This window comes from Magallana gigas, chromosome 1, assembly GCF_963853765.1.
Source record: "Magallana gigas chromosome 1, xbMagGiga1.1, whole genome shotgun sequence".
NCBI lineage: Eukaryota > Metazoa > Mollusca > Bivalvia > Ostreida > Ostreidae > Magallana > Magallana gigas.
Genome location: NC_088853.1, coordinates 9,780,530 through 9,924,708, shown reverse-complemented (window position 1 = coordinate 9,924,708; position 144,179 = coordinate 9,780,530). Strand labels below are relative to the sequence as shown.

General features: G+C 31.9%; 1 protein-coding gene and 3 long non-coding RNA genes across 5 annotated transcripts in view; all 4 read left to right on the top strand.

Annotated features, from left to right (window-relative positions):
* The window catches only part of LOC117692270 (uncharacterized), a 13,037-nt gene extending 895 nt beyond the window's left edge, over nt 1–12,142 (top strand). The window contains exons 2-6 of one of the 2 annotated variants that reach the window (XR_010713232.1): nt 2,370–2,627; nt 2,718–2,856; nt 2,974–3,127; nt 3,547–3,611; nt 10,848–12,142. This is a non-coding gene — a long non-coding RNA (uncharacterized lncRNA). The remainder of the gene's footprint in view (nt 1–2,369; nt 2,628–2,717; nt 2,857–2,973; nt 3,128–3,546; nt 3,612–10,847) is intronic. The other variant, XR_010713230.1, reaches the window with a different exon arrangement.
* A 13,140-nt stretch (nt 12,143–25,282) lies between these two features.
* On the top strand, nt 25,283–26,683 carry LOC117688108 (uncharacterized). Its single transcript, XR_010713261.1, has 3 exons — nt 25,283–25,413; nt 25,832–25,943; nt 26,181–26,683. It is a non-coding gene; the product is annotated as an uncharacterized lncRNA (long non-coding RNA).
* Nucleotides 26,684–49,841: 23,158 nt separating this feature from the next.
* On the top strand, nt 49,842–138,094 carry LOC105331010 (receptor-type tyrosine-protein phosphatase epsilon). Its single transcript, XM_066085019.1, has 23 exons — nt 49,842–49,978; nt 51,814–51,954; nt 52,081–52,221; nt 52,762–52,893; nt 57,319–57,441; nt 57,588–57,720; nt 121,653–121,756; nt 121,948–122,084; nt 122,189–122,276; nt 122,391–122,464; nt 122,751–122,787; nt 122,886–122,983; nt 123,392–123,520; nt 132,973–133,121; nt 133,424–133,559; nt 134,703–134,864; nt 135,049–135,142; nt 135,316–135,386; nt 135,913–136,047; nt 136,162–136,281; nt 136,717–136,865; nt 137,548–137,683; nt 137,938–138,094. The coding sequence occupies exons 1-23, from the start codon at nt 49,852–49,854 to the stop codon at nt 138,007–138,009; spliced, it is 2,688 nt and encodes an 895-aa protein (XP_065941091.1). The 5' UTR covers nt 49,842–49,851; the 3' UTR covers nt 138,010–138,094.
* LOC117688126 (uncharacterized) lies at nt 57,782–58,319 on the top strand. The gene is made up of 2 exons (XR_010713254.1): nt 57,782–58,058; nt 58,136–58,319. It is a non-coding gene; the product is annotated as an uncharacterized lncRNA (long non-coding RNA).
* Nucleotides 138,095–144,179: the final 6,085 nt, after the last annotated feature.

The following is a 144,179-nucleotide window of genomic DNA, read 5'->3' as shown; positions in this document are numbered from 1 at the left end:
TTAAACAATATATATGTGCTTAATCATGATAATTGTTCACACCTTTGTGTGACTTTTATATTGTGTATATAATGAGTCAACCTCTCGAAGACTGCGGGCATGAGTAGCACGTGCCGAGAGTTCAACTGTGTATAAACAAAGTAGGCCTTACCCAGACTGATTTCAGAGACACCTGGTTTAGTTTTAATCGAGAGTTTTATTTTGAATCTACAGGAAAAAACTTGTAGATGTGTTCTATTATAAAAAGAAATCAGCTTTTTATTTCTACCCGACGATATTTTTTCCTCCTTTAATTACCCTTTGTACGGTTCTCATTTTACTTTAACCATGCGAAAACGATTTCTTGTTTATCGTAAGCACACGGTCAAAATGCATGACAGCATGTAATAATGATAGAAAGATGATTCAGTCTTAGCGATCGAAGTAAGAAATGTTAGAAGAAATAAATCTATTCACATTTAATTTGTTTATGATAAATTACTACAGTATATTGATAAAAATCCATATGATTTTTACACAGAAATTCAAGCAGTATTATAGTAAACACTCATGATTTTATTGGAGATTTGCATAAATTTGTGCAAAATTTCATATCAAATTTAAAAAAGAACATAAATAAGGTGAAGCGATGAATAGGGCGAGGTCCACGTGCCAGGAAAAAAAAGTATTGACCTGATTTCCGAAAAATACGGTACTTTTAATGGGCGATTTTTTGTATATAAAAGGCCATTGTTTTAAACATTTCATATTTTGAATTTTAAATGATGATTTTTTTTCTATCTAAACTTGTAATAATCTTAACTAATGAAATTCATGTTAATATGTAGATGTTTTAAAAAAAAGAAAATAAACATTAATTGTGAGAAATCAAATTCATAATTATTGGAAATGAACTATATGATCAATATGTTACTAGCACTGTATGATCATTTTTTTTTACATGATATGATATGCTTCCTGTATGATACATGTTAGCTGCAATGATGTAGCCCTCTCCCGATTTTTTTTTTTTTGGAGAGGGCTACAACTCCAAAGGATCTCCGTAATGGTGCAAGTGTGGGAGTGATTCACTCCCGCAACAATTTCGTCTCAAATCGTACATAAATGGAAATAACATAATTTGCATTTCTTACCAGAACTCAAACATTGTAGATGTCTATGGCATAAATTAATCCAAAAATATCAAGTATAGTCCATATATCGGTTTTTTTTCGTGTATGTCAACAACACAAGTTGAATTTGTCTGCCATGTTTACTGGCCTTGACCAGTTTTATTTTGGGACAGCCAATGAGAATTCAGGAGCGGATCTTTACCTGAATATAGGAATTCCCCTATTTTAAACATAATTAACGCGGTAAATATGAATTTTCCATTATATACCATTTCCTGAAACGATGTTTTAGTGATAGAACGAGGAAAGATCGATTATTTACTCTGTCATTCACGTTATCAAGCCCATCAAAACTCCAAGCGTAGATCCCATACAATCACGCTAGAACTGTCATGGCTGCTGAAAAAGATGACTGGTAAACATGCTTATGTGTTTTATCTGGTTTTGATTTATATACGGTTAGTTTGTTCAACCTGAATTAAAAAATCATTTTATCTAAAGGAAGTCAAATATAAAATCGAATTTTTTAGACCGAAGTCAGTTGCATTAAAAAATTAATGTAGCACCATTACGGAGATCCTGTGGAATTGTAGCCCTCTCCACCAGTAAACATCAGATATAAAAATCGGAGAGGGCTACATTATTGCAGCTAGATACATGTATAACACTTTTTCTATACACTTTTTCATACAGGAAGCATTATGATATCATATCATGTGAAAAAAGACAATACAGTGCGAGTAACATTTATCATATCGTACAAAAAGCAAACCGTGCTATGCTAGGAACGTATTGTAAAAACTGTATAGCGTGTGAGAAGCATGTGAGAAACATACAGCTGGTATAGTAGTGTGTTTCAGGTTTTTATTTGTATGAAGAAAAACAAATTATTACCTCCTCTCCCCCCCCCCCCCCCCGCCCACCAAGAGCGTGCATGGGGAAAGGAATATTTTGATCTAAAGAGGTTTTATGAAGATAAATATTTGTTATTTTCAATTACATGTATATTCTAAATAATGCACCCCCCCCCCCCCAAATATTTCATTTTGCGAGGGGATGCTCTGCTTTGCGGTGCCCTTGTATTTTTTAAAAATACATTGTGATTCATATACCGTTACCACTATATTGTGATATGTATTGTTGTTTCATAACGCATGCATTGTTCATATAACCATAATATTTCATCATATGAATGCTTATGTTTATATGTAACATTAGACTTTTTATCTAAGTATTGTTTTCATTATTATTTTACAGCATTGATGAGTATGAATCCTCTAAAAGCTTGAAAAGCACATTAATGATGTAACCTCAGACAAGCCCAAAAATAATGCTGTTATGATATTAATGTTGAATGAACAACTTCCCATGAAAGCTTTGACTCTTTGCAAGGAGGGATATTGATAGACAGTAGGAGATTAGATATGACTTTGGACTCTGTTGCAGCACTGTGATGCACGTTCCATAGATTCTTCTGACCACTGCACTGATTCAGCAGATGTCAGATATGAACAGGTATTTTTCATTAACTACATTACTTTTTTCAACACATGATTTACAAGCTTAACTCTAATTACAATGAAATCTTTTTTAAATTTATAACAGAGAGCATTCTAGAGAGGGACACAATGGTAACTCATGTAGATGTTCCACTAACTAGTTAAGATGGGCTCTTAACTGATACTACAGTCTACTCAGGACCATGCAACTTCACATGTTCAACAGCTTAGGCATTTTACTACAGGTATTACCTTTAGTTACTCTTTCTGAAATATAGGGGAACATTTCAGTAACTACAGTAGACCTGTAGTAACTAAGTAACTAAAATTTCATTGACAATTATTCTTTGCCTGTACTCTAGGGAGGAATTTGAAGGCAAATCCTGTTGAAGCACACCCAGATGTTCCACAGATTCTGCAGAACAGTGAAGCCATAATTACCATATATACTTGTTCTACAGATTCAACAGGTCATAAAGGACCATGTTGCCGAATATGTTCAACAGCCTTGCATAGGTATTTTTATTACACAAATACATGTATTCTGAATGATAGGGAATTTTTGTCAAGGCATGACTTCACTAGAATATCATTGTTCTTTGTATACTATAGGGAGCATTCGGAAGCGGCAGTTTTGCATATACCGCATAGTTTAGTGCTAGGTTCTTTTTAAAAGCACTCGATTGGCGCAACAATTTTTGAACTATTTTTATCTCCTTAATAAGAAGACCTATGTATAAAGATAGAGAAAAGTAATAAGATTTTAAAGCAAAAATATTTAGATTTTTTTCTTTTGTAAATGATAGTTTATAGCTAGACAAATCATATCAAAAAATTTAAAGAAGATCTGATGGTTAATTTATTAACCACCCAGCCTCCTTAAAGGATACTATCTGAGTATTAATTGATCACCAAATCATTTTATTTCTTTTCAGAATATTAGATAGAAGCTTGTAATGGTAGTAGCATCAGCATTGTCTTGAAGGAACTATCAGTGAAGGTAATACATGCAGATACATTATTTGAGGGTCCTCAACACCTGTTAAAAGTTCTGCATACAAGCCCATTCTCTTAATTAAAGATATTGATTTTTAGCATGTGTTTTGACTTAAAAATTACCCCCCCCCCCTATAATAAGTTTTTTAAGGGGGGACTTTAAATTTCATTAAAATTAATCATTAAATTAATTAAAATAAATGCTCCTTCAGTATTCACACTCAGAACCTGTGGGTTGGTAGACTGAAGGTAAACCCATAGCTGCACAGAGATATTTAAAACACCAATTATTGGCGATATAAACTGTTTCACATCGCGTTGAAATTGCCATGATGTGACGTATTGTCTTAAAAGTAGAAGTCACAGGATGTCGAGGATTCTTAATTTCGTTATTGTTTTAGTTATATTTTGTCACCACTTTTTAATCAGCCTTTATCCTTAACTTTGATAATGACAGCTTTTTCTCTGAAATGGAATTGTTTGTTCTGACATTTTCCCTGTAGATTGTTCATGATTTTTTTTGTCTCTTTGTGACATTGTGTATATGCAAACTTATAACTGTGTGATTGCTCATGGTTTTTGGGTCACTGTCAGATATATGTATTTGTGTCTGTTCATAGATTAAACGTGGGTCATTGTCATATATATATATGTTTGTGTCTGTTCATGGATTGTGGGTCATTGTCATATACATGTATATATAAATATATATATACCGGTATATGTTTGTGTCTGTTCATAGATTAAATGGGGGTCATTGTCATAAATACATGTTTGTGTCTGTTCATGGATTGTGGGTCATTTTCATATATGTGTCTGTTCATGGATTAAATGCAGGTCATTGTCACACATACATGTTTGTGTCTGCTCATGGATTGTAGGTCATTGCCATATATATATACCGGTACTATATATACCAGGGTTGTCCAAATAAGTTCGTGGACATCGCGTTTTTGTCATTTTAAATGGGTTAATTTATTCATATTGTATATCTAAATCTTTGTCATAAAATTTCAGATCAAACCAAAGTGGTTTTTATTGTTTTCTATAGAAATAAAGTAAAATTTTAACGTATCAAAGGCTCGCAGAAAGTATGCACGTCCCAGCGCAAAAATTGTCCAAACTTTGTAATTGAGTTTTTAGATATGAATATTTACTGTTTTCATAATCTTCTATTGTGATGTAGTCTAGCTGTATTGTGTACATTATTTTCATACATCATTTAAAAATATTTTCAAACCAGCAGAGGACTTTTAAAAGATATTACGGCAAGAATATGTCTTTAAAAACGCATGAAAAAGCAACTTCATCTGACCGCTGGCAATAAAAAAATTGTGTCAACTGAAGTAAAAAACTGAAATGAATGAAACGATTATGGAAACTTATCCACAAGTGGCACAAGTGATATGTTGATGGAATATGCGATTGTACCTTCTGACCAAAGGGTGAATGCGGCATATATTACTCTCAAATAAACCCAGGACTATGTCATTATAATTTAACGTCATACTGGGCTGTGCGGCCTGTATAGGCAATGTATATACATTCATAACTCCATTACAAAAATATACATTGCTCTGATTTTTATACATATACATTATTATGCTCTTTATTACAATATTATAATACTTTCCTGATAATGGCGCTTCTATTTTGAATAAAATTACATGTGTTCACAAACGTTTTGGACAACCCTCGTATATATACATGTATACGTTTGTGTCTGTTCATGGATTGTGATTCACTTTCATAGAGTTTTTGTTCTCAATTTTTCTGTGGATTGCTCATGGGTTTTTGTGTCTTTGAGTTTAGACATTTGTGCATATGCATGCATACATATTTAGTTTAGATATATATATATATGTGAATGCTCATGGTTTTTGGGTTGCTCTCATATCTACATGTTTGTGTCTGTTCATAGGATGTGGATCACTATCATGGATTGGTTGTTCTTACATTTTTCCTGTAGTTTGTTCACGCCTATTTTGTGTCTTTGAGTTTAGAAATTTGTTTAAGTGCAAATATATATGTGAATGCTAATGATTTTTGGGTTGCTGTCATATATACATGCTTTTGTCTGTTCATGGGATGTGGGTCATTGTAACAGATTGTTTGTTCATGAGGTTTTAGTGTCCTTGTACATAACGCCTCAACTACCTTATGTGGATGATGATGATACTTCAACATTAATTTACATGATGATACTTCAACATCACATGCTGAAACTTTCACATTACATGCTGATACTTTGTCTTTATATGATGATAGTTCTTTGTTACCTGCTGATACTTCTTCATTATATGATGGTACTTCACTCTGCGGTGATTCTAAAAATAGGGAAGGGTCATCTTGAGATTGAAATACACTAAAATTCAGAACTCATTGATGCCTGACAAGTTTTCAACACTGGGCTTTTTCTCTGTTTCGGAGATTGATCAGATATTACTAAGGTCCACTGAGACTAGTTTAGATCAAGATACTCAACAAATAATACCACTTGATTATGTGTTGTCCTTTAACAGAGTCATTTTATATTTAAAGAAAGCCTGCTTGGAAAAACCATTGGCGCTCCCCATCAGTGCATACAAATCAGGGGGTTCGAGGTACCCCAGGGGATTTTTTGTCCAAAAATGTGCATTCTGAAGTGAACCCAAGTTTATGGCGCTTGGTCAAAGTGGACCGCTAAAAGTGTTCATAGCACCTAAACAAAGACTTCTGTCATTTAGGTTACATCATATTTATGGGTGGGCTTTCCCTGGAGATCCACGTAAAGGAGTGGGCAATGTATTTTCAACAGTACAGTTACTGCTAAAATCAGTTTCAACAGCGCACGTAGTCCCTAGCATCTGACTTCATGTAAGATATTGCAATCTGAAGGACGCAATGCTCTATCCTTTGCATGTAGTTTTACAATAATTATATGAAACTGGAAATTCGATCATATGTAGATCAATAGATGAAATATTGTAAAATACGGGATCCCCCCCCCCATTTCCTATTTTATATTTACTTGTTGTGATTGAGGGGTAGGTCTGCCACCACCACCACCACCACCCCCCCTTAAATAAAAGATAGTTTGTGCAAAGCGCTGGGATCTAATGGATGATTGCTCAAGCTCTGATTTCCTTAAGAAAGAAAATAAAATCGCTATTTAATGGCGTAGAATGCCCAATCCAAAGAGGGTAAAAATAAATTTGAAGGCCTGCAGAATTAAAACAATCAACCTACAACATAAAACGTACTCATAAAATTGGCATCCAATTTGAAGGCGCCTAAACAAAGACGATCGAGTTCCAATAAGGGGACTATGGAGTTGTTTGACACACAGAGATTTCGGCGCAAGTTCCAACAAATATAATGAAAGTGATGGTGCCCCCATTCCCTCCAGCATCCAGTTTCAGCTGAATGGCACAATCCCTAGTATTGGGAATATAAGTTTTGATAATAACCAATGGGGTGTCCATATTTATATAAGGAAATAAGCATAAAAGAAGCTTGTTTAAATTGTTGGGTACAATGTAGCTTGAATTTAGTCTATTCTCTCCTTAGTAATATCCCTGAGTTTTACCGAATCACGATCCTGCTGCTTATAACGAATTTAGAATCACCGCATACTGTAATACCATCATTTTATGAAATATCAGCATGTATTAGTGAAAGCATATAGTGAATAGGTATCATCATATAATAAAACATTATCAGCATGTAATGTTATACTATCAGCATGTAATGATAATTGATAAATTATCATATAATGAAGAAGTATCAGCATGTAAAGTTCACTTGATGTATAAGCATGTAATGTTGATCGATGATCAGCATGTAATGTTGATCGATGATCAGCATGTAATGTTGATCGATGATCAGCATGAAATGTTGAACTATCAGCATATTATGGGCATTATCTACATAAGGCAGTTGAGGTGTTCCATATCTTTGAGTTTTATTTGTGTTTACATGTATATGTATATATATATATGAATGCTTATATATAGTTCTAAGGTTACTATAGTAATACATGTTTGTGTCTGTTCATGGTTTGTGGTTCACTGTCATATATACATGTTTGTGTCTGTTCATGGATTGTGGGTCACTATCCTAGGTTAATTGTTGTATTATTTCTCCTGTACCAGGTAGTTTGTTCATGACTTTTTTGTGTCTATGAGTTTAGACATTTGTATATATGCAAATATTTTAAAGGGGCACTGTCATGATTTTGGTCAAATTTTGTTTTTCTGTTTTCATTATTTACAATGCTTTAGGATATATTTCTAATGATCAAATGAAATTTGAGAGTCAGTCATTGAGTTACAAGCAAGATACAGAGCTCACAATTCTTTGTCATGTAAACCAGGCTTGTGCCCTATTTTTTATTTACATAGGTTCAATATACAAGTCTTTTTCAAGCTGATTTGTCTATCTTTTTATTCATTTTAAAAATAAATAAACAGTTCCTAACATTTAACACATTCATTTTAGGTCTATAACTGGAAGTTTTGCTTCAACATTCAAAATTTAAACAAAAGATTTGTTTACATACCAAAGTAATTTCTTATTTAATTTTGGTCTCAAGCATTTTGATTTTATAGTATGATAGAATGCTGGAGAAAATTGTATCTAATTTGTTTGATGAATTATTGAACTGTATAAACATGTTTGTGTCTGTTCATGGATTGTGGGTCATGTATATACATGTTTGTATCTGTTCATGGATTGTGGGTCATCGCCGTATATTTACATCTACAAACTTTAAGTATAATTTCCTCAATTTCTTACGGAAGGTTATAGTTAATTCATAGCTCTATAGAAACAGCCAGACTGAAATCTACACGCCCCATTTATCTATTGGTCGAAATCTACAGCAACTGAAAGTGACAGGACTGACCCGCTAACGCGGGTTATGTATTTTTCCTGCAATGTCGTTTCCTTCATATCCCGAATGAATCACTATAGAAAGCGTTTTATTGTTTAAATATGTTACATGTTGGCGTCGATCTGTTCATGGATTGTGGGTCATTGATGTAGATTTCTTATTTTAACATTTTTCAGTTGATTGTTCATGAGTTTTTATGTTTTTGAGTTTACTCAATAAATATTTGCTTTAACGGCGTATTGAACAACATGTAACTTCCAAATAAAATGACTTGCTTATGGAAAGGAACGATATGATTACCGGTAACATAATAGGATAAACAGAAAAACCGTGAAGTTAAATGATAAACTTTCTAGGATTAACACTTGGTACTACTGGATTTGTGCATGATGATAGATCTGTATGCTTGATCGATAGGTCTGATAAATGATATGATATGATAGTATAAGATTGTAAAATATATTGATGCGGGTACCATATATATATATGTTTGTATCTGTTCATAGATTGTGGGTCACTATCATATATTGTTTGTTTAAACATTGTTCATGTTATTTGTGTATGGGTTTTTTGTGTCTTCAAGTTTAGTCAATTGTGTATATGCATTAATACATATTGAGTTCAGACATTTGTAAATTCAAAGATATATATGTGAATGCTCATTGCTTTTGGAGTGCTGTCATATATAAATGTTTTTGTCTGTTCATGGGATGTGGGTCACTCTCCTAGAATGTTTGCTCAAACATTTTTCCTGTAGATTGTTCATTAGGTTTTTGTGTCTTTGAGTTTAGATATTTGTGTTTATGAGTACATATATATGTGAATACTCCTGGTTTTTTGGTCGCTGTCATAAATACATGTTAATATGTGTTAATGGATTGTGGGTCACCATTGTAGATTACTGGTATATGCTCAAAATTTTCCCTTTTAGTTTACCAGGTAGTTTGTTCACGCCTTTTTTGTGACTTTGAGTTAGATATGGCAGAGTTTGATAAAAAAAATGTATAAATAAAGATACTCGCAGAAATCTTTTTATTAACAATTGCCTAGTTGTTAATCCTAGCTGCTTCATCTAAAGGGTATACAAAAATGACTTATTGGCTTACATGATTAATAAATTATCTGTATTCTACATTTTTTTCATTACCGAACATCCCAGCCAATCACTACTAACATCTCATCCCAACATCGAATCCTGTGGAAAATAACAGGTTCAATAAAAATTCAACTGTCGTTTTTAATAAACATGTAAAATCCATACAATAACAAATTATATACAAATTACATGTAATGTTTACGCAGTTATAAACTCTAGTACATATGATTAAATGTAATACTATGAGCATTTAGTCTAGAAAAAAATGTTACTGTAACCATGTTCCTATAAAGATCTTCAATTGTTCACATTAATCTTTTATTTCCATTACTTAGTACATATATGATTAACATGTAATTTCTAATTTGATTTTTGTCACAAGAGTTTTGATATTAGTATGATAGAATGCTTGAGAAAATTTTACTTAATTTGTTTGATGAACTATTGTACTGTAAAAAAAATGTTGGTGTATGTTCATGGATTGTGGGTCATTGTCTTGTATATACATGTTTGGGTCTGTTTATGGATTGTGGGACATTCTCATGTATATGTATACCTGTTTGTGTCTGTTTATGGATTGTGGGTTATCATCATATATTTCTTATTCTAACATTTTTCAGTTGATTGTTCATGAGTTTTTGTGTCTTTGAGTTTACTTAATTGACATTTGTATACTGGATATATGCGTCCATACATATTGAGTTTGTACATATGTACAATGAAAGATATGTATGGGAATGCGTGTGGTTTTTGAATCTCTTTCATGTATAAATGTTTGTGTCTATTCATGAATTGTAGGTCACTGTCAGAGATTATTTGTTCCAATATTTTTCCTATAGTTTATTACTGTGTCTTTGAGTTTAGTTATCTGTTTATTTGCAAACATAATTACCAGGTACATGGGATGTTGGTCACTGTCATAGATTGTTTGCTCAAATATTTTTGCGGTGGGTTGTTTATGAGTTTTTTGTGTCTTTGAGGTCAGATATTTGACTGTTCATATGCGTACATATATATGTAGCAAGTTTAGACATATGTTTATATGCAAATATATACATTGATATGTGATCGCAAATAATTTTTTAGTTTTTAAACATTAAAGCATTATTACTTGAAAGATGTGGTCACAATTTACTGCAGCATAGTGTGTATACAAATTGAATACCAAGCACTAGCATGTTATGAAAATGTGTTGCGTACACTATTATTTTAACTTACATGTACAATTGTAGAATTTAATTCACTGAACCTTTCTTATATTTGATTCACAGATTCTATTGAAGAACACAAGGATTATGTCCCAAGTGGTATAGAATCAGTGGATAAACCATCATGCACCACATTACCATCAAAGAAAAAATGGACAATGGAATAGGACATTTGAATTTTATATGGACTTTAAAGATTAAAGTGTACCAAAAGAGGCAGAAGCACTGAAAGTAAAAAACAAATGCAAATTTCTTGCTGATAGAAGTATTCATCAGAAAAAGAGTAAAATGCAACATATGCTGAGACTTAATCAGCAGATACGAAAGCTGATTCCAATGAGCCCCCGTTAAACGTAATGGCGGAAGATGAGGATGCAAATTTAGGACGTTTGGTCTTGCAGTAACAAATGATTCTGTAATAAACCCTTTAAATTTAAACAGTAATTGGAAGATTATCTCCTTATGAAATACCCTGGACTTATTTATAAACAAGAGTCGTCTGTATGCTTCATGTTTTAGATCGAAGATTGAATGTGGTTGTGTTATATCTGTATTACTCTCTCTGCTTCCCATCTGCAACATGTGTACCTGTGGTGTAACCTCATGGTTTAGTTTTTATTCGTTTTAAAATCTTAATATCAACAATAAGATGTTGTAATTTCTTATGTGTTACTTTTATGTTTAAGGTCAAGTGAACATGATTGAAATATGTATTGCATATATTTTAAAAGTATATTACAATGTAATTTAGAATACTTAACGTTTTTAAAAAAGGACAATCATATTAATATCTAATATTTACATGTAGTGTATATTTCCCCTTATGTTTGCAGAGGACATCTGTGACGTTCAATTTCTCATGACACCTGTGGGTTTTAGCTCTGCTGGCCATAGACCAGAAGATCTGTTTGTGTAGCTTTCTGTTTGTCTCTCTGTGAACAATTTTCAAATGCTACTACTATTACAGCTATCAAGAATGTTCACATATATATACATGTCTTGTGTTTGAAATCATGCATGACACATTTTTCTAACTTTGAGAAATAAAATATATAATCTTTAACCGACAAAAGTGTTCCCTTATTAATGTTGTTTTACCTCTGCAAATAAAGGTATCATGGTATAAAGGATTTACCTTGTCTGTCTGTTAATCTGTGTCTACATTACAAGTGTTGAGGATGGATTGCTATGCCATAGCAATATTTTTGGTGGGGGTTATGCATTTGCTGCTGCCTTTATTTGACACAGAGATGGTCATGGTCATGTAGGGATTCGTCATGACCTAGACGTGGTAGTACATGGACAAGGTGACAAGGAAAATAATGATTTGGGGTATTACCCTAATACAACGTCACAAGGAAAAGCGTATAGGACATTTTGATGTGGCCTAAGCTATAACTGCGATAAGTTGTTCACACCTTAATTTTTACAAGTAGTTTCAAACCAATGGCATTTGACACTTTAGGCGTCAATGATTTTAGTGAAGAGGTTTTCTGGTCTGTTACCATATTCTCTTTGAAGATAATTATAGAAACCAAACTTAGTTAAACAATGTATTTGAAGACATTTTTTTTTTATCTTTTGACACCGGTTAAGGACAATGTTTTGATCTATGTTCATCTTATCAAAAGGGGTACACAGACCAAACTTCTTCCTGAGATGCATTAACATATACTAGTATATGATCATTTCAAAGCATGTTTTGCATGCTGCTTCTGACTTAAATTACATAAGTCTGTGATTCATAAGCACAGTATCTAAATCTTTTTATTTCAAGGGGTTTACAAAGTAAATTTCTTCAGTGCATCACTGGCTGCTCTGTTCAATGCATTACATGTAGTAAAAAAATCTGCCACCTTAATTATTCGGTTACTTTTATAAAACAAATTCCCTTAAAAAAGCCTATATATATAGTTCTGATAAAATGATATTTGTATTTTGTGCTCCTATACAAATCATATTCAGCTGTATGCTATATATCATTGTTTTAGCACCCATACATGGTTTGTGGGATATATCCCATAAAGAATCTATATATATATTGCCATGACGTGGTTTGTGGGTTCCTACCCACAAGTATGTTATATATATTATCTACTATATATCACTGTGGGTATGTATACCCACAATGTGGTGACCCACAACGTTATCTATAACTTTGAAACCAAATATGAGTAATCTTTATATTCATCTTATATTTGGCTTCTTCATCAAAAACTATTCCTAAAAATGCGTTTCCTTTTGTAATAAGCCTACCACAAATGCAGGGTCCCACAACCCATGTTTATGGATCATGACCCGCAAACCATGTCAAGTACCTATATATATATATATATATATATATATATATATATATATATATATATATATATATATATATATATATAACTATAACATATTATTTCTTGTTGTTTAAACAAAGCTCGTCCATAGTTTTATTTAAACATAATGTACTGATAAGAAATTACAATATCATTTTCATATCAAACCTTTATGAATAAATCAAGACAAGATCTAAATCAAATTTTTACCAACAGAGCACATGCAAAACGAAAACAAAGCATAAGTTCTTATTAGAAAACAAATATGTTTTTCACTGTCTTTCGTCTATTAATCAACGTCTTACATATTGTGGTAAACACTGGATGTGCCTACATAACTTTTCTTCGTTATCAGGATAAAATAGTAAAAATTAACACATCATATAAAAAAATCAATATGTACTATATGTACATGTCGTTACATGAACTACATTCCTTGTTTGAGTTTGAGAATAGCGCACTTACAAGTTTTATTTTCTCTTCGAAAAAATATTTGAGACGGTTATTTGCAGCTGATTGCAGTTAATAATACATCCGCCACGAATTTAATGTTCCAGTTAAGGTATCTTAACTTTTATTTTTTTTTAACAGGTTGCGCCAATCATAGTGTGTATGGGTATCAATGTAACAGTCCATGTCCTGCAAACTGCAAAGATAGCATCTGCAACATAGAGGATGGAACTTGCAATACATGTGAGCCCGGTTGGACAGGACAATTCTGTACTATAAGTAAGAACTTACAGAATAACCAAATAGTGTTATATTAGGTGACTGCAAAATTGATATGATATTTCACAAATGTTAAAATATTTATGAAATCGTTTAATTTAAAACTAATTGAAAGCGTTTGTAAACGATATTTCCTTTTTTCTTGATTTTTTTCTTACGTTCTGGGCATACAATTTTGGATTGAGCCATTGAGTAAGAAATAATTTCCCCTAACTAATAAAAACTTTAATCCCTTTTAGTTATACTAATGAAATATAACTTTCTCGGAAAGAATGCGCTGTAGGAAGATACGGGGTGGAATGTAAAAGGATGTGCAGTGGCCACTGTAAAGGAAACACTATATGTAACCACGTGACTGGCCAGTGTGATGGAGGATGTGTCGTTGGATGGAAAGGTTCTCTTTGTAACAAAGGTAAATTTATGGGCTGCTTCGGGTTTGGTGTCATTCTATCGCTATGGAAAAAAAGTTAATGGCACAGTAAGACGTGTCAACGTATACGGATATACGATTGTTTGCAGACATTAAAGTATTGTTTGACTAAAGCTGGTTCTGGGCCCGGGGCCAAAAATCTTAGACGAGCTTACTTTTGATCTATTAGGGTCACTTTTCCACTATAGGTTCCTTTTGTAAAAGTGAGACTTAGATCAAAAGTAAGCTCATCTTTCTAAAGAAAGTTCGGGTATATTGTTTTTACCCTGTTCCGTCCGTCCGTCCGTCCGTCTGTCACGTTTTACTTTCTCAAACTGCTCTTACATCTTATAAACCAGCAAACTGAACTCTTGGAGTTTGATTTGGGGTATCATGTTGTTTTGTAAAAATGTTTCAAAAATTCTCTGTTAGTCCTGGGGATCAAATAATTGGTAAAAAATGACGTTTTTTCACAAAAAACCTTCTTCCTCGAACTCCTCCTCCTACATTTTCAACAGTAGACAAATCATCTTTTGGAATATGTTTTAGGGTATCCTATAGATGCGCAATAAGGTTTCGGAATTTTCAATTTTGTCCTAGGGGTCATTTAAGGGCTGAAAAATGACTTCTTTTTTTTTTTTTTTTTTTTTTACAAAAAAACTAGTTTCAAAAACGTCTTTTTTTTTGGCAGTAGCCAAACGATCTTCTATAATAAAATTGGGGGTGTCATATTGAGGCGTGATCAGGTTCCAGAATTTTTTTTTATTAAGGGGATCAGTGGACAACAAAAAATGACGTTTTTTGGCCAAAAAAATATGGTTCCCAGAACTCCTCTTACAACTTTTTGAGTAGCTACGTCATCTCTTGGGATATAATTGGGGTTGTCCTATAGATGTGCAATAAGGTTTTAAAAATTTAAATTTCATCCAGGGAGTCAAAGTAACCGAAAATTGACGTTTATCACTAAAAAAAAACATAGATCATATAACTCCTTTTATGATTTAATGGATAGACAACCATATTTTGGGATATGATAGGGACTGTTCTATAGATGTGCAGTAGGGTTTTCAAAATTTAAATTTCATCCAGGGAGTCAAGAAATAGCAGAAAATTGACGTTTATCACTTGAAAAAAACATAGATCCTAGAACTCCTTTTATGATTTAATGGATAGACACATCATATCTTGGGATATGATAGGAACTGTTCCATAGATGTGCTTTACGGTTCGAAAAATTAAATTGAACCCTGAAGCCCATTACCTACCGGTACATACCTTTTGATGCCCTTTAAGGATCAAGAATATATATGGTTAAGGGGTGGGGATCTCAACCGTTTTCGAGATATTTGTGCACTTCCTGTTCAAGGGGGGTCATGACCAACCCCGGGGCCCATGACCTACATACCGTTTGATGCCCTTTGACACAAGGAACAAGAATATATATGGTTTAGTGGTGGGGATCTCATCTGTTTTGAAGATATTAAGGGACTTGCTGTTTGAGGGGGTCAGGACCACCCACAGGGCACATGACCTACATAACATTTGAAGCCCCTTGACATCAGAGACATGAATATATATGGTTTAGGGGTCATGATTATAAAAGTTTCTGAGATATATAGTAATTTCAAATTCCTGGGGGGTGGGGATGACCCCAGGGGTCAGATCTAATAAACCCTATATTGCCAGTAACAGCCTATATATGATTATGAAAACCCTATATTATTATCTTTGTCCGTTTTCAAGTTACCATTTACAATAGAGTCTACGATTCTTCCTACAAGGTTCAATGTTAGACCCCACACCCTTTTGACACCCCCCCTCCCCCGAAAAGTAGTTGTCTAACCCAAAATGAGAAAAACCAAACCAGGGTGCACAACTAGATATGCAGGCCTATCATATCCTGAAGTTTTGTACAATTCTGTTCAGCCATCTCTGAAAAACAAGTTCAGAGCAGGAAAGAAGAAAAAGAAGATGAAGATTAATGATACATGTATTAAGAACCATACAAAAACAATAAGTCTCCAAATTTCATTCGGGAGACTTAATAATAAAGATTAAATAGAGATAGGATCATCAAACATCAATAACTTTAAGATAATTGACAATTTCTGATTCTAAGGGGGTCAGGATGACCCCTTAGGGTCATGACTTACATGCCATAATGATCTGAGATGCGCCTGCATGACCTAAGGAGGAATAATATCTTTGGATTAAGGTGGGGATCTCAATGGTTTGAATGATATTTGATAATTTCAGGAAGAGCACTTGTGATCATGACCTACAAACCATCTTAAATGTCTTGAACAAAGAAACAATAATATAATATGTACATGATATATGATTCAATTTAAGAACCCAGATATAGATCAATCATCTGTTTTGTAATACTTCCTATGTATATATACATGTACATGTATTAGTTTGTGTTTTGTTCTATACTATTCATGTTCATGACTGTAGTATGGCTTAGTCTTATTTTAAATTACATTAAAAAATTGTCAAATATATGACCTGAAACCCCCACCCCCAAACAAACTCAAATATGAACTGTTTTTCCCATTGAGATATGATCAGAGGTCATATTTCTACCTTGGAATCAACGAGTAGTATTCATTGACAAGTTAAAGCTAGATGCTGTCATTAGACAGTAATACCCGCACCATGTGAGTGCCCCTAAATAACACTGTTTTGTACCAGTTTAATTAAAAATGAAAGCCACATGCAAACTCCGGTAATACATTTAAAAATTATAATTTTCATAATTGAAGGATGAGATCCCTTCCCATATGATAATACACGTGCAGCACTATATGTGCAATTTGGGGTTGAACTGTTTGCAGTGAATTTTCAGTTCATCAATAATCTTAACATTTCATGTCATAGAAAGTATAACGGTCTATATAATTATTACAAACAAAATTAAAAATTAAATTATGCCCCCTCCCCGTGGCGGTTGCCGGTTTTAGATTTGCTTTTGTGTGCATACATATGTACATCATCATGTGCACAGTTTTAGAGAAAGGGTGGGAGTGAGGGGTCCAGACCCCCCCCCCCCCCCCCCATGAAAATTCATTTATATCAATTGTAAAATTACCAAAATCACACATTGGACCCCAATGCTCTTACAGGCATGTAAACGCTCTAACCTACTGCGCTTCAATGTTAGGTAACATTATTTGGGGGGGGGGGGGGTAAATATTTAATTAATATTTAATGTACTTTATTGTTTATCTCAATAGGAAGTATACATCCCAAAATGCAGGTGTCCTGCACCACCTTAACGCTGTTATTTACCTAATAAAATAGTGCAAGTGGATTTGAAGAATAGGTCATAAAAATTCATGCATGTTACAAATAACTGATCTTTGTCTTAAGTTACGTACACAACACAGGTCTGCAGGTATCATTAGCGGGTACTAGTTTTACCCAGCTCTTCGAAGATGGGTTCACGTGTACACATACATGTCTGTGTTCTCCATATACAGAAAAGGATTAGTTAAGAACAGCTAAAGGAATTCATTAGTGTGTTTTAATTGGATTATCATTATGATGCTGACCAATATAGGTAAGCATAATACATGTAGTAGCAGTAGCACAATATAATGAGATGCCAGCATACATAAGTTCTACTTTCACTTTCTAAATGTGATCTCCCTTTGACAGCATACTATATCACCATCTTTTAATATTTAAATAAGCTTATCATCGTTACCTATCCTATCGCATTTGTAAAGTTTCTGTCATTTTAGTTGCAAAAGTTTTTTTTTTCATTTGTCAGACTTGCACTATTGAGTTGACCCCATCTTGACCCTGTATAAACAATTTCTTATTAAATTTGTGTATTACATGTAAGTAAGTGTACTAGACACTTAAATATCATTTTTATATGAGTTATAATAGGAAGGAAGGAGTATTTCTTTCTTAATGTTTTATAATGCATCAAATACAATGTAGGTCATGACCTTATGGAACTATATAGCTGTTCTGACCCCACGAAACAGGAAAATACAAAATATCTTCTAATGTCATTATGATGCATCAAATGGTGTAAAGTACATTAATGACCCCCAGGTGTTGTCTTTAACTCGCTTTGCCCGAGTAAGTGCATAGGACAGTTGATTAAAATCAACTTCCAATAAAGTATTTTATCTTATTCATATGTTACAATAGTGTTTGATCGATGTGGGTAATTCCTAGCCTAATGATGTCACTGCTTTGTTTAGGAGACTTTACAGTTGCCCCAAATAGTGGAATTAACACATGCATATAACATTTTGTTTATAAATCTTAAAAATTGAATTAAGCAATTTCAAAATGTTAATGTGCATCAGGAGAGAAAAAGCAATCAAGAAATGATTTAAAATTTGCTACTGCACACATGTAAGAATGTATTAAGAAGACTGAATCTTAAGAACCAGGTTAGATTGGGGAGGGGGGGGGGGGTTGAATGTGGAGTATAAACATCTATAATTTGAATCATTTGTTGTTATTAATTTTAACTTGTCAATGAATACTAGCTATTGATCATAAGGTAGAAATATGACCTCTGATCATATTTCAATAGATCATTTGTCAATTATGCAAGGTGTAATGTAATTTTTTTTAAGAATAACATTTTTTACCAGTTTATAAAAGTTTTTAGACACCCAAATTATATTTTGATTTAATAGATCATTCGACAATTAAGGGGGGGGGGGGGGGGAGGGCCGGTTTATATTTGAGTTTGTTTGGGGGTGGGGGTTCCAAGTCATATATTTGACAATTTTTTAATGTAATTTAAAATAAGACTAAGCCATACTACAGTCATGAACATGAATAGTATAGAACAAAACACAAACTCTAAATACATGTATTAATACATAGGAAGTATTACAAAACATAGATGATTGATCTAAATCTGGGTTCTTATATTGAATCATATATCATGTACATATTATATTATTGTTTCTTTGTTCAAGGCATTTCAGATGGTATGTAGGTCATGATCCGAAGTGCTCTTCCTGAAGTTATCAAATATCATAAAAACCATTGAGATCCCCACCTTAATCCAAAGATATTATTCCTCCTTAGGTCATGGCGCATCAGATCATTATGGCATGTAAGTCATGACCCTAACGGGTGTCAAAAGAATGTGGGGTCTAACATTGAACCTTGTAGGAAGAATCGTAGACTCTATTTTAAATGGTAACTTGAAAACGGACAAAGATAATAATATAGGGTTTTCATAATCATATATTGACTGTTACTGGCAATATATAGGGTTTATTAGATCTGACCCCTGGGGTCATCCCCACCCCCCAGGAATTTGAAATTACCATATGTCTCAGAAACTGTTATAATCATGACCCCTAAACCATATATATTCATCCTTCTGATGTCAAGGGGCATCAAATGTTATGTAGGTCATGGGCCCTGTGGGTGGTCCTGACCCCCTCAAACAGCAAGTCCCTTAATATCTTCAAAACAGTTGAGATCCCCACCCTTAAACCATATATATTCTTGTTCCTTGTGTCAAGGGGCATCAAACGGTATGTAGGTCATGGGCCCCGGGGGTGGTCATTATCCCCCTCGAACAGGAAGTACACAAATATCTCGAAAACGGTTGAGATCCCCACCCCTTAACCATATATATTCTTGATCCTTAAAGGGCATCAACAGATATGTAGGTAATGGGCCTCAGGGTTAAATTTAATTTTTCAAAACCGTAATGCACATCTACATTGATCTATGGAACAGTTCCTATCATATCCCAAGATATGATGTGTCTATCCATTAAATCATAAAAGGAGTTCTAGGATCTATGTTTTTTTGAAGTGATAAACGTCAATTTTCTGCTACTTTTTGACTCCCTGGATGAAATTTAAATTTTTAAAACCTTACTGCACATCTATATAACAGTCCCTATCATATCCCAAGATATGATGTGTCTATCCATTAAATCAAAAGAGGAGTTCTGGGATCTATGGTTTTTTTTTAGTGATAAACGTCAATTTTCTGCTACTATTTGACTCCCTGGATGAAATTTAGATTTTTAAAATCTTATTGCACATCTTTAAGACAGCCCCAATTATATCCCAAGATATGATGTGTCTATCCATTAAATCATAAGAGGAGTTCTGGGAACTATACTTTTTTTGCCAAAAACCGTCATTTTTTGTTGCCCACTGATCCCCTTAATAAAAAAAAAAATTCTGGAACCTGATCACACTACAATATGACACCCCCAATCATATTCTAGAATATCATTTGGCTACTGCAAAAAGAAAACGACGTTTTTGAAACCAGTTTTTTTTGTTAAAAAAACGTTATTTTTTAACAAATAATTGACCCCCAGGACAAAATTGAAAATTCCGAAACCTTATTGCGCATCTATAGGATACCCTAAAACATATTCCAAGAGATGATTTGTCTACTGTTGAAAATGTAGGAGGAGTTCGAGGAAGAAGGTTTTTTGTGAAAAAACGTCATTTTTTACCAATTATTTGCCCCCCAGGACTACCAGAGAATTTTTGAAACCTTTTTACAAATCAACATGACACCCAAAATCAAACTCTAAGAGTTCAGATTGCTTGTTTATAAGATGTAAGAGCAGTTTGAAAAAGTAAAACGTGACAGACGGACGGACAGACAGACGGACGGACGGACGAAACAGAGTAACAACAATATACCCGAACTTTCTTTAGAAAGTGCGGGTATAATTAATAACAATAAATGATTAAAATTATAAATGTTTATATTCCACATTCACCCCCCCCCCACCTAACCTGGTATTAAGGGTTCAGTCTTCTTAATACTTTCTTACATGTGTACAGTAGCACATTTTAAATCATTTCTTGATTGCTTTTTCTCTCGTGAATCACATTAACATTTTGGAAATTGCTTAATTCAATTTTTAAGATTTATAAACAAAATGTTATATGTATCACTGCCATGTGTATTCGCCTATTTGGGGCAATTGTAAAGTCTCCTAAACAAAGCAGTGACATCAATAGGCTAGGAATTACCCACATGGATCAAAGACTACTGTATACCATATGAATAAGAAAATACATTATTATTTCTAGTTCTAAAATGTCAGGGTGTCTCAAAGGGGGCATAATCTATATACAATTTTATGCGCAATGACACAAAGAGCAAAAATAAATTATAAAGTTTAGGGATGAGGATCTCAGATCTCAGAAGTTAACAAAATATAGAGTGTATCATATCATTTCCTATTTCATAAAGGGGGGGGGAGGTTAATGACAACACCTGGGGGTCATAAATGTGGGGGTGGGGGGGGGGTTAAAGACAACACCTGGGGGTCATTAATGTACTTTACACCATTTGATTCATCAAAATGACAGTAGAAGATATTTTGTATTTTCCTGTTTCGTGGGGTCAGAAAAGTCCCATAAGGTCATGACCTATACATTGTATTTGATGCATCATAATACATTAAGAAAGAAATACTCCTTCATTCCTAGTATAACTCATATAAAAATGATAAGTGTTTACACTTACTTACATGTAATACACAAATTTAATAAGAAATTGTTTATACAGGGTCAATATGGGGTCAACTCAATAGTGCATGCAGTCTGACAATTGAAAAAAATAACTTTTGCAACTAAATTGACAGAAACTTTACAAATGCGATAGGATAGATAACGATGATAAGCTTGTATAAATATTAAAAGATGATGATACAGTATGCTGTCAAAAGGAGATCACATTTAGAAAGTGAAAGTAGAACTTATATATGTATGCTGGCATCTCATTATATTGTGCTACTGCTACTACATGTATTATGCTTACCTAAATTGGTCAACATCATAATGATAAACCAATTAAAACGCAATTATGAATTCCTTTAGCTGATCTTAACTAATCCTTTTCTGCATACGGAAAACACAGACATGTATGTAGGGGTGTTGCTAAAACGCAGAACGGGAAACGGAACGGAAAGCGAAACGGAATGGAAAACATAATGACGTTTATCGCTTAAAAAGGGGATAGACTGGCCCGAAACGATTTACTTTGTATCTTTTATTTATATCTAGTGAATGATTATCAACATGTTGCTATCTTATTAATATTCATATGAATGTCTATCAATTATAGCATTGTATTCATTCGGCTTTAGTTGAGTACAAAACGGAAAAATCAAATGTGTACGAATTGTGAAACATTAAGATGATTAAACGAGCAAATTAGCTATAACTTTTTACTTATTTTTCTTATATAGTATTGCTGGCATATCAGCGTAACGCACGCAGTTAGTGAAAGCGTTTTATGCGTGTTTTGAGTATTTTTATATTTCAAATATGATGTACAGTTGTACATGTATATACTTACATCAACATTGAATTTTCGGTGTTCTAGACGATCTTTTATCATACAGACGATACAGTATCATTGAGATGGAAGAAAAAAAAACGTAGGACTGACGACATTAAAAATTAAAATACAGTAAACATTAAAATACCCAGTAATTTGTGGAACTAGTAATTTGTGAAACTAGTATTTTTAGCAATGCAAATTTTGTTTACGTTTGCATTACTGAGCAGTTGTTTATTCCAGCAGCTATATACATATGATCCGAATAGAGAGCTCTAGACGTTGCCTGGTTTGATTTTCTGATTATATATTGGGACTATAGTCTGTCGATCCCAAAATATTCATGCAGCACATTTGGACGATTTATAATGGAAAATTTTGACATCTTTTCTCCATTTGGAAGTCACTCAGAAGACCTTGCACAATTTTTCAACACTATCATCCGGGTCTGTTGAAATGCAAAACCCCGTAGACTTCTTTATTTTTAGCCGTGTATTTATACCAGCTGATAAGCTAGAGCACCCCTGCGAATGTGTTCGGGATGTTTTCTTTATCGTTGCTAAGTATGTAATAAATCCAGAGGTGCCCGAATGAAAGTTCACGAGACTTCACCGAGATGTGCTCAGTTCCTGTGAAATTTCGAGCGGAAGTATGAGTGCTCGGATAATATTCTCAAAATACGTAAGTACTGGTCGTTTTTATATCATATCCTACTTGGATTTATGTTAAAACATGAAAACCTTTCAAGATGTATGTCTTATTTCACCATCTAGCGGTTATTTATATTAAACGCTAATATTCAGAACAGAGTTATCGTTCGTGTTCAACCACGTGTAAAGTGGTTGAAAGTATAAACATTAGGTTGCTTAATAAAATCATAGCCATGTTTGATGCTTGTGGTGTGCAATACCATGTTTTTAGAGAAATAATGGGTGTCTGTTCTGTATAAAAACTTAGTATATCGAGCCATTTTCAAGGAACATTCTGCATAAAATAGTATAGTCTGTTGCACTATTGATGCTATTACTAGGTCAGGCGCGGATCGAAAATTAATCATCAGGGGTGATCTCTACAAGCATGTTAATTGTTGCAAAAGCAGACAAGAACTATTTTTTGTATTGTCGCATTTATTTCTAGAACACATTTTATCCACCAATTATTAATGAAGATAAAGTTTAGAATCAATAAACCTCTAGATTTATATTTGACTACAAATACCTAGATTCTATGAAATAGACTATAAACACGAGGCATGATTTTTTCTGCGAAACTGAAAGGGTCAAATAAAATCACGTGGTCTAAAATTTAAATGACAATAACATTCGCAGGGGTGTAGAGAGGACGTTTTAAAGAAAGAATAATGAGAATGTTTAATGATTCTAAAAGAGAATCGCTTGAACCCTGAGGTATATATAAATATACAGCAAAAAGTGAATTGAGGATATTTTGGGACAGAATATAGTGGTCAATGCATGTACTGTTAATTTTGAGGAAATAAACATTCTTGAATAAATAATCTAATATTGCCAATCTTTCAAAAAAAATTAAAAAGGTACATAAAGTATATCGTTTTAGCATGATTAACAAATCTATGAGGTAAATAACATTAGATAAGATTTTCCGTTTCCCCTTCCGTTCCGCTTTCCGTTCCGTTTTCCGTTCCGCGTTTTAGCAGCACCCATGTGTGTATACACGTGAACCCATCTAATCGAAGAGCTGGGTAAAACTAGTACCCGCTATTGAGACATGCAGACCTGTGTTGTGTACTACGTAACTTCAGACAAAGATCAGTCATTTGTAACATGCATGTATTTTTATGACCTATTCTTCAAATCCATTTGCACTATTTTATTAGGTAAATAACAGCGTTAAGGTGGTGCAGGACAACTGCATATTGTGATGTACATGTATACTTCCTATTGAGATAAAAAAAAGTATATTAAATATTGATTAAATATTTACCCCCCAAATAATGTTACCTAACATTGAAGCGCAATGGGTTAGAGCGTTTACATGTCTGTAAGAGCATTGGGGTCCAAGGCTATTTTTACGATTGATATAAATGAATTTTCATTGGGGGGGGGGGGGGTCTGGACCCCTCACTCCCACCCCTTCTCTAAATCTGTGCACACGATGATGTTCATGTAGACACACAGAAGCAAATCTTAAATCGGCAACCGCCATGGGGAGGGGGCATAATTTAATTTTTAATTTTGTTTTGTAATAATCATATAGACCATTATACTTTCTATGACATAAAATGTTAAGATTATTGATTAACTGAAAATTCACTGCACACATTTCTACCCCAAATTGCACATAAAGTGCTGCTCATGTCACGATGTGTATTATCATATGGGAAGGGATCTCATCCTTCAGTTATGAAAATTATAAATTTTAATTGTATTACCGGAGCTTGCATGTAGCCTTCATTTTTAATTAAACTGGTACAAAACAGTGTTATTAAGGGGCAAACACATGGTGCGGGTATTACTGTCTAATGACAGCATCTAGTTATAAATTTTTATTGACTTATCACTACAGAACAGGTTTACTTTATCTGTGTCTCAAAATAAAAGGTATAAGTAAATACTAATTAAAATTTTCTTTTAATATGTTTTGAGATTTAAGCTTGTTAATTTGACCTGAATACCTAATAAATTACAACATTCCCATGCAAATGGTAACAAAAAAATGTCTTGATTTAATATAATAGAATGTTTTAAATCATATGGAGAGAACTGTCATTATCAATGCAGTCAACACTGTTACAACAGAAACTGTGACAGATATAACGGAAGTTGCCTAACTGGTTGTACCGACGGGTTTTATGGTGAAAGGTGCGATAAAGGTAAACATTAACTAAATTTTAAAAGGCTTGAAACATTCACAAATAAATATACATTGTCTTTGGTGATTACAAGTACGTACATATTTTAAGCAACATCTAACTGTTTACTTAAGTCTACCATATGTTGGCGTCGTTAGAGTCATAAATGACAAGTGGCAAGATGCAATTATTTCAAAATATTTGCCGAACTTGTTGGTGTTGTTACATCGAATAAAAATTAAAAACTTCACAAATTACGCTTTAATTTTATAATTCAGCCAGTGTTTGAATTATCTTTGGTCGTCGTACTTAAAGAAAGTCCATTTAGAGTATGAAGAATTTCATTGAACATTTATTGAACATAGGGAATTTTCTGAAATAACAAATTTAACTTACACAAAGACTTCTTATTGACAACGTTCTATTTATGTTGGGGCAGATATTCAAATGCTTAGAATAAATATGACGTCATCTGTCGGTTGGATCGTTGGGCTCTCAGTCTCTATTGCAGTTAACATCATTCTTATCATCAACATCGCTGTAATGTGCAGGTAAATGACTTATACCAAGAGCAATAAATATTTACGTAGGTGCTCACTACCTGCATAATGTATCATAGCGTGGTCTATTTTTTTGACAACCCAAATAATTATATCATTTTGTAATTCTATGTACATCTATAGATGCCAGATTGTTGGTTAGTTATACTTCTAAACTCAAATCTTAAAAAAATTGTTGTAACAAATTCGCCCCCATTGATCAGACAGCTTTTATTTAATTTATTTTAGGGAGAAATTTAGAAAGAAGGGATCTATTTTTAGTAACTTGTTATCATGTTGGAAGATTACTGAGTTTTACCAAGATACAAATGATTCGATTGATGAAACCTCAACCTATCAAGAACTCGCTGTACCTGTATCGAACCCGGAGCTTACATATCACAACACCACATTAAAATGATAAAAGAAAACATGACAATTTGTGTTTGTGATGCATAAAGGATTGGTAAATTGAATTGCTTACGACTTAATGTTTAGTGATGACATAACTTTAAAAAAGATACGTTTAAAATGTGATTTAATATTCTTTTTCCAAAAATTAATTTGTTTAAAAAATTATCTTTTGCATGCGTATCAAATATTAAACATAAAACTTCTGAAACATATTGTTGAATTATGTTATAGGTTTGTCCCTTGACAGCATGTTTAAAGGACTTGTTGTTATTAATCAAGTGTTACTGTTGTATCATGTAATATATGAACATGTGCTATTACTAAATTAGAGCCAAAAAATCAAGTGCATGATAAAAGTATGCATTTTTTTTAACGTACTTAAAAATGTATGTCATAGTATCATTTTAAATAAAAACAGATTATCGAAAAAAATGTTTTATGCTCAATATTGTTTTTCTGTAACATAACAAAAGTGTCTTCTTCACTTTTGTATTTTGTTAAACTTTTTAAACATCTAGTGTCTATTACTCAGGTATTAAGTATTATTATCTTTTCAAAGTGTAATTTGCCATTCTTGGTTTCATGGACAAAGAAGAGTAAGTGGGGTTAATGTTATACCTTCAAAACATATTTTGTGAAAGGTTTAATGACGAAAGAAACACACAAATGAATGTAAAAGACAAAATGCGGATAAAAATATGGATAACTATCCTTTACAATTGCAATGGGATTTAATCGGTAAAAATGAAAAATAGGATTTTCAAGAACCAAAAATATAAAAACAATTGTCTATTATATATGAGATCTTCAACATTAATAAACAATAATTTATCAATAACGACTTGTAAAATAACCAATAAAAAATGACAAATTAGTTTTCTTTTAATCGGTCAGATACAAAATCAATTCAATAAACCAATCAATTGACGCTTATAGTGGAGTGATTTTCCTTTTCCATACGTTTTAAACATATTGTAAAGTTAACGTATTAAACGAATTACGTTTATAAGGAAGCAAAATCGCTAGCACATCATTATTGGCGTCTTTAATTGTATAGAAGAAAAATCTTCTCTCAAATTAAAAGTAGTATGTGTAACGTTAAAGCAATACCTTTTTATTACATACATTGTATTAAATAAAAGGTATTGGTTGGGTGATGCTGCATTTTACGATACATGAAACAGAAACCAGGGCCGTTATAGTACCTTCGTGTACATTACTTATGAAGATGTGTAGAATTAATAGGGATCCGCACCACACCTTTTTTTTTTCTTTTTTTCGGTTCATTTTTAAGATAGGACGTGATTTTTTATATCTTACATTTGATTTGTTTGTATAATTGAGGCTTGTGTATAATCTTTAAATGCATATATTAACTTGATAATGGTTTCCGAAAGAGTAAGTCTAAATAACACTCCTTAAAATAACCTCTATTGATAAATCATTATTAAAACACACACTTAGATTTATAAAATCCAAAACTGTTTTTCTTGAAGGTCGTTTTTATTGATAAAAACAATTACAAACATAAACCAGGACATTCACTTTATGAAAGTTTAAAAACAAACAAACACACAAACAAACAAAATTTGCAAGGCCAAAAGATTATTTGAAAATCATTCATTTTGAACAATGAAAGTTAACTTAAATGTTTTGAAGCTTATGTTATTCGCTAATCATATTTTTACAATTTTGGTGGATATTACATACTGTTCAACCGTGTGCTTTGTTTTTTTTATCAGGCAATTTTGTTGAACAATTAATTAGTGTTTTCTGATATATGGCAAACCCATTGTACATTTTAATTCCTTTTCATTCATTTTTTTTGATAAATTTCCATGCGTCACAGTTATGTAGAAATTTACACGGATTCGTTTAAAGGGGCATGGTCACAATTTTGTCAAATTATATTTCTCTGTTTTCATTATTTACAATGCTTTATATATGTACATCTAATGATTAAATGAAATTTGAGAGTCAATCATTAGTTTATAAGCAAGATACAGAGTTAACAATTCTCTGTTATGTAAAGAAAGCTCGTGCCATGTTTTTGATTACATAGGTTCAGTAAACCGGTAAAATATTTAAAATACTGTCTTTCTTCTTATTCATCTTAAGCATAAACAAACAGTTCATAACGTTTAATAGACTCATTTAAGGTTTAAAATTGAACTTTTTACTTCAACGTTCAAAATATAAACAAAAGCATTGTTTACATAGTAAAGAATTGTGAGCTATGTAACTCGCTTATAACTCAACGAATGACACTCAAATCTTGGTTGCATATTGCAAATGCCTTACCGAAGCATTATAAACATTAAAATCGGATGGATAAATTTTGACCAAAATCGTGACCATGCCCCTTCAATTTTACTCAATAACAAATCCTTCCCTGCTTATTTTTTTAAGTTCGGGTAAAATCATAATGTTATACAAAAATTGGTTTAAATGAAACATGTATAAATGACTGACAATTACAAAGCTTGAATTCCTCTGCACAATAATAGGTCACCATCAGTTATTTTGATGTTATAAAATACCATACAGTCTTAATGTCTTTTTTTGGAGGAAAAATTCATTAAGAGTTTACAAAGTGTTTCCCTTTTTTTAGCCGTAAAAAATGATTGAACCGCTTGCTATGTTTACTCGCAGAAACATTTTGAGGAAAAGGCAGAACCTAAAGTTGAGAATGAAAATTTAAACACTAGATAATTAAGTCGTCAGTCAAATGAATTACTTTATAATGTTTGCATACAGTTTCTTTTTGCGACATTATCAAACACGATTTATGTTGCCGATTTTGGAGCAAAGGGTACAAATGATATAAATATTACATCGCGTTCAAGTACAAATGATAAAGGTAAATTAAGTTTATACAATAATGTTTGACGGAAATTCGATCTTGATGCAGCTTTTTTAATTCACAGCCTTAGTATGCTGTTTAAGAACTATGATGTACATGGCTTCCGTTTTTTATTTATGTTACAGTATCAAATTGAATCGTTTTATGATACAAACTGGACTGAAAAGTATGAATGTATTTCATTTCCCCCTCTGAGATTCACGAAAACTTTTAACGGAATGTTTCTATATGTTTGTTTTCTTTTCTTCATTTTTGGGGGGTTGATTTTAATCAGTTGGACTGGCATTGTCTGTGACAAACCGGAAGTGAAACCATGTTTGGACAATGTTTGGACGTCACCGCAAATCACCACCGCTGACAAGACTTAGTACTTAGTAAATGATTATATGAATTTGTTACAATACAGTACCGATCAGACCCAACCTAACACCAGAGTAAACCCCAATTAAACCATTGGTTTACTTTTTTAGTTTACTTGGGGTTTACTCTGGGTTTACTTTTTGAAAATTTGGGTCCACTCTGGGTTTTCTTTGGGTTTACTCTGGGTTTAGTTTGGGTTTACTTTGAAATTGCTTTTGAGGTCAACTGTATGCACTGAAGTGTGAAGCAGACTAGTGTTTTATCTTACCATCCTACTGCCTGCAATTCCTACCCTTTGTATATTCCGAATTCACAGTTAGCGTCTGCTTTCAGGGGTATACGTCTGACTGGGTTTACTCTCTGTGTCCACTCTGGGCTTACTTTGGGTTTACTCTGGGTTTACTCTGGGTCCACTCTAGTAAACCCGAAGTAAACCCAGAGTAAACCCAGAAAGTAAACCCAGGGTTTAGTTGGGGTTTACTTTCTGTTAGGTTGGGTCTGATCGGTACTGTATATTCAGAAGCGTTGTTTTTCTAGGAAACTTTTTATAAATGTTTTGAAAATTGTCATATTTTTAATGGCATGAACAATTTCAGATATTTTGTGGTCATATGTATTCCTACACCAGAGTTCAATATTGCTTAGATAAAATTATTTAGCAATATTCGATTACTGAACAAATACCTATCGTAGAGTTTGATGGCATTAATTCTATCTTTGTAAATTACACACTATGATTCATATGGTTTTTTTCTCTCGTTTATACATGTATCTCTGAAATCCTCCTGGAAAAAACTTAAAAATTTATAGTAGAAATATTGTGCGCAATATTATTCATATACATGTATAGCTAAGAAACTACTTGCCAAGCAAAATAACAATATTATTATTGATATCATAATGATTTTAGCATACAAATAAATCAATACAATCACCTCTTGTCAGTACTTCAGTACTCCGATTTTAAAAAGTAAGCATACCTCAACTGTCAAAAGTCAAATGTGTTGTCGGTAAAGGTTTAATTTGAATTTTAATGAATTTTAGGTTTCCATAAACAAGTAAAGAACTAAGTACTGTTTTGCGCCCAAAATAGAGATACCAGATAACACTTTTAACTTTTAACCTGGCCGCACATCCCAACAACTCTAGTGCCAGCTTTCTATTTGCAGAATCACCCATCCACCACTCCATCACTAAAACCGACCCAGCATCTGTACTGTTTTGCTTATACATCTCTGCTTTGAATCCTAGCACACAACAATCCTGGGATTTCATCACTGACGAGAATTTCATATCCACCTTTTGCGTCAGTGTGTTTCAAAGCATAGAAGAGGGCCACAAGAGTAAGTTTGCGCAATTCAATTTCATCATAAAAATGGGGAATCTGGAGTTACATTCTTCACATCCACTTTTGACCAACGCATTCCTCCTCTATCCAGTACCTTACATTCTACACGTTCCTGCGAAAAGAAGTGTCAGTAATCAATGACAAAAGTCGGACACTGTCCTACATTTAAGTTTAATCAATTCATTGCATGGGAAATACATAGTCACCAATGAATGGAATCTGTTGGTTTGACAAGGTCTTGGCCAAATACTGCCACTGTCTCAGACGTCCATTACATGCTTTGATTAACCATCGCAGATAGGGAGTGAAAAACCCATGTATAAAAATAATAATGCTACAATATTCAACAATCAGATTAGATAAATACCTGCCTTATAGTGTAATTACGTAATGTTTCGTCAAAAAATATCTATGCACCATAGTATCTTTGTTACTTCTTTTGATAAATTAAAATCTAGAGCTGCTTGTCAGCACGTTTGATGAATGCTGGCATTTTTAAATTTATCTTCATAAACCATATGGTCCACTAAAAACACATCTTCCTCTTAAAGCCAGTTCCTGAGTTTCGTCAGCATTATGGTAAACCATGTGCTTCAGAATGCTGGCGTCATTGTTCTTGCTGTCGGCTAGATAGGGGCCAAGAACTGACACTATGCATCAAGTCGTTGTAACCACCATCATGGGTTTCCGATAGGCCTGCGTTTGCGGATGATATAAGATATTCGCGCATAAGCAAAATTTGTCTTAAAAAGTCTTTAAACAATTAAATTATTCTTATTAACATTTACATGTTACATAAACGTTGTCTTTATCATCACTACAACAATCATTCTCGTCATCGTCAAAACCAATCAATAATTATTACTTATCATGCATCCTAATTTCATACAAATAGTTGATACTTTTATGAGACAAAGGATGGATGTCTTGTTGGGCTTATCACATTGTTTACCGTATTGTGCAATCAAGCAAGCTATTAAAAACTTTACAAGAATTCTTTATTTGAAAAGATATGAAAATTCATGAATTAACAAATTATATATGAATTGAATTACTTTCAGGGGCAATACATGTATCTGCTAAAATTGGGACTCGGAATCTTTCAGTATGAAAGATTGAAGAATCATTTAAGTGCATTGAATACACTGGAAAAGGTTTCAGGTTTCTTTCTTTTATGGTTTTTGAGGAGTAGCGTTGACAAGCATGTGATCAATAGGGCTAAAACTTTGTGATTATTCAAAGGTAGGAACTAAGGGACTATATTTTAAAATGTCTTGGGATATCTTACCACATCTATGAAAACAATTTTTTTCTTTATCATCCTTAACAAAAGAGATATTAAAAAATCATTTATTATCATCTTTTCAAATGACCTTCATCTTTGACAATACGAGGGTTGTTCGGAAATTATTGAGACAACTCGAATATTTTCTTTCCTAATTGACGAATTTTGGTAAAAATTGGCATAGACACTGAAGTTACGCCAACAAAAAATAAAACAAAGTGATATTAAAAGAATATCTAATATTTTGTTTACGACGATAGATAAACAAGTCGGTGGTCGGGGTACCCGGCGCAGCCATGAACTCGGAGATTTAATAACTTAAACATCTACTTTATAAGTGTCCGTAGAATTACAGTTAATGATAAAAGAAATCAAATTAAATATGTTCATTTTGCTATTCTTTGCGACTAACTTTTGATTAAGTTTCACTGATGTTTGAGTTGAAATACGGATATGGTACACATATATTTACCAAACAATAGAAATCTGACAACGACTTTACATTGAATTTTGACGTCAAGGCGGCGCATTAAAAACCGTCAAACTGGTGGAAATCTCGGAAGAAGACCTTTTAAGGTCAAGCAATTGCTTAAAAAAACTATACGATGACAAGACAAGGTATAGAGCTTCAGTTCATCATAATTTTTTCACTGATTGTTTAACTAGAATTAGGCCAAAGGGATTAATTATCAAGTACTTTTGACACACTAACTGTTATCAACAGTTCTAAAATATATAAAAAAAATAACTGCAGGAGACATTCGCAGTAATTAGAGTTTCGGGAAAAATAACTCGATTTCCCCCCTGAAAATAACAAGAATGACAGAAAATGTAAATGATGACATCTTGAAATGAAAACAAAAGATGATAAGTAAAGAATAATTCTTATTTCCGTTCGTTTGTAAGATGTTTAAAACACAGGAGCAATAAGAAGCGTTAAAATGACGTTGCGAAAAGTTTGCGGTTGCGCCGGGTCATTGGACGAAGGTAGGTTGGTCAGCTTACCAGGAATGATCTATTCATACCATGAACAAGAAACTTTTCACATTGATAGTCTCGATCCTGATTTACGTTTTGGTGAAATTTCAATGGTTTATCTTTTTTACTAAAAGAATAAGAGGAAATGTCTCAATAATTTCCGAACAACCCTCGTAATGTCATTTTGTTCAGCTGAAGTAGCCGTAAATAATAATAAAAAAAATAGAAGTTATGGAAATTTAAACACCTTCAGAGGCAATAACTGCTAAAAGGGGGCCTCAAATCCGTTCGGTATAATTGATTGAAGAATTGTCTAAGTGTACTGTAGACACTGGTAAAATTTTAAAAACTTTATCTCTTATCGGTACAGAGGAGTAGCGATAACAAGCGTTTCTTTGTCAAAAGGCAATAAGTCTTTAAGTTCTGGGGATTTTTAGACACAGGGTCAATTGGTACCATTAATGTTAATGACCAGTTACATAATGTTTAAATTGATTGGATAATCCTAATGAATAAAATGAATTAAAAACATAAAGAAAACAAACGATCTTTCACCTGAAAGATGGAATGACCTAACTACACTCATTTAAAAAAAAGAAAGAAAACATTTACCTTTGTCTGATCCAATAATATAAACCCATCATTAACTGTTACATTGTATGCCCAGTGTGAGATTTGGGTGTCTAAACATAAGCGTGATAGATAGATATGTATTCCTTATATTAAACAACCTTTGCAAAAATGGCCAAATTCGATAATTTATAATAAGTTACCTCACCGCTTATTGTCGGAAATTTCCCCGAATTTTTGAAATGTTCTACATCTTTGGGACTATCTATAAACGGATCAGTTTATAGCATCCATAACAACCCAAATGACATCTCCTCTGTATGAATGACATAGTTTTATCCGAATTGATTTTATCAGGGTTTAAATAAACAGATTAGTATGTTAATACAATTAAAAAGAAATCAATATGTGATGTTTTTAACCTATATTTTATGTCATTTTCACTTCTATAGACAGAATACGCGAATGGGTATCGGGAAATCATCTTTTCGTTAAATAAACGCATCCATGTTTATGCTTTATGGGGTGTGTGTGTGATTTTAGTAACAGTATATACAACAGTTATTTTTATCAGAACATATTAACCAGCTCCACAAATTATACGATGTTGGCAAATGCCAATAATTAAAAAAAAAACTACTCTGTTATTGGTTGTGTCCTATTTGATTTGGTGAAGACAAATTCTTAAGAAAGCACAGATCATGAAAGTTATGAGTAAAATGTAATGGTTTTATTTGACTACTACATTTTACAACTTCGGTAGATGTCACCTACAATAATGTGCGAAATGATGGTTTTGTTTGGTTATCAATCGGTGTTTCCTGTTTTAAGAACAATTTATTGTACATTCATATTGTTAAATTTACCTGTGTCATAGTTAGAGGGAAATTGACACTGATTCGTTTAAATTTACCCAAATACCAAATACTTCCCTGTTTATTTTGTAGGTTCGAGTTAACAGTGTTTAGGAGTATATATTGTCATAAAAAATGATTTAATAGTACATGTTTAAATGACTGCTATATTTGAGGCTTCAATTGCAATTTACAACAACATTTCACCATCAGTTTCTTTCGATGTTAGTGAATAACATCCTGTAATGACATCATTTTCGTATCAAGAGTAAACTTCTTATTTTTTGTTGATGGCAGCACATTATTTGTTGCTATTCGGTTTTTGTTCCCGTCTATTCTTAATACTTATAAAAATGAATAAAGTGCGTTGTAAATCTTATTTGAAATCAAGGACATTACTTCATTTTGAAGAATCTAATTAGTACTAATATTGTTACAACTTGTTTGGCCATTCATTAATATGCAGTGGTTGTCGTTTTGTTGCCATTTTTTCGGAATGTTATAAATTGAACACTTTTTTCTGTATTAATTTTCATTTTTTTCAGTATATTGACCATAACATATTATTTATGAAGAATACTCCTTACACTTAAAAAAAATTGTTTTATAAAAACTAGACTTTGATCGTGCGTGCACGGGTTGACATTGCATATTATGACGTGCTTTAACGAAATAGATACATGTTGACATTCAATACTCTCGGGATTTTTCATATTAAACGCACTGATTTAGAGTTATTTCCAATATTTTCTTTCATGAACAGAATATACGTAGTTGTATTATCGTATTTGAGTTTGTGCATACAAATGTGATATTTTGGAAACTGACATAAACTAAAGAGCATCCCGTGAGTAAGCGTGGATGTAATGCGCATGCGCAAAATTGTAAAATCCGAAAAATGTTGACGATTTCCGGATTTTTAAAGGAATTTACATTGATTATTAATTAGCGAAGCTTGATTAAGAAAAAATAAAAACAAATTGGTAATCACCAAGTACCAATGATGTTAAAATATTTAAAACAAAAGACAGTACTCTTCCGATTTCTTGGTATTAAACCCCCACAATTTGAGTATTATTTTAATATAGTAGTATAGATATCATTAAAATATATTCTTGATGTATGATTAACCTGATTTTGTTCATGTTTAATAAAAGAGTAAGGAAACTGTACATATGTAATGCAAGGTATCGATTAAAACATTTCCTGTGATTGTACATTATAATATATAAATCATATTTTTCTATAAATTCCCACCCCAAAAATAGTGAATCAAGAAATGTCGATTTTTTAATTTATATATCCCGCTGCAGTGAGAGCTGTCATTGAAAATTCTTCCATGACATCCATTTGGTTTTTTTATCAACACTGCATCAGTATTAGTTAAGATTTTCTGACGAGTTATGGCAAAGTGAAAGATGGAAAAGTATATGGATCGTCAAATCTTAAAACATTAGCATCCCTGCCTAAAAGTTTCTTGTAATTTGTATTTAGAAAATTCGATGCCTCAGTACACTCACTAGCTTACTTTTCGATGATATCATATACTTGGACCAAAACATTTCGCTAATATCCATGTTATTTGGGTGTTCTTTGATATAAAAAAGAAAAAAAAATGTTTAGTTAATTCAAAATCAGAATTGTAACTCAACTAAAAGAAAACAGATTTTCAGGTCGGACGATTTGGTAAAGTTTGATACGACTAATTTACTTCCATAATATTGATCTTTATACAATATTTGCTCAAATTTACAGGTAATGGAATCGAGATAATATGGTCAGTTTATTTTGTGCATTCTGGAAAGGTTAATATTAAAATTAAACAAAAATGACATGATTGGAACACCATAAGAATTAAGATTCATAATGTTTATAGTTCCTTATTTTATTATTGACGTGCATATGGATAGATCGAGCTAAATGAGAAAATACACCTAAACCAATATCTTCTTTTGCAGCAGGATCATATTTGACGTTTGCATTTGGTATGTTGAATTTCATGTTTTTATGTATTCATGCTATTTACTCGCAATATTTTAAACGATCAGCGGACACATTTCAACATGTTAGTTTTGATATGAAACACGGCAATTAAGTCATACTAGTTATTAAGAACATTTGTTTTTTAATGTATACTATTTTACCTTTCTCACAAATTCTCACAAAAAAGCTTAGAGCCCATATGAGCACTCTTGATGGAAAGCAATACGTGATAAATGTACATGAAGCGGTCTGTCATACATGATTAAAAAACCGTTTTTGTCATTCTTGGTTTGAAATTTGCTATGTGATTACACTCTTAAACATCAATATTGGGATAAGGAAATTATTTGCGGTGTTCTAAACTCGTTTGAAAATTAGCTAGACACTAGCTGACAGCTAAAATAAGCTGTTAGTCCTGTTAAATTTCAACCAGTCCGGAGAAAACAGTTGTTGACGATTGCCTTTTTTTCAATTGCATGATAAACATAAATGAATTTTTTACTCGTAAAGCATTCAAAAATTAGTATCATTGTCAAAAACTAATTCGATCAAATTCCTGCCATCAAGAAGTCAGGATGAAACGTACCTTAGACGTAGGAAAAGTTAGAGAAAACGTACCCTAGAGAAATCGCCATGAGTTTTACCATGTTTGGTATATTTCATTACTCATGATTAAGTTTGCCAATTATTTGGGATTTTCATAACCTTGAGTTATCATTTGTAACGCGAGTTGTCTCTCCATTAAAGCAGGTATACGCAATTTAACTAATATAAACAAATGGTTATAATAAACGTTTTTGTCTTGTTTAATCGGTTATTGATGTAAATTGTGAATGTAAGAAGATACTTGTGCAATTAAATTGCTGTAATACTGCAAAACAGTACGGAGATTTGACTAGCGCTTTTTATTGTTTAATTGTAGCATCGTTTTTTAAAAGTGTGGGGGGAGGGGGGCATCCAAGAAATCTAGACAAACCATGAAGATCCTAATCTGTGTGTGTGAGGAGGGGGAGGGGTGTAGCGTACTCTACTGCGTACCTTTAATCATAACTTCGATTTTACTATTCAATTCCTTGTTTTCACAGATTCACGTCAATTCGTTTACATGGATAATGTTCCTAGAAAAGATACAGATGGGGGGAGCCCCCTCCCCCCCAAAAAAAAAAGTAGTGGGGGGTCCCTGCCCCCCCCCCCCCTCCTCCCTTATGCTACGTGCCGGCCATCTACCAATAATTAATGCAATTGCATGCGGTGAAGTGCGCACGTGGTTTCAGAAAAGCGCACCCGATTCATGTGCGTTATGTTTTCCAGAGAAGTGGGCATTATAAATCATCAATGGAACAAATATAAAAACATGCCTGTCCACTTCTCTAAAGAATTTTTATTTTTATCCTATCAGTACGTCGAAGTACAAAAATAGGCATTATACCTACCTAGCTGCACTGATCATTGGCGGACGATAATACATTTCCACTTAAAGGAGTTCATTTAGATTAATTATTGACTAATTTCGATCTCATCATGCGAGTTTAAGAGATAATGGATTAAAACATTTGCAACCTAGCTTTTGCATATTTTTTCGAATACAACTTGCAATCATGTTTTTTTTTTTTTCATTTAAAACTGCTTTACGATTATGAATGACAGCATGGCTAATTAATCTTAATTGATATATATATTAACATATACATTTGCTCTTGTGATTATCTTTTTTAATTTAACTTTAATATTACCTCACACTTTACCGTATATTTGTTTGCTATAGAGGGTACGTAAATAAAGTACACCTCAATTTTATAAAGGGGACTGAGATAAATAACATTAATAAAGGTACTAAAAGTAAAACGAACAAACAAACTACAAAAAGTGTGTTGAAGCAGTCTCATCAAAGGCTTGAAGGAAAAAGGTATGTCTTATTTAAAACGGAAAACAAATTATAATTTCAATCAAATCTATATAATATACACTGAGCTCTTATTTCAACACTGTCATTCCTCTTGATCCTAATAACAATCTAATTAGTATCTAATTATATAACGAATCTGTTTTGTTGAGAAGTTAAAATGGTTGTCTTTGAATAAACATCGTACATGACAGGTACAACTGCTTGAATTGGTGACATTCGGTGCCTGGCATTTCAAATGAATGCATCTAAACAGGCTAGCGAAAACATTGTATTTTAAAAGAGGTTATGCGTGAGAGAAAGGAACAGATCGACCTAAAAATCTTGACGAAAAACAATTTATTTTAAAAAAATCAATTTGTTAACAAATTCCCAAAACCCAAGTCCGGAGGTAGGAGTCTCCTGCATGTATATATGAATTTAATCAGAATTATATGTATGTGCGTAATTTCCCTATATTAGCCTTGTCATCAGAAAAAAAAAATAAGGACAGTTCGTTACAAATTTATATTTCTATACTTGCCATTCAAGAAAATTTTCAATTCCAGCCCTTTTTAATATTCATAACATCTTTCATTTCCGCTTATCAGGTGGGGTTGTTTTATTAGAGATATCACTTTACCATTATCCATCCGTTATCTCTAAAATTGACAAAAGGGGTAATTGTTCGATAAGTAAGAATCAAAATGTCTTTCATTCACAATGTTTTCCAACTGATCAAAACTATGTTTATCACGTTATAAAAAAATCAAAGGTATTCTTTGCATTCTTATGATATGTTGATTTAATTTTTTTTAAATCTTAATTAACTGTTGATACTTTTTGTTTTTAAATATTTTCAAATGTTTTTGTCTTTTGGAAAAGTCGTATTTGTACACTTCCGCACTGCTTACTCATCTTTAAATACCCGGAAATAAAACATACCAGCTGTAAGGGAATGTAACTCTTTCAGTAACGATAATGTTAGTTTTGGGAAAACGGAATAATAAAATCAAAACTATTAAAGTCAGTGTTTGAAATAACCGTAACAAATTAAGATTTCAAACCAGTATTTAAATTGCTGTTATTTAGGATCATTTTAGTTTTTTAAAGCTGTTATCTTAATTCGTTTTTTGAAATTGTCGTGTCAATAGCTACCGTCAGGAGATAATATACATTTAACAACGTGTCGAATTTACATCACCTGGCGGTAGTTATTTACGTTGCCACGTGGACGAGACATATTCAATGAAATTGTTTTTGTTTCTTTTAGGCATTTCTGAATTGTGAATATATTTTTTTTTAATAGTTGAATTTATAGAGAATTGAGTTTTAATGTAAATAAATTTGATTTTAATTTTCAGCAAAAGATCTGTTTTTAGAACTTTGAACTCAATGTACAATACGCTTAATATCAGAAATGTTCTCTTATTTCAAATTTGTTTTTACGCAGGTACATTTTCCTTACAGGTGTTGGAATTCTAAACATTCAGCAACATAAAGTAGCTAAATATGTTTAAGATATTGCAACCGCAATGAGAAAAATTAAGAAATCAATAAAGCTTAATATTATCATTACTATAACGATAATAGAGTGCTATCCTTCAACTTTAATCAAGTTCTACCGTTTAATTCTTCAGTTGTGAACATTTATATGAACCCAACCTCCAATCAAACAACAAACCTCATGAAACAATCAACATGAAATTGTAATGTCTTTCTTTTACCAAAAAGCAAGAATAAATGATAGAATTATTTCATCTGTGTCAATTATTGAATTAAATGCCTGTTTTTACTCTTTTTGTTTTTTGCAGAAAACTACAATAAAAAAACTTTTTAACTTTTAACCATATGTCATCTGAACTATCTCTAGTTTGTTTGCAAAGTTTCAAGAAAATATACCGTCTGGTTCTTTTTAGGGATCATTTCAAAATAGAGGTACATTTATTAAAAGAATATTTAGAAAGTTGTCATTTTACGCACTTCGAAGCAGATTAAAAAAATACATTAGTTTTTTTTTCTTCAAATTTTTAAGTGTGATTTTGAATATTATTTCCTACATTGCATGTAAAACTACTTAATTATACCGTATAGTTTTTTTTGGTTGGGGCCATCTCAAAATATTAAAATGCACCAAAGTTTGCTATATTTTTGGAGCATTACGAATGAAAATTTGTAAAATGGATTCATCTAAAAAATAAGGGAAATGTCCTAGAGAATAGCATCACTCTGTGTATATAATTTCAATGGCATACATTTTTTCCTTTTCCTTGTACGTTGATTCTGATAACGTACTTTTACAAAGCTTTATTTTATTACAACGTCATAAAAGCGCAATGGCAACGCTCCTCTACCGCACAACTGTAAAATAGCTTCAATAATAAAATTTCCTTAAAAATCTAAATAATTTTATTTGTATTTTGTGTATTGTGTTCAATTGTATAAATGATATCCAAAAAAAATTCATAAGAATTATAAATCCACTGAACTATACTACAATGTGCAAAACATGGGCAATAAAAACTAAAGTCGGCCTCCTCAAATTACTTATTAAACAGGTTAAAACAAAATATTATTTGTGTTGACATACACACGAAACACATGGGCAAAATAACTCAGTTGATGACACTATTATTATTTAGACTCCATAAAAATGGTTACACAGTAATAATTCTAAATGAAAACAAGACCCAACAAATAAATACTTATATATTTTACAGTTCATCTCTTGTTGATAAGAAATTGAAAGCAATACGTCAAAATTTAACAAATTAATTTTTACATCATTAAATTATCTTAAGAGTTTTAAAGTTATATAAGACAATAAGAAACAGTCTAAAAAAGAGTGTATTATTCTAAAAGCAAAACAACTTGTAGAAAATTATAATAATAGTCATTCTTACTTTAAAAAAGAAATGGAAAGAATGATTTTTTTTAAAACAATGTTTCCAGTATTTTTTCAGCTAACTGTTGTATAATCAACGCAAATAAGAAATACATGATTAAAATAGGTATGTGAATCTGGCATTTAAATAAAATATAAATAACTTGCATTGATTCGTTCTACATGTATTTCATACATATTTACGGTTCCTTAGAATGCTTAGGACACCAAAACCTCATTATACAGGTACATGTGGAACACGAAAAATGCATCATTAATGGATAGCAATTCTAAGATGTAATATTCAGTATTTAAAATCTTTGAAAATAGTATCCCTGTTAATGAAATGCAATAACTACTAATCGCAGAATATATATTACTCAGGTCATTGGTTTCCAAGTCAAATGTCACAAAAGACGCAGCTGATTCCTCTATCAGAGTGATATGTTTAGAAATGCCACGTGGTATGGCCTCTGATAAACTCTCAATATCAGTAATGTCAGTATCATGACAAATACCTAGATAATAAAAATTTATATAATTTCATAGTAGGAACTTGCCAGATTGGTACGAACACAGGATGAAACTCTGCCATTCAGTCAATTGAAAGGTGACTAAAAGGTAACTGAAAGGTGACTGATTGGCATTGCTGTTCCATTCAGTTACCTTTCCAGACCATTCAGTTATCATTCAGTTGACTGAATGGCAGAGCTTTATCCTGTCGATATTCCTTCAAGTACTTCAGAAGCATTCTAAACAGGGCACGTTCTTGCTTCAGAATATTTTTCCAACGCTTAGTTGATTGGAGTTGGGATTTCTTTTTGCATTACCTTTCTCTTCATTGCCCGTTTAGTGTTATATTCTTCAGTGCGCTTGCCAGGATATTGTCCAGCAGCTGTGTTTACCTATTAAAAGTAAATCAGACATAAAAAGCTAAAAATAAAATTTTTGGACTTAACACGACATATTGACAAGTGATAAAAAAATCTGCTATGAGAAGTTGCTGAGAGAATACAGTAACAATCAGACCCAACCAAACACCAGAGTAAACCCCAACTAAACTATGGGTTTACATCTTTGGGTTTACTTGAGGTTAACTCTGGGTTTACTTTTTGAAAATTTGGGTCCACTCGGGGTTTACTTTGGGTTTACTTTGAAATTGCTATTGAGGTCAAATTTATGCATTGAAGTGTGAAGCAGACCTGTCTTCTATCTTACCACCCCACTGCCTGTAATTCCTGCCTCTTGTATATTCCTAATACACAGTTAGCGTCTGCTTTCAGAGGTATGCTTCTGACCGGGTTACTCTCTGTGTCCACTCTTGGTTTACTTTGGGTTTACTCTGGGTTTATTCTGGGTCCACTCTAGTAAACCCAAAGTAAACCCAGAGTAAACCCAGAAATTAAACCTAGGGTTTAGTTTGGGTTTACTTTCTGTTAGGTAGGGTCTGATCGGTACTGTAGCTACAGACATTTGATTATATGGACAGATGCACAGGCACACACAGGAGTAAAATAATAACCCCCCCCCCCTCTTCTTCAAAGTGGGGTTAAAATATTACCTCAGGATTTTTAAGATTATTCACTAAATATCAATACTGAAATAAAAACAAGAGGTTTATCTTAACAAACAATAGCATAAAAGATTAACATAACTACTTGAAACAAAAGTTAACCAAACATGAACATAACAACAATCAAAACAATTGAATGAACGTGTAGGATAAAGTCACTGTATCTTTCTTCATTTATGAACACAGCAGTAGTTTTGACGACCAAATCTAGTGATTCTGAATTGCCATAATGGAGAGGTTATTGTGCCATGTGAATCATTTCTCGATGGCATGTTGACACTGCTGGCTTAAACCCAGGCCAGCTAATTGTTCTGCATTGACAATTACAGGCTGGAACAAACTTTTTTTTCACAGAGATATTGAGTTCATATTTGGTGAAAGCTATTTTAAAGATCAATTCTATGTAAGAATCAAAATTTGGTGGCCACGCATAGTCACAGATTTTCTTTATATTTGACAATTTGATAGACTTTGGTGAGTAAAAAAGCCTAACACCATTTCTTTGTTGCTATGTGGTCCCGTTGCCATGGTAACCGAGGGTAAAGATGTAAACATGGCATTTTAATGCCTATTTGAGAACATATTGGAGTAAGGTGCAGAACTTGAGGTTTCCAGGGTAGAATATATTATTAAAAACAGTTGTCATTTTTCAAAAGAAAGAAAAAAAATCATGGAGAAACACATATTTTTTTAAGCGTTTCCATGGTTACTGACAGAAATTTTAAAATCTCTTTTCTTCATTTAATTTGAATAAAAAATGCAAATCTTGGTTGATTTTTTGGTAAACACTTATATGAGTGTGCAATTAGAAAAAAAATATATGAAAATTGAGAAGCGTTGCTATGGTAACAAGCTTAAAAATAACGAAAATTATATCATTTTTAGGCATCTTTGAATGTATATTATTCACTTATAATGAGTATATACAATCAAATGATGAGAAAAAATAAAGTATATCCCCACTCGACACTTGAAACAAATTTGATATTTTCTAGAAATAACTGACGTTGCTATGGACTTTTCAAAAAGTAAGAATTTCTGTGTGATTTTTTACGCAATTTAATTTTCCATAACAACAACACTTCTCTATTGCATAATAAAGCTTTTTGTGGTATATATATAAAGAAAAATTTAGATATATTTTTACAAGTTCCAACTAAAACAACTGCCAAAAAAATCTAAAATCAGGAATTAAACATATCAAAATTATCTTCAATTTCTCAGTTTTTCATAATTTTTGGCCTTATTGCCATAGCAACGGGTGTCAATTTTCATAATAAATATATATAGCATGGACATTGATATGGATGTAAAAATTTAACAGTTTTCTATTTCGGCTTATTAAAAAACCGCAAAAAATTTATTTCAAAAATGTGTAACGGTTTCCAATGTAACATTTTAAAAGTTTTGGTTTTTCCATCAATTTTCTGATATAATTAAATATTTGAAAATAGGGCTAAGGCTGTTTTATGCCTTTGATGGTTTACATTACTAGGCAAATCCTTCTAATAAAGCTTAAAAGTAGGCAAGTTTTGCTTTTTTTCCATCTTCCATTTCCATGGCAACGGTTACACCCATCAACCAACTTTTACTGGGTTTTTGCGTTTTACACTTACGTGTGTCCATGTATGAAATATAAGAAAAATTGGTGACTATGCGTGGCCAGACCCTTTTATAAATCATTATAAATCATTGATTCTTACATAAAATTGATCTTAAAGTATTGTGATCATCTCCTTCTATACACTTTATAGGTGTACCCTTTTACACCCATTAATCCACCTGTGCTCTCCCTGAGACTGGCACTACCTGCATGATTGAATACACTTTTATGTTTTCTGACAAGACGTCTTTACCTTTTTTTATGCTACCATTCACACACCCCACAGGTTTTATGATTAACCACAGTCTTTAAAACTTTCTTACCATACTTTGGTTTTCTCATGAAGAAAGTATGAGCTAATAAAATAGTTAAAGAAATAATGTCAAGCAAATGTATTAGGCAGACTAAATTTATTTTCACTCTGTCATACAGATCATATACTCATAAGTAAGACTGTCAAAGCAGCCCTTTTGCCAAACTCTATCCACAGCAACAGTCATACCGGATCTTGTCTTACAGGGAAAGTTCAATGTACGCTTCACAAAACTTGACAATCCAGACATTCTAAGAGGAAATTGCTTGAAAGATAATTGGAACATATGAATGCTGATACACATTACAACATACTTGTCTGTAATTTAATGTGATGGTGTAATCAGCATAATTTTTTTTAAACTGAATATTGTTTTTGGAAAATAAAAATGTGATCTGGGTTAAAATTATCCAATGTACCTGATAGACGGTGAAGCATCAGGAAGAGGACATACACCCTGGTGTTCATCAACAGCACCCATACTCTTTAAAACTTCCTCCCACTCTCCCTTGGAAATGTCTCTGTAAATTATTTTCAAGTGTCAGTACATAATTATAAATTGCAAAGAAATTTGAATTTTGAAATAAGTTTATAGTTATACATGTAAACACTTAATTCTATCCTAACTGCATTTTCATCTCAAATGCTGTATTTGTTGTATTTTGAGTAGACATTCCTGTAACCTTTTCAACTACAGTTGAGCCTCAGTTATCCGGACGCTTTCGTTCCCAAGTCCAATCATCCGGATAGGTGAAGCATCCGGATATCTGAAATGTGTCTATTGTTGTCTTCAATGATAATGTATTTGAAAACAATGGCTCCCAGTGTTGATACTAGGTTTTTTGCCTTCCATGCCATATATCAACACATGCTAGAGTTGTCTGTTGATATGAACGTTTGTAGATATTAAGAACTCTGCTTTATCTTATTATTTTGTCATGAAATATTAACCGGACAATAATGATAACCGAATCTACCTAAATTATTTGTGTCCAAGTGTGATATGTGTGTGATACACTGTTGTTCGCAATTTTCCAATTTTTGAAAGTGATTTGGGAAGTCAGTGTGTCTATACAAGCTACTCATGAGGGTCTAGCATGTAAAAAAAAGGTGTGAAACTTAATTGGCGGGGTAATCTTTTGTATTGAGTAGGGTATCATTAATTTTTACCGTCCGGTTAAATGAAGCAAGATTAGTAGTAAATCAGTGTTTTGTGGTAAAAACAGACCGTCCGGATCCGGAACGCGGAATTCTGGATAAATGAGACAAAATAACGTATAAAATTCTGTTCCCAAATAAAATCGTCCGTAAACTGAAGCGTCCGGATACCTGAGGCCCCACTGTACTTCATTGGCTCGCCTCTCCATGCATTTTAGATTTTTTTCCACCAATGGGTATATTGAGGGTTGACAAAATAGTGTTTACCTTGACAGGGCCTCCGACATTATTATAGCTGTGGACAAAAACAATTTAACAGAATAAACAAAATTGTATTAAAACACATACAAAACACTGTAAACTATTAATGTAAACTACTTAACTGTCCCTAGCTTTGTATTCACAGAAACACTTGGCATGTTGCGTTTTCTGATGTGGGTTGTTTTTTCATAGGCGACCTTGTTAATGTACCAAAAAACCGTATTAGAGCACAGAACGTACAGGTAACCCCGATACCTTTTTTAAGTTAACCGACCACCGAATCGTACGTTAATTGAACAAGACCTAATAAACAGCTTTGACACAATTTCATTCTAGACAACAGACAGTCAAACTCAATCACACTCCAACCTAAATTTTACTTTCAAGCTGTTTATACTTGCATTATCTGGCAATTTCAACCTTTCTTCACAGTTGAAATCGCTACACATATGGCATAATTAGGATCAACTATTACTCTTCGATACATTTTCTTTCTTTGTGTATGTGGCCGCGTAAATCTACCCATTTTGTCAGTTATTTGCATGGCGTCGCAATTTTCCCTTACTATCAATGTACGGGCTTCTAGCAGGGGAGTCTCAAACTCAAAAGTTGCGCCCTAAATTTGCCGATGTCAGTAGGTGCATTATAACTTATTCGCTTAAAAAGTAAATATCAAATGGGAAAGAAAAGAAGAAAAACCAACAGGGTAATGGTATTGGAGGCGGTTATAGAAATATTTTGTTTGTGGATAGATAAAATTTGATTTTTTAATAGATTTAAATGAATTCTGAAACTCAGTAAAAGATTATCATCTCCGAAATACTCTCTCTTTGTGGTCAGTATCTATTTGCCGTAACCTTAAAAACCGTGTTTATAGATAAACTTTTCTGGGAAACATTCTTTTGAAAGCTTATGCATTGTTCACTATGGTACTTGATTCGAGGTTAAAACCTGCATTGGTTTCAGGAGGTAAATCCATAATAATGTCGATACTTGATAAATTGTGCATTCTTATTAGCACGTCATTTTGTTGCAACTATAATGTCATCAAAAGTTCACTGTGAAATCAAGGAATAAAAAAAAAACTAGACACCCGTTGCAAGCAACGAGAGGTCTTCCGTTTGAGTGCACCATAAATTTGACAATAGGGGTAGTTGTTCTTTTCTATCATTTCTTAACTCTTCATCTAATTCCATTTAACCCTCTAAAAGAATTTCAATAGACATAGAAAATGATAATAACAAAATGTCATCCATCTCAAAAATCAATTAAATGAAATACAAATTCAAAGCAGAGCAACACGGACCTCCTCTAAAAAGATAGAGGTAGGATCGGGCGCCTAGGAAGAGTGAGTATTCTCTGCTGGCCGGACACACTCGCCAAGATATGTTTGTCATGATTGGAAAAGTGGAAAACTTCTTAGACAGCTAGGTGATTAAATATTGTCTAACAATTAGTATGACAAATATAATTATAACTAAATTATATCCTTATAGTCGCTATCATTGTGATTTCTGATGAAATAAAATTGAAAATAACTAAAATCCATCATTTTAAATTAAGAAAATTTTCTTTATAGGAAACATCTACAAAAAAATAGAGCTTTTGGTAAAACGTACTGGTGATTTTTAAGCCCAGTTTGAGGAAGTTATCAGACTGACATGAAAATCGGGATGTACTATTCCGTAATACTTCTCTTACTCGCAGATTTGACGCTAATTTCGACGTATGGTATGTACATTATTTATGTTCTTCAGCTTGTTCTATTGTTTTAAAATTATTTGCAGTTTTGCTTTCTTCTTTATTTTTTTTGGGGGGGGGGGATGTCGGGTTTTTTTTTACGCAAATGGTGTCTGTGTCGTTTCGTATTGATTTACAGTAACTATTTTAAAATTAGTATTTGATTTTAATCTTCTTTAAAGCACAACTGTTTGCGTTTTCATTTATATTCTCTGAGGATTATTTAGATATATAATCATTAAGGCGCAACTTATTTGAGTACAGTGTTAAATTATGTGTCTTAGGAAGGTGCTTCTGTCATCAAAGGAAAAACAAAACACGAATCCTTAGTACTTCAATCAAATAAAGGGATACATTTTACGATTAGATTCATCTTCTATGGATACAATTTCATTAACTTTACAGATAATCTATCTTACAATCAACTCGCCACCCAGTTACTCACATACCCAGGTCAGTCTACGGGCGCTAGAAATGCCGTTGATAAAAACACAGCAACATGCACACGACAATACGACATAGGGTTAAGTTCTCTGCACAAGACGGTGTGGTGGAAGGTGGATCTAGGTGGTGTTCACAATATCTACAGCATATCAATTTTATTCAAAACATTTGACGGATACGGTATGTAACTTTTAAGTACAGATACAAATCATGTGTGTATGTATAAATTCATTGATTGTCGCTAACACCTATATTTTATCAACGTGAATTCTGACTTTATGTTACATTTTCTACCATTTAAGTTGGGCTTGTATAATTGCCAGAAAGTGCATTTGACAGTTGATGTTTGACGATTTTTATAAAAAATGCAGAAATGCAAATAAGTTTTAATAGGTAGTTTTGAAAGACACAATTACTATCAGAATCATGTTCCTCGTATATATGTTGTAGAGGACCGACAGCGTGGGCGTTTTGCTGGATTCTCGCTGTACGTATCAACCACTGGTGACATACAGGGTTCTACTCTATGTTACAAGGACGGACCGCAGTTACCGCCCCTGGAATTTACAACCACCTGTATACAACACGGACGCTACGTCATATTTTACAACGAACGAATGGATGGAGTCATCTACCCTGAGAGTTATCAATTATCAAATGTTTTGAATGAGCTATGTGAAGTTGTAGTTTTAGGTAAATCTATACAATTTGTTCTTATTTCTTTTTGTCCTTTAATTATTATTTTTATTTTACATTTTTTTTTTTTAATTTTTACTCTTTGATACCGTCACTATTTAATGTCACTAATCACTGCAAATAAAGGAAGAATGACTTTAAGATCTTTTGAATCTCGAAGTTTATGAATAGGAAAATAGATACAAATGTGAATGTGTTTAAACTTGTAGTGAAAAAAAAATCATAAAAAAAATAGTGTATACTTTTGTTTTTAAATGCTTACTGCAAATTTTTTTTATCTATCTATCTATCTATCTATCTATCTATCTATCTATCTATCTATCTATCTATCTATCTATCTATCTATCTATCTATCTATCTATCTATCTATCTATAGATTGGTCAATCAATAAAGATAAAAACAATGTTAACTATTTTATTTTTTGATTAAGGATGTAACAAAACCGGTGTATATGGCATGAACTGTAACAAACTCTGTCCGATAAACTGTCAAAACAATTTGTGCAACATTGAAAATGGAAGCTGTTTTGGCTGTAAACCAGGGTGGAGGGATATACTCTGTGATAAAGGCACGTGCAATCTTTAAGAAAAGGTTAAATTTGATTTTCTTTCAATTTTAATGTAGTTTTTTAAGTCAATGAAATGTTCAGTATATAATTTTATATAGTTCATTCATGTTTTACGTTTATATCATCAGAATGTATAGAAGGAATGTACGGTTCAAAGTGTCTACAACAATGCTCAGGACATTGTAGATACAGCGTTACTTGTAATCACGTGACAGGTCAGTGTGACGGAGGGTGTGATAAAGGATGGATAGGAGCTCTGTGTGATAAAGGTAGTATGTTTTTTATTACAATTAACCATAACTAATTAAAACTATCAATTAAAATCATAATTGTCCTAGTATCGTAGCAAAGCGTTTTTTATACACGCATGAATTATTTGGTGAAGTTTATCTGTCCTTCTTAAATTGCGTACAAATTCAACGACTTTTTCTCAAAAAATGGTCATACTATTTCCTGCAAAATTGACAACTCATTACTAACAGTAAAGCATTCGATGCCGTACGATTTATTTTCAACTCTTTTTATCATTGATAAATGTGTCACAATTCGAGTGTTATCTATGTCTAACTCAACAGCCACAGGTTTAGATGATATTTTAATTAAACGTTTGAGATTTATTGTCCATGTGGTCACTCAATTGTATTAGCCTCGGTAAGGCTGGTTTTAACCTAAGAGTTTTTACTCAAAATTAACGTCCAGTTTCAATTCTATCTATCATAAGCAAAACATTCAATGTCATTATTGAAAACAAATCGGGTTTAGACCAAAGTATAAATGCGAAACTGCCCTTCACAGTTTTATTAAGAAGTGGTTACCTAATTTTTACAGTGGTAAACTAACAGGCTTTTTATTTATAGATCTAAGCAAAGCTATTGATACTTTTAATCAGCATGTATTACTGCACAAACTACTATCGTTTGACATATGCAACAATACACTTAGCGGGCTTATATGTTATTTGACAAATAGAGCACATTGTGTTAAATGGAATAGAAATGAGTCAGACAACTTAAGTATTTCTATAGATTTATCTCAAAGATCACTATCAAAGATTTTATAGTAGAATACATTAAACGTCAGCAAGGGTAGGGTTTACGTCATTGTCACTACGAACATTGGATGGGGATGTTACTGTTTTTCTTTTCCTGCTTGGCAGAATTTATGTTACTTAATCTATGTAGATCGTTAAAATTACTATATTTAATATTGATATATATTTCAAAATTGTTGACATCTCCCAAAATAAAGTTGTGTTTGTAAAGAAATCTTTGAAAAGCATTTTTATCATGTTAAAGTCTCTACAAGCACAGTAATTGTGTTGTTGACGTAAAGCAGGTACACAATGCGTCATAATCGACTTGTTAATTCTCTTTTATTGATTGAGCCGTAAAAATGAAAGCTCAATGTTCGTAACAATCATCTTTTCAGGTGCACAGTATATATGTAGCGTAAAGTGAATTAGGTCAACTGTCATTAAGCATTTTAATCGAATGTGCACTTAGGTCATTTACTAGTTAAAAAGAGGAAATATTTGGTTTTTAACACATTTATAAGCGCTTGTCAAATAGGTTTGTTTCTAATCAAACGTACTATGACTTAAAAAAGATAAATATAAAAATGCCATATTTGCTAAATCAACAACAATCACTAAAGTTAATGTACTTAAGTTAATCTGCCTAAAACTTCTTGGGTAATAACATTGCTGTATGTTCATGTAAAGACATATACAGTTGTTTACCTCTTTTACTTTTTATGATATCTTATTAGGTTAAAATATTATACATAACTGTTTTGTATTTGAACATGATCTTAAATAATTTTAATAAAAAAAACAAAGCTTTACTATTTAATAAATGTAAGCTTGTTGAATTTTAATTTCAAACAGGGTACACGATTTAAATTATTAATACCGATAACAAACACAGAATGTGATGACAGGGATGTATGGTTACTGCATCATGTTTTGATAAAATGCTGGACTTTTTTTGCATTCAGGCATTGGTCTTAGCTAGAAAGATAAGAAAAGATGTTTGGGGAATATATATTTGATGACATTTTATTCTATATGATGTGTACTACGTATATCTATCAATAACGATTATAGGTTGTGATGACGGGACCTATGGCTATAACTGTGTCAACAAATGTAGTGGTCACTGTCTGAACAACACTCCATGTAACAAACAGAATGGGCACTGTGACGGGGGATGTGATCCTGGATATACTAACACTGATTGTAGCAAAGGTAAAATTACTGATGAATGTATGTATGATGCGAATTTATTTATTTCTTTTCAATTAAAACTTTAAATTGCATTACTAACTTACTACACAATGGCTAGGCACAACAAAAAAGTATGTCTTTACATAGAGTGTCCGTCACACCATTATGGAATAAATTGTACAGGACGTTGTAGTGGACACTGTATAAACAATGAACCATGTGATCATATCAGTGGAGTGTGTCCATTTGGATGTCAGGATGGGTACACTGGAGTACTGTGTACTTACGGTAGGAAATATTTTTTTTTCTTTTGTATCATATTGGTAACTATTAGAGGGTTCTCCTAACTGAGGTCAAAGGTAATGTCATGGTAGATCAGCTACGGTAACCTAGTTGACATAATTAGATTGCTGCTGATTTTGCGAATAATATGTCATTCTAGGAATGTTTAAATATAAATGATAACTGCGTGAATATGTGAAAAGAAGTTTAATAAAAACTATTTTATGTGTAAATAATATTTAAATTTTGTATACAATAGTGCAAAGAATTGAGTCTATGTAAATTTAACTTGGCAAATAATGATTATTAATTAAAAGAAAAAGCAGTGTCCTTATGACACAGTGACGGTTTAAGAAAATGGACAAAAAACCCACAACAACACCCCCCCCCCCAATAAACAATAAAAACAACACAAAACAAACAACACTACAATGATTTTAAGATAAGAGAAAGAAATGCTTGAAAGTTGTCCTCGTTGTAAACCACATAGTCAGTTTTGCACGCTTTTTTTGGTTTTGATATATTGTGTGTATTTTTATCCCCCAGCTTGTGCTGGAGGATATTTCGGCGCAAACTGTTCAAGGAAATGTTCACCTCACTGTAAACCTGACACATGTCGACATGCAGATGGATCATGTACTTGTACTGCAGGTTGGATGGGTAATAATTGTACTACAGGTAATGCTACATTGTATTTTAAAAGATATATTTTTGGAAAAAGTGTTGAAATGTTTTAAGGCAAAAAAGGCACAAAAACACTCTTACAATTTCTTGAATGACATATTGAATTAGATTTTAAATGAGATAACTTTATAACTAAGCCCTGAAAACTGCTTAATCATGACAGAACAGTTATATTGCCCTCCCGGACATAGTAATATTTACAGGAAATAGTTTAATTGCCCTCCCGAAACTTTTATATTATTATATATCACTTCGGTATAAATCTCCAAATTTTTCCCGTCACCTCAGGGCAAATATTCTGGTATGTCACACTTGAAGCAATATGAATTTGTTACTAATAGCTATCGACGTAATTATTTGGGTCATTTAAGAATGACGATGAGAAAACATGTTTTTGTTAACTGACAACAGTTACACGTAAGTTTAAAATTACAACCCATATCGATCGTTATAGAAATGCAATTTGAATATTTTTTTTTTCCTGCCAGTAGATAAATGCCTCATTTTGATTATAAATGTATCACATGACATCATATTTTATCACGTTAATTATGTTCTATTGATTTAAGAGGTAGACATCTGAAGCAATAATTGATTAGATAAACAAGAACTAACAATAAAATCCCCAAACAACAGAGTTTGTAAAAAAAATTGACAAATGAACAAATTTGTTTTCCCTAATGGTTATTTTATAGTTCCCACGAGTGTTGTCCTATCAAAAAAAAAAAGAAAGAAAGAAGAGTTAGTTTATCTTGAAAATTACAAACCTATATCACTTATAACTGCTGATTATATTTCAAATCAACAACTGTAAGCCGTGTACATCATTATGACGGACATGTAATCAATATTCTTATTGAAAACAATTAAAACAACAAGATTTATAATGGATATGCAGAATGACGTTGTTTGTGTTATTATTTCATAAAAATTTACGAACAGGCATGCGAGTCCTTCTTGAAAATAATATTGATTTTCTTGTTTTAAAATAATTCATTTTTAATTCTTTGCGAAAAGTATTATTTGATATTCAGCATTTATCTCAATTTACGCAGTCTTATTTAAAAGCAAAACAATCTTGGTGTTTTGTTTTTTGTTTGTTTCCCCATCGCGTGCATAGTTTTAAAGATGTTAATCATTGTTCAAAGTTGTCTTATTCGAGTTTCACTCAAAGTCATGAGTAAAATTTGTGCTAAACAGAATTAGTATCTTTAAAATGCATACAAATGGACATAACATACCTAGCTCCAGGTTGACTATAACAAAATAGCGGAAAATCGGATTTATTTGTTTATTTTGTTTTCAACTAGAACATATTCGGCAGCACTATAATAAAAAAGTTTAGATCCGTCAGAGCAAGAGTTTTGCAGACTGTTGTTGTTATTTCATTTTTTCTTCTAATAGTCGATGACCTGAAATGCGAAAAAGATCAGTTATTCAAGATATTTATTGATAAACAGCATACCATTTTAAATTATAGACATTATATGATTTAATCGTCAGTCAATATAAGTAGTTCAATTATTCATATCATTATTCAGGAGTTTTTTTTCTAAAATATAAATAAGCAGATCGGTAGAGCCGAAGATAGAAGGAAGGACTATATTTGATATGGTCTGATATCTGCCCCTATTTTAAACAGTTTATAAATAGTGTCTTTTCGAGATCAAATCTTCATAGAACAGTAATAAGAGGTTGTTTATCACATTATTATTGATATTAGTCATCATTGTCAATGGGCTATTCTTTTATGATGTCGCTTATATAGGGTGATCCCGCGATTTTGCAAACAAATTAAAAATTGTCATTTTTCCCTTAAAAATTTGCTTTTAAAGATCAAGAGCGCAGGTCTACCGAAGTACCAGTTTAATATATGTTGTTGTTTATATAATTATACTTCCCCTTTCTCGCTCCAAATACAGTCCATTGAACTGCATTATTCTTAAAATCTTCACAGAGCATGGCAAGGATTTGGGGCAAAATCTATTTTCCAGTTTTTAGCTCACCTGAGCTGAAAGCTCAAGTGAGCTATTCTGATCACATTTTGTCTGTCGTCCGTCTGGGTGTCCGTCTGTCTGTAGACATTTCACATTTTAAACATCTTCTCAAGAACCACTGCGCCAATTTTAACCAAACTTGGCACAAAGCATCCTTAGCCTAATGGAATTCAAAGTTATGAAAATGAAGGACCACACCCTTTTGCAAAGGGAGATAATTAGGAATTTATGAAAATTTTCGAGAAATTTTCAAAAATCTTCTCCTCACGAACCATAAGACCAGGAAAGCTATACCTTGTGTGAAAGCATCCTCAGGTAGTGTAGATTCAAAGTTGCGCAATCATGACCCCCGGGGGTAGGGTGGGACAACAATGGGGGGGGGGTTCAACGTTTAACATAGGACTATATAAAGTAAGTCTTTAAAAAAATCTTCTCAGAAAGTAATCAGCCACATGATTCTTTATAATTGTTAAGACGTTGGCCCACGGACAATTCTTTGGCCTCACTAGAAGGTTCAGAGTTTGATGTAGGTTGATATTCCATATATAAACTATTGTTTAGGATATTTTTGAGAACTGGGCTGCGTTCAGGATCGTAGCTGCTTGCCTAGCCGCTAGGTCGTAGATATCTAAGTCTATTGAACGGACCGCTAAGTTAGCCACTGGGTCTCAGATTTGAAGTTGGAAATATTTCACTAAAGACTTATTACATTTACATAATGTGTTAATTTCAAGCAAAAATATATATGTTAAGATTCATTATAACTTAAAGGATGAATAAAACATCACTATATAAATAGATTTCGTGTTTGTTACAAAGCGGTAACTAAGGTGGCCATCTTGAATTCGATGCTTAGCATAAAATATTTAGGCTACGAATATCTACCTAGCTGCTAGGCTAGCTTACCGTTCAACAACGTAGCCGCTACGTAGCCCTACCTAGCCGCTACGATCTTGAACGCAGCCCAGCACTCAACATATGATCTAACATCCTGTTAGAAAAGGGACTAATGATTATAAACATAAGAATATCCAGGGGGGAATGGATTTTATTTATACAGGATCTACATGTATTATTGTATATTATCCAGATAGTTTGTATTGTGACTCCATTAAGCTGATTTTATCATACCTATTTTTCCTAAGGTGAGCGATATGGCCCATGTGCCTCTTGTTTATGTTTACGATGCTTCAGTAAGGTATTTCTAATAGTCAACCAACATTTGAGTGTCAGTTATTGAGTTATAAGCAAGTTACATATCTTCAAATCTGTGTTATGTAAACAAAGAACATTTCATATTTTTGTTTACATTTTGAATGATGAAAAGTCAGCTAAAGTTTTAGACTAAAATCAATGTGACCAACGCTAGGAAGTGTATGTTTATGCTAAAAAACGAATTAGCTGATAGAAAAAAACGCTTATAAAGGTATTTTACCGGTATATATAACCCAGTGCACAAACACAGGACCTGTCTGTTTACATAGAAAAGAATTGTGATCTCTTTATTTTGCTCATAACTCTACGACTGGCACTTACATTTTGGTTGATCATTGGATATGCATTACTAGAGCAATGTTAACAATAAAATTAGATAATACAATTTGACAAAAATGGAGAACATGCCCCTTTAAAACCTTATTCTTTTTTTAGTTATTTAGTTTATTTATTTAGCTACACTAGCCGTCTATGATTCATTTGTCAAATGTTAATTAATTACTAATACATTCAAATTTAAGCAAATCTCAAGTCAATGTCTAAAATAAAAAAACATTTCTTTTACCTATTTCTATTCACAAAATAGTTCATATCCACAAACTAAATAAGTATGATATCGATCTAGATTTTTAAAGTGAAAAAAAACCTCTATTACATACAACAAATGAGTTATGTTTAATTATCAGTGGACATTTATTCATTCATAGTAAACGTCATTCTAAAGCACTTATACTTCATTTTTTTTCAAAAATGTAAAGAACACAGATTAATTATTGTAACTGTGCATAACTCAATTGATATATATATCTATTCAACAATGATAGTTGTGCATTACACTTACTAAATTAATATGTTTCTTCCCAACGGTTTTATTGCAATATATTATGTTATAGTAAAGTACCCTACCAGTTTCCTGAAATTAACATAAAATTCGATGTACAAACCCCCCCCCCCCCCAAAGAAAAAAAAATACTAACACACCAGACAAACCATAGCCCCCCCCCCCCCCCCAAAAAAAAAAACAAAACAAAAAAACAAAAACAAAAACAAAACAAACAAAACAAAACAAAACAAAACAAAAAAACAAAACAAAACAAAACAAAAAAGCCATCGCAGAAAAACCATCTTAGGCAACGTGAAATATAATATGCAGAGACAATCAAGCATTCATTATATAACTGGAAATAACAGTAAAATATATATTCAGAATGCATGTTGTCCTATGGAGATAATTGCCAGAATAGGTGCAATGTTCACTGTATCAACCAGACATGTGACGGAATCAACGGGAGTTGTCTGTATGGCTGTACAGAAGGGAAGCAATGTTATGGTATGCTAATTATACTATTTCAATTTCTTATAGAATTTCTTTTAAAAAAAATATATGTGCCTAGTGGCATAAAATCGAGATTTTTCGGTAATGTAGAATTTTCTGAAGTATACAAACGATTCTTCTTTATTTATATACTGTTTTAGTTTCTTTGGATACTGCAAACAATGCTCAACTATTAATTGCTTCATCAGACAATATACCGGTCATTGTTGGAGGAACGGTTGGCACCTGTGTAATTGTAATAATCGGAGTTGTTTTGGCTTTGTTTGTTATAAGGTACGAATCCTAGTGCCTTCACACACATTCGTTTAAAAATATATATATATATATATTGTAAAGAAGAGGCAAAATGTGGCACAGGTACGTAAATACTGTTATGCAGACCGGCAATGTACAATCATATGTTTAACGATTACTGCATTTTACAAATTCACAATACATTCAGTTTCAAAAAAGAAATCATGAAAAATATTCTGTACCCTTTATTTTCTATATAATGTAAAACATATCAGTTCAGTGTCCTCGTCTAATAATCTGCCTATTACTGTCGGAATCGTGATGTCCACATGTATTTTAGTAATCATTGGAGTTGTGATAACAATATTAGTCTTACGGTAAACGTTTATGTTGACCATTTTCAAACAATTTGATATTATAAAACAGCGATATGTTTTTTTCTCTTTCATTACAGACAGAGGTCATCACGAACAATGAGTAATACAAGTGTACGTAGGGTGTGTTGTAAGTCCGCGCCTGCTGCAGAGGAGAGCGTCAATAGTGAAAATTTGTCGAATTATCAAGAATTGAACTTTGCCTTACAAGAAAACCCATATCAAAGCATGTCACGATAATCAATAGATTTGAATATAAATATATCTATATGCAATATAAATGCAAATTTTAATCTCAGTCATGGCAATTAAGAAAAGTTTGGTAGATGCACAGATATTCCTCAGATTTGTGTATTTTGTTTAATGGGGACTTGGGATTTTTTAAATATATATCCCTGCATAAACAATAACAATTGTTTCAGTTGAAAACTGAACAACACTTATTAAAGGGCACCAGCACACAGAAATGTAAACCATTTGATTTTGTTACACATGTAAACACACCTGAATCTCATGTAGTATTGCTAATATATGTAAATTTCTGTTAGCCTTTTTTTTTAAAATATGCATTTATTCAATACACTGGCATGCAAATGTGATGGTTTTCCCTCCCAGCTTGAAATCGATGCAAAAAATGAAAATTTCACAAAAGTGTCATACAGCAATGTTCGATATACATTTCATTGGATGAAGGGTGTAAACGCAAAAATTTAAATGATAAAGAAATGCAGCTTAAATATGGGGTGTAGGGAATGTGGCGATTCAAACGATAGAAGAGGACTACATTATTTCACTAGCTGAGTTCACCATGAAACTATGAAAAATCATACTTACGATTCATGTCAATATTTTTGAAATAAATTTGATAATTTAATATCAGTCTGCTTAAATCACATATACTGACAATTGTTTTATTGTTTATATACACGGTTTTTTTAATTCTGAATGCCTGTGGATGCAGCGACATTATCATGGTGGATGGGTTTAGGTAGTCTATGAAATAATGTATCTCAAAAGTGTTTTTAGGTGTTGAATCAATAATGACTGTTTATGTTTATGTTTATGTTTACAAGTGTCTCATTAAAATTTATTTTGATCATTACAATTTTGCATGAATATTCGTTTAACATTGAACTATAGTTGCCCAGTACTATAAAAGATTAAATCATCGGTAGTAAAATAGCCTTTCCCTGACATATGCACTATGTTACTCATTTTGTTATGCTTAAAAAATAAACATCATCTGTGACTGCTGTTTATTCATTTATACATTTGACTGTTTTTTGGTCAAAGATACATCACCTAATGAGTTTTGTTTTCTTTATTGCATATCTTAAGCTGGTGAGTCATCAGTTATACATATGTAGACACTGTTGACATATGTAATTATCTTTATTGATTGAGCACAGTAATATTGTGTAATTATATCTTAAATTATTATTATTTTCTTACATCAAAAGCAAATCAATGTGTTTTTTTCTGTGTGTTTAGAAAAGTTTGACCTTTAACTACTTCACGGTTCAAAAACAGTGTAATTTTACATTGTAATAGTACGTGGTGGAATAAACAAGTACTTTTACCACATTTTAAACATAGATACCAATCATATCACTGGGCTTTCTCTTAGGAATAAAGATTTCTACTGTTTATCAAAACATACGAACTAATTCACTTAAAACATATAACAGGAGAAAATGTTAAAAATAAAGATATCTACTTATATTTTGCAAAATCATGGTGTACCTGTTCTAATTATTGTCCAAAGAAAACAAGTGTGTTAATATCTGTTTTCTTCAGTGTTTTAAGTGCAACTGATATAAATCGGAAATTTAAAAAAAAAGCCACTTCACTTTTAAATTACAAAAAATATGTGTCGATAATATGCGTAAAATTGTTTCGTTAATTTTGTTTTTGGTATAATTTTCCTACAAAATGTATCGAAATGTAGCTTGCATGTCACAACACCACATTCAAATGATTTTAAAAAAATCCGTGACAATTTGTCTTTGTAAAGCATTGAGGATGGGTAAATGGAACTACTAACTATTAATTTTTTAGTGATGACATAACTTTATAAAGATATGTTTACAATATGATATTATATTCCTTTTCAAAAAAAATAATTTGTTTACGAAGAATATCTTTTGCATGTTTGTTCCTTGACAGCATGTTTTAAGGACTTGTTGGTATAAATCAAGTGTAACTGCTGTATCATGTAATATATGAACATGTGCTTTTACTAAATTGCAGCCAAACAATCAAGTGCATGATAAAAGTATGAATGTTTTAAAACGTGCTTTAAAAGGTATTTCATAGTATCATTTTAAATAAAAAAGATTACCGTAAAAACTGTTTTATGTTCTCTATTGTATTTCTATAACATAACAAAAGTGTATTCTTCACTTCTATATTTTGTTAAACTTTTTAAACATCTAGTGTCTATTACTCAAGTACGGCAAAAAAGTATTACGTTTTTTATCGTTTCAAATTGCAATGTAGCAATTCTTAGTTTTATTGACAAAGAAAGTTAGTTGGATTAACGTTATACCTTTAAAAAATATTTTGAGAAAGGTTTAATAAAGAAAGAAACACACAAATAAATGTAAAAAAAACCCAAAATGCAGATAAAATAATGTTTAATTATCCAATACAGTGGGATTTAATAGGTATATATGGCATCGATTTTTTTCACATTTGTATGAAAATCATAAGTTAGTTCCTCGAAAGTGTTGTATTTTATACTTCATCTCTCTTCGTTTTCATTTCAAAAAAATCCCTGAACGTCAGATGATGTTGTTGTTTTTTTCATTCAATATTTCCAGATATTATACTCTCTTTCGTATTGTTTGATGTACAAATTAGCTTAACCACAACTCCACAAAATGTGTAAGAGTTAACCACGAATGTGCACATAATATTTGACTTATTTTTTCCACCATTGAGCATTTTTAGAGTTTTTATCGGCTTTTTCACGAGTTAGATCCATACTGATTATACCTTTCGTTGCGCCGTGACATCCAGCGACGTCAATGCTTTTAGTCAATTTTAAAAAGGACTGTATGTCTTTAGTTACTAATATCTATTTAACAAATATATATATATATATATATATATATATATATATATATATATATATATATATATATATATATATATATATATATATATATATATATATATATATATATCCTGTCCTTATTTGGTACAAAGAATATCATGACAATTTTTAATTCTAAGTTTCAATATTAGTTGGTTTTAAGCCCAATTTTAGAGATATTACTTTCAACATAATATGATTAATTGTTGTTACCACACATTGTTTGACCGTGTGCCGTAACCTCATTTTCGTAGGATTTGATTCTAAATAATTCTTAAAAATAAAGGAGTATATGAACTCTTTTTATTTCAATTTATTTGAAACAATTGCTGAATTATGTCTACTGAATTTAGTCATAATATGACGTTAAAAATGACAGATATGGCAAAAGTCTTCGTATTCTTTGATTGACCCTCGTATGATGTTCTTTGATTTACCTCTATATAGTCATGTTTCCCATACCACTTGTCATCTGGAACCGAAAGTGTTATACACAGTCGGAATAATAGGCATTTAAATGACATGCATACCTATGTTGCAACCACTATTGATATAAAACCACTATTGAAATAAATTATTTCAATAGTGATTGGGAATGTATTTCATTAGAAAAATCACCTTGCAACCACTATTGGAATAAAACAGCAATTGAAATAAATCATGTCAATAGTGGTTGGGGACGTATTTCATTAGAAAAATCACTTTGCTACCACTATTGAAATACCACTACTATTGAAGTTATGATTTCAATAGAATTTGGGATGTATTTCATTATAAGAACTACTAAAGTACAACTACTATTAAATCTATCGTAGATGGGAATGGATTTCTTTATAAATATAACTATGTAATCACTATTGTAACACATTTGGGAAGAAAGAAGTTGTATATCATATTTGCAAACTATTTTGAAATGCAAGAAATCTAACAAATAATTTCAAATACACAATTATGTTTCAATTTTCACTGCTGTGCAGAAATAAATAGCCAATTCTCGCACATAAGCATGCATACACATTTGTTTTTATCTAACAAACAATTTCAAGTACACAATTAAGGTACTAAAGACGTGCATATTTTATGGTAATAATAATCGTGACTATGAAATTAATGTACTTTCACTGTTGTGCAGACAAAACCAATCCTTACAGATTAACATATATTATATATTTTAAACTTTATAACCAATTACTATTGACGTAATTTATTTCAATGGTGGTCGTCGTAAACTTCAACACTAATAAAATATAACCAGTATTAAAATAAACTAGTTCAATAGTGATTGGGGATGCGTTTCATTTCAACCACTATTGAAAAAAATTAGTTCAATAGTGGTTAAGGATGCGTTTTCTTACAACCACTATTGAAACAAGAGATGTCTGTGAAACATTTATGCCCCCTCCCTTGGAAACATCCACAAAGAAAATGAACGTAAACTGCAAATAACTGGTATTTTTCTAAGTCCAAGGGCCATGACTCTGTCGAAAACTGCTCTATCATACCTAAAATCAATTTGACCGACATATTATTTAGATAAATCTTTATACCAAATTTCATATTGATATGTGCACCCTCTGCAAAGAAAATGAGCGGAAACTGCTAAAAACTGGAATTTTTCTACGTCCAAGGGCCATAACTCTGTCGAAAATCGCCTGATCGTACCCAATATCAAACATGACCTAGATATTATCATGATAAACCTGTATACCAAATTTCATTTCAATATGTTCATCCTCTGCGAAGAAAATGAACGGAAACTATTGGTGGACCGATTGACCGACCGACCGACAGACAGCAACAAAGCAATATGCGCTCCCCCCCCCCTTTCTTCGAAGGGGGGCATAATAAAGTATTTCAATAGTGGTTTTGATGCATTTTAGTTTTATGTCTATTATTCCGTCTGTGTGTAACATTGAATTTTCTTTCTAGTAGGGGAATTAATTAATATAAGAACTATGTCTTATGAGATGATGAATTCCTTTTTAATTCTGACGTTCCTTGATTTACCTCTATATGGTCATGTTTCCCATACCACCTGTCATCTGGAACCGAACGTGTTATGCACAGTCGGAATAATAGACATTAAAATGACATGCATCCTTACCCCTATTGAAATAGTTTCTTTCAATAATGGTTGTAATGAACCGCATCCTTAACCACAATTAAAAAAAATTATTTCAATAGTAGTTGTAATGAAATGCATACCTAACCACTATTGAAATATGTTTTCTTCAATAGTGGTTATAATGAGACGCATACTAAACCACAATTGTAATAATTTATTTCATTCAATATTGGTCATAATGAAGTACATCCCCAACCACTATTGAAATTATTTATCTCAATAGTGATATTCATAATAACATATATCTATGATATATAAGCTATAAATTATTTATAATAATTTACAACGTTGTCTTCTAGAACAAATAATCTTCATAAAACATGATATAGTTTTAGAAAGGTAAAGAACAAATATGAAAACAATTCTATACGTTAATCTGCAATGAGTTGTTATTTCTGCAAAACAGTGAAAATCCTAAAACAAGTACATTTATATCATAGTCACGATTATTATTACCATATACATGCCCAACCACTATTGAAATAATTTACTGTGGTTTCATTAATACTCAAGGGTATCAATTTTCGTGGAAAAAGTGAAAATCACAGTTTCAAGGATACGTAAATTCATGGCCAATGACCCTATCAATACAAAATGAAAGTACAAATTGCACTCCGATGAACATTTAATTTCATGGATAAACTTAACAACGAAATCCACGAAAACTGGTATTCAGCGAATATTGATAAAACCACAGTATTTCAATAGTGGCTTTATTTCAATAGTGGTTGCAACATACCTACAACTATTAAGATATTTTATTTCAATAATGGTTGTAATGAACCGCATCCTTAATCACTATTGAAAAAACTAATTTCATTGTAAATAAAATCATTTTTGGCAACAAATTTTGTAATAATATACTTGGGTCTGTTTTATTAATATCTCTTTGTAAGTCAAGCTTGTAAAATAATGTTTGTGTGCATGTAAGGGGGTGCTCATTAACAACCATCAAAATACTTTGTCATGTTACAGATGGTAATTTGCATTTGTGCACAGTAGGGTCACTGGGGGGAGGGGTAGGTTTCAAGATTGTTAAACATCGTGGATAAATTAACATGTCCAGCATCCAATCATCTTTTGTAATATATTATTGTCTTATCAGAACCTGGCACATGTAAATTCTCTCATTCTTATTTTCTCTGATTTTGCTGCTGGATGTAAATTTTTCCATGAACTTTGTTTTATCTTATCCTTTGTGATCTCCACCAGACCCAAACTACAAATGTGATAATATCTTGGATTGTAGGATGAATTGCAATACGTAGAAGGTATATGCCACCCAGATCATCTACCTAAATTACATTTGTAACAATGGTTTATCTAGCTCTAATTGTGGGTCACTCTTGCATTCATCGTTTAGAGTCATTTCAATTTCAAAGTCGTAGGTCTCGATGGTACAGATTATTCAGGTTCAATTAGCGGCTTTTGGTGGGGGATCACTACGCCCGGGTCCAAAATACATTCAATCGAAACGATTAGGGCAAGTTTTTCATTCATATCAACCAAATTCAGTTTTCCGTCATATTGGTGGTAAGGATTTGTGTTGAGAAAAATCCTGAAAAAATAGTTCGTGATATAAGTCGTTTGCTGAAATCTTGCTAGTTGCGCATAATGTTTCTCACATTATAATTGGTCAGTTACTGCCGAGGTATTCCGATTCGTTACAATGTCAAGGTCATAGATGAAAATGGCGATATTCAAGGAGCAAAACAATATCTCCTTCTGGAAGCATCGAGGATTATGGGAAACATTGAGTCCTTGCTAACGAAAAAGTGCATATTAATATGTTGAATGCGGTTATATGCGAAAAGCATCCGTGCAGAAGTCGGATCGATCAAAATAAGGTAGAACAAATTCGAGTTAGAATCTTGTGTCGACATCATTTATGTTTCATCAATCTATGTAGTTATTATTTGTTCGTATGGTAGTTCATTCAAGTTATCTAGTTTGTATAAGGATTGTTTTTAATAATACAGGGCATCAGTCGATTCTTGTGTCAATTGGTCAAGACACTGGCTGGATCCAATTGTTATAACTTATTCATGCATTCATGGTTTAACTGTTAACCGGGTCACCGTTTGTTTATATGTCTACATACGTAATTCATGTACATTACTGGACTATATTTGCATCATTATGCATATAGTTTTTTTTTGTTTTTTGTTTGTTTGTTTTTCCACACATTTATTCAATCATATATATGTAACAAAACAGAAGGTAGTGGGCCTGCGCAGAGGCTTAGTACAACATACATTCTGGAATTTCCTTTGTATTACAATTTTGCACGAAAGAAAAAAGGAGGAAAATATTCATTTACAAGTAAATTTCCGCACATGAAATGTTCCATGCTAAGTATGTCATTAATGCAGCAAAGATAGAAGGGAAAAAAATAACCAGGTTGTTACATGAAAAATATATAGATATCAAACATATATTTAGATTTGTACCTAAGTATTTAGCAGGTTTATGTAACAGTATAGTTCTCTGTTAGATGCGTAGGGGGAATAACAGTATTAGTGTCTAGAGAATCCCCCTACCAGTTTCTAATCTAAAGGTATGGTCACCTTTAGAGTTATATTTTTCACAATGGCATTCATCTACAAGTAAATTTTCAACTATAACATAATATTTAGATTTGTACATAAATATAGCTAATACATGTAACAGCAAAATATATTTCTGGTAGATATGTGTAGGGGAAATCAGTATAAGTGTCCAGAGACTCCCCCTACCAGTTTAATAATCTAAAGGCCAGGTCACCTTTAGACAAACATAATTTCAAATATAATTACAATTTTTCAATCAATCTATTAAGAATATCAAAATTAAACATAATGCTTTCTGCTGATTTAACTGTCATATAAAGCTGTGTCAGTGCACCTTTCAAAAAACATAATAAACCATTATATGTTACAATGTCGTACATTTCATCTTATATTTGTACATTTTGTAAGCCACAAAAGATAAAACATTATTAAATATAAACGTGTTTTTGTTGCAATATGCTGGAAAACCAATAACAATAACTTTCCTTGTGACATTTATATTTAAGATATCAGATACTTTCTTCCAAATGGGGTTAGATATACAACAATCAATCAAAGTACTGAAGTACTGAAAGCCGGGCTCTTTTGGTATGTCTTTATGCATATTGTGTAGTAAAGAAAAGACTGAACATCTCTCTCTTTCTCTCCCCCCCTCTCTCTCTCCCTCTCTCTCTCTCTCTCTCTCTCTCTCTCTCTCTCTCTCTCTCTCTCTCTCTCTCTCTCTCTCTCGTGCTTTTAATGTCGGCATAGCATCAGAGAGCGACCACATTTTGTAAGCGGCTATAAACAAAAAATATGTCTGTCTTGTAGAAGTTAACAAGTTCAACAGTTGCTGCCTTAAATTTTGCAACAAGCATTATATATTCAATCCCCGTTTCTTCATTGCGGAGCAAAGTAGTTCATGGAAATTCATGCGCATTGTATGTGTCCAAAATGCATAGAAATGTTTTAAAAACACGTTATTAATAAGAAAACTAAAAAAGATAGACAATTCATTCGAAATTTAAAAAAAAGAAACAAAATGCCAACACTTTTGACAAAACGTGGCTCTTTGTGTAACTATTTGGTATAGCGGAAGCTTTACCTGGACGCTGTTTGGTTTTTTGTTTATTTGTGCTATTTATAGTAACATTGGCGATTTGCTTGCCTATAGCCAGGACTCTGCTTTCAGCGAGCCTGGCTAAAAATTAGATGTTTAATGTCTTCTTTTACATTACAGTTCGGACAGTTTATGTCAAAATTTTCTTTCCATTTACTTACACATTTATTACAAGCTAAAATATTATGTATTAATTTGTAATTAAATTCTGATACATTTTTATCAAATATCTTTTTCACTTTTTCTTGGTAGATATTACCCCACAATTGACGGTCATCAATACAAAAAAGTTTGGACCAAAAATTTTCCATTCTAGGCTCTTTTGAGTTTTTTTGTAATAAGATGTGGTAAAACAATTTAGATTTTTTTCCTTCGACATGTTCGAAATAGCCATGACAATTGAAAAACAACTTTGTACTTCTTTATGTGTTATATTCTGTAAGTTAATTTTAGCGGCATATTTCTTAAGGGCACTTTTTAGAGTTATATATTCATATAGGTAATTGTTTGTAGATATCAGACTCTCTTTGATTTCGTTTATTGGTTTGAATCCATTTGAATTGAATAAATAACTCACGTACTTAAAACCGCTTTTAACCCAATTTGGAAAAAAAGACTGTTTTTCCTTTATACGTTATATTTCTATTGAACCATATATTCTGAAACTGGATATTCTCTCGATCAGTGTTTTTACATTCATTAAAAGCGCATATTACTTCCTTATAAAAATTTGGGAGGTATTTGATATTTAGGTCTTGTGCGTTTGTAATATTAGTGTTTAATAGATAAAAGATATCTAAATTATATCTTTCTATACAAGCGTTCAAGAGTTGATTTAAATCATTGTTAGAATGAATAAGTTTTGAAACCCATGATGCTTTTAAAGCTTTGACCTTAGTTTCAAAATCGGTGATACCAATCCCTCCATCTGATATATGTCTTATTAGAGTTTTACGCTTTATTCTTTCTCTTTTCCCCATAGAAACGAGAAAATAATTTTGTTTACTTGTTTAGATATAGTTTGATCAGGGTTTTCAAGTATTGTTGCGACATAAAGAAGCTTAGAAATAATTAAAGATTTAATTATCTGACATTTTCCGAAAAGAGTTAGCTTTCTTGTTCGCCAAGAGTCCAATATTTTTTCGAACTCTCTCAGCTTACATAGCCAGTTTTTTTCATTACACTCTATTTTATTATGTCCTATGTAAATACCTAGACATTTTAACGTATTTATGTTTATTTTGATATTTTTTATGGTTGTATCCTCCTTAAGAATGTTTCTAAGTTCTCCCAATACTATACATTAAGTTTCTGATAAATTTAATTTTGTTTCTGAAACATTTTCAAAATTTTCTATGATTTGGATTGCTTTTTCTAGAGAGGTTATGTCTCTTAAAGGAAAGGTGCTATCATCGGCATGTTGAATACATTTTATTTCTTTTTCCATATTTTCTAACCTAAAGCCTCGAATTAAATTTGGGCTATTAATTTTTTCATTTAGAATTTCCATTACAAATAAAAATAGTATTGCTGATACGTGAAATCCTTGTCGTATTCCTCTGTGCATTTTACAGTTTTTAGAAATCCAACCATTATTTTTGATACAGAATTTTGGATTGGTATACAACATGTTTATCCATTTAATAAAGTTATTCCCAAAATTGAATTTTTCTAGTGATTATATTAAAAAGTTCGATTCAACTGAGTCGAACGCTTTTTGGAAGTCAGCAAATAAGAAAATTCCTTCTTTATTTGTATTTTCGCAATACTCGAAAATATCCAGAATAAGCCTAGCATTATTGCCAATATATCTTCCTTTTATATAACCCGATTGATTTTTACTTATTAACCTATCGATTAATTTTTGTAATCTTCTGGCAAATTTAAATGCAATTATTTTATAGTCACATTTAGTGAGACTTATTGGTCTGTAATTTTCTAACTTATCTAATTCCCCCTTTTTATGTATAAGTGAAAGAACTGAACATTTTTGTGTAGAAGTTAATTCTTCTTCGATATAAATTTGGGATATAGCTTCATATAGAAAATTCCGGATATTTTTCCAAAACATCTTATAAAATTCAACAGGTAAACCGTCTATTCCAGGTGACTTATTATTAAGGTCTTCCGTTTTCAACGGAAGACCTTGTACTGATTCTGTTGGTAATTCTTTTTATTCTTTTTTTTCTTCTAGACGTTTTTTAAAACTCAAATATCTTGCTTGTTTGTTGTCCTATAAAGTTCAAATTTGCAGAGCTTATTGGTAGTTACTATTTCTCAATATCTATGGAAAATCGTTGATATCGACACCTCCGGTACCGAGTTATTCCCCTTTTTCCCCAAAATATAGGCATTCTTGTGCACGCAAAGGCTCTGAAACCGCTCACAGCCTGTGTTACAAAGTCACAAATCTTCAAAATAGAGAGTTTGAACGTTGTCCTCCGAGTTTTGTTTTCACAATTTTCCTCCTTTAAAGTTTCAAAAAATTAATTTGAATTTGTGTTTCAAAAAATGCTGATTTTTTGTTGTGTTTTTGTTTTGTAGCTCTTTAGTTTAAAATTTTCTCTAAACACATATAGAACAAAATATGTGCAAAATGTCAAGGGCTTTCACTTGACACCATTGAAAAAGGGCTGGCCCCTTAAATTAGGGGTCTAGAGCACTTAAAAGTCTTCGCTTTATAACTCAAAAATGGTTAATATTTCGCTATAGCTGTCGATAGAAAAGTTGTTCATTATTGTGTTATCAATGTCGTTACAAAACTATTTTGTACCGGTAATGCGTATTATGAGTGTAAAAAGCTTGTCTTGTTAACATGTACCTGTATTCATTTGGCAAGTAAGCGAATCGTCTTCGTGCGAATAACGTACATATATTAACAGCTGAAAGTGTTCCAGCATACACGGGATGCTTTGATTCATTTGAAAAAGTGTCTAAAAAGTATACGTGTACATGTTTTTCTTACAACCTTTTTTTTTGGAGTAACCTCTGTTTAGGTCCTATAGTGGACAACCGTTAAGAAAAACAAAAACGAGAAAATATAAACGTTCTTTTTCTTATCTAGTGAGATACATAAACTAGATTTTAAAAAAAATAACTTTTATGAAATGGATTTGAGTCATTTTACTGCAAGCATTTCAAATCGACCTAAATTCTTACTTGTGTGCGTCATTACATAACCCATCTCGCCCGCGGCCGAGAAATTCGATCGCCAAGGTCGCGGCTGGACTACCTAGCGGTCAGCGGTTATCTAATACACAAGAATCGCGTCTGTCATATGTGATTTTACTTAGCAGCAAACACAAGAATCGTACACAATGACATTAAAGCTTACTCTTCTTAATTTGAATTAAACGATAGAATAAGAAATCGTTCTGTTTAATCATAAACTCGAACTGAAGCAGTATCAGACAGATAGATCAACTGTGGGATTAAAGGGGAAAAAAACTTATATTAATTAGAGTTTATTCATCATACTGCAAACATTGTAAATCTTCCTGGGTTCTGAGCTTTTTATGTGTGTTTTAACTTTACGTAAGTTATCCGATCCCTCATCCGCGGCCGAGGAAATCGGTCGCGGCTGCACTACCTAGAGGTCAGCGGTTATCTAATAACAAGATATATATACAATAACTGTTTCAATTTTATGTTCTTTTTGTTCACCTTCAATTTATTGAATGAAACATTAGAATGTGAATTGAGAAGCCCCTCTAAAAATTGATAAAAGCGATATTGTTCCAAATCAGAAACATCATCAGACATAAATCAATAGTGAATTTGTAATTCTAAAATGTTCTAAAAACTATACATGTACTAATATTGTTATAGATAAACAACGAAAAACCACAAAGCTTAAACCTTCAAATGATCACCCCTAGAACATAGCCAAGGAGATCCCGCGCGAGTGGACAAGTGATCCGCGGTAGCTCGTGTTCTTCTGCATGTACTTGATCACACGTGCATGTTTATTGATATTTTGTACGATTCCAACTATTTGTTTATTCGAGATTTTGACCGGTACATGTAAGATTGACTTGTGTTTCAATTTAAGATTTTTTTTATTTACCCACGAATATTTCCGCTAGATACTGCTGAGAGGTTTTATAGATATCGTAGAAAGTAGTTGACGTCTTCATAAGGTTGCACATAAAATGAGAGAGAAGGAGAGAGAGAGCGCGCTCAAAATTGGAAGCATTATTTAGCCGAATTAAGAAAATGAAACAGTCTTCAAGCGTTCAAGGCAGGATAAAAAAAATCAAATATCAAATTAACACATGCGGTAGAGGCAATTGCAACTTCTCTGGCCTTTTTGGCAAGTTTGGAAAAACACCTCGAATGTATTAACATCACCGGATGTTAGAATATTATACAAAATGGAGTCGCTTCCCATTAAAATAAGTATCGGCAAGAAGTTTTGTATGTCGTTTCTGTGTTATATTTTAGTGTATATTGATACCTTTAATGAAATATAGCTCACATCTCAACAGATCATAAAATGTGTTGTAATTATATCAAGTTTTAAAAAAGGGGGGTCGTCATGGACGCCTAGGTAATACATTCGAAGTGTTTTTCCGAGCTTGCCAGAAAGGCCCGAGAAGTTGCGATTGGCGGTAGAGGCTGACACGATAGAATTGAGGGATTTAGTGATTATTTTTAGAATGTTCACATGAGTTTTTAAACAAGATTTGTTAAGATTTTATCGGTTTCATGATCACAGTGCAAGGGATTTTTTTTTTCAAAATGTGGCGAAGACCCATTTTTGGCGACTGCTTAACATGTGTACATTTTTCTCCTCAATGTATGTCACCTTCCCACCTGTGTGTTTTTTCGGTCAGTCTATGCTAAGTCAAATGAATCCGCTCCACGTGCGACCGAAAATCTCGTGTCGCGTCAGCGCACATAGCCTAGAATATTGCCCCTGGGCTGCAGATCAGCAATTGATAAATAATTGAGTAACATTTGGAAGGATGCTTTCAATGCAGCGGTCAATTGTTAAACAATAAGTGTTTAAATATTCGATGTCAATCAACCTCACATTAAAGGTGCGATATCGTAATCTGAGAATGTGGCTAAAAAATTAACCTGTTGAACACGCTAAACTTCTATAGTTATGAACAGAATAAAATATATATTATCAGAGACTTAAATAACTTAATAAGTTATTTATGTCTCTGGTTTTATAAGTTAACAGTTTTAAGTCAAATATTAAATAAAATTTGTTCTCAGGATTAGAAGTAATGATATACGACTACATTAAGCAATAAAGTCGGTCGATCGTCATTAAATCATCAGAGTACTGCAAGTGTCGACAGTTTCTTATTTCTTTGAAATAATTGTAGTAGTTCAATTGACTTGCAGACTATAATATAGCGACTTTTCTGCCTCCCAAAAATGTATGCATTTAATTGCGATAGATATTTGTTCTTGGGGATTTTACTTATTGTTATATGCACATTGATAAAAAAAATCATTGAAGTTGTGTAATATGAGGTTGTAATGCAGATTAAAACTCAGCTGAATATTTTATTTTTAATCTAGCTTGTCAAAATGGGAGATTGTTAACTTGTAGCTTGTTAACTCTGAAAAAGTCTAGAACAGAAGAAATAAAGTCTTTATAGTTTTCGCTACATCTTCTTATTTATGTGTACGCGTACATAAAGCTATTTTAGATTTTTTTTTTTACTGTATAAAAAAGTGTTGTTTTTCCTAACCTTAAATTTAAATCTTTAGAAATTCAATATCTACATGTAACATCTCAATAGCTTTGATAGCTTATTACCGCTTGGAAATCATTTAGTGATGCAAATTGACAAATGCCAATGAAAAGACATTATTGGACCCCAAGGGTTTCTTATCCTTTCCGACGATGATGAGAAGAACTCAAATGTGCATACAAATCATACATTTACATGTATATTAATATGTGATATGATAGAAATAATTGAAAAATATAGGTCTTTTTTGTGCCGCACAAAACGGGCGAAAAAGATTTTTAAACCCCACGAAAAAAAATTGAGGGGGGGGGGGTTAAATGAAAATCATCTTGTCCGTCCGTACGTCGTGTCCGGTCTATATCTTTCTGATGGAGAAACATTGCAAGTGTTCTTACTTCATACAAATAATACTCATTAACTGACGAAGCTTCATGACCTAAACCCAAGGTTATTTGGACAAAGTAAAGGTCACTGGCAGGAAAAGTGCAAAATTTGTTTCCGGTCCACTTTGGAATTTCTTACTTCACACAAAGATTGCTTATGACCTGAGGGTGTGTAATGATTTGTTCTTAAGTCATTTAAGGAGAAACATTGGGAGTTTCTATTTCATGTAAAGATTCCTGATGACCGATGATGTGTCATGAACTTGACCCAGGGTCAGTTGCGCAAGTTCAAAGTCATATTAAACATGTGTCATATCTTGTATTAATGGAAATGAGTAAAAGCTAGAGTTTGTCATAAAGATTACTTGTGACCTGTAAATATACCCTGCCTTGTCTGACTCACTTATTAAAGAAAACGAACCATCCATTATTCTCTAATAGAGAAATACGTGAGTAATGACTTCTTTCTTAGCGGGGATATCATTTGTGAGCTTGCTAACAGTACCTTTTAGATGGTCCAGTGGGAGCAATGCCCCCTTTCTCTCAACCAAAATTTCCCTTAAGTTAGCGCTTAGAAAATTGATTTTTGGGTCATTTCCCCCACCGCCACATCCACACTTTTATTATAATTAAATTAATTATATACATGTACATAAATGATGTACTTTTTAAAGTTATCCTAAACTTTAAGTAAGTTAAACGAAGAACTTGCCTGGTATGAAAATAATACTTTGAAATTGAGTCTCGTTTTCGATTTCTTGAACTTACTATTATTATATTGATAATCCAGTATCATTAAAAACCATTTCCCTTCTCCTTATACTCGCCAGGTTCTGATAGACATGTATCAATAACAGACTATCTCCACTTGACCTCCACATTTGCATACAATCTAAATAAACACCTACTTAGCAAAGATATGCCTTTATCCGTTTAATGAGTAGTGCAATACTCAATCTAGAGGTTACATAGAAAACAAGTATGAATTAATTTTTTTTGTCTCCATTTGAAGAGTTCCAATCAATTTTCTAAAGCTCTAATTCGTAAGAAGAAATTGTCATGTAAAGATGACCTTTTATCAATACAGGGTCTGTCAGGCTCTGACAAGTGTCAGGAGAAGGAGGTATTTTAATGAGACTGATGGACAATCCTTTCGCGACACGAAGTTGCGACGGAAGACCTACTCGTTGCTTTGCAACGAGCTCGGCTCTAGTTTTTCATTCCATTTACAGCTTCTGCGCATTCTTGTAATGTTGGGAAATTTTCACAGTATTTTTTATCATTTTCTGACAACACAGCGGATGTATTAATTTGGGCAAGATATGATTCAATTTCATTTAGCGGTATATCTTTTGAGGAATAAAGATTTTCATAGAACTTACATAGTTCATTTAAAATATCGTTAATCTTTACAAAGGTCGATCTTGCATTGCTAACATTATTTATAACATTTGTTGATTGATGCTTATTTTCAAGTCTTAAGAAGTAGGATGAATGTTTTTCTCCCTCGTCAATCCATTTGGCCCTTGACCTTATTTGTGCTCCTTTTGATTTAATTTCATATAATGCGTCTAATTCATTCTCTAATTCTTTTTTCCGTATCATATTAATATTTAAAGGATGTTGATGTTCTATATGCTCTAATTCACTCTCGATAAGTTGTATTTTCCGTTTCATATTTTTGCTTTTTGCTTTACAATAACTAATACTTAAATTTTTAACTTTAAGTTTGATCAATTCCCATTTAGTTTTTGGATTCATCTCTAGCTTAATATCATCTGGTAAATTCAATAAAAAATCGTTGATAATTTTACAATACTGTATATCAAAAAGGACAGACGTATTTAGCTTCCAATGTCCCTTCCCCCTGCTATTGGAGGAAATTTTGCATTTAAAAATTAAAGCAACGTGATCGCTCATCCTTACATTTGAGACGGACGGCGGCCTACGTAAGTATATATTTTCCGGTTTATGGCAAAAAAGGTGCGTTAAAAAAACATAGTCCATTCTGATTTTTGCGGTGTCGCTACCATCACACCAAGTTTGTTTATGCTTACAACATATGCGCATATATCATACACATACAGATGTGTATTTACATGTACATGTTATTCATTTATTAGGGGCGTATATGTTGTCATATGTACTTGATGGTCACACTCATTATAGTGTGTTTACATCATTATGGTTTTGCATCATTATGCATATGATTTAAGTATTGTTGAGAGCATATAAGCCTATCAAACACATTCATTTGTGTATTTACATTTCATACATTTATCAGGGGCATATGTGATGTCTTCTATACTTAATGGTCACACTCATTAGTGTGTTTATATACATGGTACAACATGTACCTGGTTTAGCATCATTATGCATATGGTTTATTCATAGTTGACAACATATAAGCCTATCATACACATTCAGGTGTGTATTTACATTTGATTCATTTATCAGGGGCATATATGATGTCTTCTATACTCAATGGTCACACTTATTATAGTGTGTTTACATCATTATGGTTTTGCATCATTATGCATATGGTTTAAGTATGGTTGATAACATGTAAGTCTATCATACACATTCATGTGTGTATTTACATTTTATTCTTTTACCAGGGGCATATATGTGGTCTTCTATACTTAATGGTTACACTCGTTATAGTGTGTTAATATACATGTTACAACATGTACCTTTTTGCATCATTATGCATATGGTTTATTTATAGTTGACAACATATAAGCCTATCATACACATTCATTTGTGTATTTTCATTTGATTCATTTATCAGGGGCATATGTGATGTCTTCTATACTTAATGGTCACACTCATTATAGTGTGTTTGTATGTACATACACGGTACAACATGTACCTGGTTTTGCATCATTATGCATATGGTTTAAGTATGGTTGATAACAAATACGCCTATCATACACATTCTGTTGCACGTAAATTGGTGTACTTCTTTATTCTACCATTTACATTGCTGGTACATATCATTTTCATCAATGTTATCATTCATAGTATAGCCAATAAAATCTTAGCAACATGCATCCTTATACAAGGTATTTCAATATAGTTGTTGCGCAAATTTTGATTATCATTCATCTTGGTATTTTCATATACATTGCCTATGGCTAGGTTAATGGTCAAGATCACCATGCCCTTAATAACATCTATACATTTTAAGTTTTATGGTTACTTATTTGAAAAAGGGTTTGTCGGTTCTGTTCATTTCTTTCATAAAACATCATTTTACACCATTTCATAGTAGAGTTATATTTGTAGTTGACTGTCATGTTGGTCGCTTGTATTTATTATGGTATTACATGAATGTGTTACTGTTCAAGCATCATTATTGCAGAGATATACAATGGTCTCCAGAATGATAGAACTAAAACACTGATATAATAAAACTATAAAGCCTTGTATCTACCGGGTATTTATCAGAGCATAAGTCAATAATCATCTGCAAAAATTAATATTTGTGATCTATTGTATCCCTATTCGAGAGAGAAGTGGCATTCTGCAGCATTCAAATGGTTATGATTATTATGGTTTCATATGTATGGTTGACAACATACATGCCTGACATATACATTCACACGTGTATGAGCCCTTAATGTTATTTTTGCATCTTCCAACGACCAACATTAAAGCAAAGCATTTGAATCAAGTCTTTATTGCTCACGTTTGTTATTGGTTCATCACGAAGCTTTTATATACTTCATGGCTTAATGTTCAGTTTCAATTTATGATCAATGTCATCAAGCGATAAATATTATCCACTCATTTAGCTTTTTGGCTACACAGTGGGAAAATAGTTATCAGTTTAGTTGGTTCATAAAGCATTGTTGTACATACAAGTACAGGAGTAGAGTTATATTTGTATTTGATTGGCGTGAAGAAGATATGTCCTATTCTTAATTGTATTGGACAATGTCTTACTGTTTCAAGCATCATTATTGCAAATTTATACAATAGTTTTCTGTAAGGTATTACTGAAACACTGTAATTGTTGGTCTAAGACCATATATCCTGTATTCTACTTTGTCAGTCACTCTGTTAATCGCTTAGAGTTATATTATTTCAATTTTCAGATCTAAAGGCTGGTTGATACAGTTGTTGATCTTACTAATATTCACTCCGGTTCAATTAAAATAGATGTGGGGGGTTTTCATCCCTGGGTAAAACTTCATTCTTATCATTAGCATTCAAATTTTTGTGCAACTGTGTTCATTGCATTATTATGGAAATCTTTTGCAATTAATAATTCATTGTATATGGTTGATTATATTCTGTTCATCCTGCAACATTGTACATGCATGTGTGTTGTGTATGTTTTAGTTTGAATTCAATCTACGGGCATTGCATGTAGACCAAATATTGTATATTATCTACACTTTAAGCTCAATTGTGAGTCTTTCGAAATGTCATTTGTTATCACTTGATACAAGTAGTATTATCTCTCTCTCTCTCTCTCTCTCTCTCTCTCTCTCTCTCTATATATATATATATATATATATATATATAATACTTGTGTGGATTAACTTCACTCATTTTGGATTATATATATATATATATATATATATATATATATATATATATATATATATATATATATATATATATATATATATATATATATAAATATATATATATAAAACTTAAATGAATAAAAACACAAAGTCCGAGTAAAACATAAAACAATGTTTTACTCGGACTTTGTGTTTTTATTCATTTAAGTTTTCTATATCTTATCCGACCACTGTGAATTTTTTCTGGATTTACCTATATATATATATATATATATATATATATATATATATATATATATATATATATATATATATATATATATATATATATATATATATATGATTGCGCCCATGAGAAAAGGGTGCTTATGACATTTTTTGCACATTTTTAGATTTTTACAGAATTGAATAAAACACATCTTAAAGTTGTCAAATCTAAAATGTTATGGCTATACACTTATTCTTAGTAGAGTGTTTGCCAATTTACAGTATTGATATTTCAATAGGAAAATCACGACGTCGCGTTTCACATATGTAACGTCAATAGTTTTCGAAGTAAAGGGCATCAATTATTACTGTGAATTAGTCGCTTAATAAACGTAAAATATATCAGTAGCTTTTGTTCTTATACAACATATGCGATTTTCGTGATATTATATCATCAAATATGTAATATTTTAGTCTTGATCTTTGAAAACAATATCAGAAGTAACGTATCATACAATTTTGTTTAATCATGATCCATTGTACAACTTATTGATGCAATTATAATAACAGCACCGAACTACTCTTTTAAAGTTTTAAGAATAGTTTCATAAGTAACTAGACTTTAACCTGTATACTCACAGATAAACACAATAAGAAACATCAGTTAATTCTACCACTGCCGCGATCATGCCAACCAATATTGATTACTTTCACAAAATTTAAAATAGTATTTTTAAGTGTATGTTGGATATTTTACTTTCCGATCGCTTCTAGACACATTTTTTTTTTAAACTACTGTGATTATTTTTCTACAGTTATTAAGCCCCCCCCCCTCCCTCAACGCCTTTGCTTACACATTTCGGGCGTGCCCACGCCTGAAAAACAACACACAGACAATAATCATATGTGTGTGACTATTCCACAGCAAATATGTAGGTTTAGTATTTTATAGAAAACATGCAGTGTGCATAGATTAATTCCATGTTTTGAAAGTACATTTCATTAAGATAACTCTCAACCGTCCCTTACCCATAATCCAAAGCTTATACATGCATACAGTGCGTTGTCTTCAAGCTGTATAATTAGACTCTATATATCATACATTCCAAATCATTTGTGAATTTTACACACTTCATTAAAGCCGTAAATAATTTAATGAATCCGCTCCATCGACTAAAATAAAGATGTGAAAATAAATCTCAGGTTCGGACGGGATCGTAAAACTGTCTGAATTTTCAAATTCTTCAGTAATGGTCACAAGAAAATGAACAAGAATTAAGATTGGTCTTGACGATTACAAAGTTATTGATTAATTAATGCTAATCGAATTAAAAATAAGTACCGATAGAAAAACATAAGGTAGGTTCAACGTTTATAATATACAACCGGTTTTTTCGATCATGATTTATCGGTATAAAAGCAGAAAATAGCGAGTCAATAATTCTATATATTTACATTTTCAACTGTTTTTGCCTGTGATAACACTACGTATCGATTTTGTACTATAAAACCCATAACATCAAATTGGGGCGCCAGCGGGGTTTGCTTATTTATATTGAAATATTTAATCGTACAATGGCTTAAACTTATATAAATATAAGTAGTAAGGAATCATTCTTTGAATATTATTAGGTGATAATTTCGGTCGGGGCTTGATCAAATCTATCATAAAGCCCTTTGGACTTTATTTGATTTGATCACGCCCCGACCGAACATTCTTTGAATATTATGAGGTGATAATATCGGTCGGGGCTTGATCAAATCTATCATAAAGCCCTTCGGGCTTTATTTGATTTGATCACGCCCCGACCGAAATTATCACCTCATAATACTCAATGAATGATTCCTTATTCCTTATATATATGGTAGTAAAAATATGAGCTGTAATTATGTTGTCAAACATTTTTTGCAATAAATTATTACTAACTACTCGTGTTTGGAAAAATATTCCAAACTCTTGTGACACCGTAGGTACTGGCACGATACCAGTTTCTCACTGTTTAAAGCATGCTGCGTACGACTTAAAGAATCTTATATTTAAACAAAAAAAAACATGCAAGAACATTATGTACAATTTTGTTTATCGTATAATTTTTGTTTGAAATGTATATTTAGAAATCAGGTCAATGTATAATTAGGAGGTAATAGGAATCACTTTTTCCTTTCATCTCTATGGTACTCTTCCATGACCATTTTGTTGTCTGGCTCTTTGTTTAAATATTTAACGTGAAATAGGAAGTTTTAATATAAAAAAAGGATTACAGTATGATTACATAATTTCTTAATCATTCTCAGGAACCAACATCCAGATAAAGACTTTCTGCATATTTTAACCCGTGTTCGTTAAAAGGAATCAGACCACTAATCAAGAATTTGACTGTTTAACACATTTTAACACTTGCAACTGCATTAAAAACAAAATTGACATCATAAGGAGAGAATTAAAAACAAAATTTAAATATTCACATAGCAATTTTCAATGCAACAGAAAACGTCTATCTAAAACGTCCTTTTTAACAAAAACACAGCATAAAGGAACATAACATGTTGTTTTGATGACAGTGCTGTAGATTCCTAATTAAACGCGAGGACTTAATTTCCGCGTTTAAACTCGCGGGAAGCAACCCTTGCAGATTTAAAAATCTTGCCTTTATTTTTGAGACAATTTTGAACTTAAGGAAATTATAACAAAGAATTGGTGATCGCGATTTTGTATTCTCGCGTTTTGATACAAAACGGTGGAATAGCGGAATGTAGTACTCGCATAAAATTAAGAATTTACAGCAAGTTGTAGATTGTTAACTTCTTTGTTTATATTCAAATCAACAAAGTATGATTCCCTCTATTTCTAAAGAAAATTAATTGTAATTCTAAGCTCTGTAGAAACTGACAGGACTGAAATATACACGCTCTGTTTATCGATTGGTCGATAATCGACCTAGCAAAGAAAAATCCTCGACTGCACGAAAGAATCATGATGTCAGACTCAACCTCCTATTTAAGATGACAGAGCCTTTCCGTTTATTTACCGTATTGCTATGCATTAAGAATGTTTCAGTTAATTGCAAAATTAAATTACATGTAAATAGAAACAATAAAATACTTTAATTGATGATTCACGCGGGTTATGACGGTAGCGGTCATCGCAGAAAAAAAAATACAGAACGCGCTAGGGCGTGTTATGTTATTTTTTATTTATTTACTTTTTGCAATGTTGCCACCTTTATATCGTGCATGAGAAAGCATTTAATTGTTTGATTTGCACTTATTATACACACCCATTTTGCCCCTCCATAACTCAAAAAACCACAGCAGGCATGTTCACGAAACTTTCCTAAGATATGACCTAAGTGTGTTCCTAAGATATGACTTAGGAAAAAAGTTAGGAACATCCTAAGATCAACTTAGGACACGTCTTACGATGTAGCTCGACGGTAACTTTGGAATTTCTTAAGTTAGAATAGCTTAGCCTTCTACAACCATTCTTACTTTTCACATTTATTTATACAGATCGATTTTGAGAGACTTTCGTAGGAAAAAATCATTAAACATTTTGCCAGAGAAAATTGTACGTGTCGGTAGTTAACACAATATGCCTAAAACCAGTTTTAATGTATATATTTTTAAAAATTTACAAATGCTAAATTTAAAAAAACACATTCTTAGAGTGTAAATCAATTTTTTCCTAAAATTTAATGTTTCATGTAGAAAACACACACGTACAAACACAACTTTTCCTTTAATCTGCAAAATATAGAATACACGAACATATTAAATAAGAAAAAGTCGTGATGTATCTTGAAAATGCATTAATACAGTTTATTCAACGTTACCAATTTTTTAACGATTATTTTTTTTTAGAATGAAGTGATAAAAATTAGGAATGATCGCGCATGGCTTATATAAACCAATGTAAATTTACTTTTTAGCAAAGGACATTTCAAAAATTTCCATAAGTTATCAGAACAAAGAATGTAACTAAATTAGTGTATATAGTAGATATTCAAAATAAGTGACTAATTTTCATTAGCCAAACAAAGACAGTATTTGCGGGAAATAAAAACTTCTTAATTTGTCAGCTTCTATGCAGGCATATAGCAACGGGGAAAGGGGAAGGAGTTTATGGTCTCTCTCCACATAATTTTGTTAGATACATACATGATAGAATTAATGACTCTGACCCCCCCCCCCCTCCCCTTCCTCCCGATTTAGGAATTTGATGTTTATTGGAAATGCAGGAACTGTAGAAAATATTGCTTTATTCGACCGGCCTTAAAAAAAATCTTCATAACTGCCCGAACTTTCCCCCCAAAAAGTGGTTTTACAGCCTTAGGATTGTCTTAGGACAAGGTAAGTGATGTCCTAAAGTTAGGACAAAGTTATGGCGGTTCCTAAAGTTAGGAGAGCATCGAGAAACAGACTTAAGACTAAGACATGTCCTAAGATGTACTTAGGACGCACCATAGTCATAAGATAGCTTCGTGAACATGCCTGCAGGTGTGAGTCATATCTCAATAAATGCTGACAGAGCTGAAATCCTCACGATCCAAATCTAAACATTAAACCGATCGGTCGAAAAAAAATTAGTACATAATCGGAGTCGCTATTTTTTTGTATCTAAAAACAATTGATATAACAATAAAAATTCATGCAAGAAATTTCATCAAAATATATAGGGTAGAAATATTTAGACTCAGCCTCATAAAGAAAAAAAATAAGGAGATGTGTTTTTTAAGGGCATATCAGATTCATTTTGTACATGTAAATGCCGCGTTTTTGTACTTAACATTAGGATTGTGTGAGGAAACACAAGCACATGTTATCTAAACTTAGGAGAAATTAAACAATACCAGTATTTACCGGATCGGTGAGATGTGTGCAGTTACAAGAACTGCAGACATTTCATCTGTTTTATTTTAAAATAGATTTTTTAATGTGTTCTTTCAGCTTGTTCAACCAGAAATGTTTCCAGTTACTGCAGTTTTAGTAATTTATCAGAAAATGATTTAGGAAAATAAGTTTAAAAATAAAACATTATCGGCAATGATACTTGTTGAATAAAGACGATACAAATACATGTATTTATTAGGTTCATTTGTTTTAATCCAGGCACTATCAGCGTAGATTCCTACTTAAACGCGAGAAACTAATATCTGCGTAAAATCGCATCTCGCGAATTTTAAAATCCCGCTTTTATTTTTGGACATATGTAACCTACATTTAAATATGAAAAATATTCAGCATTCGTGATTTTATGTTCTCTCGAATTGATGAAAAACTGCTGAATCACGGAATTAAGTACTAGCGTAAAATAAGGAATCAACAGTATGTGGTCTGAAAAATGATTTCCTATCTTTTTTTTATTTTTGTAATGTAAATATGTTAATATCAATGCGCTGTGGAAAAAAAGGAGAAGCAGACATCTAAAATTAATAGCAAAATATTTCTATAAAAGTTCTCCAAATCACAGCCAATTTGGAGCATTAAGCTAATATCGAGAAAAAAGAAATACATGTAGTTAATTAAATTTGTGTGCAAATAAAATATAATAACGAAGAGATTATTTAAAAATTATGTGAAACTTAAACTTTAAAAAAGGTATAAAAACTATACGCGATGAAAATGACACGATATATATGTTACGCTTTTCAGACGACGTTATGACTTAACGTCATGTTTGTGACGTTATTTCTCTGTTTTGTCAAAATGTCATAAGCCCCCTTTTCTCATGGGCGCAATCATATATGTATATATAATTACATTACAGTTAGTAGGAAAAATCATATTCATGTTTAAGTTCCTTTCCTTTCATTATGGGTTGAATTACCTTCAACTGGTGCACAAGTATCATATTTCAGTGTTGTTATTTATGTTTTAACATTGGGAAAATTTTTTCCTATTGAGTATTCAAGGATATTAAAATTTTAAGTTGGTGTATTTAGCATATAACTGCGTATTTATATTAAATTCTTTCAGTAAATTAAAGAAACAACATGCCGAAACAACGCAGAAAGGCTAGAGTCTCCACTGTGGCAAGCAGCTCGACAACAGTGTCAAAGGCAGTATGAGCTTGATCAGACTCAAATTGGTCATCCCTTCCAGCGCAGAACGATAATATGCAACGGGTGACTGGACAGATTGGTACTCATCAAGTTTCTACAACAGATGAATCACATAATTAATTATTGCTCAGCTTAGAGCAGATACATGGATGCAAGGACACCTTCAAGCATTAAATTCCCTACCCGGCACCTATGCCAACCATCAAGGCTCTTAAGCAGTGGCAATCAAAACCCAGAGACTATAGGTATTAACAATACAACACTTGGTAACATTACCGCTGGGTTTCAATGTGATTTGTTTTAAGTTAAGGGAGTTAAAATTTCATCAGATTGTTGAAAACAACCAATTTCAGTTCATTCCACAATAGACTACAGCATTTGATATTTTCTAGTCTTTGTACATTGCAATATATCTAAAATCCCCTTTGCGCTTAATAAATATACTAACAGCGTCTGTACAATGTTAAAACAATCTAGTTTTTACATGGACTATACGTTTTATGATTCAAAATCTTTTCAGGTGCACAAAATAATGATGTTTTGACTGGTATTTGTGGCTGTTTTGTTTGGTTTTTTTGGAGAGCATTTCAACTATTCCACAAAATCCAGGTGCTATCTGTGTCAAAAATTCATTACTTTCAGTCTACTTAGAGAAAGCTCATCAATCATCAATTGCTTGAATTATAATTCTTCTTTATTAAATATATATGCACACAATGCTTTCCTTTTATCGTAAAGTATATAGAAAACTGGATAGAGGTCAATAAGGCTTGCTCTATTCTGAAAGCCTTTGTAATTAAGTAAATGTATAGTCATTGAAAAACGTCAATAAAACTTGTTCTGTATTCTATTCTGTTTATATTCCATAGAAGTATTTTTAATTTTTGTTGATTGTTTCTTTTGTTGGAGGTTTGATAAAGGTCAACAAGGCTTGCTCTATTTGTGTCACTAAGAATTATATACTGTACAAAAGTTTTGCTCTGGAAGTAAGTTCTAGACAGGTATCATTTTATTGGGTAATTGGTCGATTTATAAGTCGATAAAGGTTAACAAGATTTGCTACATAAAAAAATTTATTAAGTTGATGTATGTTTATTATGGTTAATAGTGGTCAAAAAGGGATGCTTTATCTAATTTTTGTTTTATAAGCAAAATATTCTAAGTACTATACATACTTTTTGGTAGAGGTCAACAAGGCTTGCTCTGCCATAATGTTTATAGGGTCATGTCAGAAACTTTACAATTATTTAAACTTTTTGCATTAATTATTTGGTTGTATATTATCATAACTCATTGGTTAAGGTATCCTACTTGTGAACCACATATCATAACCCACCTGGAGTTTTCGTTCATATTTCATTAAATAGCATATACATGTAATAATTATTTTTCCCCCTCATATATTTGACTTATGTTACCTGTACATGTACTTCTTATCCATCATGCTATTTATCATAATCACATAATTTTCTGCTAGTTTTAGAAACTAGGAATATTTTATATTTCTTCCAATGAGTCGTCGGGTGGGGTCCTTCAAGACCAAGGTTTTTCAGTTGTGGCGGTTTTTATTCCCACCTTTGCAAATTAATTTGTCATTTATTTAATGATTTGTTCTTCTTGAATTTACTGTTTTCAATTTAAACAATACAAATTTGGTTTATTGAATAAACGACCTTTAACGCAATCTGTTGTTCTATTTCATTGCAAATGAACTTGGACTCATTGGAAGATTTTGGATTTAGTTACTTGCATTGGGTAAATTACTTGTAGCAACAAAGCTCAAAGTTGGGCAAAATTAATAAAAGTGTTTCTCTTGGAAATGCTTATGTATTATATTTATGGACAAATTTGGTTGACAAATTTTTTTTTAAATTCTGGTTGTAATGAAATGCACACCTAACCACTATTCAAATAATTTATTTTAATAGTGGTTATAATGAAACGCATACCCAATCACTATTTAAATAGTTTATTTCATTCAATATTGGTCACAGGATGAATGACCATCTTTAAGTTCTCCTTAAACGCAGCTTAAAGGTGCTTAAAGGTAGCTTAAAGACTTTAAGCCACCTTTAAGCTATATGTGTTGCTTAAATGTGGCTTAAAGAAAGCGTAAAGATGATTTAAAGGCAGCTTAAAGACTATCTTTAAGCCACCTTTAAGCCACCTTTAAGGACAACTTATAGGTCCTTAATGTCCAATGACTATCTTTAAGCCACCTTTATGCTACTTTTAAGGACATTTTTAGGTCCTTAATGTTCAAACTTCTTTAAGGATTAAACTCGAGACCCTTCGTTTACCAGCATCATCTCACTCCATCTGCGCCACGGCAACTTACATATTTTTGGTGTTTTATATCCTATATATTTGTGGATATTAAGTCAATGTATTGAATGTGTATTTTTTTATTGAAAAGATTTTGACTTCCATTCAGTTTGTAACAGTCAATTATATATAATTTATAAATTACATGCATGCATGTATTTGTAATGAAATACGGAACTTGGTCTTCCGTGAAAAAAAATATATAATACCTAAATGGAAACCATTAGGCTTACTAGTAGGCCTACTTACATGTAGTTAATAAATTTAAACAGAGTAGATATACATTTCTCTAATTCATAGCTAAATGAAATGCAAGGAAGAAGAAAAAAATCATTTTTTTTTATAATGCATTGAAACTATTAGGATTTTAGTTCTTCGCAATTTCCCGGTTTTCATGATCACGGCATCGTTCCAGTATGTTTAAATATTTAATTGTATACATGATTTTTAGACTATCAATTCTATAACAAACAATATTACCAATTACCGGTGACGTATTTTCTGCATGTGGCAATTGTAAATGATGTATACATATACTTGTACATACAATTGTATGATGTAAAAGGCCGGGTATGTGACATATTTACCCTTATACATATATTTGAATAATTAACCCCTATTTATGATCACCGGTACAGTAATTAATTAGCCTCTAGATTTTACTCTTAGATACATGTTTCTTTAATTTGTAGACGTAAAATTTTTAAAACCCAAAGTTAGGAAATAATACTTTGAAAATTAATTACAGATATGAAAAAACGTTTATCATACTAAGATTTCAACGGCTTTAGAAACCCTGACATGCACCCGGCACACGACACGCCTGTTGTGTATATCTTGTTAATTCTGTGTTAGTTCCAGGGATTTTCTTAAGTTGGACAAACAATAGACTCTAATTAGATATACACAAACGAACAAAACTATGTCTAGACAAATAAAGCTGTAATATCCTGCCCCATATAACAAAGGCAGTTGAGGGTCTTTTCATTTTTAACATGTATTTTGCAGATCTAGAATTAGACCCAGAAATAATTAGAATTTTAAAAAATACATACCTATAACCGATTATTGAATTAAATCATGTATTTTTGGTTAATTATCTTTATTTGTTTTATAACCGGATGAGCTTAGAGAGAGAGAGAGAGAGAGAGAGAGAGAGAGAAAGAAAGATTTCACCAATTAATTTATAATAGGAAACAAACATTTAATATTATTTCATGCACAGATTTAGATACAGAGACTGCGCTCACCCCTACAAAAATTTTGAAACCAAAACAATTTATTGTGAATTTTATTAAGGCAATCTGTGTCAATCGGAGCGGTGTTGATGAATGCGATCTGTGTCTAATTAAGCGACAATTAAAACCGCCTGAAACACCCCTCCTCCTACCTTGGAAATTATATCATCACTCGGATCATCCCCTCCCATCCATATATAAGAGCTTTTGCATTTTTATATATGCTTTTATTGTTCAGCTTGATCAAACTTGACTTAAAGGGGACTTAACGATGGTATAAAGACAACTTAAAGGGAGCGTAAATGCCACTTAAAGATGCCTATAGGTGGCTTAAAGATGACTTAAAGGTGACTTAAAGAAGTTTGGACATTAAGGACCTATAAGCTCAGCTTAAAGGTGACTTAAAGGTGGCTTTAAGATTGTATATCCTTTTAGCCACCTTTACGCCAGCTTTAAGGACTTGCTTAAAGATTGTTTTTTGCCCTGTGGGTCATAATGAAATACATTCCCAACCACTATTGAAATTATTTATCTCAATAGTGATATGCATGATAACATATATCAATATAATATATAAGCTATAAATTATCCTTTAATATGCAGTGGTTTTAAATAGAAGTTCTGGCGATTTACAAGGTTGTCTTTCAGTACAAATAATTTACAGTTTTCATAAAACATGATATATCTATAGAAAGAGAAAGTTAAAGAAAATATATGAAAACAATAATCTGCGAGGATTGGTTATTTCTGCACAACAGGAAAAATCCTAAAATAAGTACATTAATTTCGTAGCCTTGATTATTATAACCGTAAAATATGCAAGTCTTTATTAACTTAATTGTGTATTTTAAATTGGTTGTTAGATAAAAACAAATGTATATGCAGGTTTATTTGCGAGAATTTGTTAATTATTTCTGCTTAGCAGTGAAAATCTTCTTTCGTCCCAAATGTGTCACAATAGTGATTATAAGTTACATTTATAAAGAAATTCATTCCAATCTACGATTGAAAAAAATAAATTTAATAGAAGTTGAACTTTAAAGGTGTCTGTAAAGTAGTTCTTATAATGAAATACCACCCCAACTTCTATCGAAATCATTACTTCAATAGTAGTTGTATTTCAATAGTGGTTGCAAAGTGATTTTTTTTTATGAAATACGTCCCCAACCATTATTGAAAAGGTTGGGGACGTATTTCATTAGAAAAATATTTTATTTCAATAGTGGTTTTATTTCAATAGTGGTTGCACGGTGGTTTTCTAATGATATACACTCCCAACCACTATTGAAATAATTTATTTCAATACTGTTTTTTTTATTATATATTTTTTTCAGAAATATGCAACCCTTTACAATATCTGATTGCCCCGGGTCAGGACAAGCAGTTAAATCTTAACTAATAAACATATTATAACAAGCGAATAAGTTTTAATATTTTACCTCTATATATTTTTGTTTTTGAAAAATTAAACATCAAGTCCATTTCTTTAGAGAGAGACCTTTTGAAAAAAATTCAAAAGCGTGTGACATGATTGAAAATTTTCTTTCATTCTACATGTCATTTTATGTTTATAAATCACATATGATACATATGATATAGTTGTATCTAAAAATACAGTTTTTGAATTTTTTCCTAAATAGAATCCTATAATGATATGATGTTTCAAGCAATTTTTTACATGGTCCCATTATGAAAGTGGGTAGGCCAACTCCATGTTAATTTAATTTTTAGTATGTAAATTTAAGAATAATCTTTGCTGCGCAAAAAAAGGGAGGGGGGGCTCCTGGCACCCCTGATGCCACGTGCCTGCGCTTAACTTAATCGAAATAATGGAAACATGAATAATGGGCGGAACTAACGTCATGAAAGGCCACATGATATCCATGAGCTGAAATTTTTGGGATGCCTTAACCTAGCTGCGCATGCCGGAATACACAAAATCCGGATTCAACAAGTGTCAACATGTACATTATTTTCTCATTGAAATATGGCTTAATTGACTGGGGAAACTACTTCAACGTATATTATTTTTTTGAAAATCGGACCGAGCGGCTTCCGCATTAACATTCAAATGTATAAGACACTTTATTTGGCATGTGAATGATCCTGTGCATGGATTATTTTCAATACTTGTTTATTTCTTCTAAATGATCTCCAATTCCATTCACATCTGTTATCATGCAAAATCACGTGAGGGTAACAAAATTTCAAAATTTGAGTCGATCTCGGCTGTTATGTATCTAAAGAATCTATTTATTTTATTATGTGTTACGTAATTAGGTAATTTACTTTTTAGGGTCAAACGTACGTCAAAAATTTTGATCATCCATATATCATTTGATATTTGACCTTTCAGTTGATATCAAGAAAAGGGGGTTTGCCTCTCAAATTAAGGGGACCAGAGTGCTCTAAAGTCTTGTATCTCTTTACTGAGAGATATTTTGTAAAAGGTCATAGATGCAGATACGTTATCTTACAGTTATGTATCCAAGCAATGTAATGATTTTACAGAGTATCATGCGTTATGTAATTAAAGGTTTTCAGAGGTGAAATGTCCAACATTTTATCATCAAAATATCAGAAATGAAATATCTTTGGAAATGCAGTTTAGAAAAAAAAAGATACTAAAATTGATGTACTAAACATTGTTTAACGTTCAAAATGTCGTTAAACGGCCCCTATTAGGATATAAGGGTTCGGCCCCTAAAACGTTCTTTTCCATAAATCTCAGGAACGGTAATGAATTTCTAAACACTTGTTGAACGAAATGTGTTTAAAATTAAGCGACCTTTCATTTGATATTACGAAAAAGGGGCTGACCCTTCAAATTAGAGGACCAGAGGGCTCTTAAAGCATTTTATCTAAAGCCTTGTATTGAGAACTATTATATAAAATGTCATAAAAACAGATGTATTATCTTACAGCTATGTATCTGAGCAATATAATGATTGTATCATGTGTTTCCTAATTAGGTGTTTTTAGAGGTCAAATATCCGAAAAATTAATCACCCATATATCAGAAAGGAAAAATATTTTTGAAATGCAGTATAGAAGAAAAAATGCTTAAACAATATGCACCCTTCAAAATTTCGTTAAATGGCCCCTTTAAGGGAACAATGGATCAGCCCATAAATCATTTTCCCAATATATTTCATTAACAGTAAGGAATTTCCAAACACTTGTTAAACAAAATATGTTTAAAATAAAAGACCTTTCATTTGATATCGAGAAAAAGGGACTGACTTCTCAAATTAGGGATCAAGATTGGCTCAAAGTCTTTTTTCTATGTAGTGGTTTACTGAGAGATGTTTTGTAAATAGATTATAAAAGCAAAATTAGATATAATACGTTTATATATCCTAACAATTAAATGATTTTCTTATGCGTCATCTAATTACGGATTTTAGGGCCCAGAGGTAAGCAGTTAAATATATTCTATCTCAATTGGGAAAACTCTTAATATTTAAAAAAAAGCAACGTGAGAGAACCTATAAAAAGCATTACAGGTAAGCATTAGTACTCAACTCGTATTTTCAGATCACGATGATATCATCTCTTATATCAGACAGAAGACCTCTTCGTCACTGGCAACGAGATCGTGTCTAATTATATAAAGCAATTCTGAAATAGGAAGAGCTATCTTCTATGCACTTGTGCTCGTAACAAAACAACTATAGTAATGTTTTACAAAAAGCCTATCATATTAACATATGTAGCAAGAACCTGGTTTTCATAACAAATGACTTCAGCATGTTTTTTCAAAACTAAGCAACCGCATTCAAAGTTTGGTTGACAATATACAATACACAAAAAAGAATATTTAGAAATGCTCCCTTAATTTACTTTTTTATAACAGAAATGCCCACCGTATGAAACTTGATTTAAGAGCACGTTCTGTCTTCCGGGTATGTTATTTTCCTAATCAAGGGATGTGAAGAGTTACGATTCTAAAATATGATACTTTATAGTTGTTTCTTTTTTGCGACAGGATTATCTTTTGCATTCACTTATGGTTTGTTCATCTTTCTATTATTTGTTTTTTATGGCTTTTTATGATGTTTTTAAAGTAATATTTAGCAGGCTTTTCTTGGATAATTGCTTCTATTCAGAAATATTATAATGGATTTCCTTCCATCAGAAAGCTGACTAATTATTTATAGATTAATTAAAATCATGTTATGGTACCCGGTAGGAAAGATTTTTAAAACTTTTTTAAAGACGATTTATCATACAAGAAGCCATCCACCCAATTGCATACGTCCCAATATAATGCTAGCCTTGCTGTGGATGGAAGCATAGAAACATGCATGAGGACAGAACCAATAGGTATGGGGCAAACATCTTTTGTCCATACTGTTTGGTGGAAAGTGGATCTTGGTAGGATTTACAGTATTTACAGCATTGCCATCTTGTTTAGGAATTACGTCGGATACGGTAAGCAGTTAAACATCGTTTTTTCTCCGAGCTGTTGTATGGATTTAAAATACATTTCCGTGATTTAAAAAATCACAAATTGACAGAACCCTTAAAAGAATCTTAACGAATATTGGTTGATCGACAATAACATCATGCTAACTGAGATTTTGTATTAAAAAAGCTTGTTATTACATTTGCATGTATGATATGTAGCAAAAAATCTATTTTTTCCCCATCACACAGATGGTTTGAATGTCTTGATCTTTATTATTTTAGGTGTACCCTCCCCTGAAAAAATTGACCTGACCAAAAGAATTAAATCCATTGATAACTAAAACTTGTCCATGCTAGACGTAGCTAGCCACCATTTAAACAACCGACATATATTTAAACGTAAATGTAAAACTAGTCACGCTTAGTTATGATCGTAGTCTCTATAAGATACCTTTTATATGAAGGTGCATATGAATTTTGCAAACTACAGCCTGCATGGTCTAAAAAATAATTAATAAATAATAATAAGTGCTTACAATATAGCGTATGAGATTATGCGTCTAAAACTGTTACACAAACAAATGAGTCGTGAATAATTAATAATTGATAGATTTGGAACAAATTGGGAGTACTGAATTATGGGTTTCTTTGTTGTGAATAAAAATTTTTGTAAAACAAGACTGAAAAATTTACTTTGTAAAGGATATGACATATACATGTATATGTATATAAAATAATAAAACAAAAAAAGCAACACTAACTGCAAAACATAAGCGCTTTCATTGTTTAAAATCTTCAGACGTTTTGCAGTCGTTAAAACTATGACGTAATTAGTGATAACGTCAACAATAATGCTTATTGAAGGAAACAATCATTGAATAAAGTAATACAGCGTAATATACAGTAAAATAAAAACAAAGACGATGAAACAGTCTATATCAAACAATTTAACGAAGATTTTAGTGACTTTATAAAATGTTTCTCTGTTTCCCTCCGTTCAATTGCATTGTCATTATAAAGCTTATAAAACGGAAAAACTGATAATTGTCCGCGGCCACAAATATCAAGATGTTCACTAAGTTTATTTTTTTTGTACTCGGGTTGATTGACGTGTTGTTTGTGTACACGAATACGGATGCGAAGGGTTATTCCAGTTTCTCCTATATAAAATTCGTTGCATCCGCTACATGTAATGTTGCATATAACACTTTTTGAGGCACAAGACATGTTCGCATTAACAATAAAGTCCTTGTTCCAGAACTTGAACGAATTCCCGACTTTAATATATTGGCAAGTTCCACAGCGGGGATCGTTACACTTGTTGACAGAATAAGATTGAGGTTGAAATGAAGACTTGCAATGTATCCTTTGGAGATTCCTGGGTTGTCTTTTACTGTTGATGAAGTTGTATTTCTTTAGCACTTCGGACATTTTTTCATCAGTTTGTAGAATGTTTTTAAGTTGACATACGACTGGAATAATATTAATATTATTCGGATTATGCGTAGTTACGAGTGGTAATATCTTTAAATCAGAGGTGTTATTATCAGGAGGATTAATAAGGTTTTCCCTGTTCAGTGCTAATGCCTTTTTGATACCATCGTCTATGATTCCTACTGGATAACATTGTTTTATCAGGCTTGCTTTTAATTCATGTAAACGTTCATTTCTTCTTTCGTTGTCGCTAACTATGGTACATACACGCCTTTCTAAGTTGTATGGAATTGCGCGTTTAGTATGGCCCGGATGGCAAGAATTGAAATGAAGGTACTGATGCGTATCTGTTGGTTTGTAATACATGTCGGTGGTTATATTTTGGTTATATATATATATATATATATATATATATATATATATATATATATATATATATATATATATATATATATATATATGATTTTTGATAAAAAATATTTTTACGGCTGTTTAACTTATAAACATTTTAAATGCTTTATCTGTTAAATTAATATTTAATCAATAATCATATAAAGATAGATGTATACGAGTTTAGTTTTAAAACATTCCTATTATAATAGTTTACCCTTTACACATGCTCTTAAATATGTCCCCTTAGTTGTGCAATTTAAACATCACTATCTATAACAATAGCATTCAATAAAATCTCTAAAGATAGTTAACAGTTAACATTTGAAACAGTTGGTATTGTCCACCTTAGTCGTATGAAAGTTAACTGTAAAGGTATTGTTGATTGTAATCGGATTACAACTCAACCAAAATATATATTTACATACTTTCTGACAAAACTTCTCCGGACAATTTATACATTTCCATTAGGACATTCTTTTGTTTACATTAACATGAAAAACAAACAATATTTAGTTGCCGTGATGATAATCCAATCTGCTACAAATTAGTTCATTATAGCGTTGTCTTTATAGGTCACCTGATTCCCTCAGGTGCCAGCTATCGTCCACCGTCGTGTTTCGTCCGTCTTGCGTTAACATAAACATTATTATTATCAGGTTTTTTTTCTAAAACAGAACTTTGAGATCCATGACTCTTGGACAATGTTTTATAGGTGACAATAATTCACTACATCAGACTATTTTCATGATTAATTGGTAATTATTTTTTCATCTGTATAAGGCTATAAATAGCAGGAAATATCTCTTGAAGTTTTCCCCTGAGATTGCCTTCAGATAAACTGTAACAACTGACATCAGAAATGTTCAGACATTGGTCGATAAATAATCTTACCAAAATAATCATCTACCGTGAGGCATTTCATTACATTGATTGAGTGTTTGGTTAAGTTTGAAGTTAACAGTGACATGAAAATGGAATGCGTAGAAGTTGTTGCCCTTTGATGTTTTTGATTACCTTTCTCTTTTGATGTTCCGTGCATTTTGCTTATCTTAAGTAAGTTATTTGGTTTTTTTTTTTAATATTATACTCTGGAATATGCATTTACCTTCAACTGCCTGGTAGGGAAATATTATTTTTAAACTAAGTCATTATCCATGTTGTAGTGATTAATTTGAATTTATTATTTTGAATGTTAAAAAAATCCCAGACTCATTTATTTTATTGATCCTTAATTTCACTTTCAAAATGATTTCAAGAAAAACTTTTACCCTATTTACACAGGATTAAACTGTGCCATTTATTCAACTGAAATGTTGCTAATGTTGCTGAAATGTAACTGGAAAGTGATTGAATGGAATACCTTTTCCAGACCTTCTTTTCACATTCAGTTGACTAAATGGGATCTTCATCCTTTGTTGTTGCATAACTATTTAATTATCAAATTTTCAATGAAAAAAATAAAACCATTAATTACAGCTACATAAATAAAGTTTAGATTTAAAAAAAAATAAACAATGCATCTCTTACACGGTTTTTTTTTCAACTGGTGCAATGTGTTTATTTTGAAACCACAGTTTAGGTTGTATTTTGGACTGTGTATACTTCTGTCTAGCCATGTATGAATAAATAACATTAATTTTCGTAAGAAAAAGAGGAAACATACCGAGTGAATTTAAATGTATCTCCAAAAGTGAAATGTCGATGTGTACATTGATTAATTAACTGTGTTTTGTAGAGGACCGACAGCGTGGGCGTTTTGCAGGATTCTCGCTTTACGTATCAAACACTGGTGACATACAGGGTTCTACTCTGTGTTACAAGGACGGACCACAGTTACCGCCCCTGAAATTTACAGCTTCCTGTATACAACACGGACGATACGTCATATTTTACAACGAACGAATCGATGGAGTAATCTACCCTAAGGATTATGAGATAGCAAATGTTTTTAATGAGCTATGTGAAGTTGTGGTTCTAGGTATTATATTTGGGTTTTTGTTCATTTTTTTCTTTGCAAAGTTTTTTTATACTGTTGATATCGTTACTATTGATTTTCACTTTTCATTATATAAATGAGATTGGGATCAGAATCTCGAAGCCTTTATGTATATATTGTTAACATAAAATGTGTCATACATCTCATACATGCAATAATATATGAATTTCTATTTTGAATTTTCCTATGTTGGGAAAAAAGTCAGAAATTATTTGCAAAAATATCTATCTTTTTTTCTTTAATAAAGAAAAAATGGTTAACATATTTTTTCTTGATTAAGGTTGTAACAAAACCGGTGTATATGGAATGAACTGTACTAAACTCTGTCCGATCAACTGTCAAAACAATTTGTGCAACATTGAAAATGGAAGCTGTTATGGCTGTAAACCAGGATGGAGGGATATACTCTGTGATAAAGGCACGTGCAATCTTTAAGATAAGGTTAAATTTGGTTTTCTTAAAGTTTTAATGAGGGTTTTTTTATGCCAATGAAATGGCCCCTATACAATTTTATACGATTTTGTCATGTTTTATGTTTATATCATCAGAATGTATAGAAGGAAGTTACGGATCAAAGTGTCTTCAACAATGTCCAGGACATTGTAGAGACAGCGTTGCTTGTAATCATGTGACAGGTCAGTGTGACGGAGGGTGTGATAAAGGATGGACAGGAGATCTGTGTGATAAAGGTAGGATTTTTTTTTTAATTCCAATTAACCATAATGCATTAAAACTATTGATGAAATTCATAATTGTCATGGTATCGTAGCGAAATATATTTAAAAACACGCATGCATTATTCGGTGAAGTTTATCTTTTTTCTGAAATTGCGAACAAATTCAACGACTTTTTCTCAAAAATTGGTCATACTATTAACTGCAAAATTGACAACCCATTATTAACAGTAAACAACCCGAGCCGAACGATGAATTTTTAATTCTATTTATCATTGAAAAATGTGTCACAATTTGATACGTATCTATGCCTATGAGGCACAGTTAAGGCTGTCAGTAAATTCCGTTTAGACAAAAAGTACGGGACGTGTGCATTATGGCATCACAAACCTCGAAAGTACTTATTAATTTATTTATTAGCAAAATTAATTTATACTGTTTTTTCTTTGAAAACAACTTTTCTAGTTTTCGACTTGACAAACATAAATTTGAGTAATCGTTCATTAAATCAAGATGAAAGGAAATTAAAATAGAATATTTTTTTTCTTTCTTTCTTACTATCATACAACTTGGCATAGAAAAAGTAATCAATGTTAAGAATCCAACAGGGACTTCATTTTTGGCGTTATATTGGCGTAAGAAAATATCACATTTTTCGCAAATCAGAATTCCTGCAGATTAATGAGTCTGTTTAAGCATTTTAAAAACAATAGCATTAAGGTTGGATTTTTTTGTTATGAATGTGAGCTATTGATATGATACTTGGGTTTCAGAATATGTTTTTAAAATATAATCTGCCTATCAAATTACATTTTTACATTTTTTTTTAAAGCGCCCATTCTATACTTTGATTTTTGTGAAAACAAAATAGTCAATATATTAGCTTTTCTGTCAATTAATACCCTTATATAAAGTCTTAATAATACATAAAAACCAGAAATATTTTATTATTGGAAGCATAAAAAAATAAAAAAATCTCTTCAAAATTTAATAAAATTAGAGGAATTGTGGGCTAAACAATATCAATTTAAGTATAAATATTTATTCAAATGAGTAGTATAAACTGATAGACATTCTTATATTATATCATTTCATTGAAGAATAGAATTTTTTAAATCTCAAACAAATGTCCACAGAACTATAAAGAGCTACACTTATTTTTATCATCTTTTACGTTTAGGAATAAGGTAGCGACCTTGACCTGACCTTTATGCGAAAAAAAGAACAAATTTGATTAAACTGATAGAATCATTTGGTAATATGATCCGTTTGACTGTGTTAAAAGTATGTTTTATAACAATAATATTTTCTTAAGTTAAGTCATTATATACATAGCCTTATTCTCATTTTGTTATAAGTATGCATCCTATAAAGAGGCAACCTCGGTTTTGTATACAATAGTGTACAATGTATATCTTAAAGCTGAGTACCTAAATAAATCACTTAATTGCAAGGGCATACACTTACCTGATCAAAACAAACTTGTACATGTGAATTTAAAATATGCTATGTACCTTAAAACCTTCTAAGATCCTTGTAAAATCTTACAAGTTAGTTATTTTTTTAATGAAATGAACACTGTGACCTTCAGACTCATTCAACATATGCATTATAAATTACGATTTCTACTAACAAATAATCTTAATAAAATTTGCAAAGTTTTTCAAAATCTACGATATAACATCAAGTTATTTTATAATTCAGTTGTGAATTTTGACATGATTATGCCGTTGCAATATTGAAATTTTAAATAACCTCACACATCAAATACATCTGTTTGTACCATGCGACTGTCATATCACGTGGCCACTATGAACATAAAATATTGTACTGTTATATACATGTATATATTTTAGAAATATATTGCACTTGAGTGACTGTTATTGATTTTAAAAAGTGCATGCCAGTTGAACTAAAGTATACGTGTTTTCCTCACAAAAATTTGCCTATATTTTTATTGGCCGCCTTAGCTGTACTGCGTAACTCAAAAGCCGCAGGTTTAGATGATATTTCAATTAATTTTTTTAAGACTAAGTGTCCATGTAATAGGGGACTTGAATTCCTCGAAAAAGGCAGGTATTTCTAATGATGAATTGAAACTTATGTGGGCCACTTAATTGTATTAGCCTTGCAAAGGGTATCTATTCATAATTATCGTCAAATTTCAATTTTATCAATCACAAGCAAAACATGCAATCTCATCAATGAAAACAAATCGGGTTTAGACCTTAGTATTCATGCGAAATGCCATTTGCAGTATTATTAGGAAGTGGTTACCTAATTGTTTGTTTTTACAGTGATAAACTAACAGGCATTTTATTTGTAGATCTAAGCTATTAATACTTTTAATCACCATGTATCACTGCACAATGAACTATCGTGTGGCATATGCAACAATACACTTAACAGGTTTATATGTTATTTGACATATAGAGCACATTGTGTTATATGGAATAGAAATGTGTCAGACAATTTGAATATTCCTATAGATTTATCTCAAAGATTACTACTTTGACCTGGGTATTTCATTTGTTTTGTTCATACTGACTAGAATACTTATCAGCACCGTATGTGCACAATTTAAGACAGATCAGATACAGTAACCTTATGTTTTTTAATTTGAAGTATAAAGAGATTTCTTTAATACTTTAAAATGGATGATTAAATTCAAGCTTACATTCAATCTTAGGAAAACAATGTATGATTATGGGTAAAGAACAAAGGCTTAGAAATTTAAGGATTTATCTATAAAGGTTCGAAGTGTTTACACGTCAACCAACTTTAGTACCATTTAAAAATAAATACATTTTCATTCGACTGTTGCAGTGACGGCCTGTATTTTTTTGTTGTTGAAATTTTATATTTTTTATTGCTTTAATTATGGCACATAACATGTAATGTTCATATATTTCTCAAAATTAAGGTATTGTATTTTCAATCAGTTTCTGTATATAATTGCTGTATGTAAAATCTTAGGACAACAAAGTAAACTACTTTTCGTATATTAGATGAAAATCTATAACAAATCCTTAATGTAGTCATCATATTTTAACTTTAACCCTTTGAATGACCTTGAAATTTGTTTTACATTAAACCGAAACCCTTGTTATCATTTTATTCGAACTGCAGGTCTTTTCTTTATAAGAAACAAAAGTTGCACTTTCAGAAAGAATATAAAGTTAATTGCACAAAGATCACTCATATATCGTTTTAATGTGTGTTTCGAAAGTATTAGAATACGCTTTTAAACGATTTGTCTACGCTGTGCAAATGATGGGTATGATTTGTACTTTTCTAAATGTAATGTATAGTATATATTTTCGAAGAAATATTAAGCCATTTTAATGTTCATTTGTGAAACTATTTCAATAATTTCAAAGGTGTTTTGTTCTACCTTAAGGTATCCCACTCCTCAATGTTGTTGTATCAAGATTTTCTTGAGAAGTATATCATTGAAATCTGTAGACAAAACAAACTTAAAAAATACAAAGATAATGGGGGATCAGTATCCATCCCTCTGAGTTATGGCCCATTTAATTTGACCTTTTTGCACCTAAAATGCAATTTCATCCTGATTAGGATTTGTTGTCAGTATTTTTGATCAAGCAAACTTATTTCTTCAAATATTGTTTTTAATTATGCACAATGGTCACACTGAATAGAGGGATTACGAAAAAAAATTGTACAAAGCTGCATAAATTTCTTTGTGACCTGTTTGCACTTAAAATAGACAATTTCTATAATGGTTACAATTTGATTTGAAATAAAAACTTTTTGAATATCAAGAATTTTAAAAGATTAATCCAGTTTGCCTAAATATGTATTCATTATCATTTTGACATAATATAACATGGGGGTCAGTGATGTCAAATTTTAGATATAGGGCTTCAAAGGTAAAATTCTCGCAAAATTTGGCTTAAAAAATTCAGACGTTCTATATATATGCATGATTTTATGCTAAACGGCTATCACATTCTCAAGATTTGATTTTGTACATGTCACACAGAACCTATAAAATTTGTTACAAACCTATCAAATGTTAAAAATGTGAATAATAAATAAAGTATAACAAAAAGAAAAGTATATTGAAAATTCATAAAATTGCTTGTTTCTGTCATTTTCGTCTAAAAAACCTTCCGCACGAAAAAATAGTTCCCCAAAAAACTTGTTTGTTTCTTGAATTCAAATGGATTTTCTTTATGAATATTGTGTAATTATGAAATAATAATCTATCTGTGATGATTAAATAAATAAAATCATATTCATTTTAAATATAATGATCATCTGCGCAATGAAATCAAAACATGAGGAGTGAAATACCTTAACTTGAAATATGATACATATATGATATTTTGGATTAAATATCATTAAAAATGTACTAGTAGCTATGTTATGGATTTCGCTTTTACGAAGGAGCAAGCCAAAGTACGGCTTGTTGTTATTTTCCTTTTTACTTTTTTATGAAACGATCTGTGCAAACACTTAGCAAAAAGAATTAATGTTGATAAATGAAACTTACGAACTATCTGGGTGAACTTCACATTTTTATGATAGAATACATTAAACGTCAGAACGGGGACGGTTTTACGTCATTTTCACTATTTATATTGGATGGGGGTGTTAATGATTTGTTTCCTGCATGACCGAATTAATGTAACTTAATCTATGTGATCGTTAAAATTACTTTATTGAATATAAATATATATTTCAAAACTGTTGACATCTTCCAAAATAAATTTGTGCTCGTAAAGAAATCTTTGAAAAGCATATTAAACATGTTTAAGTCTGAACAAGCACAAAAAAGTATGTATTGATGACGTAGAACAGGTAAATATTGCATCATAACCGATTTCTTCATTCAGTTTTATTGATTAAGCCGTAAAAAGGAAAGTTCGATGTTAGTAACAATCTTCTTTTGAAGACTCCTTTTCAGGTGCGCACTATATATATATATATATATATATATATATATATATATATATATATATATATATATATATATATATATATATATATATTAAATCAAATTAGGTCCACTGTCATTAAGCATCTTAATCGAATCAGCGCTTATGTCATTTAGTTAAAAATAGGAAATATTGGGTTTTTAACACACATATGAGCGTTTGAAAAATAAGTTTGTTTCTAATCGAACGTATTATGACTTTAAAAAAAGACAAGTATTCCTTCTAAAGGAATGATTGGCAATAATGATATATTGATAGCTAGAAGCAATCAACATGATCAGTTTGATCTAAAATGATTTAAAAAAGTACTGTATTTTTACAAAATATAGAATATTTTGAATCTGTACACCATAATTTCATCATTATAAACCGTCAACAAATTTAATTTTGAAATAAATTTGGGGAAAGCCATTCGTAAACTCCTTTTAACGTAATTATTAAATGTTAATGTATCTTCTTCTTCAGAATACTGAGTAGGGCTCTTCAAATAGCATTGATTAACACGTATACAAAGAAAGAGTTGTATTGAAATAATTTAATGCGACTGAAAAACATTGAATGCCATCATAACTTGCTATTGAGGTCGCATTATAACGTAACAAGCCGTCTTCCTAGCTACTATTATGCAACATCAATAGATCAAGGTCAGTTCATAGAGCATCTTCTTATTATTGAGGTCAGTTCATCGAGGTCAACTGCATTACTGAATGAATCTTTCGATCGAAATTCTTACGCGTGAAATAAAAGGTACATTCTTGAATTAACAGGTCGAACTGTATTTTATGTATGTTTGCATCTCTTAAGGTAAATGAAATGAAATAAAACTGAGTAAAATGTTATATAAATACTAAACGAAACCAAGTTTTTATAAGAACTACTTGTGCAAGCGGAATGTGTGCGCACGTGGAAGCATTTGCCGGATGCCTCATATGAACACAACAGTGATCGGCCGAAGCCGATCACAATAAATATAACTAAAGCAGAGGTCGTGGCAAAGCCACAAGTAGGTCTTCCGTTGTTGCTGCGGGTTGAAAATATAAGAGATATGGTGTCAAACGATTATAATGACTAAACTTTCAGTTCTGCCTTTGTTTTAAAAACGTGTTGTGATTGAAAGCCTGTATATAAAACGTGTTTTGAAAAAGAAAGGAAGAAAATGTTTTAGGAAAACTATTTGACGAACACAGTTTGTGTAATCGTTTCGAAAATTCTATAGAAAATGAGATGTTTAATGGCGAGTTGAATTGTCAAAGGGTAGCAAGCATTGTTATAAACAGTATGTACTCATGATTTATGTCAGGAATTGTATTTTTTTTAAACCGAAACCGCCTTCAAAACACGTAACCTTTATCTCTACGATTACTTCTTTATTCAAATCTTTTTAATTTTTTGAAAACTATGTGCCAGTTTAGAATTGTTACGTGTTGACAAAATTTAGTAATTAGTCAAAATTGGCATCTCTGAACTTTTCTATAGGGAAATGTGTGTCGTCTGATAGTATTTCATGATACGAGTAGACTTGGACATTCAAAATAATATATAATGAGCGAGTTGAATTTTCAAAGGGTAGCAAGCATTGTTATCAACAGTATGTACTCATGATTCATGTCAGGAATTGTATTTTTTTTTTTAAAACCAAACCCGCCTTCAAAACACGTAACCTTTTCTCTAAGATAACTTCTTTATTCAAATCTTTCTAAATTTTTGAAAACTATGCGCAAGTTTAGAATTGTTACGTGTTAAAAAAAATTAGTAATTAGTCAAAATTGGCATCTCTGAACTTACTATCGGGAAATGTGTGTCGTCTGATAGTATTTCATGATACGAGTAGACTTGGACATTCAAAATAATATATAATGAGCTAAAACAAAATGATCAGAGGGAGAATTTATGCAAAAGCGAGCAAGTAAATTTTACACCAGATGGTGCTGTTTCATAGAGACACCACTATGTACCGTGAATTAAATATTTTATACTTATTTACAGAAATGAATATTACTTCTCTAGACAATGCAATAATATGCAATTTCCTTATTTTCATATCAGTGGGTTGACTAATTAGATTGAAAATAACTTCAATTGCGCTTGCGTAAATTGGAATTCTGTGAAGGAATTAGAAGGAATTAGACAGTCCGTTTTAGAGAAATTCAAAGAAGTTGTGGAACTGGTCAGTTTCTAGATCAGACTGCGCATTGATGTATTAAAAGACTACCATGGGTATCGTCTGTAGCCACGGTCCGGAATATGTATGTGCAGTCATACATTGTCTGTACATCGATACACCATTACCTCCTCACCTACAGCCATTTAAATGAGGGTGCAACCTTCATATACACCTGCATAGTATTATAGTTCTGGAAACTATTTATCTTGTATTTAAATATATATCGGGTATTCATTGTTCACCTAAAATTAGTATTTCACTGGCTGTAGCTTACCTTGTAAGTAAATTAAGTTGCATTACAACCTCATAATACACAACTTTAATTTAAATTTTTTTAATCAATTTTCATACAATTAACAATAAATAAAATCCCCAATAACGCACATCTATCTCACGTAAGTGTAACTTTGAGAAGCGCATACATTTTTGGGAGGCAAATACGTCGCTACAAAATAGTCTCCAAGTCAAATGAACTATCATGGTCTTTCAAAAAAAAAAAGAAATCTATCGACACTTGCAGTACTTTGATGATTTCTATGGCGATCGACTGCATTGGATAGTGTAGTCGTATTTCCCTCGAACAAAATTTCCTTTAACTTCAAACTTATAATTATAATATATTATGAATTATTCTGTTCAAAACTATACAAGTTTAGCGTGATCAACAGGTTAATTTATTAGCCACATTCTCAGGTTACGATTTCACATTTTTAATGTGAAGATGATTGACTTCGAATAATAATTGTTCATAAAAGCACCCTTCCAACTGTTACTCAATTACATATGTTCTGAGTTATGTGCGCTGAAGCGACACAAGATTTCCAGTCGCACGTGGCGATTGAATTAAGGTCAGACGACACGTTCCTCAATTTTATATAACTTGTTCAAGGAATTTGTTGATGGTTTACTACTATTTTGACAAGCTTTCTTGCAAAAAATTAGGGTACCTTATCAGGCATTTCTGCAAAATACTAGAGTATGCAATTTCCTATATAATCTTCTTGAAAATACACTTGAAATGCTGATATAAAAACAAACACAAATACAGCACAGCAAAATTCACTATATAGGAACTCTATCGCGGCCGGGGCGGGGCTTTGAACTCACGACCTCTAGAACCTATATGCTTCTGGCAGTGAGCGGCCACGGTTCTATCCACTCTACCATCTAGACACATAACCACAGCCAATTAACTTTTAATCATTTTTAAAATATATAAAATAAATATTTTTTATTGGAACTCTTTATTACAAGGATATAGAAAAAAGATTCTCGAGGAACGTGTCGTCTGACCTTAACACAGACTGACCGAATAAACAAACGGGTGGGAAAGTGAAACACGCTAAGGAGGAAATGTAACACATGAGAAGAAGTCACCAAAAATGATTTTCGACAGAATCCAGATCTTTTCGCCAATTAAAAAAAATCCAGCGCGAGCACTTGTCAGCGGGGCGTGAGAAGGGGGACGCAGCAATGAATTTGCTTTAACGCTGAAACGAACAACCATGTAGAACAACTACAGAGTGGTTAATATGTGACCGATAGAATCTTATCTGAAGTTGTTTAAAACTCGTGTGAATATTCTTTACAATAATCATCAAATGCCTCAATTCAGGACAATTCAGGACATTCTTTTATCGTGCTAGCACCTACCACAATCATGTAACATGGAACTTTGATTATAATTTGGTTTGATTTTTAAAATACCTTGTATACTATCGTATAATTAAATCAATGCTTAATCAAATGTACAAGTAAAAAAAAATATCTTTTCATCTTAAACCTATATAATAGTTGAAAACATAATAAAATATAGTTGTGTCCTTGCAAAATATGAAACATGAACGCGTGATAAGGTACATGTAGAAGAACACGAGCCGACCACGGATCACTTTTCCACCTGCGCTGGATTTCCTCGGCCATGTGCGAGGGATGATCATCATTTAATATTTGGGGGGGGGGGGGGGGGGGTAATTTTTTTTAGATATACAAACCAACCATTAATTCATGTCTGACGGTGTTTCTGATTTGGAGTAATATTGTTCATTAATATTAATTTACACTCAAATTTTAATTAACTAAATACAAGATGTACAAACCTTTATAACCTAAAATTCAAACAGTTCTTGTATTTACAGCTATATAAATTCAAACACGTTCATTTTCATCTGAGTGTGCGTCGCAGTGTGCGAATCTTGTGTATTAGATAACCGCTTAATGAAATTGCTGTATGTTCATGTAAAGGCATATAAAGTATTATACATAGCTGTTTTGTATTTGAACATGGTCTTCAGTAATTTAAATAAAAAAAACCCCCAAAAACAAAGCTTTACTACTTACTACTAAATGTAAGCTTGTTGAACTCTAATTTCAAACAGGGTAAACAAAATTATTAATACCGATAACAAGTACAGAATGTGATGACGAGACAAAGGGTTACTGCATCATGTTTTGATATAATGCAGACCATTTTTGTGTATTCAGGCATTGGTCTTAGCTAAAGAGATGAGAAAAGAGGCTTGGGGAATATATATTTGATGACGTTTTATCTTATATGATGTATAACGGTTATAGGTTGTGACGACGGAACCTATGGATATAACTGTACCAACAACTGTAGTGGTCACTGTCTGGATAACTATCCATGTAACAAACAGACTGGTCACTGTGACGGGGGATGTAATCCTGGATATACTAACACTGATTGTAGTAAAGGTAAAATTACTGATGAATGTATATATGATATTATATGAACATATTTATCTCCTTTAGATTAAAATTTAAATTGTATTACTAACTTACTACATAATGGCTTTGTTGAACAGGTTAAGTTGGTATTATACTTGTCGCATACCAAATAGGTTTTTTTTTACAAAGATTGTTCACCGGGACATTTTGGATTGGGCTGCCAGGATAAATGTAGCGGACACTGTATAAACAATGACCCATGTGACCATATCAGTGGAGTGTGTCCAAGTGGGTGCCGGGATGGGTACACTGGAGCACGCTGTACTGACGGTAAGAAATATGTTTTTTTTTCTTTTGTAACATATTGGTAACTATTAAAGGGTTGTCCTGATTGAGGTCATAGGTAATGTTACATGTATGTTAGATCTGCTACTGTCACCTAGTTGACATATTTAGATTGCTGCTGATTTTGCAAATAGTATTTCATTCTAGGAATATTTTAGATATAAGATACAACTGCGTGAATATGTGAACAGAAGTTTATTACAAACTCTTTTATGTGTAAATAATATTTAATATTTGGAATAATTTGGTTAATTAAAAACAACAAAGAATTGAGTATATGTAGGTTAAACGAATTTTCTTGGCAAAAAATAATCATTCACTAAAATACAAAATAGTGTCCTTGCAACACTGTTACGGTTGAAAAAAAGAAAAAAATAACCAACAACCCCTCCCTTCCCCCAAAAAATTAGAACAATACAAACAACGCAACAATGGTTTTAAGATAAGAGAAAGTTGAAAGTTGTCCTCGTATTAAACAACACAGATAATTTGGCACTCTTTTTTGGTTATGATGTGTATTTTTATCCTCTAGCTTGTGCTGAAGGATATTTCGGAGGAAACTGTTCAAGAAAATGTTCACCTCATTGTAAACCTGACACATGTCGACATGCAGATGGATCATGTACTTGTACTGCAGGTTGGACGGGTAATAGTTGTACTACAGGTAATGCTATTGTAAAAGAATTCCACTCTTACAATTTCTTAAATAACATTTTTGAGTAAGTAAACGAGATAACTTTATAACTATGCCCTGAAAATTGCTTAATCATGCCAGAATAGTTGTAGTGCCCTCCCGGACACAGGAAATAGTTAAATTGCCCTTATATTATTATATATCACTTCGGCATAAAACTTCAGATCTTTCCCGTCACCTCTGGGTTAACAATAAACCGATGAAAAATGTATTTTCCCTACTGGTTATTTTTTAGTTCCTACGATTGTTGTCCTATCTAAGAAAAAAAAGGAGTTACTTAATCATGAATGACAAACGTTTTTCACTTATAACTGCTGTTTATATTTCAAATCATCAACTGTAAACCATGTACATCATTATGACGGACATGTAATCAATATTCTTATTGAAAACAACTAAAACAACAAGATTTATTATGGATATGCAGAACAACATTATTTGTGCTATTATTCCATCACAATTTATGAAAAGGCATACGAGTCCAGCTTAAAAACAATCACAGGATGAATGACCATCTTTAAGTCCTCCTTAAAGATAACTTAAAGGTGTTTAAAGGTAGCTTAAAGACGATCTTTAAGCCACCTTTAAGCTACCTTTAAGCTATATGTATTGCTTAAAGGTGGCTTAAAGAAAGCGTAAAGATTGCTTAAAGGCAGCTTAAAGACTATCTTGAAGCCACCTTTAAGGACAACTTATAGGTCCTTAATGTCCAAACTTCTTTAAGCCACCTTTAAGCCACCTTTAAGCTACCTTTAAGCCACCTTTTAGCAACCTTTAAGCCATTAAAAAAAATTAATTCAATATTGTGCTTAATTTCCAACAAAATGTATTAACTTTATGAAAGAAAAGGTATTAAAACGGTTTTTGTTCTAGAAAGAAAAATGAAAAAAAAAACACATAAAAAAAAAAACCGGCCACGGTGAGAATTGAACCCGGGACCCTTAGTTTACTAGCATCACCACACATCCTCTGCTCCACGGCAACGTACATATATAGCAGCGTTTTTATATCCTATATATCAGTGGATATTGAATCACTGTATTGAATGTGTTTACTTGAAAAGATTTTGACAAACCATTCAGTTTGTAACAATCAATTATATATAATTTATAAATTACATGCATGCATGTATTTAGAATGAAATACGGAACTTGGTCTTCAGTGAACAAAAATATATTATACCTAAATGGAAACCGTTAGGTTCACTATAGTAGGCTTTCTTACATGTAGTTAATAAATTTAAACCGAGTAGATATGCGTTCATCTTTTTTATAGCTATAAAATGTAAGAAAGAAAATGAAATCATTTCTTTTATTAAATGCATTGATACTATTAGGGTATTTGTTCAATTTCCCGCAATTTCCCGGTTTTCATGATCGCGGCGCCGTTCCAATATGTTTAGATATGTAATTGTATGTACATGATTTATAAACTATCAATTCTATAACAAACAAAATTACCAATTACCGGTGACGTATTTACTGCATGTGGCAATTGCAAATGACTTGTACATACAATTGTATGATGTGCCAGGCCGGGTATATTTGACATATTTACCCTTATACATATATATAAATAATCAACCCCTATTTATGATCACCGGCACATTAATTAATTAGCTTCAAGATTTTACTCTTACACACATGTATCGTTAATTTGTAGACGTAACATCTTTGAAACCCAGAGTTAGGAAATAATACTTTGAAAATAAATTACAAATGTAAATTAACTTTTATTCATTAGACTTATCGTATACTCGTACATACTAAGATTCAACGACTTTAGAAACCCTGACGTGCACCTGGGCACACGACACACCTGTTGTGTATATCTTGTATATTCTGTGTTAGTTCCAGGGGTTTTCTTAAGTTGGACAAACAATAGACTTTAATTAAATATACACAAACATGCACCTGGGCACACGACACAACTGTTGTGTATATCTTGTATATTATGTGTTAGTTCCAGGGGTTTTCTTAAGTTGGACAAACAATAGACTCTAATTAGATATACACAAACGAACAAAACTATGTCTAGACAAACAAAGCAGTAATATCCTGCCCGATACAACAAAGGCAGTTGAGAGTCTTTTCATCTTTAACATGTATCTAGCAGATCTAGAGTTAGAAATAATGAAAATTGAAAAAAAATACAAACCTTAAACCGATTAACAAATTTAATCATGCATTTTTTTCACCGATTAATTTATAATAGGAAACAAACATACTTTAATTAGTTTTATGCACATAATAAGATAAAGAGACTGCGCTCATCCCTACAATAATTTTGAAACTCCCAAAAAATTATAAAGAATTTTATAACGGCAATCTGTGTCCATCGGAGCGGTGCTGATGATAGCGATCTGTGTTTAATGGAGCGACGATTAAAACCGCCTGGAACACCCCCCCCCCTTCCTTGGAAATTATATTATCACTCGGATGACCCCCTCCAATCTCTATAAAAGAGCTTTTGCATTTAATATATGTTTTTATTGTTCAGCTTGATCAATATTGACTTAAAGGCCACTGAAAGACAGTGTAAAGGCAGTGTAAAGAGAGCGTAAATGCCACTTAAAGATGCTTAAAGGTGGCTTAAAGGTGGCTTAAAGAAGTTTGGACATTAAGGACCTATAAGCACTTGCTTAAAGGTGACTAAAAGGCGGCTTAAAGGTTGTATAGCCTTTAAGCTCCTTTAAGTCACCTTTAAGCCACCTTTAAGGACTTGCTTAAAGATGGTTTTTCGTCCTGTGAATATTGATTTTCTTGCTTTAAAATGATTCATTTTTGATTCTTTGCGATAAGTATTATTCATTACTTGACATTTCTCTCAATTTATGCACTCTTATTTAACAGCAAAACCGTCCGTGTAATTTGTTTGTTTTCACATCGCATGCATAGTTTTTAAGATGTTAATCATAAAAATTGTTCAAAGTTGTTTAATTCGAATTTTACTTAAAGTCATTAGTAAATTTGTGCTTAACAGAATTGTTTTTAAAATAAAAATTGACATTACAAACTATTATCAAGGCTAAATGTAGCAAAATAGCAGACATCGGATTTTTTTGTTTTGTTTATTTTGTTTTCAACTAGAAAATATTCGACATCACTGTAATGATAAAGTTTAGATCGGTTAGAGTAAATTTGCAGAGTTTTTAGCTCACCTAAGCTAAAAGCTCATGTAAGCTATTCTGATCACATTTTGTCCGTCTGTCCGTCTGTCTGTCTGTCTGTCCGTCCGTTAACTTTTTTTACATTTTGAACTTCTTCTCAAAAACTGCTTGGCCAAGCTTATATGAATTATATATTAAAAATCTACAGCAATTTGCATTTTTTTTAAAACACAAGGAAATAAAAACTCTTTTAAACATTTGCCATAGATTTGACACATTATTATTATGAGGATAAAAGCATTATCGTTGTTCTTAAAAAAAATTGCAGCGTAAAAGCATCTTTGTTTGTAGCAATTTGTTCTTTTTTGATGAAGATGAAAATGATGGACGGGCCTTAGTACAATAGAGCAATATGCCTGTCAATACATTGATTAGAATTATCATGTGACAACATTGTTCAGTTTGATAGTTTATTCATCAGTCAAGTGAGTAAGGTTATGAAACGTCATACAAAATGAAATCTCGCCAGGTGAGCGACAGTTATTTATAATGGAAAACCAATAAAGTTTTTGAATTTTTGAATGTTTTTGATTCGTTTATTTAGCGCATTGAGGTACAATTTTCCTCTTTCACATATAGGAATTAAAAAAAAATACAATAGCTACATATAGTAAGTAACTGAGGGAGAATATGCACCTATTTCCGTTACAACGGAAGACCTTATGGTGATTGTAATGTTCTCTTATTAAGGTCTTCCGTTTCCAACGGAAGACCTTATAGTGATTGTAAGGTTTTTTATTATTAAGGTCTTCTGTTTCCAACAGAAGACCTTATAGTGATTGTAGTGTTTCTTATTATTTAAGGTCTTATTGTTTTCGTGCTGTTTCTTATTATTATTATTATTATTTTCCACAAATTTTGTGCACGCGATATCTCGAAAACTATTCGGCCGGTTTCGACCATTTTTTCACAGATGATTGCCAGAGGTCATAATTCTCTAACACTTGTAAACTCTAATACAAATAACTTAAAAACGATAAAGATTTTATAATGCATTATAGAAGCAAAGTTGTTGATTGTAACAATATCTATCAGGAAAAATCATTGCCACTCCCATTTGTTACCTAATTAGGGATTTTTAGGGGCCAAAGTTCTTAAATTTTGACGCATTATATCTAGAGAAGGAGACATATTTTATTAAGCTTTGTAGAAGAGAAAATGCTTGCATTGGTGATTTTAATCGATTCCATCAATCAAAACACCAATCTCTGTCCCCATTAAGGATCTAGAGGGCTGGCCCCTAAAATATTCAATCATTTGTTTCTCAAAAATAATGAACACTTTTAAATAGGTATAAGAACAAAAAATGTTAGAAATTGTGAGACCTTTCCATTGAATTCAAGTAAAAGGGGCTGGCCCCCTAAATCAGGGGCCAAGACGCTCGTAAACTCTATTACAGATAACTTAAAAATGATAAAGATTTTGTAATACATTATAGAAGCAAAGTTGTTGACCGTAACAATATCTATCAGGAAAAATTATTGCCACGCCCATTTATTAGGGATTTTTAGGGACCAAAGGTCTTAAATTTTGATGCAATATATCTAAAGAAAGAGATATATTTTGTTTTAAGCATTGTAGAAGATAAAATGCTTGCATTGATAATTCTCATCGATTCCATCAATCAAAACACAGATCTCTGTCCCCATTAAGGATCTAATGGGCTGGCCCTTAAAATATTCAATCATTTGTATCTCAAAAATTTTTAATATGTGTAAGAACAGAAAATGTTAGAACTTGTGAGACTTTTTGAATGAACTCAAGAAGAAGGGGCCGGCCCCTTACATTAGGGGCCAAGACACTCGTAAAGTCTTTTTCACATACCTTAAAAACGATCAAGATTTTGTAATGCATTATAGAAACAAAGTTGTTGATAAAAACAATATCAGTTTGTAAAACTCATTGCCACACCCATTGATGACGTAATTATAGATTTTAGGGGACTAAAATCTTAAATCTTTAATGTGTTGTATGTTAAAAAGCAAAACTCTTCGTTAACCATTTGAAAGGATATTGACAATCTTATACATTATCTAAAAGGGAGGGGTTAAGTGGAAATTCTGAAATTTCATTGATATTTTAATCGTATCGTTTAGAAATTGAACGGAAGACCTACTCGTTACTTGTAACGAGATCGTATCTAGTTATTTTTTTCCTTGTTTTGTCCTCAAGATTTCTCAAAGATGGCTGGATAGATTTTCTTGAAATTTTCAGGACTAATAGAGAGTGATAATATATCGAGGCTTTTTTATCATTTTTTCAAAATTCACTTCCTGTCGTCCGTTCTCTGTCCCGCGTCAAAAAACCTTGTTTCCTCGAGATCTCAGAATCGGCAAATACTTGAACAATCATCTAATCTTTGTAGGATGATAGACCTATATCTGTAGATGTGTTTAACTATTTTGTTTTGTTCGTCGTAACTTCCAGTTGTCACCGGAAGCACTTCAAAAATAATAACTTTTACGCATTAAATTCTTTTTCCATAGAATAAATATATAAGTATAAATCTATACATAGGTTATGGATGCGATATTATATCAATCAAAACAATCTACTTCCGGTGAGATATCTCAAGTATCTGAGGTATCTTTTTTGAAACACATTTTGTACCCACGAGATCTCAGAAACTATTAATGATCAAGCCCCAAAACTTTCATGGATGGTAGATATTTGACTGAAGATGTGTTTAACCGGTTTCATTTCTTCTTCCGTCACTTCCGGTCCACACAGGAAGAGTTCAAACAAATCGAGCTGTTTATCAGTTTAACTGTTTTTCTTTGATATTTGTTGTTAGCTCAATGAACAAGAATGTTCAAAGGGCAAGAATACAAGAAATATTTAATACAATTTACATTGAGCACTTCCGTTTGTCCGTTTCCTGTCCCGCAACAAAAAACCTTGTCACCTGTAGATATCAGAAACGATAAAGACTTGAACATCCAAACTTTGAGGGATGATAGACCTTTAGTTGTAGATGTGTTTAAACATTTATTTATTTCTTTTACATGGAATGAATATATCAGTATACAATCTAAGATGTGTCATCTTTATATTGTTGAATTTTCAAATAACTCTTACGTCTGGTAAGATATCTCAAATATCTCTATGTAGCTTTCCTTTTCACAAATTTGATGCCCGCAAGATTTTTGTCACTGTAAGTGATTGAGACAGAAAGTTTTCATGAATGATAGACATTTGATTGATGATATGTTTAGCGGGTTTTATTTTGTCAACTGTCACTTCCGGTTTTCACCGGAAGGATTCAAATAAATCATATTTTGAACAAGTTTAACTGAATTTCTCGGGTGTTTCATTTAGCCTGATAAACAGTGATGTACGCTAAGCAAATGTACAAAAAAATACCAGCTTTTTTTTTATTAATCACTTCCGTTCGTCCGTTTCCCATCTCTAGACAAAAACTATTGTTTCAAAGAGATTTCAGACTTGGCAGAAACGTAACAACCAAACTTTGAGGAAAGATTGACTTATGATTGTACAAATGTTTAACCTGTTTTGTTTCGTTCAACATTACTTCCGGTCGTCACAGAGAGTGCTTCAAAAATTGATTTCTTTTTCAATCTCGTTGTTTTACATGGAAGTAACGTCTGGATATATCATTCACAATACTTATCACATCAACTATTTTCTCTATGTAAGAGAAGCAATGTCTACGGTTAAATTGATTCATGTATATCAAAACGGAAGACCTTTTTGTTGGTTTTGCAACAAGAGTCTAGTTATTATTAATTTTTTTTCCTTTTTTTCTCCACAAGATTTCTCAGAGATGGCCGGGTGGATTTTCTTGAAATTTTCAGGACTGATAGAGAATGATTATTTCTCTAGGCGTTTTTTTTTTCATTTTTTCAAAATTCACTTCTTGTCGTCCGTTTCCTGTCCCGCGACAAAAAGCTATGGACAATGAGATATCAGAAACAATAAAGACTTGAACATCCAAACTTTGAGGGATGATAGACCTATAGTTGTAGATGTGTTTAAACTATTTTGTTTTGTTCGTAGTAACTTCCGGTCGTCACCGGATACTCTTCAAAAATTATGCTTTTACGCATTTAATATATTTTACGGAGAATTGAAATATAAATATAAATGCTTACATATGTCATCTTTCCGATGTTAACTAAACAAAAAATATCTACTTCCGGTGAGATATCTCAAATATCTCATGAAGCCTTTTTACAAACAAATGTTTGAACCGCGAAATCTCATAAACTGTAAGTGATCAAGACACGAAACTTACGTGGATGATAGACATTTGATAGAAGATGTGTTTAACCGTTTTTATTTTGTCAACCGTCACTTCTGGTCCACAAAGGAAGAGTTCAAACAAATCAAGTTTTTAAAAAGTTTAAACAGATTTCTCAGACATGGCTGGATAGATTTTCTTGAAATTTTTAGGACTGATAGAGAACGATAATATCTTCAGGCTTTTTTTTTTTCATTTTTTTAAAATTCACTTCTTGTCGTCCGTTTCCTGTCCCGCGACAAAAAGCTATGGACAATGCAATCTCAGAAACGATAAAGACTTGAACCTCCAAACTTTGAGGGATGATAGACCTATAGTTGTAGATGTGTTTTTAAACTATTTTGTTTTGTTCGTCGTAACTTCCGGTCGCCACCGGAAGCACTTCAAAAATTAAGTTTTTACGCATTTTATTTGTTTAACACAGAATCGATTTATAAGTAAACACGCTTTCATATGTCATCTATCCGATGATTAATAAACAAAAAAAAATTACTTCCGGTGAGATATCTCAAATATCTCAGGTACTCTTTTTTAAACAAATATTTTTACATGGAGATCTCATAAACTGTAAGTATCCAAGACACGAAACTTACATGGATGATAGACATCTGATAGAAAATGTGTTTAACCGCTCTCATTTTGTCAACTGTCACTTCCGGTCCACACCGGAAGAGTTTAAACAATTCAAGTTGTTTAAGAGTTTAACTGTTTTGGTTTGACAATATAAGATAAGTTGATATCCAATAAAGTCCTGTTGTGTAATGGTTAAGAAATACCAACTTTCATTTTCATTGAACACTTCCGTTTGTCCGTTTACTGTCCACCCAATGTATGTACTTGTGTTTACACTCTTTTGTTTTGTTCGTCGTAACTTCCGGTCGGGACCGGAAGCACTTCAAAAATTTGTTTTTTTCCATATTTTATTCATTTTACATAAAATGAAAATATGAGTATACAATCTTACAGATGTCATCTATATAATGTTAAATTAGCAAAATAATTTTACTTCCGGTGAAATATCTCAAATATATCTATGTAGCTTTCCTTTTTACAAATTTGATGCCCTCGAGATTTTTCTCACTGAATGTGTTTGAGACGAGAGGCTTTCATGAATGATAGACATTTGATTGAAGATATGTTTAACAGGTTTTATTTTGTCAACCGTCTCTTCCGATCCTCACCGAAAGGGTGCAAACAAATTATGTTTTTTTTAACAAGTTTAACTGACCTTCTTGAGTGTTTCGTCCAGCCTGATAAACAATGATGTACGCTTAGCAAATGTACGAGAAATACCAGCTTTTGTTTTTATTAACCACTTCCGTTTGTCCGTTTCCGGTCCCGAGACAAAAAATATTGTTTCAAAGAGATCTTAGATTTTGCAGAGACGTGAACAACCAAACTTTGAGGAAATATTGACTTGTACAAATGATTGTACAAATGGTTAACATTTATGTTTAGTTCGGCGTTACTTCCGGTCGTCACAGAAAGTACTTCAAAAATTAATTTCTTTTTCATTCTCGTTGTTTTACATAAAAGTAACGTCTGGATATATCATTCACAATAATTATCATATCCACTTGTTTTTATGTGAGAGAAGCAATGTCTTACAGTTAAAGTGATACATGTATATCAAAACGGAAGATCTTTTTGTTGCTTTTGCAACAAGAGTCAAGTTTTTGTTTCCCTTTTTTTGTCCACAGGATTTCTCAGAGATAGCTGGATAGATTCACTTGAAATTTTCAGGACTGATAGAGAACGAAAATATCTCCAGGTGTTTTTTTCATTTTTGCAAAATTCACTTCCTGTCGTCCGTTTTCTGTCCCGCGGCAAAAAGCTATGGACAATGGGATCTCAGAACATTGTCAACCGTCACTTCCGGTCCACACTGGAAGAGTTCAAACAATTCAAGTTGTTTAAGAGTTTAACTGTTTTTGTTTGACAACATAAGATAAGTTGATATCCAATATAGTCCTGTTGTGTAATGGTTAAGAAATTCAGTACTCGCAACGTTATTTTTTACAATCCTATCCTATCGTATCGTGTATCAATCCTATCGTATCGTGCGTGTATACTGTTCTATTGTGCGTTAATTCTATCCTATCGTGCGAGGATACCGTTCTATCGTGCGTTAATCCTATCCTATCGTGCGTTAATCCTATCAGGTTTTTCGTTTAATTTCAACAATTCTTCCGTTTATCCTATCGTGTTAATCGTTTCGTGCCTTTTCATAAGCAAGTAAATTTATTACTAAGTTGCACTCGTTCGGTGTGCCGTATACGAATATTTATCGAACAAGAATTGTAAAATCCTATCCAACATTCCGTCAGGATACTAATTTTTAAATTTTTTTAGATCAAAATTAACCAATATTATATGTAAATCATATCTGTTAACATTGAAATTGAAAAACGAAGTTTTTAGGAACAAGGTAACATATTTACCTGTGTATCGAATATAATAAATCGTACGCAGAGTGTATACCTGCGTAAACATTAACTTTTATGCAATATAATTTTGTTGCATCATATTTTACAGAAACAAAACTATTTATGATATAATTTATATTTATTTAAAACCCGAGTTGTATTTTAAAATCGTTATTTTCCGTGTGATATTTGATTTCAGGCTGAAATGTTCTCGGCAATCAGCTAGGGTGTGTGATAATGAAAACAATGTTAACAAATCGTACGCGGAATGTGTATCTGCGTAAATATTTATTTAACTTGTCTGTAATAATTCGTTTTTAATGCATCATTTTCTTATACAGAAAGAAATGTACTTATGATAGATTTTATATTTACTTTATACAAGAGTTGGATTTATATAATTAAACCCGCTATTTTCCGAGTGATTTAATCTCGGGCTGAAATATTCGCGGCGATCGGCTAGGGTGTTCGGTAATGAAAACAATTTAAACAATACAGAAAATGTATTGATCATTAAAACTCATAATTTTAGTTGAAAAAAAATTAACTGGTAATTTTTATACATTCTATAAATGATGCAGCGATGATTAACAACTCGGCAATTGTTACTAAAAAGAAATTCCACGTAAATCTTTATTTGTACGTGTTCTCTCTCAAATTCTGCCATTTTCAGTTTGTTCGTAAATATCGTTTAAAGCGATCATACGTTTATCATGGACATCGTTTATCCTTTCCTATCGTGTATCAATCCTATCATATCGTGCGTGTATACTGTTCTATCGTGCGTTAATCCTATCCTTTCGTGCGCGTATACTGTTCTGTCGTGCGTTAATGCTATCCTATCGTGCGTGAATCCTATCCTATCGTTTATCTTGTAAAAAATAACGTTGCCGGTACCAACTTTCATTTTCATTGAACACTTCTGTTTATCCGTTTCCTGTCCCGTGACAAAAAACCTCGTTTCCTATAGATCTCAAAAACGGTGACAACTTGAACAATCAAACTTTGTGGTATCGTAGACCTATGTATGTACATGTGTATACACTCTTTTGTTTTGTTCGGCGTAACTTCCGGTCATCACCGGAAGCACTTAACATAAACACTTTACATAAAATGAAAATATCAGTATACAATCTTACATATATCATCTATATATTGTTAAATTAGCAAATAAATTTTACTTCTGGTGAGATATCCAAATATCTCTATTTAGCTCTCCCTTTTTGATGTCCGCGAGATTTTTGTCACTGTAAGTAATTGAGAAACGAAGCTTTCATAATTGATAGAAATTTGATTGGGGATGTTAGACAATGTAAGATAAATTGATAGCCAATAAAGTCATTTTCATCGAACACTTCCGTTTGTCCGTTTCCTGTCCCGAGACCAAAAACCTTGATTCTTAGAGATCTAAAAAACGGTGACGATTTGAACTTTGTGGGATAATAGACCTATGTATGTATATGTGTTTACATTATATTTTTTTGTTCAGCGTAACTGCCGGTCGTCACCGGAAGCACTTCAAAAATTAGTTTTTTTTTTCATATTTTATTTATTTTAAATAAAATGAAAATATCAGTATATAATCTTACATATGTCATCTATATAATGTTAAATTAGCAAATAAATTTTACTTCCGGTGAGATATCTCATACATCTCTATGTAGCTTTTCTTTTTACAAATTTGATGTCCGCGAGATTTTTGTCACTGTAAGTAATTGAGACGCGAAGCTTTCATGATTGATAGAAATTTGATTGGGGATGTGTTTAATGGGTTTATTTTTTCAACTGTCACTTCCGGTTCTTACCGGAAGGGTTCAAACAAATCATGTTTTTAACGAGTTTAACTGACTGTCTTGGGTGTTTCATCTAGCCTGATAAACAGTGCAAATGTACGAGAAATACAAGCTTTTGTTTTTATTAATCACTTCCGTTTGTCCGTTTCCGGTCCCGAGACAAAAGATATTGTTTCAAAGAGATCTTAAATTTGGCAGAGACGTGAACAACCAAACTTTGAGGAAAGATTGACTTATGATTGTACACATGGTTAACATTTATGTTTAGTTCGGCGTTACTTTCGGTCGTCACAGAAAGTACATCAAAAATTGATTTCTTTTTCATTCTCGTTGTTTTACATGTAAGTAACGTCTGGATAAATCATTCACAATAATTATCATATCCCCTTTTTTTTCTTTGTGAGAGAATCAATGTCTTACAGTTAAATTGATACATGTATATCAAAACGGAAGATCTTGTTGTTGCTTTTGCAACAAGAGTCTAGTTCCCTTTATATTTTTCTTTTGAAAACAAAGAGCGTCTTCTGAAGTACAATTTTAATATATGTTTTTGTTCATATAATTATAGACATCAAAGTTAAAATTTATACTTGAGCAAGCATGCGTTCGATGTTTTCCAGTCAAAAAAAAACCACTCCTATTTTGCTCCAAACACTGTCCTTTAAACTGCATAATTTTTACAATCTTTAAAGGACATACAGTCATTTCATGCACATCTTTTACAATTTAATGCCATGCTATGATATGCGATTTTTATGATATGCTATGAGATTTGTATGTTATTCAATGAGAAATTGAAATTAAGGGCTTAATGATATGGTATGCTATGAGATTTGAACAAAAACGACTCCATACACAGAAGAGTTCCACGCATTTCGAAGTAAAATTATGAGAAGCCAAAGTTTACCACAAATCTATCATGTAAACATTTATTTTATTTTCAAATAAACACATTTAAAACCGAGTTAAAATAATGTTGTATGGTATGCTATGGTATGATATGACAAAAGCGATTCTTAGAGATTGTATGCTATGCTATGAAATTTCAATGCTATGCTATGCTATTGTGTATGTTGTAAAAGATATGCTTGAACCGACTGTACCGAGGATTTGGGGCCACATTTACTTCCGAGTTTTTAATGTTTACAATGCTTCAGTAATGTATTTTTAATAGTCAACCAAAATCTGAGTGTCAGTTATTGAGTTATAAGCAAGTTACGTATTTTCATTTCTTTGTCATATAAATGAAGCACAGGTCATGATTTTGTTTACATTTTGAATGATGAAAAGTAAACTCAAGTTTTAGACAAAAATTAATGTGACCAATGCTGGGAAGTGTATAGCTTTGTTCAGAAACAATATAGCTGATAGAAAAATCCGTTTAAAAAGAACTTTATACCGGTATATTGAACCAAGTGAACAAAACATGACCTGCTTGTTTACATAGAAAAAAAAGTTGTGATCTCTTTATTTTGCTAATAACTCTACAACTAGGTCTTACATTTTGGTTGATCATTAGATTTGCATTACTAAAGCATTGTAAACAATAAAATAAAAAAATAAAATTTAAACAAATTCGTGATCATGCCCCTTTAAAACCTTATTCTTTATTTTCGTGTAGCTACACTACTCTTATATGATTCATTTATCAAAATTAATGTTAATTAATTACTAATTTTTTCAAAGTTAAGCAAATCTCAAGTCAAAGTCTTTAAATTTAATCATTCCTTTTACTTATTCCTATTCACAAAATATTCCATATCCAGAAACTAAATAAGTATGATTTCGATCTTGATTTTTAAAGTGAAAAAAACCATAATTATAAAAAAAAAACTTTATTACATACAATAAATGAGGATTGTTTAATTATTATCAGTGGACATTTAAATATACAGAGTAAACGTCATTCTCAAGCATTTATACTTCATTTCTTTAAAAAATGTAAAGAAGATAGATTATTAAATGTAATTGTGCATAACTCAAATGATATATACCTATTCAACAATGAAACACCCCCCCCCCCAAAAAAAAAAAACAAAAAAAAAAAAAAAAAAACCAATGAAAAGCAAAAAAACAAAAAAAAACTTACAAACCAGAAAAAAGCAAACACCCCCCCCCCCAAAAAAAAAAGCCATTGCATAAAAAGCATCTTAAGCAATGTGAAATATGATATGCAGAAACAATCAAACATTCATAATATAACTGGAAATGACAGTAAAATATATATTATAAAATATTCAGAATGCATGTTGTCCTATGGAGATAATTGCCAGTATAGTTGCGATGTTCACTGTATCAACCAGACATGTGACAGAATCAACGGGAGTTGTCTGTATGGCTGTACAGAAGGGAAGCAATGTTATGGTATACTAGTAATTCTTGGATTTCGATTTGTTATAAAATTTCTTTTTAAAAAATCAATGTGCCTAGTTGTATGAAATCGACATTTTTCATGTTGAATTTTTGGAATTTTACAAACAATTCTTCATTATTTATATACTGTTTCAGATTCTCTGGAAACTAAAAACAATGCACGACGTATAATTGATTCATCGGACAATTTACCGGTCATTGTTGGAGGAACGGTTGGCACATCTGTAATTGTAATAATCGGAGTTGTTATGGCTTTGATTGTTTTTCGGTATGCCTCCTATTGCCTTCACACAAATTCGTTTAATCATATATATATATATATATATATATATATATATATATATATATATATATATATATATATATATATATATATATATATCTACGTACATACACCTTAAGATAATTTTGTGATTTTTCTGATGACAACTTTCTCCTCAATTACTTGCATTAATTTTTGGTGTTAAATAATGCAGACTAAAACGAAAATCAACGACAATGGCTAAAAGACAATCATTTATTTTGGAAGCAAAGCCTCTTCGTACAAATGAGCCGAAGATTGAACAGTCAAACTTATTAAGTAAGCAACACAATTCACATAATCAGGTGTTTGAAAGTTATGAATGCTATTCATTTCAACTTTATTTTTATTGGCTTAAAATACTATGTGATAGATGATACAGTATCAAACTTATAGCCAAAATCAAATCTAACAAAAAATAATGTTACGGTAGAATTTTTATTACAAAATCTTTCTTGCAAATGGTGAAGAAGAGACAATATATGCTTTGCCTGAAAAAACAAAAAGGGGTCCTCCAACCAATAAATATATTCCTGTCAGGAATATGAAAGCACAGATTACAAACATGTCTTTAAATGAAAACGCCGGATTTAAAAGTGAATACCACGTAAGATATATTTTGTCAATTTGTTTCCTTTTGTTAATATTCGTTGTTATAAACACGATTTTTGTAGATGAAGAATATATGTATTAATTACATTTACATTACAGAACATACCTCGAGGGGAGCTTCACCCGTGCTTAGAGGGAAAGAAACAGGAAAATAAAGTTAAAAATAGATACACAACCATATTCCCCTGTATGTATTTAAAGTCGAAACTAACATTGGTGCATATAACGGTAAATAAAATTAGATTAAAACACCTGAATCGAGACTTCATTGATACTTTCATAATGTTTTCTTTAACTGTAGATGACCACTCACGTGTTATTCTAAAGACTACGACCAGTAATAATGAGGGGTATATCAATGCAAACTATATTGAGGCAAGTACCTCATAAACAGTGTACAATTCCTTAAATAAATGCGTGATAGACTATCATCAATGACACTATCACCTCACCTCTTTGTATATAAAAATCTAGTATTATATATTGTGAATAACCATATAAAAAGCAAATGGTGTCATGAAAAAGTTAAGATACGCATGGTTTTTGTTATTGTTTTAAAATATTACAGGCTATTTCAAGTTAATATGCTTCTCAACCTGTTTTACCCGATTGCATTCAAATGTAAAAGCTTAATATTACATTATTCAAATATAATTAATAGGATACACGTGAGAGGCGGACTTATATTGCCACCCAAGGTACTGACCTAACAAAGGGCTTATTTCATTAATATTTCTATTACTCTTATTTTATACTTTGTGATAAATTATAATGTTTTATTTTTTTTATTTTTAAGGTCCAAAGCCAAAAACAATAGCAGATTTTTGGAACATGATCTGGCAAGAAGATGTTTGCAACATTGTCTGTCTGACCAATCTAACTGAGGGCACAAAGGTTAATATATAATATTTACATTCACTAAGTATTGTATTTCCTCCTTGATATCTTTAGCAAACCGATTGTGATTCATAGCTCTTTAGAAACCGAAAGAGCTTAAATCCAAATGACCTAGTTCTAACCAGTTCATTGACCGGGAGACACGCTTAGCAACTAAAACACCACGTACTGCAAACGCGGGTTGTTTTTTTTTTCAAAGTTTGCTACCTTCATACTAGCATGAATTGCTAAAAAGCCATTGCATTGTTAACATAAATATATCTGTAATTCATATTTACACCAAAGATAATAAACGTTAAAAGAACCTTCTTACAAATGGAGAACTTGCCTATGTATGTAGTTGATAATTTAATAACCTTTCTAATTTTTTTAAACCTTTCTCTTTTATCGTTCCATTTATAATAGAATAAGTGCGCTCAATACTGGCCAGATATCAACGACAAACTACAGGGAGGGACACTAACAGTCAGACATTTAGAGGAGAAAACATACGCTGAGTACATCATCAGGCGATTTAAGATACACAACAAATCGGTAAAATTTAACTATAGGAACAAACTAATATAAATAAAGAAAAACATCTGAACTTCCAGATATATGTAGGTTTATAGCAGATCTTACGCTTATTCATATATGTTCACAATACAATTCTTAGTCGACTTCTTGTTAACAATAATATAGCACGTCCCAAACGTCAGCCAATGCTGTTCTAAAATCAGAATATTGATCAATGTACATCCAATTTTCAATTAGGTAAACTTTATTTGTTTACATTTAAATTCATTGATTGAGTAAAAAAAATATTATGTTATAATAAACTATTATCAAGCATAACTAACATACGCATAATGCACAGCTTTGCTTATAAAACAGATGTAAAATATTGCAATTCAGAGAGCGGGATTCTGCCACTCACCTGAAGGGTGAATGAATTCCACAATTCTTCCATCTTGCTACATATCTAGACCTTTCAGTGAAGGCTGAATGACATATCTTCATTATGTGGTTACATGTAACTTTCGTTAAAGAGGTTTTCACGGTTTAGTTCCTTTACAATAATAATTCAACGAGAATTTTTTTTAGATTTTTACTTACTGATTGAAACCAGTGAATTCGGTTAGAAACCATTCTGTATTCTTGTTCCACATTTAACGCGTTAAAAACAATTCAATCTAGTAGGATATTTCGACTTATAGTGTTTACTGTAATATATAGACTAAAGGTGTCGGAAGTACGCACATCAAGCAACTGGTGAAACCGATGTATCATGGTTGCTTTTATTTACAACAGGTTAACAAGTTTGTACTTCTTTGTACACACCCCCAAATGAGTTTGTTAATACTATTTTTCGGAATATTATTTTAACTGACAAGAGTAAAGTCAAGCCCAAAACGCCCCTTACGTCTAAAAACACCAATCAGAACAAAGTTTGTACGAAAAACAGAACAGAGATGCATTGCGCGTCATTTCTGCAGAGATATGAATCATTTGTGTATAATCCAGCATTCTAATTATATCTAAAACATAGGATGAGGATATGTTAGATCAAAATATATCGGAGGGGGTCGGGGGTCTCTCGAAAGGAAATATGTGTGATTGATCTGAGTTAAGTAAATGTTTCATGTCGTGTACAAATTTTGAATAATTTTATAAAAAATCGAATCCTGAGTTGCATATATTACTTCATATGATGTTTTAGGAAAACTATTGCATTTCTCTCAGAAAACAAATTAAAACACGAATATGAAAATGGCTGAAAAATGTATTTAATCATAAGATTGTATGAACCGTGTAGAACAGCATTGTTGTAAATTATATAGAAATGACTGCCGTCATGAGAAAAGGGCCCTTATCTTTTGACGTCACAATGCTCCGAAAACGACGTCAAAGTTGCGGCATTTTAAACGCATTTTTTTTTCTGTTTCTATTTTTTTTTCTGCGTCTGCGTTGTGTTTTCTGTATAACTAGAGTCGACACGTCTGTCCTTGTTTTAATACCCCGATTAACATTTTTTTTCAGTCAAATATTATATGTTGACTTAAAAAATAAACATTTGATAACTGAAATATACACATGTAACGTCAATATCTACACATTTCGAACGCGTTATATTGCACCCAAGTTGCTGCTGAGACGTCATTAAATTGCTGCTTTTAAATGCATCTGCTATGAAACTTAAACACCACATTTTACATTCCAGTGTGTGATGAAAATATGCTCTAATTGGGAAATCACTTTTTAATAAATCATTGTTAGAAACCAAAGACCCGTCTCGCATACGCGTATAATTGAATGCAAAACTGGTCGTGGATTTCCGATGATGATTTACATAGTAATCTGAGTAAAATAATACAACTTAAATTTGCATGAGCAATATATACATGTATGATTTAAGTAAAAAAAACTACACTCCACACTCGTTGTTGATAAGAGGGGTTGAAGGCTGAGACATACCGAATCAATACAGAGCAGTATTGTTCAAATCTAACAGTTATCTGTGAAACAATACAAGTAAAATATTTCAAATTATAAGTTTGGAAATTTTTCTCACGGGAGGCGATTCTGCATTTTTTAAATTAGTCGGAAGGAACACGAGAGAAGCGGCTATGTCTCTATTATAGTGCTACTGCCGACATAAAAAATAATGCCCGCATATTCTATTACAATTTAAGAATTTGCGATAAAATGTTGAAATTTTTTAACGAATTAAAAAGCTATAACTAACAGATTAGAAGAGTTTGAGAAATATTTTGACAGCGTAAAAATCTACTCTGATATATCGCATTTAATTTCATGGAAAAAGTAAAGTGCCTTTAATTAAACAACATCAAAGTATATACATGTATACCTGTACGAATGAAAAACTTGTTTATTATTTGAGCGCAACATATTTTGTTTTCTTGTGCAATTCAACAACCCAAATCCACTTTTTGTGTGTACTTTTTGAGCTAACGTACATAAAAATCAGTCATAACATGCCTGAAAACTCACCACATTTTCATGGATTTATGGCATTTTATATGATTATATTCATCTCAAATCAGTTACGTACATGATTCAAAATTCCTTAAATGAAACAGGTTTGTAAACTCAATCATTATACTACTATGTATGTTTGATATCAAGTCGATAAAATTGCCGTTTTAAAAATCAATTCATGCTCATCGATAAATATAAACACTACATGTGCGACATTAACAATTAATAAGATGCATGGCCGTACAATTCACCTTCATAGATGATGGTTTCTCATCTTTTCTTTTTTATACAAGGAACTAATTTCGATGATACTGAAGTCAATGTCTATGTGTATTTGTTACAATGTACAGCAATAAAAAAAAATCCGAGGATCGCGATTTTTCTTAAAACTTCGGAATACCGTATGCAACTTTATGCACTCTATAAACGTCTACCATTTAATTTGTCATTTTATTTAAAATTGTTAATCACTTGGCCGATATTTGAGAGAGAGAGAGAGAAAGAGAGAGAGAGAGAGAGAGATTTATTCATCCATCATGTAACATCGATAATAAGAAAATTAATAAAATAATAAGTTAATTTAGTCAACATGTAAAAATGTTACTTCTTACTGAGTATAAGCAACGTCTATCGGCACTGTACTACCAATTAGTGCAAAAGAATGGCCATATTTAATGCAGAAGCCTTATTGAAATTTACTTGCAATCTTGCATTTTGAAAAAAAAGTGAATAATGCTTAAACATAATTAATTATTTCAACGATTATGGTTTATAAAAATCGCATCACAACAATACAACGGTATGCGTGAACTTACAAAGCGATTGAATAGAAGAGTAGATTCAGGACGTGGGGTGGCTTTTGTATTTTGTTGGTCTGTCGTATTTGATACACTTAATTAGGTGTGCACGAATATATTTAAACAATAAACATAAACAATATGTAGCGATCGGTACCGAAAAAAATAATGTAACCCGCGTTCTGTAATGTGGCTATCTATGTAGCCCGCATGTATCGCCGAAGAAAGCATTTTATTGTTTATATTTACATCTTTTATTTAATTAATTAATTAATTGAATTGATCGAAAAAGTAAGTTAAGGTCATCAAATTATTGTTAATGTACACCAGAACGATATATGAAAGCTGTAGCCAAAGTGTCTTCTATGGGAATTTGAGTTTGGTATCATCATGATTAGTTCGTGCAATCCGTGATTTTTCTTAGGTTGCTAAAGATTTTGACCGATCGATAAACTGTATGGTTAGAACTGGACCGAGTAGATTTCAGTCCTGTCTGTTTTTATACAGCTGTGAATTACAATCAATTTCGTACGAAATAGAGGGAATCATACTTAGTGGATGTAAATTTTAATCTATAAATATAAGATGCCACTTTTGTTTTAAAATTTTTTTTCTCTCAATTCAACTGTCCACATTCGTGTAGTTCAATTCAATTCAATTTCTTTATTGCAAAGACATACGTCTTATAGCACTTACATGTATAAATGTGAACAATACATGAATAAATAATAATAATAATGGACGGTCAGTCCTTACAAATCTATAGAATAATTTGTATTTGGAGAATGAAATAACACATATATTATATATATATTGATAGTAATAACAATTGAAATCAGCAAATGACACTTTATATAGTCAAACCATTCTGAGTGTGAGGGCTTTGTAAATGAATTTTCCTAAATTACACAATTCTTTAATATTGTTAACACTTAATAACTGTATTAATTTGTACATGGATGGTTTACACCAGTAATACTTTTTTATGAGCTTTGATCGTAATGCTAAGTACATTGGACATACAAGTATAAAATGATATTCGTCTTCAATGTCTGTTATACAAGTTTTACAAAATCTTTTGTCTCTTGGTATATTTTTATGTCGACCTGTTTCAATAAGCAAATTATGTGAGGACAACCTCATTTTGGAAATACATTTTTTATACAACCTTGGTATTGATTTTTCTAAATAGTATTGTAAGCAAAAATTATCAACTAAGTGCTTGTAAATAAAACATTTTGTTTCTATTTGCATCTTGCCATGCAGCGTTTGAATAAAGTTGTCTTTAAGTTGTAATTACTTTTCAGTGAGACAGTCGAAGCCGATTTTTTCCATCGTTCATTTCATAAGAATTAAGTGTTGATAACGTACAAAAGAGAAGAAAAATCTTGACAATAATTTAACACCATAACATCCGAGTTTCAAAAAGCTATAATTGATTTTAAACTTGTTTCAGAACTATGAAGATATTTAAAAAGTAATATTAGTAAATATGCGATAAAATTTCCGTGCAAAATGTTAATTAAAGAGAATAAACATTTCTCTTTTTGAAAATAGATTCGTGTATGCAATTTGACAATGCCCCGAAATTGTGGAAACATAGGCATCGAATTTGACCATCTTTATGTTTGTTACATGTTTGATTTTTTGCTTCTCGGCAGCTTCATTAAATAAATTTGATGTATTCAAAGGTTGGGGAGAGAACTGATATTTGTTTTCCTTAGATATCCTTTATCTCTCTATCTTATGTTCGGGGGGTGGGGGGGGGGGGGGGGTAGTGCATGTGGAGCCATCAGAAGTGCGCAGAACTTTAACTATATCTGGTTATTCAAAATGTCTTGATCTCTTTTGTGAAAATTGTAAGAAATATAGAATTGTAGAAAATTATTAATTAATCCTACTTCAAACAATTAAAGACGATGAAAGGAAGGATAGAAGAAAAATAATAATGCCAAAAACTTTGACGTTCGTGACGTCGTGAGGTTTTCGACGAGCTACGTCAAAGTCGTGTTAACATCTCTTACTAAAATTGTCATAAATTGCTTAAAATACACAAGATCTTGGATATCTTTGTATATTTGTATTCAGAAAGAGCTGACTAATCAGAATTGACAAAAAATGAGTTTGTGAAATTTTGACCTTAAGGGCCCTTTTCTCATGACGGCAGTCAAATATATAGTATAGAAAAAGGCAGCTAAATAGCATACGTTGGCACTTGTATTAAATTACAATATATACAAAAACTGATTTAAAACAATGTGCCAGTGGAAATGCTGTCATATGTTAAACTGTTTTTAACTAATATGTGCCCAGCTGCTCTACTACTGCATCTCAAATACTACACATATCGTTTTTCTAGTTTAATTATGATTGTCATGTGTTTAGACGTTTGAGATTGCATTAAGGTAACCATATTTTAATAATTGGTAAAACAAAAACCCTAACTGCTGGGTTTATAATTTTTATAAAATATTTAATCATTTTACCTCGTATGGTGTTGCATGCATGTATTTGGGGTTTTTTTTCTCCAAAGGACCTTGCATATCAACTAATGATATTTCATTGAAATATTCCGATCACATTTTTGTTCATGTCGCGTATGGAACGCCATATTCATATTCGAACACTATATTTGTCACTATATATAGCAACATATGGATATTAACATAAGTTAACATACCGATACATCGTTTATGAAGATGCTCTCTAAATTTTTAGCGCATGCACCACGACTGTTTTGCAAACTCTATCATTTGTGATTGACTAAATAAAATTGTATTGCATGCAATGATTTGCAGTTCATATTTTTTTAATTTCCATTTAACATGTTAAAGATTATAATGATTGTACATGTAATATATTTGAAACGTTATGTGACTTTTCTCCACAAATTTATTAAGACCGATATATTGAGGTTTAAAATTTTGATAGCATTGTACTACGGTTCAGTTAACTAATTGTGACCTGATAATTAAGCACATTTTCAAAGTTCAAAAGATTTAATACTTGTTAAGTTATCACCAACCCATGATAATCCTTTTAATTCAAAATTTAGATAAAAATACTGCATTTTTTGTATTTATGTATGAGTAAGAACAATTCATAAGCGCCATAGTTTTGTCACTTTACGGTAAATTTCTTGTTCCATTCATACATTTACTTTTATGAACTATTCTAAACGTCACAGTGTTTAAAGAAGACCGCGGGAATATAATGTTGCTGAGATGAAGGAAAGTTATACTCTGAAACAAAAATTACCAAAGTAAAAGTTACAACTTAAAGCTGACATGAATTCATAAAAGCATTTAGTGGCCATATTAGTTTCGATCGCTCCTCTACTGCCACTGGAGTATATAAACCGGTTGAGAAAGTTACGGTCGGTTGCTTTCCGATCGAGGCATTCGCGTTGCACGGACTTCTAAATGCATGAACTACAAATTGTAGTAATAAAGAATAAAGAAAACAACAATCAATGAAATACAAAATATATTTATTCTTTGAAAGGATGTCCAAGGTATCCGTATTATTTTGCACGGAAGGTGCTGCCTTACTTCGCATGCACATCGAACACGAGTGTCGTTCGTACAGAGTGCATAACGTCTGCATCTTCTTGAAAACCCCGGCGACACTACATCCAACACAGTAGCTAAATGATAGTAAATCCAAGAAAGCAACAATGTTTCAATTCGTTCCTACACAAACGCCCCATTTCTAAAATCCATGCGATAATTTACATTGTTCGATCTGCCACAGTGTGTGGTTTGCGCACGTGTGATGTTATAACATACACAGGAAAACGGTCTACAATTATCGAGGAATTTTCGAAGTATCTGCGCCTGGATTTCAGTCTGTCTTGTTTCGTCGTTTATTGGATATATCTTGCCAGTGCAGTGGTTGTCATATTATTTTTGTTCAAAACGCGTTTTTACAAGTCTTTTCGTCCAAGGTAACGTGTTCGGGTGTATGAAATTCCTGAATGCGGTGAAGCTTGAAAAGTGCTCTCGGCCTTATATAGGGGGTGTGTAGCGATGAGCAGAACAATAGAAATCGACAACTAATATGGCGGTAGTCGGAGATAAAAGGGAAATAATGCGTTTTTATGAATTCATGTCAGCTTTAAGATTCATATATATGAAAATGGTGATTTCTTTTCATGCGATACTTTTAATAATGTAAGTAATGTGCACTAGCACGATATTGCATAAAAAAATAGTAAATGATATAGGGGTTTCGGTTCACAGTATATAATGTCATTCAATTTTTATTATACTTTCAAATTAAATAGTAAAATCTGATGAGTTTAGACGCAATTTATTATTCATTCTATTACCCTCAGCGTTAGCAACATATTTAACAACAGATAACACAATGTTTTGTTACATACCAGGGATTGGTAATAATCAGTAATCGTAATCAGCTGTAATCGATTACAAGTTGCTGAGTAATCATGATTAATCAGTAATCATCCATTTTTCTTATGACAAGTAATCGTAGTTTAATCGATTACTCTGTGAAAAAGTCCTGTAATCATGATTGATTTTTGATTAATTTTATGATTACAATGACAAAATTCAATAGGTTGAAATCATTATTCATTGGATCTTATATTTAGTGAATAAGGTTCAGTCTTTAAGTTGGCCAGTATTACTTTATTGCCCTTGGGCATGTTTAAATTCATGTCCAGTCACGATACCATGAGTTTGCTATTCAACAGTCCTTGCTTTTAGGCGCATTAGAAAACAGTTCACATACTGTGCTTATTTAATTGGGAAAATTATTTTAAGGGTCACTTTTAATTGGACTTTGTTTAGAGAAAGATGTCTGCTGTACAACATTTTGAGTTTTCTGATGATTAACCATCATCGGGTATTGTGAAAGCCAAATGTAGATACTGTTCTGCATACATATCGGGGAATGCAAAAACTACTTCAAATAGTAAATAATGCAACAAATCACATTGACACCAGAATAAAGAGTCCTGTCAAAAAATGCACTGTTTTTTTTTTAAATGAAACATTTAAACTATAAAAAAAATTGAAAAACAAATAATATAATTTAAAGTAATCACAAGTAATCATGATTACAATGAGGAAAAGTAATCTAATGAAATCGATTACTTATAAAAATGGATGTGATTATCCTGTAATCTATTACTATTAAAACCCAAAGTAATTGTAATTTAATCGATTAATTTTGAAAGTAATCGACCCCATCCCTGTTACATACGCGTAAATAATGCGCGTAAGGTTCGCCGTAGAATTCAAGTCAGCAGTAGAGTTTTCATTAACAATAAGACATTCGGTACTATTAAAAAATAAATAGTGTATATATGGGAGGGTAACATTTGAAATCGACCCCTCTCGAAACCTATAGTCATCCTTCGCTTGTGGTCTGTTAACAATGGTTTTTAGGGGGTTAATTTCTACTGTTACCCTCTCATACAGGCTCTGTTTATTAAAGGAAGTCTAAGTTGGGTTTAAATGTGTAAAAACTGCTAAAGCAACACTTCTTATTTTGACCATGTATAATATTCCCCATCTCAAAATATTTGCAAAGTTCCATTAAACATATATTATCTGGTTCGCTTAAGTGACCATCTAAAAATGCAGGTACATTTAAATAATATAATTTTCTTCTATTCGAAACAAAGTGCAAAATATTACAATATATTTGGTCCTTAATTTTTAAATAAAGTAAGTATTATCATTTTTTACCATTTGTAAGAAACTGAGAATTCTTCAATCAGGTTAAAAAGGGCGTCATTTAAAAATATAAAAATGCACCAGATTTGGCTATTTATATTAAGCAATACACACGTATATTTGTACATTGCACCATCAAAACAAATTAAAGATACATGTATATACAACATTGAAAATAGCGCAAATATATATGTGTTAAATTTCCAAAGCCTACAATATTTAATTCTTCATGTCAATTTGTCAATTTACACAATGTCTCAACTTTTACAACGTTCTCCTACAAAAAAGAGTTATATACATTTGGTATATTATAACAGGCATCGCTCACCTGTCTTACAACGGAAAACATGGCTATAACATAAACTTGTGTTCAGTATCGAGCTATTTCCTTTAGATTTTATAATGACTGGGTATTAACTAGAATGAACAAACGTGTGTGAAATGCAAACTGACGTCGGTCGCCTTTAACATTAGTTCATTTTGTACTAAAATCAATCATATTTTTAAGACCAGAACAGACCGTCAGGTGACGATGTTCCACTATACCACGTGGTCAGACCACGGAGTGGCTGATCCTCTCAGTCTGGTCGTGTTCCATCGTCACGTGATCAGAGCCACTACTAACTCTGCTGGAAAGTACACAGTAGTACACTGCAGGTACACGGTGACTAATTTAAATAGGATGCTTTACACCTTTTTATAACATTTAACAGTAGTAAACAATTCAATATAAAACTAAAACATTTATTCACCGTAATGCAATAAATAAAACCCATTATAGATATTTGTACTAACAATGTGTGAAAATACTCATTATTTCATTGAAATAAAACAAGACGAGGCAGACCTCTTTTGAAAAAAATTATATAATTTGTTAGAGAAATAAATCTCATTTTAGAAAACAACTTTCAATGATAATTACAAACAACAAAACGTAATTATATACATTGAATTTTTAGTGCGGGAGTAGGCAGAACTGGGACATACATTGCGTTAGACGCCCTCTACCGGGAAGGGAAGACAACTGGTAAAATCAACGTACCGATGTACGTCAGGACCATGAGGAAGGACCGGATGAACATGATACAGGGAGATGTAGGATCTTTTATAGCTACAACTAATTCAAAAAGTCAAAAAAAAATATATATATATTTCCAATTTTTAATAATTCTGATAAAGAAATGTAAAATGTACAGAATCTGTATCTGTATCTGTATTTTTTTTTAATAATAGTCAACATTTATTTGTAGGGATCATGAATAATTATACTCGAATAGTAACTAATCAACAAATCTTTGTTTTATCCTTAATCAAGATATTCTTATAAATTCATCATGGTCGCCTGTTTATTATGAAAATTGACTTTATTATTTATTTAAGGTTTTTTTTTCAACCTATCGCACATTAATAGAAAAAAAGTGTATGAAAGAATTCAGTTTTTAAGAAATAATTCAGTTTCAATATATGGTACAATAAGTACAAAGTTTCCAGAAATTTATGGTCTTAAAATTTATTATTACAAATATAATCAAGCGAGGAAGCAAAATAAAAGTTAAGAGTTGGGTATAATTCCTTCCTGTTCGCCTTCTACTGATTTGCCGCGTATTCAAAATAAGTTTAAGCGCAGTTTTAATGTGTTTATTTTGCTATACCAGCGGAAGAAAACAACGATTTGTTATATAAAAGTTCCTTATAAATGATGTCCTTATTGACAAGACATTGACCATTTGTTTTCAAAATTTTTAAAATACTTCCTATTGTTAACAATACAAATACACATTATGTAAGAGGCATGTTGTTTAAGCGATATTAATTGGATGATAAAACAAACATAATAAATCCTATCTGAAATCACGGAAGTGACTTTTGCCTTTCTGAAGATAAACCCAAATTATTTATCATCAAAAGCTTCCTCTTGCATTTGTCTTATGAATAATTATATTATTTCCTCCAGTGATATCAGACATTGAATCGCTTTAAAATCAGTTTTTCACATGATAAATATATCTCGTACAGCGAATGACAAAGTGTTAGACGCAATCTAATAAATGATGTAATATTTCTTTAAATCAAATGAGCAAACCTTCTCTTGCAACATAACATTGTGTTTAATTAATTTAATTTATCAGCTGTTCTTTTATTGATTAAAATATTCATTTATAATTTATAAGTATGTTAATTTTGTTATTTACTATTTAACGGAAAACTTATATTTAACGAACCAAAACATACTTTAAGGACCAGTACAAACTGCTTTACCTCGCACTGAAGGACGCTTTTTACGGCCAGAATAAATGTTTGGAATCAGAGAAGTTTTTAAGGGGAGAATACCAAGAATTGACTTGTTATACAAATTGTGGAGACATTACACAGAAGAAATCCTTGTCTTCTGAACTTGAGGTTAATCTAAATTGTGATTTATATTGACAACAAATAATCCTTCCCAAAATTATAACTTTATTCTCGAATAAAATATTCATATTTGAAAAATATATTTTATAATTACAGTTATTGTTTTGAATAAAATGCAATCCGTTGCCTCTTGAATATCCATTTCTTTCTTGATATTAAGAAATAATTGTAGGAGTTACTGTCCTTGAGAAAGGAGTATACACAGCAAGATTACATATCTGGTCGGGCTCAGATATCAGCGAACTACACAGAAAGCGTACTTCCTGGTAACATGCTATTTATATCTATACTTATATAAACGTTGTATTTATTTCATTGGAGATTGTAAGTTTAAAGATGCTCTCTATCTGAAACACTACATCGTGTTTGTCAAATTAAAATCGCATGACATCAGATTTATGTCTACTTAATAATACAATCTATCTTTTTTTCATTGTAGTTGAGGAGTTTATGTGCCACCTGTACTATATGAAGGGCTATAACACCTACTACAATGCTGTGCTTATTCAGGTTAAATATAGCACATAAATACATTTACTGTACAGACCTCTGATTGTGCGTAATAGTATGTTAACAGCAGTCACATAAAGACCATATACATTCTATAAACACTCAGTAGAAAACATACCTGTCTTTAAACATTATTTTAAAGCTATTAAGGCGTAAGATTTTGCACCTTAATTAAAACTTTAAGTACTATCATAAAACGATGAACCTGTATTATTTTATTTATTATTTATCATTTATACAAAGGCAAAGGTAAGCTAAATTAAATACACGGTTTGTGCTTCACCTAATATGGTAAATATTTTGTAAAAGAAAAAATCAAATGGGACTAGCACTCAGTCGATCAATAAGTTACATTTTGTATTATTGTGAACTGCTTAGGCCAAGACTCTCATTCAGACTTCATTGTAATATATTTGTGTGTTTTATACAATCGTACCTGGAGAAGGACCCCCTGATCAGTGCCCAGTATCCTCTACCTAACTTCTTTGTCACTTACACTTCATTATTCTATGTATATCTTCTTTAGTCGTATCTGGAGAAGGAATCCCTGATCAGCGCCCAGTATCCTCTTTCAGACAACACTGAGGGCTTTCTCAGACTGATCAAGGACTTTGACGCACGTGTTGTCGTCTTCTTGTGTCCACTCAAGGATATCGAATCGGTATGGACGAAATATTTCATCAATATATTTACCTGCTTGTTTGTCTGGTTGTGATGTCTTTCTCTTTTAAATAATGTTTTCTTTGTGTATCCTTATTTCCATTTTTTTTGACAGACATCCAAATGGTTTCCACCAGAAAATCAACACAAATTCGACGGGATTTTCTACGTCAAAAATATGTCATCAAAAAGGAGCAATAACGTCAAAATGACCAGACTCAACATACAACCAACGGTTTCATGTTCCTTTATTTTATTTCAAATAAAAATGAGACATAAAAAAACCCCATAAAACTCAAACCAACACATTACGCTGTACTGCTTAGTAACTTTTTTTAATGCAATTATTGAGTTATGGATCTTTGCATTTTTAGCTGCAAAAATACAATGTTCTGTTGCAGTTTTAACTGCAAAAGAACATTATATTTAACATTTCACCTATTTAATCAGAGGACAGTTCAACTCTTGTCCAAACAAACCGTTTTGACCCTTCAACAGCAATTAGGATGTTCAAGACATCTAAATGAATTCACAATTTTTTTGACTCAGTACTTTTTTTTGAAATTTGGATTCAAACACATAAAGTCTTTTACAGAAAACAAAAACAGTGATGAATTTAGAAACTAATAACACTTCTATTTATTCTCAATTGTACATTTGTAATTATAAGGGTTTCAATGAAATGGATATCACTCTTCTGGAATGCCCGACTTGGAGTGAGAGATTGAAAAAGGGGGATAAAAGAGTACTTTTGGATGTAGTTAAGGCAGTAAAGACTGAAAAGTCTGACCAAAAGGGCCGAGTACTCGTTCTGTCAAGGTAACGTAAATAATATCACATCAGTCTTCATTCTTTCTTCTTTGTATCTACCTGTATTCAGTGAATGCTAACTGTTTTGAAGAAATGATTAATAATAAGTACATTTTTGTATCTTGCAAAATACTTGATAAATATAACAATAAATTTAAGATTAAAATTGTAACAAAGACACGGGTATCAGTTTGATTTCTAATAAATAAGATTTTTTTTTAATTTTGACCTTCTGCTTTAAAATAAAATTTCCTTCAATATTTTTTTTTCAATCATTTACTCTAAAATGACAGTCATTTACAGCGAGGCAAGATGATTTTAATATTGTGAAAGTAGTAAAATTGTTCATAATTTTGTAAATAGCGCAAAGTTTCACATTTAAAAAATAAAAAAACATGTCCATTTCGTTGGCACAGTTTGGCTTTAAAAGGGACATGAGATCCACTGCACAAATAAAGGATTGTTTTTCTTTAATATTTGATATTGTAAAGACTCTGACTATGAAAATAACATTGTATCAGGAATATTGTAAAAAAGGTTTGTGACTTATTTTTTAAGATGCAATAGAACTGCAATTGAAACGGCAATTACAATCACAAAATGACACGAACAAACATTCACATTTTTTATGTGAGAAAAATGTGGAAACTTATTCTTTGTTTTATACTATATGCTTATAATGTGTTTCTAGAGACGGAGCTACACGCTGTGGTCCATTCTTTGTTTTATACAACGTGTTGGAACAGATCTCCGTCGACAGAGAGGTGGACATCTTTACAGCTGTACGTCAGATCCAGATACGTAGACCAGAGTGCGTCTCCACTGTGGTATGTAAAATTTGACATGACAACTGTAAACTAAGGCCAATTGGCCATGCAAAATATTGTTTTATGTTTGCAAGATAAACCCCTTACCAAAAATTATGTTGGAATTGTTCAGTGAACATGAGCTTACAACCAGTGTTGTTTTGTTAACTGCACATTTAGACTGTCGTTGAATAGATTGGATCGCAATAAATTGATTTCGCTTGTTGTGTAAATATTACTGATAAATTATTCATACAATTCTTTTGCTTCTTTAGGAGGAGTACCAACTTTGCCACGACGCCATAGCGGAATTTCTCCTCAACGACTGCGTTTATGGAAATTGTTAAGGAGACATTGTAAAACCCTACAACAAACACTGGACAATTTCTACAGAGTATATGTATAACTCTAACACTCTTGTTCGATTTCTGTTTTGTGCTGATATAACGATTGTTTTGAGCTTGAATTTGTATGAATATGATTGTTTTAAGAGTTAACTAGTTAACAGATTCTAACCGTTTTGTATTTTAACTGATATGTTGATTTTAGGTATCAATAAATGTATTAATGACAATATTTCACTAGACCATGTTTTGGATGCTTTACAACCTGTTTGATAAAATAAACCATGTTTAAGGAATGAATCTTATTCTATTTTTTTGTTAAAGCACATTATCTTATCACTTTATGGTTTCCCAAGTTATGACATATATCCTACGTACAAAAATTCATTCTAAGAATGAAAAAAAAAACAATTTTAGGTCTTTATTAAAGCCCTCTTTGAATTTTAATTTGTTTAGTTTGCATTCAAATATAAGTTGTTTTTTTTTTAGGTTTATATCTTTTGTTATAAGTATAAATTATATTCAAGTTCCACTGTCTGGCATAATGACTTTAATGTGATTTTAGTTGTATTGTTCAATTTGAATACTTAAGTTTCCATGTACTATTGAGATTTGTTTTTTTAGTGAACATAATTGGTTTCGGAAGTGTAATATCTCTCCTAATATACATGCATACTTTAAAGCATAAAGTTGATTGTGTGGTCTTTGTTGTTTTAATTTAACGTTCTTAAAATTAATCATATTAAGCTTACAAAACTGTTATACTACTTATATTTTAACTATCTTAAGTTATAAATTTTATTTCTTATAATAAATTATGCTTATGATTTTTTTGTTTTTTGTTTTCCTTTTGATATCCTTTGATATAGTATATTGTGGATAATGTTTATTTACCTACATGATACTTTTTTTAAATCAATATTTTTTTCTCATTTGAATATAAGATTTAAAAAAGTACAATACAAACACCTGGTGAACACCCTTTTCATTATATAGATGTTCAACAATATGTACCTGTTTCTGGAATATACAAACTAAAGCAACTTACAGAAAATGAAAAATGAGCAAAACATGCAAATAAAGTAGTTTGTCAACTAAATGTTTAAATAAAACATGTATTCTAGATAGAATTCCAACTGAGCTTGAACTACCAGCTTAGCGTATTATTCAATGACTCTTTATTAAATTATTTATGAGATTCATGTGGTCAGTTCTGAAGACACAGACATATGTTGCATATTTTCATGAACCTTTTGTTTTTTATGTCCCGTAAACAAATTAAAAGCGTGACTGTACGATTACGGAAAAACAGCGTGTTTTTGGAAAAAAGAAATATGTCTGTGATAAGTTTTCCTGTTGTCTCGTTAAAGTTAATGTTGCATTAATTTATTCTTTTAAATAAGTACCTGTAAATACTCTACAGGGACTGACAACATTCCTCCCATTTTTTAATATATATTTAATTGTTTAACAGGAAATAATTCACTTAATAAATTGATGTCCTTGCCTTAAACTATATACACGCTTAGAATGTCTAATACTGCATATATTGTGTGATATTTAATATTTATTTAGTTTCTGTACAAATAATTAAGCATCATAACAAATGACTACTGTGCTTGAAATATTACGTAAATTCCGATGACACACCTGTGTTTGACTATCTTATTTTCAACAGGGTATGACTGAAAAAGTCATATTCAAAACAAAATATTGAACTTTGATGTATTTTGAATGTCTGTGCAATACCTATCAATCGCCTCCTAAAATATCACTATGTTTCATGTTTTTTAAAGACTATACGAAAACAAAACAAGTCTTTGTCTATAGCTTTAATATGATTCACAATGTACTCAGTTTGTATTCATTTTACAACCAATCTAGGAGTAAGGGCAATGGGAAAGAATACAATGATTACAAAACCATACATCTGATACTTTAAGGAGTATTATTGGAATCATAAACATATAGCGTTATCATTGATTTTGAAGTTTGATGAAATGTATTGAAAGATACACACATTCATGATTTTCCTCCATATATATTTTTGTTTTTGTAACTATTGGTGTCATTCTCATATGAAAATACTGTATCTGAAAGTATGAAATTGTTTTTGGTTTTTTTTTCGTACTCTTTTCTTTTATTTATGACTATTGCCTATTTCTTGCGTGTTGCACGATTTGTTTCAAATATAAAGCGTTCCAAATTTTGTTAATCATATTTTTTTTAATTTGAAAACCCAGAACGGTAAACATATTTCAAGAATTAGAAAAATCAGAAAGAAAAAAGAATTCAATCGTATGGTACAATTTGGTATGTCTTTCTTTTCATTGTCACAACTCGATCAATTCCCGACGATACATTTTAAAACGCAACGCAATTAAAAGTGACGTAAAATCATACATCTTGTCTGTATTTCTGTAATTCATAGACCTGACGAGAGGAAAAGTGTGGCTCAGAAATCGACAGAACGTAGTAAGGGATCTAAAAAAAATCATCGTTATATCATTAAAATTTGGCAAAATGAATTATTTGACAGGTTAAAAAATGTAGGCTTTGCAATGTAAAATATATATAAAATCAATATCAATTGGATAAAAAAACGACTGCAGTGATTTCACAGGCCTGCCGTTACATCACAAAATAGTTATGTAACATAGTGTTTTTGATGGAAGGAGATAATGACATTTCCTTCAATTTGACGCATATGCCTATTTATTAATGTAAGCCATTAACTATAAAAATACTTCTGATTACCGGCAAATTGTTTTGATATTCAGAACGACGGGCATTATAGAGTGAATACTATCGTTCACAGTCTTAACTTTATTGTTAATGACTACTTAGACAACTGCTAAATTGTTGGAAAAAAGACATTATTTATTACTAGAGATATGCGTGCCCCAAATTTCAATTAACAGGACAATTGGGAAAAGTCCTTTGATAAAAATGTGATAATTTGCATGTGTATCTATCCAAGATTCAACGAACCATTTTGACCCATATACTGCTGCATATCCAATGGAACCCGAAACAGCAGTGTACATATGTAGCTTATGTAAAAACAGTCATTCATCTTGATGAAAGATAAATTTGCCTTTAATATTATCTATAAACAGTTGCTACGCTTTTATATCTGCCAGCTCCTCAGAAGTAAAGTATATTTCCTCAAATGGGCCAGATTCATAACACGTTAAATCTGAAAGACGTCTAAGAAATGCACGACCAGGGGTGACCACTTTGCAAGCAAAGTTGAGTGAGCCTATTAACGTCTGTAATTCCTTCAAATGTACTTTTCTTCTATGTACCGTCTTTGCTACGAATTGTCTCAAGTTGACAAGTTTATCATCTGGTAATCTGCTTATCATATGTCTACTTTTACTCCATAGAATGTCAAACAAATTGTCGGAAGAATAGTTTTAGATTGCTTAAGGGACACTTCAATTCTTTGACATAAGTTGTTAAAGTTATTAATGTCAGAGAGACATTTCTGAGATGACGTAGGGCCTATGAACAAGAAATAAATTGAGATATGCCAGATACCTTTTATTTATTCATGATCAACTGCAGAGATGTGCTCTTAATTGTTCAAGTAACTCACATGCTGAACTAGCCCCCATAGGTAAATATTTGTCGAAATATAACTGATTGTTCCATACAAAACTCAAGGAGTGATAATCTAGGGGGTCAGTTGGAATGTTTCTGTAACTATCTTTAATATCTAGCTTCGCCATTAGTGCCCCTATTTCAAATTTCTTAGTAAACTGGATCACATTTTCAACAGATTCATACTGGACAACAGCCTTATCACGAGGAATGTGTTGATTAACTGAGTTGCCTTCTGGAAATGATAAATCATGTATAATTCTAAATTCTTCAGTGACCAGAAATGCGATTGAAACCTAATTCTTTGTCTACCTTTTTTTTTTTACCGATGAATGATTGTTCTAAGAAGAATTTGTCTGAAATTAAGATAACCCAAGCCTAAATCCAAATTTGAAACAATTAACCAGAAATGTTACCAAACGTCTGTCATCACCTTGCAATTCTTGGAGCAAAACATCATGCTTTATTGTTGTTGTAACTGAAATTCAGCAGTTGCAGTTGATTTTGGAATGCTTGCCATTGCATAGCTGGCATATAGGTTTGAAATTGCATGGTGAGTTTTTGCTTTTTTTACCACTGTTGTAGCTAAAGCAAAATGTCGTTGTGATCTTGCACTATACTGGGTGTATTACGAGGGACGAAAGGAATGAATGAGAGTTGAAGATTTGACCATGTACTCTGTGATGGGGACTTGACAAGGAACCTTATATGACTGACGCAGCTTATGGAAGTTCTCGTCGTAATATCTCCAAGCATTGTCACCATTGGAGCTCCCAATTTCCCTAACTGTGAAGCAGTATTTACGCAGATTGGCAAATTCTTGGGGCAATTTTTCTGTGTATATGGACATGGACAGCAGAAAGGCTGATTTTGATGGATGTTATGACATAATTGACTGTTTGAAGGGCTGATAATTAAATTGAATTATTCTCTACTCTGTTTGACAAATCCTCTTGTTTGAAATTTGGCAGCAAATATTTGAGATCAATGGATTAATAATTCCAGATTTTATTTTTTGACACGGACAGGAACAGTCGACCTAAGAAGTATGCCATCTGCAACTGTGAGTGAGACAGAATGAGGAGAGTAAGTGTTAGAACCTATATCTGGGACTGACTCACCTGAAAATAGCTGTTGAAGGTTGTTGAGTAGATTAGCATTATTCAAATCAATAGAAGTATTGCGATTCATTGAAGCCTACAGTTGTGTATCAGCAAAGGGGCAGCTTTTAGACGGCATCGCTTGCTGTTATTGCTTGAGGATGGCTGCTGCCAACTGGTCACAGTCGATGAGAGGGCTCCTGACCTCTCAAAACGTCTTGGAAGGCTAAATAGATAAACTTGTTGCCACACAAGGTAAAATCATTAAATTGAGATCAAGCACATATACAAGATTATAACATTCTTCAGTCAGCCATTTTTAATGAACAAAGCATTCTGAGAGTATTACATAAGCAATACACGTCCCCTACCGGCTTGTATTATTCTATGAAAGCTTCGAAGCATACATCTTTTTCAAAACTATTATAAACGAGAGGTTATGCTTTAATCAGAGATAAAAGAACAGAAGAAATTTAAACTACATATTTGATAAAGAAATCAAATAAAAAAAATGGGTTAAATGATGTTCTTTATTTTATCTCCAGTAATTTTGCCAATTCCATTAAGTATTTGCTGGTAGAAATTTGTGTAAACAATGCACTGTAATGCAGAATGCAGAGGTATTTTGGATTGGACTGCAGGGATAACTGTAGCGGACACTGTATAAACAATGAACCATGTGATCACAGCAATGTAGTGTGTCCAAGTGGGTGTCAGGATGGGTAGATTGGAGCACGCTGTATTACAGTAATAATTGTAAGATAAAGAACGATTGGTTTCCTAAATACCTTGCTTATCCTCTTTTTTGAAATGTAATTTACATAGAATTCTTTGTATTTTAGCTTGTGAAGAAGGATATTACGGCAAAAACTGTTCCAAAGTTTGTTTTCCTAACTGTAAGACGTGTCGAAACACAGATGGGTTGTGTTCTTGTGTCACTGGTTGGATGTGTTCCATAGGAATAATGCATTTCAAATTCTTTGATCAGTTGATTAACCTTGAATATACAGATGAATACACGCTAAATTTCTGTTCCGAAAACTGTAAAATTGTAAATATGAATAATAAACGTCATGAATTAAGAAAGTTTAAAACACGTTCAACAACTCATTAAAATAATAATTCATAAAGAATTCTATTTTTTTTTAAAATAAATTGATTTTTAATTGTTCTTAATGCGAGAAAAAAAGGTAAACACTGTATTTTTCTAGTCAAATCGTTGTTTGAACTTAACTATTTATATGATATGTAATGTCAGTATACATGCGGTGAGCATTGTATAAACCAAACATGTGACAGGTTTAATGGGAGTTGTTTGTTGGGTCGAACGGATGAACAAAATTGCATTAAATGTAAGATAATCTTAATCGTTTGCAATCTGTTCGGAACAGAATGAAAAATGCATGCCGAAACTTACAACAGTACCAACAATACGAGTCATAATTTTGTTTTGACGATGGCAAAAAA

Excerpts from the sequence above, each read along its gene's own strand:
- LOC105331010 (XM_066085019.1), top strand. The coding sequence starts at position 49,852 with ATGTACGGTTCAAAGTGTCTACAACAATGCTCAGGACATTGTAGATAC. Across the intron at positions 122,788-122,885 it reads GACTTATATTGCCACCCAAG|GTCCAAAGCCAAAAACAATA; the intron begins GTACTGACCTAA and ends TTTATTTTTAAG. Across the intron at positions 136,048-136,161 it reads CACTCAAGGATATCGAATCG|ACATCCAAATGGTTTCCACC; the intron begins GTATGGACGAAA and ends TTTTTTTGACAG.